The 144,179-nt window shown below is 45.0% G+C and overlaps 1 protein-coding gene across 1 annotated transcript; it reads right to left on the bottom strand.

Annotated features, from left to right (window-relative positions):
• Positions 1–34,625: 34,625 nt before the first annotated feature.
• Positions 34,626–121,949, bottom strand: KCNK9 (potassium two pore domain channel subfamily K member 9). Its single transcript, XM_050890673.1, has 2 exons — positions 121,364–121,949; positions 34,626–35,467 (listed from the first exon to the last, which is right to left on the bottom strand). Exons 1-2 carry the CDS (start codon positions 121,947–121,949, stop codon positions 34,626–34,628), a joined length of 1,428 nt encoding a protein of 475 aa, XP_050746630.1.
• Positions 121,950–144,179: the final 22,230 nt, after the last annotated feature.

Below are 144,179 nucleotides of genomic sequence, written 5' to 3'. Positions count from 1 at the left end.
CCTCTTCACCCCCCATTTTAAAGGCACCCCTGCAGCAAACTTAAAAAACACTAGCTCCAAAGTGACACCCCAGGAAACCCCTGCATGGATAAACTGCAGCTATCCAAAGTCTAACGGTGCTGGGGAGTCAGTGCTATTCTTTTTATTCTCCCCAGGGAAGTTTTAGTGCTCAGGAAAAATGAGGGAAATGTCTTTATTATTATTATTCCTTGTTGCTTTTATCATTAGCACTACTAGGTATGCTATATCACCTGTATAAATAATAGTATTAGTAGTAACAGTAGCAATAACAATAGTAACAAGAGCATTATTCTTAGGAGCCATGGTCATGACTTCAGCTTTACTCTTATCTGAAAAATAAAACTCTTAAGGCATCTCAGCTTAGTCGCACTGGCAAAACCAGTTAAGTCCAGGGAGGCGGGGCTTGCTGGCGATGCATGTCTGCTTGAAACTAGTATGGCATCTCTAGCACATTTCCCATAGGTACCAAGACACTATCAGATGGCAACAGCACTTAGTCAGAGCTAACCCGGGCAACACCAGAGGTGGAAAAACAAAATGCACTCCAACGAGTAAGGGAGGAGCACAAGGAGATCCTCATTTGAAGCGTACAGGCTCTGCTCAGATTTACTGTCACCAGTTAACTGGTTCTGTAAGGCAACCACTTATGTGTAACTGATAGGTAGTAAAAAGAATTATTTGATGATTATCCCATTGCCTTTCCATTACTGGCCTGACCTGATAAGAAGCAGCTCCCCTATCCATCACAGCTGTGACCATTCTAACTGAACTCATTTTTCAGACCACTATCAGCCAGCCTTGGCTATTTTTACTCCTAGATTTATGGGGCAAATTCATCCCTTAAATTCAATTTTCTTTGATGAAAGCTTTTCAGAGAATTTTTTTTCATCCTTTCTCCATTGTCTGTGAGTTATGCTTTACCTTCTCAGTCCCAGGTGTAAGTCCCAGAAGGTTATCTGGACCTGCAGGGAGATTGCATTGCCTTCCTATATTTCTTTTTAACTACTGAAGTTATTATTTGCAGAAATAATGTTTTTCATTCAAATCTCACTGTAAGCTTCAGGAAGTCTTAAAACAAGGTAGAATCTATGTTTGTGTATGTAGGTGGGTTTTTTCCTCCTCCCCAATAGACTTTGGATCAGCAGGTGATCTGTGAGTTTCTGTAGAAGTGAGGACATCAATCAAATACATGCTGGAGGACGCTCACCATTCACTTGCATTACTGCTTCAATTATCCATTAATACCTGCAGCAGACTTGGATATCTGTGTCAGGCACTTTGCATCAGTTTGAACAGCAGACTAAGAATGGGAGTGAAAAAATAGCTTCCACAGAAGGGAAAGGAGTCCTCAGGAAAAAAAATTAAATTCCCCAATAACCCAAATACCTACTCAGTCGCAAATGTCCTGTTCCTGCTTGTCAGCCCTATGCAGGGATGCTGCTGCAAGCCCATTTCCCAGAGCTGAGTTTGGCTCTTTGGGGGAAATTTAGCCACCTCCTATTGCAAAAGGTGAATATCTATCTTGCAGAATGGAGATAAACAAGTTGCAAATGCACATGTCTGAGTCAGAGACGTGGTACTGATGACTCCTTGGACAATCTGTACTGCATTTAAAGAACTAGGCCATGTCCTGGCTGTGTAAAAAATACTTTTTGAGGCAGCCCAGCCCTGCCCAGAAAACACTCACTGAGAGAGCAAAATCCAACAGTCCAGACTTGTGCATGCCCAGACACCCAAAATCTGGCTTTGGATGTGAGGTCTTGGCTTTTGCTCGTCCTTGTTTACATTGCTGCTTGAATTATTAAAATAAATTGCTTTAGTGATTTTGAGTTTCGCATTTCACTCCTCTCAGGCAGCTGCTTCGGTAGGTTGGCAAGGCAAGCACTGAAGGTCAAACACCTCTCCAAACCCTCTTGGCACCGCATAACAAGGTGGGGAAACTGAGAAGGGCTAGTATCTGATGCTGCCAACCCTGACATTCAAAAGTGTGGAGCCAGACACGACCCCAGGGAACAGACTGCTGAATATCCTCTTCTGTCTGCGTGGGTGCAGGTGAATTGAAACAAAGGGCCAGACCAGAAGGTGTTAGTCCCTGTAGAGACGTACAAAAATCATGTCAGACCTAGAATTTGTGACTTGGAAGTTTCCTGACATCAAGGTATGCCTCTTTCCGTTGAATCTGCAGCTAGTATTTAGGATGGATGCAGACCCTTCACTCAGCAGTGCTGGATTAGGTACGAGGGAACACAAGCATTGCCCAAGCCCCAGGAGATCTGGCTTTGTCCTTTGCCTTCGGTGGAGTACAGACATTCAGAACCAAAAGCCCAGGATCCCATGTGGTTTCAGGGGATGCCTGCAAGGGAGAGATTTAGTCCCTCAATTCTGAGTTTTCAACTCGTTTATTTTTCCTAGCCTTTTTCCACAAAGCAGTAGCTTTTGTCTTGATTTTAAACATCACGACTGCTTTTATGGGAACCAATCTCAAAAAAAACCCAAAAGTAATAATTCTTTGCAGTAACCAGGTTGCTCCTACTTTCATAGCAGTTCTCAATTCCTGTTTATAAACCTCATACTCCGGCCCTAAGTGGTGATCACCTGGCAGAAGAGAGTAGTAATGCACTGACCCACCACCCCAAGCAATCACTCGTTGTACCGTGGCATTATAATACACTGCTGTGCTGAAACATCGTAATCCCCCACCCCCAAATCCCACTCCTACCAAGATCTGGCCACAAGATAGACCTGATTTAAAACATCTACAAAGGTTATATGTGATATGCTGATTACCCCCGCTCCACTCAGCAGCAATTTGGTGGGGAAAGTGGTGACTTTGAAAGCAGCTGGCCTGTAGAAGGGAGAAGAGCAGGAACCATCTTGCTACAGGGCACAGATAAGTGTTAATTGATGCCACACACTATAAAAAGGCTTGAGATAAAGACTTTGCAGTGATAAATGGTGCCTCCTCTTCCCTCACAAGGTGCCCCCAGCTCCCTGTTTGATGCCAATCCCCCTCAGCCATCCTGCTGTATCTTCCCACTCAGCTTCTAGCCTTCCCACTGCTCCTTCTAGCCTTCCTACTGCCATTGTCCTATACTGCACCCTTCTCTACATCTGCTATGGACTGTATGTTTGCGTGTCTGTCTTGTGACAGCCACTGGGAACTTCACTAGACATGACTCTTTAGGAAACAGCAGCTGGATTTCCAGCTCGGGTTTGTGTTTGTAGAACCAGGACACTGCTGTGCCAGGGGCTGCAGGAAGGGCTCCTCTCCCTTGGTCCTTCTCCCTCAATCCCGGCAGCGCACAGCAAGGCTGGGTTGTCCACCAAGGAGCTCCCTGACAGTGTCTCCTCATGGGAAGGGTCCCTCAGCTGCACTGGCACTGAGCTGGCCCCCACCCTGGCAGACAGATCTCCCAGTAAGGGGATGCTCTCTGGACCCTGGTGCATCCCTCCCTCATCTAATACCCCCACCCACCCCTTCCCCACCCCGCTCATCACCTTGTGCGCTGAGTCTCACCCACCGCTCCCTGCATACAGAGAGACAGAGACGGTGCCCCATCCAGTTCGTAACATCTCAGGTGCTCTGTTTCCCTGGGGGGTACTGCTCAAGTGAATTAATCTCTCTGCCAGGACATTCAGCTCACCACAGGGATGGTGAGCTGCACATCCCCTGAGGACCGTGGGAATTGGTTTTACTATTCTGCAGTGGTGTGGACCTTTGCTAGGACTAATCCCCTGCATTACACTGATCTGTTTCTCACTGAATAGGCTTTGATTGATTAAGGATGTAACTGTTTCTCACACTACCACTAACCTTCTTAACCTTGGCATCAAGAAAAGTATTGAGACACTCAGGGAAAGATCTAAAAACCCAACAGCATATACCTCCATAATCAGGCCCGATAAGCCCAGCTACTTTTGTTTTACTGGTAACAATATCTGCCACAAAACTGCATTATGAAAAAAGCAGGACTGTCTCTGTGGCAGGTGCTGCACTCACTGATGCTGGTTCGCAGGCAAATTGAAATAAATGAACTGTAGCCTCCCCAAATCCAGACTATTCATGGGCTACACCTGTAACCCAAGCAGCTGGGCTCTGGGCCAAGCAGTTCTTCCTGGGAGAGGACCATCTTCTCAGGACACAGTCTTAGTGGAATGAGTCTGTTCCTGCCATATCAGCCTGTTGCCTGTGTCTCTGCAGTGTTACCTTAGAGCCCTTGCAAACTCAGTGGTCTCAGCACAAAGCTCCTGGGTCCGCTGCACATCAAAGACCTTCTGGCTTAACAGCGGCCATTGGAAGATTCTCCTTGCTCCCAAGTACCATGCTGCCAGGCATCCTGTGGGGTGTGAGGGGATGTACATTCCCATTCTCTTGGGATTTTCTCGGAATTGAGCGCTGTTGGAGTATCTCAGCAACTTCATTTGAAGGACTGGCATGCCAAAAGGATGAAAAGACTTGGTATTAGCCCATTATCTCTAAATCACTTTATTTCAAGCTGGGCTAAGGTAAGAGCAAATAGTAGTAACACCAGATACAGTATGCAGTGTAGGAATAGATAATGCAGTTCACAGAGACGTTTCTATAAATATGCTACTTTCTAGTCTAGCAGGTTTCAAAATTTCTTTCACACTCTGTGATTCAGCTAATAAGCTGAAAGATGCTTCTCAGCCTTCTTATTCAAGGACTTGCACAATCCATTCACCATCTGGCTGCCTCACAAAAGGCAACCCGTGCGTAGAGCCCTTCGGTCTTTTATAATTTAAGTTTGCAGTTTCTTCAGATCCAAAGATTTCCTACTCAATCAAGAAGACTGTGGCAGCATCCTATCCCCACACCATGGCCTGGCCCCACTAGCATTCGAAAGAGTAATGTCTTTTGGATATAGCCTAGTGCAATTTCTGTTTGCCCAGATGGTCAATAAAGATATTTAATGAATATTCCTGTGGTCAGGGGATAAATTATTAAGTCACTGTAAAAGAAAATGATCTTGCTCCCTGCAATGGCTATAGTCAAATGCCAGAGCAAAGCCTTGTTATTCATCTTCAGATTCCACAGAGCCATGCAAATTGACAACCATATTTTATCCAGCTAAGTAAATGGATATTGATGCGTGTGGCCTACTGTTGGATTTTGATGAAGACTGTACTGGGCTGTTAAGGAGTTTGTGACTAAATGACCCATGAATTCTGGTTTTGAGGGAAACATCAGCAGAACCATGCTAGTTCCACCCTACCCCTAATCACACAGCACCCCAGTTGGTGAGGTTCTTTATGGCAGATATGAGAATGCCATTAGAAAAAACTGAGTCTGAAGAGAGACTCTGCTCTGGAGTCTAACTGGACAGGGACATTCAGTTCTTTGAACGTTGAGTGCAGAGCAGCCCATTACTGGCTCTGTGGGCATTACTCCTTCTTTGGCACATAATTTGCCAATGGATACCTTCTTATATCTCACTTCTTTTGAAGAGTATTTATTCTTTAAATTTGTGGACTTTACTGTCCTTTCCCATTTTCAAAAGCTCATTTGTTTAATTTGTCAATAGGACTGTGCATCAGCTAGAGGAGTTTGCTCAGGGCCGTGTCTGCTCAGGTTTTGAATACCTCCAAGGATGGAGACTCCACAAACTCTCTGGGTGACCTGTTCCAGAGTCTGCCCCCTCTAATCTCCCCCTTTCCCATAGAAATGTTTTCTTTTGTGTTTAAATGGAATTTCCTCTATTTCAATTTCTGTCATTTCCTTTTGTCCTGTCACTGCACGCCACCAAGGACATCTCAGACATCACAAGATAGCTCCATCTTCTTTACTTCACCCCATCAGATATCTATACACATGGATAAAATCCCTCTGAACCTTCTCTTCTTGAGGCTGAATAGTCCCAGCTCTCTCAGCCTCTCCTCGTATGTCAGATGCTCCAATACCTGAACCATCTTTGTGGCCCTTCACTGGACCCACTCCAGTATGCCTATGTCTCTCTTGTACTGAGGAGCCCAGCACCAGACACAGCACCCCTGATGGATCTCACCAGCGCTGGAGAGAGGTGAAGGATCACCTCTCTTGATCTGCTGGCTACACTCCACCTAATACAGCCCAGGAGACTGTTGTCCTTTTTTTTGCTACAAGGGCACATTACCAGCTCATGTGCCACTTGTTGTCCACCAGGACCTCTATGTCTTTGTCTGCAAAGCTGCTTTCCAGCCACTTGCTCCCCAGCCTTTACTGGTGCCTGGGGTTATTCCTCCCCAGGGGTAGGACTTGGCATTTCCCTTTGTTGAACTTCATGAAGTTCTGTCAGCCCGTTTCTCCAGCCTGTTGAGGTCCTTCTGAAAGGCAGCACAACCCTCTGGTCTCTCAAATACGCCTCTCAATTTTGTATTGTGTACGTAATATAGGACACCCAGAAATCTCATGCAGGACATCTCAATTCTACTCTTAGAGCCAGAAGATTGAAAATTAGGTATCACAGAAAGTAACTTCAGGGGTCTAAGTTCCTTTTTAGTTCTGGATCTGATAACTGCTCTCCCTGTCATATCTCATTATCCTCCACTGCTCACTGAAAAGACCATATTTAAATATCACAGCCCTGGTGCATACATTTTATTTCAGCCTCCCTGCGTGCTAATAATATTAGTATTGATTTTCTGAGATTTTGCAGCAGAGATGGCAAAGGGGTCTCTCTGCCTCACGCTCTCTGCACAGCACTCCACTCACACATCATTGCTTTCGCAAATATGAAAGTTCCATCCCAGTTCTCCACATGCCACAAAAATTTACTAACAATGAACCCTGCAAACAAGCCACCTTACAGCTCATGTCTGTTTTTAAAATTGTTTGCTTGGTTTTGTATTTGTCTCATTGGCTTGACTTTGCTGACTGAGGTTAATCTCTGCAAGGAGGCAGTGAGATTCTGCTTCTTCCCTTACAGCTGATCAGAGAAGGACAGCATGAGTGCAGATAAGCATTTTCTTGAATCTGGGGCACATTTCTCTCCCTCCTCTGCCCTTTGCAGGAGCTCCACTAGAAGGACCTCATTAGGAATTCTTACTCGTGGCAGCTTCAAGCCATCTGTTGCTATAGAAGAAAGTGCTTGTTGAAAGCATTTCTTTTCCTAAATGGTTACTGAACAGTTGGTGCTGTCTGGTGTTTGGGGTACTCCTGGAGGGTGGTCAGCGTTCAAACAGGACCTGTCTAGACAAACACTTTCAGTCGTGCTTCTTGCTCAAACACACCCAGCCTCAGGATCTGGCCGGATCCCAGTGGATGTCAGTTGAATCTACAAATGCCTTTCCTAGAGTTGGAACGAGACTCATTCTCTTTCTAAATTTCTTCTCAACAATTAAAGTGGTCTCAATCAAATGATTTGCAGACTTCAGACATTCCCAGCGTCATGGATCACTGCCCACCTCACAAGCTGTGGTTTCTTTTGCACTACAGAAAAAGGTGTTGTTCCTGTATTAGGAGATGGGGTTGTGCCAAGTGGGTTCCTGTCTCGCTTTTCTGATGGGTTATTCTGCAGACCAAGAACCTGTTTTGCACTCCCTGAGCATTAGACTCATGGGGATCCTTTAGACCTTCCTGTGGCGGGTTAAAAGGCTAGCAGGACCTGAGACCCCAGCTAGTGCCTCCCTCTCTGGGAAGGCAGCCTCAGATTATACTTAAACTATTCACTATGATCAGTGCCATTGTTTGGTTTAGGATCCCCTTCCAACAGAGAGGATTCGCAGCCCTCTGTGTCAACCCTTAGATAGAACCACTGGGAAGGTGGTGAGCATCACAACCAGCTTTCTTCCAGGATTAACTAAAGAAGCAAACAAGCTCAGTGATCAGAGTCACTGTTTAAACCACAAACCAGTGGCTATTTCACAAGGGACTGATGGGAGAGGCACTGCACAGGACCTCTGTTAACGGAAGCAGTCACAGGATGGCAGATGGAAAGGCTGGGAAAGAAGGGGAAGCAAGAGAAATACTGACGGTATGACCCTGAGAGAATCAAGGAGAGGTGTGGTGTTGTACTGGTTGCAAAGAGGTTGTGAACTGAGCAAAGACACCGATACCTGCTGTGTTTGGAGAAGTGGTATATTGTACATTCATCAGAAAAAAATCAGACTCTGTTAGAGAAGCGTATTTAGTCTATAATCAATCTGTAATATAATAATAACTGAATATAATAATAAAACCATGAAAGTAATAAATTAAGTACAGTAAGAACAAGAACAAAGGGATAGGAACACAACAGACTTCTTGAGCCCCATAGCAGGACAGTCTTTGACTTGCAGAACTCAGAAACTCAGCTACTCTTCCTTTTGGTAGCCAGCTCAGAGTTATTACAGAAGCTGGCCTATCACTAAAGGTGAATTTGTAGGGGCTGAGTAAGGTCTGATCCAGTGACTTTACAGTGAGGAAAGAGCTACAGATGCCTTTACAAAGTGCTGTGGAGATTTTCATTCATTCATTTGCCTCCACGTTAACAGCAGAGACAGTGTTACTGAAATCTTGGCCACTTGAAACCTTGGCCCAACTTGGAAATGGGAAAAAACAGATATTCATGGGTATGACCCATCTGAAGAATAAGCTTCAGGTTTACCACATGCGGACAGGGAAAAAAAGAGATCTCAATTTCTTTCCCAAGTCACAGCTAGTATCCTCTTCTTATCCTCTTCCTTGCTGAAGGATCCTAAGCTTTCATGAATGCTGCTGGGGCAAACACGCACCTCAGAGAACAAAAACTATCATTAGAGAGAAGAGTGGTCTTATCTATAGGAACTGGTCTGAGATTGAGGAGTGTGAGTGTGTTTGCCAGCTGTGTGATCGGCATGCATCCTTCAGAAATAGCATGTAATCTCTCAGATTGTAAAATAATGAATCTAATATACTCCTTTTAATCTCCATGTTGTCTTTTCCCCCCATCTAGATTTTAATAAGGAGATATCTTTTCATTTAAAGGGTTAGGACTTCAGTGCATACTAACAACAACAACAGATTACTATGTATGTTTTTACTGTTATTAGAGAAGGCAATCCAATGCCTGTTAAATTTCAGGTCCTCTGACTCTTAGGATACTGCACACCTTTCCCTGAATCAGTAAGTTTGTACAAATCAGCTTCCCTCGCATCCTGTTTCAGGCACGAGGCTGGACTAGATGATCTCCTGAGGTCCCTTCCAAAGTGAATTATCATATGATCCTGTTATATTGTTGCAATTGGCTACCGATGCTTGGGCTACACATTTTATCTGAAGAGGTGTCTTGTTGTCTGGCTGTTGTGGTATCAAAGGCCTCCAATTAATCAAGTAAATAGTAAATACAGAGCTCAGTCAAGTTGTATTGCATTTGCGTGGCAAGGTTTTGGTAGCGGGGGGGGGCTACAGGGGTGGCTTCTGTGAGAAGCTGCTAGAAGCTTCCCCTATGTCCCATAAAGTTAATGCCAGCGGGTTCCAAGACGGACCCGCCACTGGCCAAGGCCGAGCCCATCAGCAACAGTGGTAGCGCCTCTGGGATAACAGATTTAAGAAAGGGAAAAGAAGTTACAGGGCAGTTGCAGTTGCAGCCAGAGAGAGTGGAGTGAGAAGATGTGAGAGAAACAACTCCGCAGACACCAAGGTCAGGAAGAAGGAGGGGGAGGAGGTGCTCCAGGCGCCGGAGCAGAGATTCCCCTGCAGCCCGTGGTGAAGACCATGGTGAGGCAGGCTGTCCCCCTGCAGCCCATGGAGGTCCACGGGGGAGCAGATATCCACCTGCAGCCCGTGGAGGACCCCACGCCGGAGCAGGTGGATGCCCGAAGGACACTGTGACCCCGTGGGAAGCCCACGCTGGAGCAGGCTCCTGGCAGGACCTGCGGACCCATGGCCCCGTGGAGAGAGGAGCCCACGCTGGAGCAGGTTTGCTGGCAGGACTTGTGACACCACGGGGGACCCACGCTGGAGCAGTCTGTTCCTGAAGGACTGCACCCCGTGGATGGGACCCATGCTGGAGCAGTTTGTGAAGAACTGTAGCCTGTGGGAAGGACTCACGTTGGAGAAGTTCATGAAGGACTGTCTCCCGTGGGAGGGACCCCATGCTGGAGCAGGGGAAGAATGTGAGTCCTCCTCCCCCTGAGGAGGAAGGAGCGGCAGAAACAACGTGTGATGAACTGACCCAAACCCCTATTCCCCGTCCCCCTGTGCCACTCGGGGGCAGGAGGTAGCGAAAATAAGGAGTAAAGTTAAGCCTGGGAAGAAGGGAGGGGTGGGGGAAGGTGTTTTAAGATTTGGTTTTATTTCTCATTATCCTGCTCTGATTTGACTAGCAATAAATTAAACTAATTTTTCCCCAAGTCGAGTCTGTTTTGCCCGTGACGGTAATTGCTGAGTGATCTCCCTGTCCTTATCTTGACCCACGAGCCTCTCATTTTATTTTGTCTCCCCTGTCCAGTTGAGGAGGGGGAGTGATAGAGCGGCTTTGGTGGGCACCTGGCATCCGGCCAGGGTCAACCCGCCTCACCAGTGTACTGTCATGTGTCAGCCAAGGGCAATACTAAAACGGAGGAGAAAGGAGCAGGGGGGAAATTTGCCTTACGTATTCATTATAAGCAAAATCTATGAAATTGCAGAACAATTTGCAAAAGGATGCAACAGAAGGAGCATCATTTCAGATAGCTTCAATACAGACTAGGCTGAATATACCGTGGAAAAAGGAGGCTTCTTGAAGTGCCTGTGACAGGGAATCATAAAATAACAAAATAATTTAGACTGGAAGCAGAACTTGATCATCTAACCTCTGAATAAAGCAGAGCCAACTTCGAAGTTAGATCAAGCTGCTCAAGAGCTTTTCCAGTCAGGCTTTGATTATTTCAAGGTTAGTACTGGGGCAACCTGTTCCAGGGTTTGACCATTCTCATTGTGATTCATTTTTCCCTTGTACCTAAAGGGAATTTCACTTGCTGCAGCTTGTCTGTCGCTGCTCATCCTGCACAGCTCCAACTAGAGTCTGGCTCCATCTTCTCCATAACCACTCATATAATGTGGGAATGGTCCCATCTTTTTAGTGCTAGTACAGCTCTACTGATAATCAGTTGAGTTGTACTGGGCTAAAACAAAGGGACAAATCTAGCTTATCCTTCTGTGGATTCACAGTGTGATGAAATTTTCTCATCCTCAGTGTAATAATTCTTCAATGTCCCTGCGTCACTTCCCGACTTGCTTTTCTTTACACATGGATATCAGCATTGCCTTTCATGATGCAGAGAAAAAGAACTATTTAATACCTCATATCCCAGCATCTACTCTTGGTACCTCGCTGGGATATTGCCATGGAAACAGGGAAAGTTTGAAATAAAAGCGAATACACTCGCTTTTCTTATTTTTCAGTAGGGACTTCAAAATTTACTGCAGTATAAAACAGGCCGTGTACCATCTGCTTATTGAAAATTGAATGCAAATGTTTCTTTTCTTTTTTCTGGAGCTCTAAATCACTGCCATGGCGTATCCCCTCAGAAGCATCCTTAGAGGTGGTGCATGAGTTCATGTAGCTTCCTGTCCAGAAGTTAAGTAGATGAGAAGTATCCTTGTCCTTCAGCCATGGGTGGCACAGATAAAGAACAGACTGAACCAAAACGGAAGGCAACATGTACTGGAGACAAGCAGAACCATGAAATCAGCTGCGGGAAGAGAATCTAGGCTGTATAAGTCACACAGCCTCCCAGCTCTGTGGTCACTTTCTCTGTGAATCAATTGAGTCAAGCACCACTGAGCTGGAGAGGTGAGTCCTCTGTTTGCAGAGGCAGCAGCACGAGCCTCCCAGCTGATGTGACTGTGATTTATTCAGACTGCCTTCTAATAAGGGGCACCAGAGCATGGTTTTCGATAAAGTCGATGGAGATAAATAGTTACAACATCTAAGTCAGCTAGCTGGAAGAGGCAAAGGGTCTGTGTATGGCATCATTTCTCCCCACTGCCTGCTGAGGTCTGTAAAGGATCTCAGTCTCTCTTCAAGTTATATGCCACAGCAGACACCTAAGTCCATCTTAGGAGGTGGCTAGAAGGAAGCTAATTTCTTTTCACATCCTTGATCTCTCTCATTGTATTGAGATTTCTGCTAACGAAAACTTTTGGCATCATTTTGAATGCTGCTTTATGACCCAGACACTTGCCTGTCAACGACCTGTCTCTCTGAGGTGGGGTATTGCTCTCTGCACTAGCGTCAGTGTTGTGATACACAGGGAAATTCCCCCTGACTTGAGGAGATAGTCCAGACCCCCCACTGAGCCTCTGGCAGCTTCCCAGGGGACAGGCAAGATGTGGCAACACTGATGAGTGTAGTTGTTTCTTTGCCCCTGATTTCCCCAGCCCTTTCCCAAGTCAGTGGTCAAAGAGCTTCCATCTCTTAGGAATTTCCATGGAGTCAAGAGTTAGGTTGGCAAGGAGAGGCTGACTTGCAACTGTGCTTATGTACAGGATCACCTCTTGCTTAGAAGCAGAAACAACCCAGCTCCCTCTGTCTTGCACACTGTTCTGCATATAACGCTGCTTTGCAGGCAACTCACAGGGCTGCAACCATTGCAGGGCCATCCGTCTCCTGCATGACTTCGCCCTTCCCTGAGCTGTTACAGGGGAGAGGTGTTCAAGCAGCAGTTGCAAGCAGATTGTGTTTTCTGTTACTGTTTCTCTGGTAATCAGACAGCTACACTAATAATCATGTCCTTACAACCCTGGCTCCTGCTTATCACAGCCGCCTTTGAGAATGAAAGCACACTGTGCCCTGTTCACTCAGCCATCTGTCACTTTGCCGTCCTGAATGATTAATGTCTACCTACCAGAGCCTGCACACAGCTCTCCCCGGGAGGCAGTGAAGCTGCATGTATGATGTTTTGGGCCCGGTGAAAGATAATCATGAATGTGTGATCATTACCAGGGAAGTCCAGGGTGCTACGAAAACGTCCACGAGAGACTATGCTTTGCAGGAGATTTATTTTAAGTGTGCTTAGATTATGCTTCATTTAAGCTTCCTCCTAATTCATGGACATCAGGTCAAATCTTCATAGAATCATAGAATCATTTAGGCTGGAAAAGACTTTTAAGATCATCGAGTCCAACCGTTAACCTAGCGCTGCCAAGTCCACCACTAAACCATGTCCCTAACCACCGCATCTACACATCTTTTAAAGACCTCCAGGGATGGTGACTCAACCACTTCCCTGGGCAGCCTGTTCCAGTGCTTGATAAATGTTTAGGTGAAGAAATTTTCCCTAATACCCAATCTAAACCTCCCCTGGCTCAACTTGAGGCCATTCCTCTTGTCCTATCGCTTGTTACTTGGGAGAAAATACTGATACCCACCTCACTACAACCTCCTTTCAGGTAGTTGTAGAGAGCAATAAGGTCTCCCCTGAGCCTCCTTTCCTCCAGGCTAAACAACCCCAGTTCCCTCAGCCACTCCTCCTAAGACTTGTTCTCTAGACCCTTCACCAGCTTCGTTGCCCTTCTTTGGACACACTCCAGCACCTCCATGTCTTCCTTGTAGTGAGGAGCACAAAACTGCACACAGTATTCGAGGTGCGGCCTCACCAGTGCCGAGTACAAGGGGACAATCATTTCCCTAGTCCTGCTGGCCACACTCTTTCTGATACAAGCCAGGATGCCATTGGCCTTCTTGGCCACCTGGGCACACTGCTGGCTCATATTCAGCCGGCTGTCGACCAACACCCCCAGGTCCTTTTCTGCCAGGCAGCTTTCCCGCCACTCTTCCCCAAGCCTGTAGCATTGCATGGAGTTGTTGTGACCCAAGTGCAGGACCTGACACTTAGCCCTGTTGAACCTCATACAATTGGCCTCAGCCCATTGATCGAGCCTGTCCAGATCCCTCTGTAGAGCCTTCCTACCCTCAAGCAGATCAACACTCCCGCCCAACTTGGTGTCATCTGCAAACTTACTGAGGGTGCACCCGATCCCCTCATCCAGATCATTGATACAGATATTAAACAGAACTGGCCCCAATACTGAGTCCTGGGGAACACCACTTGTGACCAGCCGCCAACTGGATTTAACTCCATCCACCACAACCCTTTGGGTCCAGCCATCCAGCCAGCTTTTTACCCAGTAAAGAGTACACCCATTGAAGCCATGAGCAGCCAGTTTCTCCAGGAGAATGCTGTGGGAAACAGTGTCAAAGGTTTTACTGAAGTCCAGGTAAACAACATCCACAGCCTTGCCCTCATCCACTAACCAGGTCACCTTGTCATGGAAGGAAGTCAGATTAGTTAAGCAGGACCTGCCTTTCAAAAACCCATGCTGACTGGGCCTGATCACCTGGTTGTCCTGTACATGCCGTGTGATGGCACTCAAGATGATCTGCTCCATAACCTTCCCTGGCACTGAGGTCAGGCTGACAGGCCTGTAGTTCCCCGAATCCTCCTTCCGGCCCTTCTTGCAGATGGGCATCAGTTTGCTAACTTCCAGTCACCTGGGACCTCCCTGGTTAGCCAGGACTGCTGAGAAATGACTGAGAGTGGCTTGGTAAGCACTTCCACCAGCTGCCTCTGTACCCTTGGTTGGATCCCTTCCTGCCCCATAGACTTGTGGGTGTCTAAGTGGCGTAGCAGGTCGCTAACCATTTCCCCTCGGATTATGGGGGCTTCATTCTGCTCCCCGTCCCTGTCTTCCAGCTCAGGGGACTGAGTACCCGGAGAACAACTGGTCTTACTATTAAAGACTGAGGCAAAGAAGGCATTAAGTACTTTAGCCTTTTCCTCATCCTTTGTCACATCCTACCACTGTGTCCCTTTGGAGTGACAGATCTATTGTCTCTGGAGAAGTGTTGTTGATATTGAGAGACTATGTTTAAGTAGCCATTGTGCCACTGCTGTTATATCTATGGGACAAGTCTTGATTCCAGGTATCTCCTTAGTGTTACACTGATTCAAACACAGAGTCAAAGTCTTGTTTAGGCTGGGAGGGACCTCAGGAGGCCTCTAGCCCAATCTCCTACTCCAAGTTGGGCCAATGCTAAATTCAGACCAAATTGTTTACAGCGTTTTCCACTTCAGCACTATGGTGGGCTAAGCTTGGCTAAGGGACAAACTCCCACCTAGCTGCTCTGTGTAGTGACTTTTGAGATGCCACTGGCATCCATCATGCCTGCACAGGTATGCCACAGGACCTACAGCAAAGGCAGTTTCAGGCAGGATGCCTTAGGGACTCTGAAGTGGTCCTAGATGCCTTTCATCAGGCAACTAGATGGTGCCCCCTTTCCTGCTAAGTCCAAAACAGGAGTGTAGCAGGGCACAATTTCAAGCTTCGCTTATCACATTTCCCAGGCTCTTATCTCCTGCATAGCTAGCAAGGAACAAACTGGCATGACTGAAACCCCTTTGGCCCTTAGATTCCCACTTGCCCTTAACTTCTGCTGCTGAAGAGAAGGAGTAACAACTCAGTCTCTCAAAACACCTTGCCTAATCCGTGTAGCCAGCTGGGGTGGAGATCTGAGCAAGGAAAACCATATATTCAGACAGAATGATTTCTAGGTTTGTCAGGAGAAACTTTGGCCGTCACAGATCCTTTTTTGGCTTGGAGGGAAAAACTAGTCAGATAAGTGGCCAATATAAGGATGTGGTCCCTTGATCTTGAAAGTGTGAGCCGTCAGGCAAAGAAACTGCATTAGCAGAAAACAAAGAGAGAGCTCCAGCAGTTAACCTATTCCAGTACTTAGAGGGTCACAGTAATGCTACACACGCGTTCCTGTTGGGACTATTGCCATGAAAGGGCACTCTGAAGACAACATAGAGAGTTTCTAACATTTCCCATAGACAGCCACCTCAGCTGCTATTTGAGGAACTAAGTCGTGGTATTCACCAGTGCTGCTCCCAATGGGTCCTCAGTGGTGTGTCAGTCAGTCACACTTTCAAAAGCATTTGTGATGCTAAACATTTCTCATGAAGTCTAAATGTCTCTCTACACAAGCTGCTTTACCAGCAAACTTTCACTTTTCCTGGGCCCTTTACATTAATACAGCAAGGATCTTCAGTTGTTACGTCTTGGGACACTGAGGAGACAGTGGCTTTTGCTGACAACGGAAGAGTCAACGCTGAGCAATTTTACTGGAGTTTTGCACATGCAAGCATAACGAAAGATATTGTCTAAGAAACAAAGAAAATGAATAGATGCTTTTAATTACCTGATCAATTTGCCGTGATGTGGCAGGTTAGCCCTGGCTAAGGGCCAAAATTCCCAGCTGCGCACTCACTCTCCTTCACCAGGACAGGGGGAGAAAATAGGATAAGAAGCCTCATGACTCAAGATAAGGACAGGGAGATCACTTACCAGTTACTGTCACAGGCAAAACAGACTCAAATCAGGAAAAAAACTAATTTAATTTCTTGCCAATTAAAGTAAATTCGGATGGTGAGAAACAAAAACAACACCTTTCCCCCATACCTTTCCCCAGGCCCAGCTTCACCCCTTCACTCCCGACTCCTCTCCCCCCAAGGGCGCAGGGGGTGGGGATGGGGGTTGCGCTCCGTCCATCCCAGCCCCTCTCGGCCGCTCCTCCCTCCTCACACGTCTCCCTGCTCCAGCGCGGGCCCTGCCCCGGGCTGCAGTCCTTCAGGGACAACCTGCTCCCGCCTGGGCTCTCCACGGCCGCAGCTCCTGCAGGAAAGATCCCCCTGCTGCGGCGTGGGGCCCTCCCCGGGCTGCAGGGTGGGTCTCTGCTCCAGCGGGCTCTCTCCAGGGCTGCAGGGGATCCCTGCTCCGGGCCTGCAGCACCTCCTGCCCTCCTCCTCCTCCTCCTCCTCCTCCGCCCTCGGGCTCCCTCTGCTGCTGCTCCCTCCTTGCCTTCCTCCTCCTCTGCCTGTGCCGCCTTTGGCCCTTGCTGAAACCTGGTTTCCCCCAGGCGCCCCCAGCTTGGCTGAGGGGCTGGGCTGTGTCCTGCGGTGGGGCCGCTGGAGCTGGCTGGAACCGGCTGTGTTCAGCATGGGGCAGCCCCAGCCTCTCCTCACAGAGGCCGCCCTGCAGCCCCACTGCCAATGCCTGGGCACAGACACACAATACAGGTACCGACTCTTCACCTGCTCTGAACAATTGCTCTCCCAACCTTTTCATCCCTGTGGTGCCTTCCCTTCTTGGAGTAGATTTTGAATGATGATCTTCAGCACAAACAGCCCTAAGGTAGTGTTCGCTCCCTCTCTGACAGAGCAGCAGCAGCAGAGTTACCTGCTTATGACTACTTGATGTACTGGAACAGTAGAATATGGGAGGGAGGGTTTTTTCCCGGTTAATTCATGGTAACACTCCCAGGAGAGTGGTGCATATTACCATATTAGATTATAAACACTCTGAGGGAGCAATTTGCCTCAGCATTGTCCGTGTACAATGCCAAGCTGAATGGCCCCATTTTTGCTTGGCATTAAGAACAAAATAACATGTAATCAAGAGTATAACACTAAAGCAAGAATAGGAGGCATTTTTCCCCATCTATCCGGGTCTGCCTTGAAGAGTCGTGTGTTTAAAACAACCTTAGAATCATAGAATATCTTGAGTTGGAAGGGACCCATAAGGACCATCGAGTCCAAATCCCTGCTCCTTGCAGGTATAGCTAAAACTAAACCATATGACTAAAAGTGTCATCCAGATGCTCCTTGAACTCTGATAGGCTTGGTACTGTGACCACTTCCCTGGGGAGCCTGTTCCAGTGACTGACCACCCTCTCAGTGAAGAACCTTTTCCTAATATCCAATCTGAACTTTCCCTGATGCATCTTCATTCCATTTCCACATGTCCTATCGCTGGTCACCAGAGAGAGGAGATCAGCACCTTCCCCTCTGCTGCCCCTTAATTCTGCTGGTTCCTTATTAACTGTCCTTGGGCATCTGAAACTTGTTAAGAGCTAGTAGCAGTTGAAATGGAAAGAGTGATCAGAATGGGGTTTGAGCTGGCTTCCCTATGTAAAGGTCTTTGACCTGATACATACTTTACATACACTTTGACCTTGACTCCTGATACAGAAGTACACCAGTTTCCTACAGAGACTTAACTGTAGTGGAGCAGGCCAGACAGCTCCCCAGTAAATATGAGGTAGAATAAATGTCTCTGTGCGCTTGTCCAGAAACACACACTCCATCACAACTGACTGGAAAACTCTACACAGCATGACCACGGGCTGAGGAGAGACCCGAGGCCAGGTTCTACAGCTCACCTGATACGCGACAGCTTGTTAAGACACTAACTTCATGATGCTATCTGTCTGGCTATGTGAATTCTGGAAAGCTCAGGAACACGTCCAGACCATCGCTTCCTTCAGCCGTTCCACTAAAGGCCCAGACAAACAAAAGATGATGCTTTTTTTACTGCAGCTCAAGACTGCAGAATCCTTCTGTCTCTACAACTCATTCAGCCCTGGACCCTATCAGATTATCTCAAGGAGCACAGGGAAGTAATGGCAAATTTCAAAACTCATCTGCTACGAGAAACTAGATGGTTACTCAATGTTGAGACCTTTGCTCCTGATGTCAACATGGCATGGATTTAAATGATCAAAGGCAGGCCAAAATCACCTTGAAATTATGCAACTGCAATCACCACAGACTGCGTTTGGGATTCCACTTACCAAGTGGGCTCCCAGAGCCCTCCCTTTTACTAAAACAGCATCTGGGCACCTGTTGTTCTTCTTGTTAGTGGATCTGCCAGACTTGATTGAGTTGTTTGCATTTGGGAATCCTGACAAGACCACGTCTTTCAAAGCCATATTGGCCTACAAGCTGTTGCAAGGAGGTAGAGAATGTCCACAGGACAACAAACACAGCGTGATTTGCGTTCTAGATTTCTCTCTCCCTCTCCATCCCTCTCCCTCGGGAGAGCAGACACTAATCATTGCCCGTAACAGCACTGGGTGATTAATTGAAGTGATTTAGCACCTGGGGATTCACCTTCACACAGAGATCGATGATTTGGATGTTTCCTACATTATCACCCTTACAGCAATTACCTCCCACAGATACTTGCTCTTGTGCTAATGAGCCAGAAGCTATTAGCATCCACATCCACCATCTACATGTTTTATAGTTGCAGGAGAGCTCTTCCTTGGTGACCACATCTTCTGGGCAGGCAAATTTACAAGACGAATGGAAAAGTCTTTTCTGCAGACATTTTGGGAAGGAAAGAAAATAGGCACATTGTATTAGCATTAGGAAGAGAAGTGCATCGTGAGCATGAAATTAGAGCCAGGGAGAGCAGAATCAGGCTGTCAGTGATGTGAACAGTGCTGGGATTTACTTGGTCAGCACGAGTAGCCCAGGCAGGAAGACCATACAGGTAGAACTAGCAAGGTGTTATAACTTGCACCAATTTGCTGGGTTGACTCAAATAAGCCCCAATGTAGGCTATGCCTAGATTAAATTGATTAGTGCAATGCTGAAAAATTGAGGTAAGCTCTTTTATTAATTCTGACTAGTTAAATAATTCAGATTCCATTAATTGCTGCTCTAGCCTCTCCTTTCTTTTTCACGACATCTGCATTCAGCTGAGACCTATCTCAGTGATGTTGGCTTTTAGACTACCATCCAACATTTTGGTTCATACCATCCCACAGGCGCTTGCACAAAAATACAGGTTAATTAACCCATCAGCCAAAATATTCCTCTTGTTTCCAGTAATATAAATTCAGTGAGTTGATTTCAGATTTATTCTGAAATGCAGAGTCCATACCATGATAGTCAGAGCCCATGCACAGTGTGAGGAGAGACAGACTAACACAGAAATACAAGCTGGGATCACTTGTACTGCGCAGTGTTTCACAACGGCAACGTGAGTCTAGAATGGAGGCAGGTTGCCTTCTTGCTCCATCTCTGCTCCATGTTTCCTTTTGCCTCTTGGGAAAATTATTTCAACTCACATCTTCAAAGACAGAGACAGGGACAACATTCCCAAAGAAATCTTACAGGAGCAGGGTGATTGCATGTCTTAGCAGCCTCCTTTTTATACATGGAATTTCTTACATTTTATGAAGTAGAAATAACAAAAGGAAAGGACAGCAATAGCACTAAATGTGAGCATCATCAAGAGGCATAACTCATAGTTTGAGATCAAGGTCACTAACATTGCGAGTTGGCCTCTTTTCCTCTCACTTCTCTGTACAACACAGCAAACCTCTGTCCTAAAACTCCACAGATGTGTCAGCATCTTGCAGTTTGTCTCTGCATCCTACTATTCAAAATGCAGCTGGTAGCACTCATCAGACACTACAACAGTGAAACACAAGATAAAAGCTGTTGCTCATGATGCACCGTGCAGCACAGGACAACAGAGGATGGTGTAAACTGTTCTTCCTTGCTTGAAAAGTCAGCTGCTGGCTTTTGTCTAGAGAAGGACACCAGATTAAGCTGACTATGGTATGACACACTGAGGAGATGCTCTTCCTGCCCTATGGCACCAGCAATCTAGTGTCTCCTTTTTCACAGGTCCTCTCCAGCAGGTAAGTGCAAAGTGGAAACAGGTCAAGGGTAAGGTCTGAAATTCCCTGTGATCAAGACATACCATATGTTCGCCTTTTATTCAAACCTAAGTCTAATGTCACAGCACTGGGTTGTTCCCTTTGGAAATAGCAAGTTCATTCATATGACCTGAACTTCCAGTGTGAAACTGGAGTCTGGTGTGACACAAGACCATTAGTGTATGAGGTATGAAGAAGCAATGTGGCTATCAAAGGGTTTTTTTCTTCCTCTCAACCTTGACTAGGAGGTAGAAGGGAAAGATTAACCTCCAGGTAGAGTCCATATAGTCTGAAGTGGTATAGGTCAGTAGTTTCTATCATCTCTTGCATTTCTACCCTCTTAGAAACCAAGCGACACAATCCCACCCCAGCCAGACCTGGAACAAATAACCGTAGTGCTAAGACAGGGCAGCTCATCTGAATCCATATCAAGTGTTAAAGCCAAGAGTTTCCACTAATAGCCACTATGTAAGTGGCACAGTACATTGACTTCATCTATAGGAACATTTTCTTCCTTTCCTTCAACAGTCAAAATTTCCCAGCAGTAAAATGCTGGAGCCAAGGATAGTCTGCATATAAGCAGCAACTAGTCTTCTATACCTCCTTCAGTGGCTGAACTTGGACTGATACACTGATTGCAGGTCTTCCAGAGCTTTTGTTTTCTGCTTTTTAATCAAGTAACAGTTTTTTTCTCACTCTGAAGATCCTAGAAATATGCCTTTCTTTTTTTCCTAAAAAACATTTTTTTTTTTTTAACAACAGAAATAAAAATATTTCCTTCTCTCAGTTCTAAATGTTTTGGTTTCTGTTTAATTGGGTATTGCTTTGTTCTGGGAGAGTGAGAAAGCACAACAGGGAAGAGCTCATTTACCTTTCCTGTACTGCTCATTATTTTGTACACTTCTAGTACAATTCCTTCATTTGTCCCCTCTCAAAAGTCACTGTTTTTACAACGGGCAAGCTGAACTGAAGGCATCGCCTTAGGTGAGAAAGATGCAGAGATTTGGTCACAGCATGATTACAGACACAAACCCATTTAAGGCGACTGAAATATTTTGTTTGCTGTCAACCAAGCAGTTGATGTGTACTGAGCAGGCTCTTGCATTTTGCTGCAGGATGCTTAATTTATTTTGTCCTCTGAGACAGGACCCAGGCACATGGCAGCAGCCAAACCCTGAACAATCAGGCATCTGTGACTTTGATTCAGATTTATAAAGATATTCATATGCCTATAGATGAAAGCTTGGAGGGTTTTTTCTGCATTTTTCCCCCCCCCATCCCCTGAAGTCTAACATTCCTGTGGTTGTTAAGAAAAGTTCAGCACACAAGGTCTTCTTCAAATTCTCCTGGGCATGTCGCTGCACTACCTGGAGCCCTTTAAAATGTGGTCTTCTAATCTATATTATTGATTGCTTAAATAATTACTCTAAAAGGTTTTTTTGCTTGCAAAAGGGGTGGATGGGGTTCAACACCACTTTGGCTTGTCTGTGCATGCTGGATAAATTGAGATGATAAAATACACTGGCAAATACCACTCCAAAAAGAAAGAAATTGTTGATCTTAATTGCTAACAGAGATGTTATCTGATGCAGCACAGAAAACGCATGTGAGATTGCTTGGGTATATTTATCTCTATTGTTAGAGCTATTTTTCTCTTTTCTGTGCCATAAGAATTCCTGTCTTCATCAGAAAATGAAGTTTTTACAAGCATTTTTTGTTGTTGTTTTAATGTAGGCCAGGGACTAAATATAGGGTGTATATAACACCAACCGTGTCCCAACACACAGGATATGTTGGCCCTTCACTCCTTTGTAAGTGAGTCTCATACAGAGCAAGAACAGATGAAGACTATGACGACAAGCTAATCTCACGCTCGTTATAATACAGAACAGTGACTTCTACCAAGTACTTTCTGCATTAAGGCAATGGTTTCTTCCTGTAAGAGTGCACAAGGTAGTTGGTCTCTATTTTGTCACTGCATGTCATGGCAAATTTGGTGCAACCAGTTTTTTATTCTAATGGTTAACTATTCGCACTGCTCATGTCGATATTTTCTTTCATCAAGGCTGCTGGAAGGAACTATAAAACCTCTCCTTCTCTGTCACTGTGCAGCTGGGATCAGCTTCTGGCCACAGAATCATCAGGAAAAAAAAAAACAAAAAAGAGGAGATTCTTCCTATTGGTAAGATGTTTCTCAAATATGAAATATTAGCTCTGGAAACTTTTAGAATTCTTCCATGAACAGCAGTGTGTAGAAATCACATCGTAAGGACGAATTAAGGTCCTGTACTTGACTTCACTTGTGACTTACCTGGCTGGCAACAACAGTACAAGTTGCCCAACGCTCCATCCCAAATGAGAAATCGTGCTTGTGCCTCACAGCAACACCTGCCAGCTACAACGGGCACTGAGACCCACGTCCCCTCTTTTGCTAGGAAGCACTAGATCAATGATTTTGTGAGTGAAACGCTAATCTCCTCAAGTCAGGAGAAGTTATGCTGTTCACTTCGGTATCCTAAGATCTTGCCCTTCAGCTCCACAAAGTTAAGGTGGGGGGAGTCTCAACAGCTAACTCCAGTCCGCCATGCACCGGCTCTGCTCTTATGCCTCCCCTAAGCACTTTCCTTTTGCTTATTCTGTACTGTAGTCTTCTGGGAACAGCATGGTTGGGTATTTGATGAAGGCTCATACTTCACTCTGCACGTACTTTTGTCAAAAAAGCTTTTATTGCAATGCAAAATATCTTCTGTATATGACATCTTCCCCCCCCCCCCAACCCCCTTAAATTTAATGAGTAATCCTTTCTGGGTTTGTACATTGTGATTCTTGTGTGTATGTATGAATATATATACATATCTATATATCTGTTAATCTATAGATATTATATTAATACAATCATATATAAATCTGGACCTATATCATTTTATATATATACACATATCACTAGATATAGGCATGTGTGTGCATATACATATATATACATTACATATACACTATATACACATATACGCACACACATACATATCATATAATCATAAACATCTGTTGGTTGTCAAGGGACTTTTCTTTAACAAAATAAGTTCCATCAGTGGATTTTACTTCTGTAGTGCAATTTTACAGGAAGTTAACATTTCCACATTCAATATAAAAGAAACAATATACATTTGAAAACGTGCCATAGGATTTTTAATGAAAAAATTAGAAAAGTGCATTATTTTACAACACTACAGTAAATGATTCTTTTTTGTTTTTCTCTGTAAAGACATTGTAAAATATATACAGGGTTGCTTAGTGCATTCATTACAAAAGAAAGATGCAATCCCTTGCATAAATTACATATTGTACAGGGGTTCGCTGTCTACTTGGACTTGTAAACATTTGTGTGATACAGTTTTCATTCTTTATGTAAGCTGCAATACATCTTATTTTCATTTGACTGTTGTTGCATTCTAACTCCAGTACGGCATTCTAAGGCCATGTGTGAAGGCATCCTCTCCCATTACGGAGAAGGCCAGGAAAAGAAATGAAAACACAAAAGAGTCTTTAATTTGGTTCTTTGTAATCAAGTTATCACTGGTTTAACAAATTGCATCTTGATGCTTATAACCTGCTCTTTCTCCTTTGCTAGGACCAGCTCAACAACTATGTTGAAGTTAGAGGTCTGAAATGAGCAGAGAAAACAGCTTCCAGGAGGTAAATTCCCAGTGCAGTCTCCACAGCCAAGCAGCTCCTCTTTCTAGATGACCGTGCTCCTAATGCTCTGTGTGCTGCACAGAAAATGTATCAACCAGGGTAAAAATTTAGAGAGTTTTGCTCTATCTCAGGCTGTTGAGGGCCTTTAGAATGCCGTCAATACACCATCGGTAAGTCCGCATATGCACATTCAAAGAAGTACAAAAATGCACCAAAAAGTGTCAAGAGATCCAAAAGAGACATAGCATCAACACGCACTCACAAACACACACACACACGCACGCTTCCGTCTGAGCAGGAAGGCTCAGTCTCCAAAGTAGGAATCACAATTTAATTTCAACATGTATGTGTGTTTGGAAGAAATCCAAGAATTTCCATATAAACTCCTTAGGTCCCAAATTGAACACTTTTATCCCTGTTTCTCATAGATGAACAGTTTGTTGAAGTAAGAAATTGCACCTTGAAGAGACAGTATCCACATTCTTTTGGCCTACTGGAAACAACTTTTAAGCCCCCCTCCCATTCCCCATTGACCTATCCAGCTCCAAATAATTTCCTTTGCCATCATATCACTAAGATCAAAAGTTTTAGTCAATACTCCTCAATGGCAACAAACAGCCACACAAATCTTAACAAGTCAAGGGAAGAGGAAAAAGAAAACATTTTTTTTCTTCCACAGTTCACTCCTGACCTTGCAAAAATGGAACAGATGGATTATTGGTTGTATAGCATGTTATAGGAAATTTACATTCTGTAAAAGCAAGACAGATTAGGTTTGTGTTCTGAAGAATGAGCCAGTCTCATAATTTTTGCTTACTAGTTAGTTATTAAAAAGGTTTGTAGCAGACAGGACTCTTTCTGAAGCATATACTAGTCCTTTTTTCCTACAGGGTCAACCCAACAGTACTTACTTACACTCAAACTAACTTTGTGTGGATTAACCAAATTTGTTAAAGTCCAAAAAAGCGGTGCTCAGAGTGCTACCCAGGAAATTACTTAATAAAGCCAACCGCTAGATTAACAGAGTCTTAAACCTACTGTAACCTGGACACTGGGATCCCTCTCTTGTTATGCAGGTAGTATACTTGTACTCCAATATCTGAATAATATTCCTGCACTAACAACTTATACAGAAAGTTATCTGCCACAACATAAATGCAGCTGAGCAGCCGAAAAGGAGGTAAACTGGCATGAGAAGATCACTAAGTTGTGTTGAGCGTACCAGTTGTGTTGGTCGGTGGTGACCACACCAAGACTCTGCCGTACTAATCTTCCTAGGAGAATAAAAAGGGCACCGTATCAACAACAAAGAGGAATTTCCTACTGCTGCCTCTGACTGCAGTATCTCTCCATGTTGGGAATTGAAAAAATATGCTAAAAAGGAGCAATATGGCATCCATCTTTTCTGGAAAACGTGTGTGACAGTAAGGAATTCTTCAAAGAAAAGAGAGTCACATGGAAAGAAAAGTCACCATAGAGCAACTGGGGCTTAGATGCTGAAGAACATGAAAGGAATGTACAGTGAAGATAAAAAATCCCCACAATAAATAACTGTGCATTGCTAAAAGGATCTCACATATATGTCTTTGCTCCTGTGTTGCACTTGGCCAACCTTTTGGCAAAACGACAGCTGCCAGAGCAACCAGAAGAATTTGGCCAGGTGCTGGTGGCCACAACCACGATGAATAGCTGTGAGCTGCCCCACAGATCCATTTGGATGACTGGCACGAAGAAGATAATGAGATGTGCCCACTGCTGCGCACTGAACAAGAAACTCCAATTCACCCACATCACCATTCAGAACGGGCTCTCAGAAGAAGAGCTTCAAATCAGAGAGATCAGTGTGCTAGGTACTTCAAAGGAAACATTAGAAGAAACGGCTACGGAGCTATCTGAAGGCTCTGTCACCGAAGTTCCTTGTCTTGATTCCTAAGGAGAAGGCTGCCCTGAGCTCTTGCCCAGTGTGCAAGTCAGAAATCAGCCCTGTCCTCCATCACCCTCACCCAGAGGCCAGGAAGAAATCCAGTCTTTTGCTCTGCCTTTTTTAACCTTGCTCAGAAAGGGTTTGGGAGAAGGATATGCCATAGCATCAGTGTCCTCATCAATCCAGCTTGTGACACAGAAACTCAACTGTATCTTCCCCATTCCACAGGTGGTCCAGACATGTTTGGACATGTATCCAGCAACCCTTCCTCCTAGAAGCATAATCTATCCCAGACAGCACAGCTGAGACACTTTGGCCGTTGCACCAAATGGGGACCAGAACCACGCTCCATCCTGAAATACAGCCCCTTGCTCATCCATCTGCATCATCCCATCTCCCTAAGACACAACACTGGTTCTTTCCTCTACAGGTGAGACAAAATCAGGCCCAAAGCCTATCTCCACAAAGACATTTAAGCACCTATTTAGTTCAGCGGGAATTAAGAGCCTCACTGCATATATTGGATCTGAGCTAGAATCCTTTCCCCAGATACTTCCATGACCAGCTCCAGTCAACGTGCCAAGATGATGCTTGTCAATAGGACAGCCGTGGCATGACCTCTGTGTCAGCAGTGATATTACCAAACAGGCCTTTTGGAAATCATTTTGTAGACTTGCGATTTCAGACTCTGGGAGGCCAAAATCATTTAAGCACTCTTCTTCAGCTAATCTAATTAAATACTGTTATCAGATTAATTAGCCTCTTAACAATAATTATGATTAAGGACATGCATACCCGTGCTGTAAGGAGAGCCAGCAATAATGAATTAATGTTATTTCTCTAAAGGTCAATTTTTATTATCTTTTGACATGTAGAAACTGCCCAAACACAGTCAATACGAAGGGGTTTCTTTGCTATATTGTGACCTCCTGAACCCAGCTGGAGAAGCTTAGCATTTCCCACACGTTTCTATGGCACAGCTCTGGGGAGATGCTATCAAAGATGGGCAAGGATACCACAATCCAGGTCTTTCTGAGCCACAGTACAGATTCACTGCAGGCAATAGGAGGGATGGTGTAACTGATCTCTTCCAAGGAACAGTAGAGGGAAGATGCTCTAGAAGACACAATTTTCCCTGCTTCCTGCTTGACACCGACATTAATAATGTGGTCTCACCAATGACAATCCACTCCACTACGAACCAGCCATGGTCCATCCTTCCCACACCCCCTGCCACTCCTGCTTGGGAGGATGCTGGCAGATGACTAGCAAATAGACTAAACCCAGAAGACCCATGGCTCTTCCTTAATTTGAAACCACGCCACAGACCTTACCAATGATCTACAGACAAGGAGCCAAACCACTGTGTCTCTTTGCCTGCTCGTGTCATTTGTGCTGCCCTTTCTCCTGATGGCCTTCTCCCAAACGAACCCGCTCCCAAATTCTCCTCGCAGGCTAATGCATTGCATCCCAGCCAGGGAAGAAGTGGATCTCACCCGTGCAGGTTTATGGACTTTGCATTTCCTATTTGATTCCCCGCATATTGTTTTTAATCAATCTGTAGATTTCTTTTGTCAGTAGTAACTAGAGTGGAACATTTCCTTCCCCAGGGTGCAGTTCTGTAGCAGAATGCTTTCCATTAATAGATGAGGGGGGGGGAAAGTACAGAATGTGGAGATCTCGGGTCTGCACATACATCTATGAAATGGCAAGCTAATGAGTTAATGTCTGGGTAGGAAAAGGGGGAGGGCATATGGAGAAAGCCGGAGGGCCGCTGTCTGTGAAATGGATCTCTCTTCTAGCCTCAAGTATACTGCTCTGCATACAGCAATTACTGCAAGCTGTTCCACAGACCAGATAAACAATGAATCAAAGCCAGGCTAGTGGTATCAGAACTCACGCATGAGGAAGATGCATTATAGAGCATAGTTTCAATTATTATATTTGCTAGCTCCACTTGTGAATTAGCCAGCTATCATAAACGTTATCATGCTGTTGTTTGCTCTGCATTTCTCAAAGTGAACTAAAAGACAACACAGCTTGGAACTGTGAATATTAATTACCAATAGAATTGCAGCATTAATCTTTCTTTTTACCTTTCTTTTTTCTCCCCAATCTGTTGTGGGTGTTAATGTATGGCAGCACTCTTTACATTGTCAGAAAGCAAGGTGAGGGAGGGCTTTGGGATATTTATTAATTACAATATTCACAGAAAGAGAGATTAATGAAGGCTGAAGGCTCCAGGGATAGTATTTCCAGCCTAAAATTAGCAAGAAGCTTTGGATGACTGAATTTCATAAAGCAAAATACAGTTGCATAAATTATACAAGTTGACTGTTGTCTTTAGGCCTTTCTGCTCTCCATTAGGTTTAGGAAAATTTGTTCATGGTAAGCAGTAGTTGGAGATACTGATATAGTATCTAGCAGTAAATAGAAAAAGGCTCACATTCCGGTTTCAGTAAAGGAGTATAAATCCGGACTCATTGCGTTGCACCCAAATCAGTTAGGTTACCATACTGGAAATCTGCACAAGAGAAAAATAGCCTTACAGCATTTTGATTTCTTAGTAGCTTATCAATTCACAGCAATATAAACTCACCAACTTCAGAAAATAGTCCAGCAAGAGCCTGCTCAGTAGCTGTAACATCCACCTAGGTTATGTGCAAACCCAGCCATCGTGCATTTCCCATGTCTGTGTTCTCCAGCACACACAAGGAGAAACTTTGTGGAGCTCCCAGTGTAACGGGGACACAAACACCGAAAGCTTCTCAATTTGAAGCTTTATGTTGGCCTTTTCCCCCAAAGGAATACTGATGTGTACAGGTACATGACTTGGAAATTTGTGCAAAGGACAATACGCTTTGACTGAGAATCAGTCAGGGGCTTTGGAGAAGCCTCTTTGGGGAAAAGGAAAAAATAAGAATAACAATCACCAAACAATTTCCAATTAAATGAAAGACTTAGGGCCAGTCCGAACAAGTTTAGCTTTAGTAAAGCATCCATTGGCTTTAGAGGAAGGTCCTGCCACTCCAGGCTTTAGAGAAGGAAAGAGTTTGCTTACATCCTACTGGGCCCTTGCACTTGGGAGCACCAGTAAAGGAAATAGCATTGCTAACATAATATATCCCAGGGACCAGCACTGCTCAGGATGGGCTGGCTGAATAAAATCCTGGTTTCAATGAAGACAGCAGCAAAAACCTGACTGGAGAATCAGGAACTCCATGAATCTCCTTATCAGCAGTAATCAGTGAAACACTGTGGCGTAGACCTTGACTGAGCAGAGGACACTCAGTCTCCCAGACTGATTCTACCCAGATCAAGGCACAACAGTCTTCAGTATATCACCTCACGGTGGTTTCAGCCGGAAATAACACAACTACTCCTGCTGTTGAGAAAAATTTCTTTCTTTCCAACTTCCTTTTTGCCCTCTTACTACTTTTTTGGGGTGAAGGTTCCTTTGCCATGTTCATTATCTGCAGCTTAAAAAATTGAAAATTGCATTTTGGCACAGGGTACCATCAGTTTTCATGGTTTTAGTTCAGCCTCTGAGCTCAGATTAACTAGCATAAGAGTCCCAGAGCGCTTTCCATCTGTAATCAATTTCTCTGTGTCCAATGTCATTATTCCATTTGTTTCGATTTTGGTATATCGTTATGATGGCTAATCCTTTTCATACGCTTTATCTTGCTGAAGTTCCCAAAATAAAGTTTGATATTAAAGTTAGATGACAGGCAGGCTGGTCAGAAAGGCAATATTTCTTTTTCAGTTCTGTGAGTGTTATGCATCTCTAGTTGATGAAAGCAGTGGTGGTGTGATTCTCATTGTAATTTGTGCAATATTCCAGTCAATAATAGTGTCTTGTTGAAATATGCATTAAAAAGTCCATAACATTAGTGTAATGGACACACTCCAACACATCTCTCTGGTCTGGCTTCCTCATAAAGATTTGAAATGGCTGTCTTAATTAGATCCTAATATTAACAGGAGTATTACAGAAAGCTAAATGAGGACATAAACTTCAGCTGAAAGCTACTTCCACCCAAGCCCCTGCCTTCTGGTCTGCACACACCAAATCGTTCTGGAACACTTTCATTCTCCATCTTGGTTCCACTGACTGCTCTTTTTTAAGCTTTTAGCAACAAATGATGCTTTTTTCCATAACAAAAGCTCTCAAATCTGTCAGAGAAAACAAGAAATTACCGTGCTCAGATTTGATTCACAATAATCTTGATTACTGCCCTGGCATTTCTTCGATCAAAGCACTAGGAAACTAATGAGACAGCCTACAATACAGTAGATTAACTTGGTCACTTCCCTCTTTTCTTTTTTTTTTATAATGTTGTTGATTTTGTCCTAATGAGCTGTTACAGAGGAGTCCAAACAGAAGTCTATTGATGAAGGTCACTGTACATCTTCGCCATTCATTAACAACCAAGAAGCTATTTTGGACCCTTGAAGTAACATCAAAACACCCCTTCTAGAGCTGTCCCATTACAGTCATCCCTGTAAAGCATATACATGTATAAAATTCTGGCAAAGCAGCCCCAGTTAGATCAGTCAGGATCTTCCTTACGCAGTAATGAAGACCAAACAGAGACTTGTACCTGCATTGTTCTATTAAGTTTCCTCTTTCGTTTCCATATCACAGCATGCTCAGTCAAAGCTATTTTGGTGCTTCACTGATCAAGCTGATTTTTCCCTTTGATGATGATATGAAATATGATAGGATAATAGGGTTGTTATATAATCAAAGTCGACAGCAGGGAGCTAAATTTGTGTTGTTTTGATGAAGAGCACATTAGTGTGACATAAATAGACTAATCTGATTTATTATTATTATTTCTAATGCTTAATAATAGGGAAGGGTAGGGGAAATGAGACTCTGGGGAATGAGAGTGTATCACAAAGTGATAGCAGACGTCTGTGCTACAGAAACCCAGGTTAGGTATTTTGGGTATTAGGATGTCTTGTCATAAGCAGCACCGCTACTACCTGCTTCTAGCTGAATTTCAAAAGAGTAAGTAGCAAGCAAGAGACATTGTTCTGAAAGAAATAATGTCTTAAGTGGAATAAAGCTAATAACGTACCAGAGAAAATATTCTGTGAAAAGCAGTGTTGTGGGAAGAAAACTGGTATTCATGCAGGGCAACAAGAAGTCAGAGACAGAGCAGAGAAAAATCAGCTCACTTTTCACTGACTGATTTTTCATCTGTAACTGAAAAGCTGGGATTAACCTTGGACAAAAGCTTCCCTTTCATGATACTGTCTGTTCTAGTTCCAGACAACCCAAGTCATTATTCACACATCAGTCAAGAACCACAAAAACAACGAAAGAAAGAGGCATTTTGAGCATATTTTTGCCTGGTATACACACAAGAGTTCTTGCATTTGTGGCTGCTCACAAAGCAAAGTCCTGCAAGAGCTCATGCAAACGTCTGAATGTGTGCAGGCTTGCAAAGGAAATGTCTTGCCACTTTAAAATCTTGTGTGTAACAAAAATATAGATTGGACGGAATTGCGGGTTCTTCAGGCAGAAAATAAAAATAAATAAACATATTTTAAAATCCTAAGGAATGCAGATACATTTTAGCAAAATTCTTTCCCACATACACACTCATTACAGCTTTTAGACTTAAAAGTGTCACTACGGACATCTACTCTGGCTCCTTCATATCAACATACATAGATTTCTTCAACCACGTCTATAAACTTTGACTAAGCTAAAGCAGAGCTTTTATAAAGCTATTGAGTTTTAATGTAAAGACTCTAAGTGGCAGATAACCCACGACATGCCGAGGTAAGTTGCTCCCCTGGTTAAATACCCCATGTATTAAAATTTACTCTTCATTTATGGCTTCAGAGGGAAGATTTAGCAACAAATCAGCTAGAGTATGTACCAGCCTTGAACTTCTGGAGTTGAACAGGATTTATAGGACATTTAAAGGTTATTTTTATATGCAGCAGAAATAGAATTTTCCTATTTTCTTAAAGGAAAAAAAAGAAAAAAACAAGCGATATTTTATATGATGTAACCTTTTTTTCACAAAACTGTTTAAATTTTTTGCTAAAAGTCCTGTTACAAAAGTTCTCCTTTGCTAGGCAGAGAGAATTTCACTCGAGTTCTGCAAAACCCCAAACTTTTGCTGCTTTTCTGCAGTGTCAAATACACCCAGCAGTCGTACACGATACAGATGTGTATATTCCACGCATTCTTTTTCTTATCTCCTTAGCAGGAAAAGAAACCTACATTTATTTGCACTTCTGGGATATCACCAGCAAAGACTACGAAATTTTGACAGCACTGTGAACCCTATGGGCCGCCCTCGTGGAAACCAGCCTCTAGGTGGCAATCACTGAGGTGGTTTAACGCATCCTGAAACTGCTTTTCTAGGTATGCTTGCTTCAATACTTCTGCCATCAGCACTTGCCTTAGGACATGGTACCAGCCGCACAGCATTAATGCACCAAGCATGCTCTCCTACTGTGTTGAAGGATGTTATCCCCACACGTTAGGCTGAAAAAGTCCATCCTCATCAAGAATCCTAAGTTATTTCTTCACTAATCTTAACGGAGGTTTTCACACCACAGCAATTTATAATCCCAAAGGAAGCTGCATAGGGGAGTCAAAGTCATGGATACTTGCTTTTCATTTACTTGTCGAAACACAGATATGGAAATTAGGAGAACATGAACATATTTGACATAGCTAATAATTTAAAGCCAGGGAGAAGAGAACAGAGGAGGAATGACATTCCTTCTTTCTCCCTATTAATGCTCTTTATAGATGCCTCTCTGAAAGGATATCAACATCCATCAGCACACAGAGCTCAGAGCTGGGGCTTGTACAAAAACACACCATCTAGTTTTAAGAAACAAAGAAAAAGGATTATTGCTTTTACACTGAGAGCACAAAATGGTAGAATCAGCAGGAGGTGATTAGTGCCAAAAAAAGATGGGTTTTGTACGGTGAATTAACACGGAAGGTGATTTAAAAGATAGGATTAAATCAGAGACAAAGGTGGAGGTTTATAAAACTCCCAGTCCTATCCCTGTCAAATCAAAGATAAATCTCCCAAAGCACTAAATCCCATGTAATCATTGCAAATTCCTATTGTCTTAAAAGGGAGCTGGATTAGGCCTCTAATTCGGTTCTGTAAAGTCTGTTTGGTCCAGATGATGAACAACCGAGAGATGAACAATCTCCAAGGAACAACTCTACAACATGGTCTCAACATCCTCTACTACAATGTTACCCTCCAAACACCGGAGTAAAACTGCTTTTGCCCATTACTGCTAAATGCATTTTGCCTTTCTGCTAGCAAAAAAGCAATATCACATCTAATCTCACAAGTTCCCAGTGAGCCAAACACAAGATACTGTCCCTTGAATTCTTCCTGAGACCAACAAAGGCTTTCCATTATTTACAAATCAAAAGCATTTAGAGACAATCATCTTTATTTTTTTATTTAAAACAAGGAATGCCCTGTCACTATTATATAAGAAAAAATATACATCCACCTATTTATACCCATCCTAATCCAAGCATTCCAAAAAATATAACTCCTATTCATGCAGGTAATTGCTGCACAAAATAATAATAATAATAATAATAATAATAATAATAATAATAATATAAATAAAATAAAATTAACAAAATACACTCTTTAGTTCCAACAATTCTCCCAATTTCTCTTAAAAATTCCACTTGCAAATTGTTGGAACAGTTGAAAATGACAAAAGTAAATATAGTTAAATCAATAGGATTATTTGCTTTTGATTATTAATTCCATTGCTAGTTTTTCTTGTGTTTTTATTATGCATACCAGTTTTACAAAGTGCATGCTTTATTTTATTTTATTTTTTTTTTAATTTTGAACTGGCAAGCTAAAATGATCCATCTTTTCCTGCCTTTTTTAAATGTTAATACAATCTAAAATCTAGCATTAAAAAATTTATCATGATACACCTGGTATATTGACTGCTTATGGCGCATGCTTGTCTTGGCAAAAAACAAAACAAATTGGCTCCCCTCCCACCCTCCCCGTTCCTTTTGGAAGCAATCTAAAAGTTAAAAGCAGGCTGGAACACAATTGCTTCAAGGGAAAAAAATAATACCTGATGCTTTAATTTTTGTCACATGGCACTAGTTGTGGAATTGCACGCGCACACACACGCACACACACCCAACACGCACGCAAGCACGCACGCACGCTGCAACCTGCTCGTGAGGAAAATAGTTTATTAGGTCAGGAGTGCCAGTGGCACATGAAGGCTCCCAGCTGTGTGTGCAACTTTGGATTTGGTACCCACTTCACGTCACCTTGAATCCTCTGACATCCACCGAGGGGGTAATGTAAGGCATACTTTGCTGGAACAGTAATAATCCATGCTTCATGCTCAAGAGCTGAGTCTCAGAGGAGGACTGGCTTTCTCTACTCCTTTTGGCCTCGCTCCGTCTCACTCAAGGAACAAAAACCCCAAAACAATGGAGAAGAACTGGGGAAAACAAGGAAAGCAAAAGAAGACAAATCCTTTTAAATGGACTTTCGCCTTTTCATCAGCCTGTGGTTATCTGTAAAGCTGTGCAACCCAGGTGAGATGGAGCTGACAGGAGATGGGAAAAGGCTGTTTTTTAATGTGCTTGGCGAGATCTCCTCTATCTTGTAAGAGATGGAGTGAAAGTACTGGGGGTTCAGCTTCGAGCTGAACGAATTTTGGTGGGACACCACCCGGCTGGTGTACTCGTGGGACCTGTAACACATGCAGGAACAAACTGACTGAAGGTCTGTTACTTCGGCCTTGTACCGTGGCCGACCATGCTGGGAGTCCTCTTGGATGTGGATAATCATGCTGTTGCGGTTCCCTGCCAGGGACGCCCGTTCCTCGGCATCCCGCCTCTCATCCTCGCTGTTCATGGTTAAGAACCTGAGAACAACCAGATTTAGAAATGCCCCAATGACTGTCAACCCCACTAGAATGTACATAAAGCTAAAAGCCACGTAGAGAGGCTTCTTTTGAAGGGCCCCTTTGGTCTGCAGGGCCACATAGTCTCCAAACCCTATCGTAGTCAATGTTATAAAGCAGTAATAGTAAGCATGGAAAAAGCTCCATTCCTCGTACTGGGAAAAGGCTGCTGCTCCAATGCAGAGTGTTCCCATGCAGGAGAAGAAACCCACAGTGACCATGTTTTCCATGGAGACCTCGGTGCTCCTCATCCCACAGCACTTTTTGATGCGTTTCAAGAGGTACTTGACGAAGGTGTTCATGCGCTCGCCCAAGCTCTGGAACATGACGAGTGTCAGTGGGATCCCCAGGACCGCATAGAACATGCAAAAGGCCTTCCCTGCATCCGTCCCTGGGGCAGCATGTCCATAACCTGGGAGGGGGAATGAAAAGACAGGACAGTCAGCAAGGCAGGTGATGACCACAGCTCCCCCTTCGTGCAAGCCACGTGAATCGCAGAGGCTCGATGCCACAGCCAGATCCAAAGCTACAGGCACATTGCGGTCACACAATCTTCCTATCTCCTTGCCCACATCCTGTATCCGAAGCAAATAAGACACAGAACAACAAAGTTGTACACACAGGAGTGGGAAAGATGAAAGAATGGGCAACCCATCCTACCTCAAATAACTGTGCAGTCTCCTAAACAAGATTATATCGCATTCATTCGCTAAAGAAATTTCACGTCCATCCTCTATCACATTCAATAGTGGAAACTTTAGAAATAGGTGGACTTTTCCACAGTATTTTTGAGAGGAGTCGGTGTTGCCCTGTCCCAAAATCAGAGTACACTGATGGCATCCAAATTCTGTGTCTGCTGGCAGCATGGAGTTAACAACATCCACAGACTCACCAACCAAAGAAATTCCTTTTCAAACTCTTCCATACCAAGCAAACCTTTCTCCTAGACACCCTATGAAAGCCACTCACTGCTGGAACACCATAGGACTTTAGGGATGTAATGCCTGCTCTATCTTTAATTATTGAAGAATAAACAACTTATCAGCTTGTTTTATAGTTTTACAGCTTTTACAGCTAGTCTGGCAAAGGCACTTTCATCAGGATGTTAAACCAGTCCAGGACAGAGGATGTGGCATATTTCACAGCATAGTTTACAGACGGTAAAATCATGGCTAAGCCTTTATTCTAAATCAAACCATAAGGGGGGGTGGGGGGTGTTGAAATTATAATTTCACTTTTTCACATCACACTTCTTTAAAAATCTACATTTCTTACAGCTGAGATTCTAAGTGACAGTACCAAAGTCTCCAAAATGGGATGGCTGGGCCTCACCTGGCCATGGTGTGCATTGACCCTGTGGGTACCACTATCTAGACTCCCCTCAAAGTCAATGAATAGAAATATGCACTTCACAAGTGCAGTTCCTCTCATCTGCGCCTAGGTGCCTAAAACAGGTCAATGAGTTATTCTCAGGAGACACCTATTTCTCTACAGTCATTATAATAGAAATCTTGGGACAGAACTCAGTTGAAGATTAATATACCTAAATTTTGGTATCTACATGTGTGCTAGGTGTGCAAGCTCCCATTATAGTCAACAAAGATTTAATGAAAACAGGCAGTAGTGAGTTATTTAACTGACCATCCCAAGTCTACCTTACGGCAAGATGAAATGACAGTACTGACCGTTCCATTGACTGTATTCACTAGGTCCTCATTAGACTGACTAGATGTCTGTTGACTGCAGAAGAATTTAGACACCTACTGCACAGGTAGACAACTACGTGCAAACAGCCAAATGCGGGCATCGTAATCATGAGCTCCACCTTCAGTGACTAGCTCCAATGTAGGTGCCTGCATTGTAGACACTGAGGGTTTAAATCAGCTTTCCAGAAAGAAGCATCTAGCATCATTTGAGACCCCTGAGATATCGGGATATCCATAGAGGGCTGGCAGATAAAACACAGGGCATACAGCAGACCCACACTCTTCCAGATCAGAAGCTGGAAGCCAGACAGCACCTGAGATACTACTGAGGCAGGACCATTCCCCTCGTACTGTCTCAGCCCTGCCCATCACCTTTAGACTCAGGTCATGGACCTGCTGCTCTGAATTTGTCTAATCATTTTTTTTGAAACTGTTGACACTGCCCACCTCCTCAATCTCCTGTGGCAACAGATTCCAGAAGTTCACTATCTGCTGTGTGAAAAAATACTTCATAATTTCAAGCAGATCTCCTTGTTTCAGCTAGTGCCCCTTAGCTCTAGTATTAAAGTTCTACATCTACCTTATCTACGACCTTCATGACTTCAGCTAAACTCAGCTTTATCTCTATTCCCAGTTTTCTCCTGTCTGAACTGGAGCCACAGCCTTTTAAGCTCATATAGCAGAAATCATATTCCTTGATCATTTCAGTGTGCTTCTCTGGACCTTCTACAGCTCTACCATATCATTTTTGAGGTGCAGAAACCAGAACTCTGCATAGCCCTCAGCATGTGGGTGCACCACGGAGCCGGCAGTTTTGCTAGAACAAAAATATGAACACCAGGCAACCTTCAAAGTGAAAAGCAACAGTGGACAAGGAAAATAAAATGAGAAAACCAGCAAGAATGCCCTCCAAAAAGCAACAGGTATCTCCTTTGCTCAGTTGCTAGTTGTTGGCAGACAGATGGGATGTAAAAAACAGTTTACAAAAGAAGCACATAACTCAGAATAGGAAGTTCTTTTTCTGTTACAAAACAAAGAGATTCACCTGTTGTATTGGGCCAGGTAGCCTGTTCATCATAAAAAGCAGTCTCCAAATTACCTGGAAAGGGAAGTGTCTTCACTAGATTGATGCTGGGTTTGTTCCACCTGACTGTCCCTCAATAAAGGCTATAATTGCCTCTCATTACTAAGATCAGCTTTTGAACTACAGGGGTGTTAATTAAACCAGGGACATCTTCCCATTTTATAGCTTTAGCTACAGCTGATAAAGAGAAGGAAAGCTTCTTTTCCAGATGGTTGCAGAGATGGCAGTTGGTGGAAACAGCTTTCACTTTGGGTTCTAAAGAAAATGGTTGGGGTGAAAAAAAGATTTCTTTTGATATCACTATATCCCTCTCACTAAAGATATCCACAGTGACAGTTTAGGGAGATTATAAAACATTAATATTATATGCTTACACACTATCTCACAACTGAATTTCTAAGAATTGTCACAGATTTTGTAATTATCTTGGGACTCACAGCTCTCCCATAAGATAGGAATATATCCATATCCCTGTTTTACAGATAGGAAAGCACAGACACCTGCAGGTTGTAATTTCTCTTCAATTCACATAGGTAGACAGAATATCCGGAAATTCTGATGTCTATTCTGCCCCATGTCATACTCATTTTCCACAATATCAGATAAATGTCCTTTACTGTATTTTCACCATGAAGCTAGGGTAAAAAAAGCACTTTATTCATGAAGCTGGAATAACATTTTACAAACAGATTCATGTATAGGGGATCAGAGTCATATATTTCTCCAGTACAACATGGCTTTAAGGAATAGGCACCTTAGTCATTGCCTTCAGCACTCTGAAATGAGGGGTTTCAAAATACACCAAAGACAGACTTAACTCTCCAATATTTTAGCATTACAGAATCTATTCAGCAATACACAGAGCAATGCACGAAAAGCAAACTCCAGCAGTGCACGTTCTTTGAAATTCAGGAAATCTCAAATTTAAAACAAACCACTGTCTTCTTAACATCAGAGACTGCCTCTGGGAAAAATCAGAAGGTCAGTAATTGCCAGAGGAAGAGGGGCACAGAGGATCATTAACACTGGGAAATAGCCTTCCGCAGTGCACAGGATCACTCTCCGAGTAGTTGGGTTTTACTTGTGTCAAGTAAAGGCAGAAGCAGAAGCAACTGCCTTGGTAGCAGGTTTCAGCTACCAGAATTCAGCCTAACTTCCTCTACATGAATGCCACTGCCCTTTGCCAGAGTATAAAGAGATGACTCCATGTGAACCATAAGAAACACAGGGCTTAAAGAGAAATAGAAAGGTTAAGCATGACATTGGTGTTTCTCACTCTTCTGTGGTGAAGAGGAAAGATCAAACAGAAGACCTTAAAATTAGGTATAGCAAATGCATGCCCTAGCAAGCCACGGGGCTGAGATAACAGTGAGAAGGGTATAGATGGAGCTTTACATTGGACCACACCTAGGTAAATACTACCTATACTACTCCAGTATACTAACCAGTTTGCTGAGGTCCCACAATACAGCAATATGACCACAGCAGGCAGGTTTCTCTGATATTTAATGAGATATAATTTGAATGATCAAGGACAGTCTAAATAATTTTCACCTTGATTGGAAGTGCTGTCATTAGTACTCTCTCTCTCTCTTTTATAATACCTCCCAGCTGCTTAGGCTTTCAAGACAGAGCTCATCTGGGTTGGCACCAAGAAGAATAGCTTGGCATGAAGAAATGTCATGTCTCAGAGTGTTACTCCAATTCCGGACTGCAGAGCACCAATGCACTGCAAAAGCCATCTCCTCCCAGTTATGGAAGGGCTGGGCTACAGACATCAAGCAGAACTGCAGGAAGGTGTAGGCAAGGGAGGCAAAGGGTCAGACCGTAAGGGCTGACACCAAGTGAGTACTCTGTTGAGGTCTTCCCTGCCTTTGATTTTTCCTGGCCTTGTCCATTCTCTGGTGGAAAACTCTCAAAGACCCTGTGCATCTATATGTTATTCTAGGAAAAAAGGGAATACTATTTTCTTGTTTGCCAGAGTGCAGCTATGAAAGTCTGGGGAAAACCCACTCAGCCTCCTTCAAAGCTTATGTTTCCATAGTGCCTTTCAAATGAGACACAGAGGGAAACTCCTCATTACAATCTATGTGAGGTCCATTCAGGAGGACAACCCATATAGCTTTCAATTCTAAGGGGATATTGTGCTGGGGTACCAGGCCACAACCATAGTGTGCAGTGGAACGGAGTGCACAACTACCCTGAATCCAACAGCGACCACAAGCAGATGGCTAGATAAGAGTATAGAAATGGTATAATGATATGTGACATTTCCCCCAACTATTGATGAACCCAGCTTCATCATTTGGAGCTCAGGGATTTCCTAAGCCAGATATGGTTTCACTGGTTTTAGTAACACACAATGGATTTCTCTTCCAGGAGCTTTGGCATTGTCCCTGGAATGTGTATAAACTTTTAGCACCTGCAACATCCTGTGGCAAGAAGGTCCATAGATCAACCATGTGTTCTTTAAAAAAATCACCATCACTTCTTTATTTTGAACTTCTCTCCCATTACTATCATCTGATGTCCCCACCTCCTCTATGGAAGAGACCAGGAAGAATAATTCCCTGCTCCCCTTCTTTGTGTCACTCATGATTTTATAGACATTTTATCAACAAAAATGCCATGTCTGCATTCAGGCCCTAAGCAAGTATCTCTGGCACTGTACAGCCTCATGTGGACAGACCAGCTTGCTTAGATCTACATCAGTGATCTTTGCACCATGCTCAGCTGCAGGGTATAGACAGACCCATAAAGTCTCTTGAATAACACTTTGCTTCTGGGGCAAAAAGGGTCTCAATAAAGAATTTCACGCTATTGCAACAATGCCGACTGCCCAGGATAAGTAAATCTGTAACAAAAATAAAACTTTATGGGAAAATATCCCGAATACTTTCAGTGTGTTGCATCTACATAGTGACCACCTCCAAGACTGCAAGGTGATAACGACTCCAGCAAACTAAACTGGGACAAGGGATGGATTCTACCACCAATCCATGACTGTCCACACTGTTAAATCATTAGCATAGTTCCCAACATGGCTTTACCCTGGACCAACCAGCACTGTCCCAGGCAATGTCCATGCATGGTCCACCCACGGAGGTTAACGGTGGCCAGGGACCACTGCAGCTAAGCACCACTCTGGGGCAGTACGTGTGTTTAGCTGTTACCGGCATTCTCCACGCCATCTCTGCTGGCCTCTGTGTCTTACAAAACATAGGTCCTGCTCTACTTAGTAGCGTAGATGGAGACTGCATGGTGCAAAGCAAAGGGTGTTTTTCTACACTGGGCTCTGTCAGAGATTGGGAGAGGTTTGTCTCTAGATGTGCATTGGTACCAGGCCAAATATATGGTCAGTGCTAAAAAGTAAAAATGAAATGTGGCAGTGGTAAGTTATTTATAGTTTGTGTTCAGGCCAGTGTGTAGCTGCAGAGCAGCTAAGACTCATTCACATTCACATTCAATGTACAACAGGTTTTAGATGTCTTGAATCTTGAAGCAACACTCTGTGTTATTCATGAGGGATGCTTTATTTCTCGCAGGAGTAGGTTTCTCCCCTCATTCATCTATACATCATTCATCCCCGTGATGGACATTTGGGCCTGGTCGTCTCTTGACAACAGCCTCCGGAAAGAAATGAACTACTCCATCCCTGTGACTCAAACCTTTCTTACTCACGCTGGCAGCAGCCCTGGCCGTGAGATAATGAAAAGAGGATAACGGCACCTGTTACTCAGATGGGCAAGCATAATTCAGATTAAAACATCTTCCTGATGTCACACACTTCACTTCAGAGGTTTATCTACGTCAGAGAAACTGCCACAAAGAACAGGCTGGCTCTCCACTGGATTTGCTGCTTTTGCTTTCAGCAGGGAGAAGAAACAACATGGCCTTTGCGGTGCAGATGAAAGGTTTCAGTAGGGATCAGGAAGATAACTTCATCTAACTAACTGGTAGTAACTCATTTGCCAGGACAAAGGCATTCTCCTGTAAGGAAATCGAGAGCACATCATGGATGCTGCTGTACTTGGATGAAAGCGGCTGTGTAACTACACCAGCCTCCTGGCACGCGAGCACCACTGACTGCTCCCTCTTCTCTCTCCCACGTGTCTGGGCTCTCCTCAAATCCTTCTGCGTTTCTCCCCAAACATGTCCAGGACCCCCTTTTTCTTTCATTCCCTGTCAGTTGATCTCACTGCAGCACATCACCTGTATAATATCTCTTATTTTGCACAGCTTTCCCTTTCATCCTCAAAGACACCCTCCCCTTCCATGGTCAACAGACAGTCTCAAAGCGTGGCACATGGCTCCCTAGAGGAACACATAGCAATATGGGCTGGTATCATCCCGTGTTGTGAAGCCATGGACATCGTATGAGAGAACGAAGGATGTGCCAACCTCCAGTTGCAACCTGAAATTCAAAATTCCTCAGCAAGGTTGGCGCAGCCTCTCACCCCGGCTCGCCCCTGCTCTGTTATGACTGCTTCCATGTCCTGACTGCAGAGGTAAGGCCATGCCACCTTGGAAATTACACTCATCGCTTTGCATTGCATCAAGACCTGCAGAAGACCTCCTGTTCTGGGCAGCAGGGACGCAGCAGGCTTCTCTCACTTTATTCTCCCCACCGTGAGCACAGACGTCTCTTCTTGATCTTGGAACCAAACTTTCAAGATGTGCAGGGAAAACAGCTTCAAAAGCAGCTCTGACCGGCTAGGCAGGCACACACTTACGCACAGGCGGTGTCCAGCAAGGAGATGAGGAGGAGAAGAAATGGCTTCTCTCTGTGATCCGCTGACCAGCAGGTGAAGACGCAGCCAAAGCCGGTCTTCTTGCGGGTAGGAGGCCAGCCCTGACTCATGCGCATCTTGAGTCAGGACAGACAACTGCCTCAGCCTCGGAAATTATCCCCAGCACAGCGATTTCTGTAAGCTCACCAGGCACGCTGAATCTACTGTCTGTCAGCAAACTTGGTGTATGACAGCCCAGCAGCAGAGCTGAAGGTCTCATCTAAAATGACTTATAAGATTGAAAATTACTGCTGAGTCAGCACAATGCCAGTTTCCATGCCACTCATCCCTCCACCACATTTCCTCACTCCCTCCATTGGTCTGGTCTGCAGCCACAATACCTCCTGCCTTATGAGACTTGAGCCTCCCACTCTGAAGCATTACTGATTGATAGTAATTTTTTGCCATAACTTCTCTTCCAGCCACACAAAGTTGCAGTAAATACCAGCATGGCAAATGCTCTGCATTGCCCAAACTGCCTGTTGGCATCAATTCCCGCCCCTGAGTGTTACCAGATGTTGTTAAACCATGTCCCACTGGAAGATACAACCATAGGAAAACTACTACATCAAGCATGCTTGGACAACTGCTTAAGAACACAGCCCCGAACTCTTACAGCCATGATGGAGGAAGAACTGAGGCCATCAGCTGTGACAGCCTTCTGGGTAGTCCTCCTCTGGGTCCAGCTTGGGAAGACAATATGTTTCTCACACTACCTTAAATGATAGTGGTCCAAAGGCAGCAATTTAATTTTGTGAAACATAGTCAGGCACTGCCATCCTCATTTCTGATTCAGGGTAGGACTTAGGACTTCAGGTTTGTCTGGTTTCATCTGGGGATCACATGCAATACAGTCAGGCATTCCCCATAAGAAGCTGACCCTCTTGAGGAGACTTCTCTTGGATTCTTAGAGGATCGAGGCAAATAATGTGTCCCAGTCCCAGTAAGGCTCTCAGTAAGGTCACCTCCATGGGACATGTTGCAGAACTGTGTTTCAGAGGTTCTCAGACTGCTCAGACTGGGCTTTCCTCCTTCCCCGCCTGGACTCCACCGCCAGCATGTATACAGGATGGTCTTTCCTCTGTGCTGTTGAATGCCTACCTGGGGCAGTGAGGGGACGAATCAGTTCAGTTCATTGGGGCAGAGTAGTTGGAAGTGCTGCTCATTCAGTTGCGTGCCCGTCAGAGGTGTGAGCCCAGGCAATTTCCACCCTCCCCACAACTGGAGAGACCTGGGGACTTCTCTGCTTCCCCTGGAAAAGATCTTGTATTCCTCCTGAACTAATACCCCAACGGGACACAGCTCCCCCGTTTTGAGAGATATTGCTTCTGCCTAACGGGGAAGCACAGATTTGGTCACAACATTCGGCCCTTTCAGATACTCAATGGGTTATACTGCATGAAGGAATAGGTTTACAAGTTTAAACCAAGCCATAAGAAACTCTTCTTTCTCTAGATAGTTTTGGTTTTATTCTCATTTCTTGATAAGGATGAGCCACCTATATCTATTTCTCTGCCCATCTGTTTTTCCTCCCCAATAGCTTCGAAGCTGCTCACCAGTTTCCACCACTTAGAAGAAGCTGTAATGTGAACTTGATAGTAATCTGTTCTGCTGGGCCTGCCATCTGGCCAATCTGTGAATACACATAAAAGGGCCAAAAAATCAACACACACATAGTGCAGACTCAGCTGCAATGCGATCAGCTCTTTCTCTGGCCAGTTACAGGAAAGAAACAGGAGCTGGGGGTCCTGCAAGGTGGGGTGAGACGTCGGGGCGTGGGAGAGAACTGCAGGAATAGGATGTCTCTATCGCCTTGTAAGACAGCTTGTGATGGAATACCTATCTGCCTGCGAGGAGGAGGCTGCAGATCAGGGTTCAAGAGAACTGGGAGATGTTTTGGAGTTCACAGGAAACCAGGCTTGACTACTGTTGCTGCTCAAGAAATGACTTGTTTGTAGCAAAAGACAAAACTTGAAAAATAATGCTTTAAAAAAAAAAAAAATATTTGAGAGTTCTGCAGTTGTTTGTGTTTGTTGTTCTTTTTTTTCTTTTGCACGTGAACCTTTTCCATTTTTTCTGTGTAAAATTTACACTAGAAGGGTTTTACTAAAGAAGTAAATGAGGGAAAGTGGAAATTTTCAAATGGCCACATGAAACCACTGACAATCTTCCTGCTCATCTATATGACACAGAAGACCTAATTATCTCAAACCTCCTCTTGTTGAACTTAGACAGCCTCTGCTTTTACTGCTTAGATAAGAGATGTCTGCGATCACTGGAAATTCTTTTGAATAAGATGACAGAGCACCCGAGGTAATTGCCACCTGGTGTATCACCCCCCAGGAAATCAAGGATGCCAACACTTGCCAGTTAATTTTGTCCAGATATGACAACATTATCTCTACTCATCTCTGCAAATTCCTCTGCTTCAGAAAAGAGGCTGGGAAGAGGGAAAAGGTTCCTCTCCAGCTCTGTGAGGAGACTAGCATTGAAAACAGCAGTGATTTGGGCCATGTTTCTGGTATACCATTTCCCAACTCCTCCCGAAAACCAAGAGCAGCTCTGTTCTGGATTTCCAGCTGGGCAGCAGTTGACAGTTCCCTGGACTGCTGCTGAGCCTGGCCACCTTTCTGAAGAAATCAACAGCGGTACAAATCGGCAGCCAGGCACACCACCAGGAGAGCATGTCTGCATCACAGGGGCACAGCAAGACAGATCAGCCAACAAGCTGGATTCTTGTAATAGCAAGAAAAAACAATCTCCAAAGTCCAAGGACAAGCAGGTTGACCGTGACTCTTTGGGTTCATACATCTTGGGAGCTTTGTGATAAGCACCAAATGATCAGGTTTTCTGGAGCCTGCACGCCACCAGCTCAGCGTAAAACCTTTGCATCTGGACCAGAGTGTGTTTTATATCTCTTTGGCACTGAGATACCTGACTGCACAAAGCCCTGTAGCACTTCTGAGTCAAGATTTTCCCATGCTCTCTATTTCTGACTGCCCCTGCACGCCTTTCCTCCCCTTCCTCCTCTCCATTTTGTTCTCTGAAACAGTCGGAGGATTGACCTGAGGCTCACATCACATCTAGTCCCAAGACAAATCATGCCCAGAACAAGTTCTCAATCTGAAGAGAATCGTAGCAACCACTAGGAAAAGACTTATCAGGTCATGTTATCCATTCCTGGGGGACAGCGTATGATTGTTCCCTACAATATATTCTCCAGGGCTTTGTCCATTTTTGTTTAAATGATTGAAATAACAAGGTTTCTGCTCTCTCCCTTAGGAAATTATTCCCCTGTCTAGCAGATCCAGCTATTAGGAAGGTTTTTTTGATACAGTCTGTATTTTTCTATGCTGTCTTTTATCACAGTGTTCTTTTATAGTCCTCAGTCCGACACACCCCATTTCTCTCCATCATTACTCGCTCCTTCACACTTCTTGGAGATAGTCACAGCTTCATCCCTTAGTCAACATTAGCTATAAACAGAGCTCTTTGGGGCAGAGTCCTGCAGCAAGGAAGACAATATACCTAGATTGAGATTTTAAATGTCTCTTCAGAAGCAGCTCCTTATGTGGTCATTTTTATTGCACTTCTTTGAGATCCCTCTTGCTCTTCAGAAACTTTCAGGACCTTTGGTAGAGTTGCGCACAGTCCTCATAGATGCAGGACCATGGTAGCAGGATTATCAGTTTCCCGGACTGCCAAATGTCCCCTTTGGGTACGTAGGTCTGACTGGCTAATGCGGTAACATAATGATCTCATTGCATTGCAAACTTTTCCTGATGCTGTCATTTCTTTACATCCCAAAGGCTCCTTCTACTGCACCTATGTGACTGCAGTATTATTTTTCCTCAATCCTCTCTATAAATGGCCTTCTTGGGCAATTTTAATCATTTTCTGTAACTGTGATTTTGGTTGCTCCCAGTTTATTGGCAATGATCTCAGACCTCTCCACGAGGGGCGAAGATGAAGGACTCACCACCTGCAGGGTTGGCAGGATGATCCAAACAGCACTCTGAGGGATCAGGGAAATATACCTCAGGAAGAAGCGTAGGGGCTCACATCTTAACAAAAGGCCAAAAATGAACGGGCTGCTTCTTCCTTTACTATGCTGTGATGACAGAAAAGAGGCTTGAGAAATTTCTGATTTCTCTTTGCTCAAAGGGTTAGTTCTTTTCAAACTAAAACCCCATCAAGTCTGAGCCTTCACAAGGTTAACAGGATTCTGCTTTCAGACCTGCTGAATGCCTGAGACAGCTCTCAGTCTGACACTGCCAGAGCTTGAGAAGCTGGATCTCAACAAAAATCCTGCTAAACAAACGTTACCGAAGGCTGGCAAGCAGCAGAGTGGCTTGAAACATCAGGCACAAATCATCCCTGACGTAGTAATCGCATCCTCTGAACCTGTGATGTCATTATCCACTGCAGTCCACAGAGCTCTGTTTGCAAATCAGCGTGACATCAAATGCTGTCAGAGCTGGTCTGGTAAAACGCAGCACATCCAGTGAGAGGTGCGGGGTGACATTTAGGGAAGTGGTTCAGCTGTGTTTTCACCAAAGCAATTGCATTTCGCCTTTGTGACTCTCCTCTCTATGCAACTAAGAGACACAGAAGAGCACAGACAACTTGTCATGAGTTTGCTCACCTGTCTTTTTATTTCATGCTGTATCTACTGCAGGTTGTTCCCATGCGGAAGAAAAAAAGGATATTTTTCAAACTTTTAGAAAATACTAATAGGCACATGGTATTTTGAGCAGACTCTCCTTTCTGCTGTTTGAGAAACCAGGGCTTCCCCCATCCAAAAGGGCAGCTAAAGGAAGGGTTAGCGATTCCCACTGTACTCATCTTCGGTCCCCGCTAGAAAATAATGCCAGCAAATCAATTAGGAGACACGACTTTTACTAATACAGATAAAGTGGTACAAGCTCTGATCTAGACAAAGTCATACAGATGCAAAAGCGCTTCTTCCAGGGTAGTCGCTGTCTCGGCAGGTGAACAGTTGAGTGTGGAGGAGCCACCAACTCCTCTTCCCTCTCCTTTGCTTCTCATTCTCTGTCCCTTCATGACCACGACAAGGAATTAGCCAGATGGACACAAGTTTTCCTGCTTCTAGATGTCTGCAATCATAGACTCCTTTGTATCAGTTACAGCATTTATTGTACCCTTCTCTGAAAAAAGCACTCCCAAACATGTCTCCTGACTCTGGCTGGCTGCAGTTTTGGCCAAGGCTATTTTCCCTGCAGATATTCTCATTTTCCAGCAGCTTTATTAGCTGAAACCTGGCTTCAGTGATCTAATAGCCAAAGCAAGTGGAGTCCATCATAATTTCCCCCATTACATCACATATAGACCAAGCAGTGATTCAACTGGATTTATAGATAGATTTCATCAAAGGGGTACATGTATTTCATTTAAAAAAAAAAAAAAGAAAAAGAAAAAAAGAAAAACATTTTGTTCAAATGCTTTGGATTGAGCTTATCTTACCACTGTACGACTTTTTATTTCTGTTGTTCTTATTCCCAAAACAGACTTACGCTTGAAAATACAAGCAAAAAGAGATTTCTCAATTTTCCTTTACAAATTTTAAGTGTGTTCTGTCAATTGTCTTTGAGAAACTGAAATAACTCAACCAAAACACTTCTGTGAAGGAAGTTCAATTCTGATTGAGAAAGCATTTTTGGAAGTTGAAACCAAGAAAGTTAATGGAAATATATTGCCCAACTCCACTGTCCTGTTCAGTTTTCTATTGAGTCAGTACTAACTTTGAGGTACATTTATCCTTGCACTTTGAAGATAGAAGAGCTGAACAAAAATGCGAAGGTCAAAGTTTTGCAACCTTGTTCAGGGTTGTCTATGAGAAGATTTGCTGGAATTGCAGTATCAGGGTAATTACACCCCTGGAGCTAGACTGGTCTAACTCATTGGGTTGGCACTTTCATGTGAAGCCACCTCATTCTTTTTCTCTGATAGTAACTTTTATCTCAAGGAAGCAAGCACACACCAGGAGTGTAGAGACTGCCAGTACCTTTCTCCACCAAGACGAAACCAGAGAGGTTTCTCATGGGATGCTGTTCCAGCCAGCAGAAACTGTCCAAGGAAGTCAGGTGTTTTAGGAACTTGAGCTTAAGAGATATTAAACTCAGAACTTGCTTTCTTATGCAATGAAAATCCCCTTCCTAAAAAGATGGAGCTCCACCTCGGTTAGGGCTTCCATCTCCACTAATCAAGCTGTAAGGCTGTCCCTAAACTCACTGCTCTTACAGCTGAAAGTCGTCTTATTTTCAATCCAAACTTGTTCATGGTCTGTTTGTTCTCATAAAAGTAAAGTCCTTAGCTCAAACAGCAATCCTCACCGTTTGTCTTTCCTACTCCGATAGATTAATAAAGATCAGCCATATCTCACCAGCCTGTTTTTTTTTTTTCCTAGGATGAATAAATCAGCCACTGCTAGTCTGTTGCATTAGACAGTTTCACTTTCATAGCATTTTTCACCTTTCCAGCTTCAATTCCATTTTCTTGTACATCAACAACCCAAATTTAGATACAGAAACACAGAAATTCAATGCTCCATTTGTACAGACTTTGAATAGTATTTCATGCAATTTTAGACAGATCTTGTAGACAGCGCTGACACAAAACCTGAAATAAAGTACTGCATCTCAAACCTACCTGTCTTTGGTTCGCAGTACTAAAAATCCATGGGATCTTATTTTGTCTCACGCTGATGAAAAGAGAGTGATCTTTCTTGGTGACTATGAACTCACCGCACTGTAACTCAAGTACACACGAGTTCATGGTTTAACTAGAGACAAGCGTTTGAGCTAAGCTCCATGTTACCATAAAACAGATGGATGCTAAAAAGAAACTTTCCATATACTGCAAGCGTCTCTCCAACAAATGACCCATGAAAAGCAGGATGGGGTTCATGTGCACTACTGAGTCTTGAAGCTGACAGGCATATCACAATTAGTTATTCTAAAAGTGGCTTGGTTTAATCTCAATGCATTTCCAGTTCCCAACAAATACTTTTGCTGAGACCAGGCTGAGATCTTTCACCTCCCCTTTTCTCTCTTTATTGTTTACAGACATCTACCTTTTCCACGTCAGCCCTGATAAGCACACCGAGCAGCAAGATTGCAGGAGGCAGTAGAGTGAGACACCATTTAATGCACCTGACTAGGCATAATCAGAGCAATCCATCACTTCAGTTTTCTATTCCCAGCCAACAGGAATAGTCAAACTGAGTGGGAAGAAATGGGAAGCCACTTACCAAAACTTCTTCAAACCCCTCACCATTTCTCTTCTGCTGGGTGGAAAACAGTGTCCTACTATATTTTAATGTCATAACCAGGTGTTTTTCATTTTATTTCATCTCTGAACTCCTCCATACAAGGTAGCTCAAGAAATCAGACTGACAAAATACTTCTTGTGACATTTTTGAGCCGTCATAACCATCATGTGCACAATTTTTATACCTGAGAAGCTCCATTGTGATCCAAGACCCTACAGTGGCAGGGGCTATATAAATGACACAGAATAACATGAGATGGTCCCTGACTATTCACAATTCTCCCCTGACACTGGGAATTACCATCTGCACTTTCCAGATGTGGATACCAGAGAGGGAGAGGGCCTAGTCATGAAGAATACAGATCAGACTAAGAGTTTGACATCCCCCCCAAAAAGGGCCATGTAATGAGGAAAATTATTAGTCTCTTCAACAAGGGAGAAAATCCACTAGGAAGGTTATTTAAAACTGCTTTGGACAAAACACTGGCTAACATCCTCCAGAGCTATTCCTGTAGTGATTTAAGTCTCAGTTTCAGTTTCACTTGCAAGCTTTGAAGCTTATATAAATAAGGAGCAGCACTGCTGAGGGCCCACTAGAGTTCCTGTCTATAAGACATAAGGACCCTCCTTTGCACTACCCCTCCAATGCATGTCCTGTATTACCAGTGCGGTATCATCTCACACTCCTTAGTTTGGGATTGGAGTTGCAGACACATGCTCAATTTTGGACCTTCAGTAAGGATCTTAGCACAGTTTTGTGGAAGTCAAGTTTCCTCAACTGCACATTTCTGGGAATCAATATATATATTGATAAATAATAGATATATCATGTGGTGGGTTGACCTTGGCTGGCCACCAAGTCACTCTCTCACTTCCCCTCCATCAACAGGACAGGGGGAAAAAGCAGGATAGAAAAACTTGTGGCTCCGGATAAGGACAGGGAGATTGCTCAACAGTTACCATGACGGGCACAACAGACTCAACTTGGGGAAGATTAATTTAATTTATTGCCAATTAATAACAGAGTAGGATAGTGAGAAACAAAGGCAAAACTAAAATCCCCTTCCCCCCATTCCTCCCTTCTTCCTAGGCTCAACTTCACTCCTTCATTCCCAACTCTTCTATCTCCTCCTTCCCTCCCCATTCGGCACAGGTGATGGGGAATGGGGGTTGTGGTCAGTCCATAGCACTTCATCTCTGCCACTCCTTCCTCCTCATGCTCTTCCCCTGCTCCAGCGTGGGGTCCCTCCCACAGGATACAGTCCTTCACAAACTGCTCCAACATGGGTCCTTCCCACAAGCTGCAGTTCTTCAAGAACTGCTCCAGTGTGGGTCCTTTTCATGGGGTACAGTCCTTCAGGAACAGACTGATCCAATGTGGGTCCGCAATGGGTCACAGGTCCTGCCAGCAAACCTGCTCCAGCGTGGGCTCCTCTCCATGGGCCACCGTTCCTGCCAGGAGCCTGCTCCTGCTTGGGTTTTCCAAGGGCTGCAGCTTCCTTCAGGGCACATCCATCTGCTCCGGCATGGGGTCCTCCACCGGCTGCAGTGTGGATATCTGCTCTGGTGTGGTCCTCCATGGGTTGCAGGGGGACAACCTGCTTCACCATGGTCTTCACCACAGCTGCCTCTGTCCAACACGGGGACAGCTTCTGGTGTCTTCTCACAGAAGCCACCCCTGCAGCCCCTGGCTACCAAAACCTTGCTACGTAAACCCAGTACAGATCAATAGCTATTTTTTATTTGCTTGCTTGGTTGCTTTTAAGTCTTGGAAGTAACAACTCCACTTCCAGACTTGCTACCTCATTTGCTGATGGGTCTTATTTGCTTTGCAAAACCGTAAGCAGTTTGATGGAGCTGTTGTCACCAGCTCCAAGTGCTCACACAGAGGCTGAAGCTGTTTCTGAGTCCTGAAGACCTCCTGACTTCCTGGCTGTGTAGCAGCAGCAGAATTATAAACCTGGCAATGTTTTATTTATCTCTGCAGAGGACTGACTCTCAGCTTGAAAGAACCTGTCCCAGGGAGAAGACTCCAGTAAGCATCAGCACATCTACTGGGTAACCAAGTTGCTTTTCTTACTAGGGAGATAGGTGGTACATGGCCTAAAGACAGAGAAGCTGAAAATATCCTTAAAAAGAAAAAAAAAAACCTTCTTTGACTACACTGAATCTCAGATAGACTTCTGTACTCACTGGCCTATTTCTCCCACCAGCTTCTTTCTATTTCTTTTCTATATCCATTCCTCTTCTTTCCTTGCCCACCTATAGGTCACTCCCATGCCGTTCTCGTGGACGTTTCATTTGCTGTTATCCTCCTTTTTTTGGTCTTATTTCCCTCCTCTCTCTTGCCCACTTTCTTTCATTCCCATCTGCCCCTTCTTCATTCTCCTCTGTCTTGACTAGGACAAACACCTGCCTCCTTAGGCAATGCACAAGAGTTAAAAGAACTTCATAGCCTATAACCACCCTATACAACAGTTGTTCTATGACCATAATTGCCAACTATAAACCATCAGCCTTACCTTTGCAGTCAAGATTAATTCTGGTGTGGTGCATTATAAAATTAGCCATCCTTGGCAAAGCTACCGGCCTTTAGTTTTCACAAGAACACAATTAAATGGCATTTGCACAGTCAAGCTAGAGCAAAGCTAAGAAGAGACAGACATCATGAAGTTATTAGATTATGAAGTAAAAAAACTTCTTGGCTAGATCAAGCGTTCGAACACATTATATAATGTTTCGGAGGTAATACAGGCAAAATGAAACCTCTTAGGCGCTTTCCCTCCTTCCCCAGCCAAGCCGTGGGGAAGTGCATGTAATAATAGCAAATGAGGAAAGTCGCCACCAGATCTCCAGACTTTGGGTTTGCTCATAAGGTAGCTTGTGCCACAGCAGCAAAAAGGTTAACTTGGTGGGGACTCCAGAGCATGCACACAGCTTGCAGTCTTTCCTAATTAAACACACACTCACACATCATAATCAGAGCTGCTCCCTCACCCCAGGGCTGGATCTTTGGCTCGTATAGGTCAGCAGAATGCCCCAGAGGAGCTTCTTTGTTTTATGTTGGCTAAAAATTCAGTCCCAGAGCCTCTGTGCATACATGAGGATGTGTTAGCATAACTGGTGAGTATCTGGGCTTAAAGAAGCCTTGCTCACACACAGATTATTACCGTGCAGATAGGTACTTGTATATACATCAGTAGCAACTCAAGCCTCACCTCCTCTCCAAATCAGCTTTTGATTAGTGATGGGCAATGCTCTGGATCTGGTGTCCACGAGCTCCATCCTGCTGTGGCAATCTCCCCCCCACTCAGGGATATGGCCCAAAGGAAACAAAATCAAGCAAATTTGCTGAGCATGCCCTACTTTGTCATCACAGAGGTCCCCCAAATCACTGCATTTGGCATGATTTTGGAAGAAAGCTATAAAACACAGAACAGTTTCAACCCACCTTTCCCCCCCCCCCCCCCCACAACCTGTGACATGGTTTGCTCACATAAATTGGAAAAGTTAAACATTTGTCCAGCCCCCTTTAAACATCTATGCCATGTCAAAAGGTAAGCATCAATACCACTATTAGGAAACCAAGGATCCTAATGTGGTGTTCTTTAGAGGAAGGGAGGTAAGAGACACTGGCTTTGGGGTAAGATCTGTAGTCCTTTGGAGTCTGTCAAGGCCAAGTGTCCTAGGCACTCAAATCATTACACAGTGATAACACGTCCCCTGGGAACTGGGTTCAACTTTTGACAACTCACACAAGTTTTACGTGTGAACCCTGTTCAGTGCAGCTCTGTTTCTCCACCCCCCCGCAGCCAAAGGAGCAGATCGGCTTAATTTACTGCTGTTTAAAAACAGACGCTGGCCCTCAATTTATCTCCATCAAGAGAAAAAATACCCAAGCTCCTCAAATGAAAAGCCCTGCAGGATTTTGCCTGCGTGAATGTGAAATGGAGATTTGACAATAAAAAAGACATTTCATTTGTCTTATTAGTGGCTGACTACTGTGGAAGGTGTTCAATCAATTAGACTGATCTTGGACTCCTCAATTATTGATAGAGAGCGCTGGATTACACTCTCAAATGCTTTTAGCTTAATTGCCCAACCCATCATTGCTTCATTTTCCTTTTCTTATGTATATAATTTTTTGTTGTTGTTTTGTTTTTTAACTATAGCAGCTTGCCAGTGGCTGACCCTGTTACTTGCTGCTGTTGCCAGCGCTGTCGATGCTGATCCAGAGAGCGAGCGCTGAAGCCTCGGCCGGGCAGCGTTCCTAGGGTGCAGGAGGCAGGCAACGTCAAGGTGGTGCCAGCATCCCCCAGAGACCAAGTGGGGCTCGGTGGGGGAGAGAATAGTGGCTTCCCGCTATGAGAGACACATGCACGGGGGATCAGGGGTGCCCCACTTCCACCTCCAGCCCACTCTGTACATTTTATAACTCTCAGTCCCTTTCCATGCCTTTCTCTTCAAACATCTGCTCCCCTTCGCCTTCTGTCCCCTTTCCTTCCCTTTCCTCGCATGCAGAAACACAATAGAGCACAGATCTGGAGCTCATCTTGGCTAGTATACCATCTCCAGCATCATTTGGGTACCCAAATGGTCCTTCTTACTCCATCCTGACCACCACAGTTCCCCCCAAAACCTCTTAACTTTCCCCTCTCCACCCTCAATACCTTCCAGCCTCTTCTCATGTCCCCCTCATCATCATTTCTCAGCTCATACACTCTCTCCTCCATTTTCCAGACTGGACCCATCCTCTCCCTCCTCCACTTGTAGCCTGGAGTAGGCAGTTCGGTGTAAAAATCAGCAGGATTTGGGAACACAAGCAAAACAGTTAAATGCAGCTGGCAGAGATAACAAGTGTCATTACATGCAGGGCTTTGAGTAATCCAGTGTGCACACAAGCCCCGAACTGCACTGACCTTGATTGTTTAACTCTCGCTGACGTACTGGGACATTAGCAGAGACAGATTCACTGTATTCAAGCGTGCTCCATATTTTATAGACTAAGCACATCTTAAATGCCTTTAAAGCATGGTTCCCTGCGACTCTTTCGCAGGCTAACCTAAAGCAGGGAGACAAGCGCAAATGGATTCATAAGGACATGGGAGCTATTTCACAGCGAGAGAGGGAAAAAAGAAAGGGGGGGGAAAGCAAAATGAGATGGGAAAGGGTATGAAAAAGAGATGAAATGAGCAGAGAGAAGCAGTGAAAAAGAGAAAGGAGGATATGAAGAATGAGAAAGGAGAGAGAATAAGAGAAACTGAGAAGGAAATAAAAATATGAGGAAAACTTGCCCATGGAAAATGGCAGATATGCAATGTGAATGCTTGGAAGAATAAGAACTCCTGGTGCCAGATGTGAAACAGAGTATTTCTGTGATAACAGGAACATGATACATCGGTACACCGTACTGGGAGATATGATCTGAGAGAGAAATAAAAGCTGTAACAGCAAAACTGCAGTGCAGGTGAATAACACAGTAGCTCATAAGGATTTAAAAAATGAGACCATGGTTATAACAGGATCCATCTGAATACAATTCATTTTCTGGGAAGCTGTTACAGATCTCTGCCATCAGATCCAGACATGACAAGGGATATCTGGGAAATTATTAGAAAAATAATACTGGGAAATGTGTCATTTTGCAACTTTCTAGATGGCAAGTGGAGAATTACTCTTACTAGCGACACTTGAGCTCCGTCCTTCCTGGATGTAATAGGCAATAGATTTTTCTCCCCTGAAATAGCATCAGAGCCAGTAAAAAGCAATTCTATTTTATGCTTGGTTTAGATGAACAGTGAGGACGCTACAGAAAGTGTTTGATCAAGTGTTCACCAGTACTGTTTAAATTCAAAAGAAGGATAAGCAAAAGCAGGTATCCAAGTCCTTAATATCCAAAGCACAATGGTGAAAAATTAAAGGGATTAGTAAGTGAATCACTTGGTATGAAGAACACCGGGATGATAAAAAAGCAGCTTGAAATTTCTCCATGACGAATGCACAAAGAATATTGGGATTAGATTACAATAATGCTTATTGCAATAGATCTTGCAACTTCTTGCAAGATTACCATAATACCTATTGCAAGGGAAGAACTGACAGGGATACTTAAATGGAATGGGAAAAGTACAAATCAAGAGATCAAGTAAGATGAGAACTGCCTGATGAACATTAAAATAAAGAGAAGAGGGTTCTCTGGATGTGTAAGGAAAGAAGGCAGCTAGGGAACAAGGGTAGGATGAGGATGAGCCATACATTTAAGAATACGTTGCTTTGCTTGTCAGCAGAAAGGAGGTTACTTAACGCTCAGGCGAAGTCCAGATAGAGACCAGTAACGGGATAGAGAACTAGTAACAAGTCCTGAACAACTCCTCACATCCTCAAATGTAGAAACCAAATATCCCTATATCAGAATTCATTAATTAAATAAATAAATAAAGCAGGGAAAAAATTGCAGGTGTGTTTCTTGTTGCACTCCAGCAAGATTAATTAATATGCCCCACTGGGAATCCCTCGTGAAAACGAGGAATGCTGAAGGATTAAATAAGAAATGTCAACATGTTGTGTGGGATGGGAGAGGATCGGCCCAGAAAGAGTTAATGGCTGTGTTTTATCACTGTGGTTAAAGAGGTGTCTGTGGCAGCTTATGAGCAAGACAAGCCTTTAGTACAAAAACGGGTAAGCGAAGAAACATCAGAGGAAGGAGGAGCTGAGGCAGGGGCAGAGATCCACAGATCTCAGCAGGCTGCAGACACGGGATGGTGGCCGGGCAACTGGCAGAGGTGCCAAAGCCAAAGCCTTGCTGGAGAGAGGGCCCATCCCTAGAAGCACACATGGAGCTCCTCATGGTGGGGCTGATCTTAATTAATATTTCCATTCCTGGGACAGAAGTGGGATGCCAGTGATTAGAATAGAATAGAGTATCTCTGTTGGAAGGGACCTACGATGATCATCTAGTCCAACTGCCTGACCACTTCAGGGCTGACCAAGTTAAAGCATGTTATTAAGGGCATTGTCCAAATGCCTCTTAAACACTGACAGGCTTGGGGCATCGACCACCTCTCAAGGAAGCCTGTTCCAGTGTTTGACCACACTCTCGGTAAAGAAATGCTTCCAACGTCCAGTCTAAACCTCCTCTGGCGCAGCTTTGAAGCATTCCCACACATTCTATCACTGGATACCAGGGCGAAGAGATCAGCACTTCCCTCTCTGCTTCCCCTCCTCAGGAAGCTGCAGAAAGCAATGAGGTCGCCCCTCAGCATCCTTCTCTCCAAACTAGACAAAACCAAAGTCCTTAGCTGCTCCTCATAGGACATGCCTTCCAGCCCTTTCACCAGCTTTGTTGCCAGCTAGCAAGTCATGAACACATCCACAGTAAAGGAGGGGTCACCAAAAACTAAAACGGGAGCATTGGGAAGGTTTGCACCATCACAAAGCACCCCTGAAAATATAGCAGGTGAGTGTCTTTGGGGGCACATTCTGACAGCCCCTTTCCAGGGGGCTGGGAAAGAGCTGAAACACAAGGAAAACCGTGTCCTGGAAAGGTTTCCGTCTTCCCAAACATGGAGCATGGACCTGGCCCCGCTCACCCGTGCCACCCCAGCCCCTTCCCACCTATCACACACCCCAAGCGACCGGGCGAGTGTAGCGGCGTGTCCCTGCCTTGCGAGGCTGATGCCCGTCCTGCTGATGTGAAGGAGATCCAGAGCTGCCGTTCGACGGGTCAGTGCCAGCAGAGACAAATTATATGGAAACGAGGAGATGCTTTGCTTACACTGAAGCACCCCGGAGAATGATTTCATTCATAATAAATCTCCTTTCTCAGCAGTGGCAATCGTAAGGGGCTGGGCTGTTCTTGCATTTAATTCCCCTGATTAACGTTAGTCCCAATTTACCGTGTTTTAAGGACTCAGAACTGAGTCCAAATTTCTTTTGCTACTGCTTCACTGTATCCTCCTATTTAAACTTTTCTCTGCTCGAGTTTGCCATGGTGCTAGGACACATCCTGAGAGATTCAGTCTTATACTGCACTGTCCTTGGCCACTGCCTTGGGCCAAAGAATGTGCAGTGTCTTGGCCACCAAGACACTTCCCAACTCTCCAGAAAGAGGTGCTACATAGCACAGGTGAGCTGGAGCTGCTGAAAACATCTCAATGGTCCCAGTCTGAGGATGAAGTAGAAGGTCCACCCCCTGGCAACACCACCAGATCTGGGTTCGCCTTGGTCTTTCATGGCTTCCTTCCAGCCCAAGGGCTGGTGAGACGCTGGTGCATGCCCAGGTCTCAGATCCCAGCGTGTTCCCAATTTCATACATTGCTCATGGCCGAAGAGCAAAGAGATGCTAATTGCCAGGTCACGCTACAAGTCCCAGGGGCCAGAACAGTCTCTGCGTTCTGGATTTGAGGTGCTCAGACAATAATTCAGTGGGAGCACGGGTGTCTGTGGGATTAAAGCCATTTGAAATTATTTTGGCATAGTATATTAAGATAGTGACAAAGGAGAACCTGAGTGAATAAATACAAGTATGGGTAAAAAAACCATACAGGTATTTTTTTTAAATTGAGTTTTAAAGGAAATGGACCACTTTCCCCAGAGCATCTTTCAGAAGTGAATACAATTCCCTTCTTACTGGTTTGGGGTTGAATCATTTTGTATCACGGGCAAATCCACTCACAAACATACATCTTTTTAGCCTTTAACATGCAAACTGAAACTCTGATCTTGGCACAGCGCTCCAGGAGAAGCCAGTAAAGGATCCCTCTGCAACTAGCAAAACCAGTTATAAAGCAGTTTGGTGTCACCACGTGGCAGTGCAGCCCCTGACACTGCGACACCTCTTTACAGATGGAGTATTAGCACCCCAAACCCTCATATTCACTCGCTTGCTTACCCCGAGAACCCTCAAAGAAGTAGCCTGATACAGAACCAAACTCCTCGGCATTGTGCTCAAAATGTCAGTGCAGCCATGCAGGAGAGGTTTTCTTACACGGAGCTACTGCCAAGCATTTTCCAACACATTTCTTCATATTACTTAAGCTATTATGACCATGACCCAAGGCATTTCCTGGGGACCAGAGAACAGCTGAAAGTACCAAGCACACAGACCATTAACCCCAGACTGTTCTTACCTGCCAGCTTGAGCACCACAGCATACAAGTCCCTCTACATCCCTGGTCAGGGTCTCCAGCTGCTACCACAGTATAGATAAATACTACAAAAGCTTCTTTTGCACAACCAAACACAGAGAAAAGGAGAAGAAAAAAAGAAAAAAGAAAAAAAAATGAGCACCCTCTGGCCCTTGTGAGCGAAATGCGGGATACCCGACGGATTGGGACAGAGGAAATGGTGCAAGGAGACATCAGGACTCTGGGGAAGGTCCAGGTTTCCTTTCAACACCTAACCTCTGCCCTCTCACACCCTTGTGCATCACACTCCCAGGATGCTGGGGGAAGCAGCTTGGTGCCATGAATGGGAGCCACCTGGGACTGCCCTGTGCTGTGCTCATTCAGCTCAATAGTCTGAGTCGCTGCAACGCCTGGGACGAGAAAGCTAAGTTCGATAAAGTTGCAAGGGCTGAGATGAGGTCTTCTACTGCCAGCCCTGGATTTTATACTTGCCCTCAAACTAGGAGAGTGCAATATTAGACAAGTGAATCTACTACCTGCACTGCTCAATGAGGCTTTTATGATATCCCTTGTCCCCCTCGGAGAGATGCTTTCCATTTCCAGTTCCCTTTTATTCACCATCCATCTCTCGGCTGCTATATGCACACACTCTCTTCTTTCCACAAGCAAAGAGCCTTCCTCCCCAGCCCCTTCTTCACAAAAATGCCTCCCGTTGACCTCCGACCGGCTGCTCTGAGCTTCGTTAGCACACTTGGGGTAGGAGCATAGCTTTTCAGATTAGCCCTTCAGCTCCTCCATCACCTCAAACAACCTTGCACCTACTTGTACTAGAGCACCTAGTGTCTCCAGTAAACACTGCTTTCAGCCCCCTTTTCAACAGAGACATGGTTTATTGTCCCCTAAGTAGCCCTTCACAGTTCCCCTTCTCAATCAGCACTGGGTAATGGTTTCCTAGGGACCATAATACTTAGCAGCACAGTAATTGAATGATATTATTAACAGCAGCAGCATCTGTGTTGTCTGTTTAATTAACTGGAGAGCAAATGAGGCCCTAAGAGTCATTAGTCTGATCCTTTATTGTTTTCCTAGTGATCTGCAGCTTCTCTTATTTGATTATTGGCTAAGGATCCTCTTTACCAAAAAATGCACTTTTAATAAAATAATAACAATTCTCTATACTCCTGAACAACATATATTACTTCTCTCAAGTTGCAGATTAGATAACTGTAAAATTCTGCTCTAAATACTCCAAATACACCATCTCTACCACTCCTTGAGTAGCATAAGGGAAATAGGAGACACTAGCCTACGTTTCAAGGAAAGAAAGAACAAAGCTGCAATAAACATTGTATTGCTGTGGAGCTGATAAGTGACAAAAGCAAAGCTCACTCTGCTATCAGTCGTGGGAGCTCTGTAGGGGCTGGAGGAGGCAAGACCACCTTTAAAGACTGCTGGCCACCAAGGAAGAGCTACAATAACCCAGCACTGATGATCACAGCATTTCCTTCCACCTCTGCACTGAAAAAGGGATGGGGACCAAACAAAGAAGACATCCTCTCCATCCCTAATTGGGCTGAATTTATGGGAAGTCCGACAGCAGCAGTTCCCGTATCTCCACCTGGGAGCTTCTTGTATAGCTGGGACAGCCATTCTGCAGCAGCCCAAGCCCACTGTGCAAGCAGTCATGCAACCCTGCAACCCCCTCGTCACACAGAGGCAGGAATTGGATGTGGATGTGGAGTCATCGCTCCCTCCATACCCATTTAGCAGCTGTCCTGGTCGGGTGTTTGGGCTGAGGTTCATTGCTTGACAGCTGGTTATTGGCTTCTCCGCAAGGGGCATATGGAAATTTCCATGAAGATGATCCCAACTGCAGTTATTTAGCTTATCAGGAAGCACAGGCAATTGGCATTAACCAATTTAGAAAAAAATCCTATCTCAGACAGGAAGGAGATCTTGCTGTTTGCATGCCTAAGATATTTGCTCCTACAAAGTCCGTAAGTTAAAAGTTAAGCAGTAAAGGGTGTCAGATATAATCATATACAGATCTGGGGACAGACCACTGTGTGTTATATATCCTCTTCAATGGCCATTTCTGGAAGTTTTACCACTACATAGCTTTTCTTTAACCTAATCTTGTGTAGCTGGTTAAACTCCTGGTCTCTTAGCCATGATGCCAACGACCAACCATCACACTGCAGCCAGTATCTGGGCTGCCAGCTGTATGTATGTCAAAGCCTGTCTTCACACCAACATCACGCTAGCACCTTTGTATGCTCATGGGCTTGGAGACACTGTCTCTCCAGGTACTAATCTGGAGACCACTGTGCTCAAACATGGGCCTTAGGTAAGAGAAATACCACCTCCTTCCTTGTCCTCAATCAACACTACACACAGATTGAGAGGAAGGGCATGGCTCCATGGTTGTGTTCATGTTTAGAAGTGTGGCACTTGGGTTGTACTTTTTTACTAACATGTGTGGGTCTGGTAATCAACATGGGATCTTTGAACATCAAGTCCATGCTGGCTGCTTTGTTCCAAGTCCCAAATGCATCTCACTGCATAATATCATCGGTACCAAGAGGTCAAAGCAGTTGAACATGACACATTAGAACCAAGGCTGAGGCTTTGAGGGGAACTATGGAAGGAGAGCTGCCTGTAACTCCATGATCTCAACGCAAAATCCTCCAGGAGTCATTGCCTACTTATCTGAATCATCATTAAGGAGAAAAATAAACCCATTTTCTCCTGTGATGGCCTCATTCAGTTCAGTAGCATGTTTCATCAACTAACTTCTGCTTGCACATATTAAATAAATACAGAATGAAGAATGAGCAGAACTGGATCCTGGGGCTTTAAAGAGGTTGGGAAAATGACTGTGTCTTGTATGTGATGCTAAGAATAAACAGGAAAATCAAATGAGCAAGGAAAGAAAAGAAAATGTAATGTCTCTTGTCACCACTGGACTCCTCTGTCTCAGGACAAATTCACAACTGCTCCAAGATTTGCAGACTTAAAAGGGTTGTGGTTCTCTGGACATTTCTTTGGAGCTCCAGACTGACTCTTCACTAGACGAACTTCTTAGCTAGGGACCGGCTCCTTAACAATTACAGATGTCTCTGTCTGACTTGTTCACCTGGAAATTCTCCTACACTTCCAACCGGACGAGGGACTTATTTGTAATCCCTGATTTGCTGCTGTTCCCTCCCTCCTTGGATCCTGGTGCAACAGCTGTTGGCTGCCTCCCGCTCAGTGCATGGATTAAAAATAAATGAATGAACACATGAACTTTGTGGCTTCCTGTAAATTCAGAATATAGCGGCTCCTGCATACTGGGTATAACAACAGGTACCATAAGAAGCCAAGAAAACCGCTGTTTCCTGGATGAAGTTGCCGGCGTGATTGCTGAAAAGACCTCAGATATTTCTCCTTTTGGGTCTGGAGAACTATCTACAGCTTCAAATATTTTTAAAAAGCATTTAAAAAAATCTCAAAAGTTGTAATGTAAATCTGACAGATACAATCTTTCTTGTGATTCAGCTGGAGATTACCCCCCTTCAAGAGACAGCTTCCCAGCAGCACTTTGGTACAGCAGGTTCCAGTATCGATTGGAAAAGGAAAAAAAAAGATATGAGCTTCAGAGGTGGTACGCTTCAGAGAAAAGCCTAAATGATAAGAAATAATAATTTTTTTCAGGTCAGCTGCTAACCAACTAAGTGACTACAGAGAGTCTTGGCCTTCCAAGTCTTCTCTTTACTGCCTCTGTAAATTGGGAATAGTGGTGCCTGTCCATCAATAAGTGAAAATGATTGTGGGATCTCTGAACAGCAAGCACTGGACATAAAAATGTTCCAATAAACCCTGCTGATTTGTGATTTTTCCCATAAGAGTCTTCCTTGGGATAGCTGCTTGGGAAACCATCCCACTGGATTCTCCCAGCTTTTCTGTTCATGTTATTTATCGGCAAAATACCCATGGGTCCTCACAACGCAGCTTCACATGCATTCATATCTCAACAGACTTACTCACACACCATTCCTTTCTCCAGATGCCCATTCGCCCTTATCCCTTCTGTGCACTTACCTAGTTACAAAATGCCAACTAAAAGTGCCACACATCTCCATGGGAGGTTATTCTCTAAACTAACACATCTGACTGCAAATTTGTACTGTACTCAACCTGGATTTTAACCTTCCATAATTTCCCCCCATTACTGCTAAGTGCTATGCCCTTTGACTAAGCCAAATCATTCCCCTCTTTCTTCAGTTTTTATATCCATTAAATTTTTGTAGCTAGGTAGCACAAACCCTTTTACTCATCCCTTGGACAAGCTCTCCAGATTTAACCCTCCACTAGTATTTTGCATTGCCTTCCCACTGCTTTTTGTGCATTTCCTGGTAATCCACATTTTTTTCGGTAACAGCGTAACAAGGTCTGAATATCTGCCCTTAACTGAAGCTATGAGTGGGGGACTCCCCTTTCTTAAGAGGGTACAACAGCTTCAGTCTCTTCTTTTTGCTTGCAGGAAGTGTTGCACATTTTATATCATGGCATGAAGCCATCTACTCCTCTCCTAGCACCTACAGCGTATCTGGAGGTCACGCCAAGAGTCCAGGGGGATTCACACACAAGCTGCAATCTCTAAGCTCGTCTGCGTAGCATCTTTCCAGTTGCATTCTGCAGATTTAAAGACTGAAGCCTATAAAGAAAACAGGAAAGAAATAAACAGCGAAGAAATCCAGCTCTGTGGGAGGGATCCAGGACAGGCCCCTAGGAAGGTGCATTTGAAGGAAGCCCCAGCTTTCTTCCAAATAATGAAGCAGGTGGCCATGTCACACGCTGCGGAAGAGCCCAGCCATTGCCAACAGGCAATGCAGGGAACTAGAAATCTTGGCTCCCAGTCTCTGCTCTCCACGTGAAGCCACTGAGCAAAACTACATAATCCACTTAAGCACGAGTCTCATTTTATGATCTCTGGATGTAACAAGGTGGCAAGATCAATGGCCTCATTGCCCGTATTTGAAAGGTGCATGGGGAAGAGCTGCCTGACTTGGTTTTAAAGGGTGTTCCTTGCTGCATTTGTTGAAAGTGGCTCTAATTAAAATGAGGAGAGAGCAATCCCCAACGCAAGCAATCCATCAGGCAACGCAAACCCTATACTGGAATCTGCAGGATCTTACCCAGCCGGAGGTTGAATTTTAGGTAATTGATTTCCAGAAAACTTGTTCTTTGCCAAAATTACTATTTCCCTGGCTTTTGTAGTCAAACAGCTTATTCAGCAGACCTTTTCTGGTAAGTCTGTGGCAGAGGGGACCGATAGGAAATAACTGCCCCGCTGATGTAGAGCAGGGCTGAGCACATGCACATGCCATCCTCCTCCCTAACGGTGGCTGCGCCACGGGATGTCACCTCCCATTCCTCACATCACCAGAGCTCTGCCTGACTGACAAATTAGGGACAGTGCTCCTCACATTTTCTTCTGTTTCGGCTGGAGAGCCATGTCACATTCATTTTTGCTCCTGGCCATGCAGGACATGGCCGTCACGGCCTCTTGAGTCCTTCACACTCTGGCTCCTGGCAGTCTGATCTTCTCTGGCCCATCCGAGAGAGGGGTTCCAAACCAAGAGAGGACAAAGTCTGACTCAGGGTAGAGAAGGTCAGCCTATGGCATGCTACGGCTGATGACGCTGTGCTGGAGGCTCCTGGGATGACATTAAGTCAGTGAGCCTCCTGTTTTCTTTGTCTTTCCAGGGAGAAATGACTGGCAAGGGATCCAGGGGATGTTTTGATGGCTGGTCATGATCTCTACTTCCTCCTGGCATGTTCTGGCTAGCAGGTTTGGCCACCACTGGCTCCAAGTCTGTCCTGCACTTGCCCTATTTCTCTTCTCCCACCTGCCACTTTCTTTCCCATCTGTCCCTCCCTTTCCCTTCCCCTTTCCAGAGCAAACTCTGTGCTCCTAGAGAGCTTTCCATGTGCACGAGACAAGCACAAGTGACTTTGAGCTTCCTGAGGTCGTCGTGCGAAAGGTTTCAGCCCCTCCACAGCGCTGGTGAGCGGTGGCAGGAAGACTGGCCACCTCCAAAGACCAGTGCCGGCTCCTGCGCCACTGGGCTTTACTGGCCACCGGGGCTGCGTCGGGAAACCCAGAAACTCCCCACGCGCAGAACACTGACTCAGACACTTTGGCATAAAACCTGCTGGCAAATACTGCCTTCTGAGCAGGCAACTGATCTATTTTCCCAATACGGGTCTGCCACATACCAAGGGTATTTCAAAAGGACCACCATTCTGCTAGATGATCACAGTGAGCAGTTGCCTGTACCCAAGAGGCCACCAACTCCTTTTTTACAATACTTTTTGATATAAAGCAGGCAGAGTCTCAGCTTTTGCTTTAGCCTGCTGGAGACCTTGGTGCAGCTCCCCCCTCATCTTCTCTTCGTGGCCAGCCAGAGACATCAGGAGAGATCAGGGTGGAGAAGGCGAGGGTACAGCTATGCTCCTACCTCCCCTATCACCTCCTAAAAAGCACTTCCAAGTCTGTGATAGGCAGAGGCAAGAATGACAGCCTTACAGCTACACATACATACACAGCTACATAAATACCTGTATACACATACATATGCATATATACCTATAGACACTGTAGGAACCAGCCTTGCCGCCAGCATCCCTCTCTCAATCAAGACCTGACTGTTTTTGCAATGAGCTCAAAGTCTTTAGCAAAACATTTTGCTCCCCATATGGCAACTCCTGTACTTCGGCAGCTCTGAACCATGAAACAAGGCTGTGCAGGGGAGAGCATCAATAGCAAACGAAGAAGCCTGTGAGCCTGCGGCAGGGTTAGGAGCAGAACCCCGATCCGACAGCTCTGCCAGCATTTAAATCACATAACTATCTCCTTCCGCTCAGCCACAGCCTAATTGTCTCCTAAGCTGGTTAGCCTTGCTTTTTGCCCATGTCCTGACTCCATATGACTGGCTCTTGCATAAAGCAATATGTCCCATCTATTCAGCTTGCATTCAGATTGCCTTGTCTGTGGTGGTTTTTAGGCTGCTCTCAACAATGACTGCTGATCTCATTCAGATTTACCAAATCGCTTCGTAATGCTGAATGCTCTTTGCTTGGTAACCTTGCAGCCGTCTCAGTATGAACAGACTCAGGTCCTTCATCTTTGCTGCTATATGAATAATAATTTTATAAGCCAAATGCAACGAACCCCGTTGTCAGGTACTAGCCACCAGGTTCTTTATAGTAGAAGAAATGTCTCTCCAGTAAAAAGCAATCAGTTTGCAAATAAAGTCCCCCAAAAACTTAGCTGTATGTTACCATAGGGTTGATTTGGATTTCTAGTCTGTCCCTCCACTGGAAAAGCAGCAGCCACATCTCTCCAGCTCTGCCTGCTTAGGTACTTGTTAGCACTTACCTGCACCACATAACACATCAAGGACGGCCATAAGGCAACCCTCAACGCTCAGCACTCTTGCCAAAATCTACCAAATGTTGGTATTAACAGCCACAGAGGGCCACGGCACGTACGTTATCACTATTAATCATTCGCATAGCAACGGTCCCCAAAGGCCATGGGCATGAGCCAAGTCCCTTCAGGCCTGGGTTTTGGTAGGTGTTAGAGCATGGTATACTTCAGATTAAGACACATAAGTTGTGACTGGCACACACCAACAGATGTTGGCAGATGAGCAAAGAAATTACTACTGTTTTCAAAGCAGGAAATATCTTTTCCTGCTTTAAGAAAAGTTGGGCCAACTAAATCAGTCACCAAGGGCACCAACTGTGTGTGCAGAACCCTTACCACAACCAGGCTTAAAGATCTAAGAAGGGTTTGGGGAGCAGTATCACTGACTGGATGCTAAGCACAGGACTAAATTTGCCCTGGCTAACACATTCCCAACACTTCCGCAGGGAAGCAGAGACACAGTATTCACATAATGGCACAGAATTACATGACACGGAAACAGGGTCAAGCCCTATAGGGGTGTAAAATGGGTGATCTCTCTTGAAACCTATGGAAGTCAAAATCTTGCACAAAACAGGAAAAAAAAGGCCTGCTTCAGTATCATGCTTCTAGTAGGACCATTATCTGATGGTTCAAAGAAGCTCTCTTTATGTAAAAATACTTCCATAATGGATAATCAATATTTTACGTGGCAGGGATGTCATCTTTCTTGATCTATGCAGAAAACATTTTATGCTCTGAAATTCATAACCAGAAACGTTATTGCTGCCCTCAAAATTAGTCAGCTACAACTCTAAAAAGCTGGCCTCATCCACCGAGCAACAGGCTGCCTTGCATGCTCATCAGAAGAGGTAACAGGAGGTAACAGACTGATTTCAGCACCTACTGTGACAGGAGAGTAACATTTAATTTCCCTAGCCCCCGATGAGCCAGATTTCTTCCCCTGTCATATAATCTGCAATAAATAACCCATCAATACTTTCACCGGGCGGCTGGCTGCAGAGCTGTTCAGTTTAACATATGCACTTTACCGTCCCCGTTGCATTGTTTGACATTAGTCCACATTTAAACCATATTTTCCATTCAAAATCTCACTCAGAAAAAAAGGCGCACATCTCTCGCAGTCGACATTAGCCACAATCACCAGTGACTCATCCCCCTGCAGCAAACCAAAACAACTTGTCCTGGATAATCCCGTTTCATCTCCTTTTCATCTCCATCTCTCTGCGCTCCCCTGCCCTTCTTGTTAACCATTTCACTGCTGCCCCTCTGGGTTAACTTTTTGGGTATTAGACTGAGTAGCCTCTGTATACTGACTGAAGGACAGCACGAGTCAAAATAGGGCAAATTCAGTATTTCAGGAGATGAAAGGAACATCCCCCCCATGCATCCTCTAGCCCACTGTAGAAAGGGAGATACTGGACTTCTTCTGAAGCAGGGAAGGTACCACCTTATCACTTGCACTTGGCAATCTAAACTTAGCAGTGCTGAGGGCAACGCAGGTCTCTTGCCAGGAAACACACTGAATTTGCCTCTAAACACATCCTAATTTTATATCAAAATTAAATGTGACTTGACCACCTTCATGCCTGCAACAGACGAGGAGAAACTAGTGGCCAGCCAGCTCTGCCTGCCATAGACACCTTCAGCAGATCACTTTTCTCACGCTGCAGTGAAGAAGAAGATGGCAAAGCACCCACATTTCCCTGCAGGCATCAGATACCTCCACCAGCCCCTCGAGCCATCCCAGGGCAGAGCAAGGAGGCTGGGGAGGAGTGGGGAGATGTGCTCTCATTTTTGGAATGGACATAAACTGAAAATAGCCTCCTGGTAGGAGAGTACATTAGTGAAGCATGACTTACCAAGCAGGAGAAATGTTTCACTGAGACAACCCTATTGCCTCTGAACTCTCCCCGAGAGTGAAGGAGCCAGCACCAGGAGAAGCTGTTCACACCAGTATGTTTTCCACCTTTACCTCAGGTAACCTCTGGATCCTCACTGAATCTTGCTGGGGCTTTGAGAGGAGAGAGGACATCAAGGCCAGGACCAGGACACTGTGCTCTACATGACTGATCAGAGACTTCCAGTTTGCTTAAAGTAGTAATTTGATGATAAAAATCCTAACAATATCCTGCTCCCTTCAACCTCCATCCGCTATAATCTTATTTAACACATTGGGGAAACAAAAAAAAAGAAATCTCGTAGTGAGCAGGCACCAGAGGGAACGTGGACTAGAAAAGGATATTACAATATCACTTCGGAGAGCACCATAAATAAATCTTTGCCTAAGATGGGTAGGCAGATCAGTGCAGCACTCCACACAAAATTGCACTGCTCTACAAGACAGTGACTCATCAACTTCTCCACTTCTGATAATCAGTCCAACCAGGTTTTCATTACAGCAAGGAAGAGAAGCCAGAGAAGGGAATCATCTCCGAGCCTGACTAGAAAAAACATGGCCTCGCTGTCAGAGCAGGGAGTTGGGACTCATGGGTCCAGATCCTGCCTCCCTTGATCATTTTCTGATGGACAATGTGCATGCTCTCCAAAGGACAGTGCTTGTAGCCAAGGCATCCAGTGCTGGGCTCCCCAGTACAAGAGAGACATGGACATACTGGAGCGAGTCCAGCAAAGGGCATGGACATACTGGAGCGAGTCCAGCAAAGGGCCATGAAGATGATTAAGGGGTGGGAGTATCTGTCACACAAGAGGAGGCTGAGAGAGCTGGGACTGTTCAGCCAGGAGAAGAGGGGGATCTTATCCCCCCCAGCTCAGGGGGATCTTATCCATGTGTATAAATATCTGACAGGAGAACGTCACAAAGACAGAGCCAGACTCTTAGTGGTGCCCACTGACAGAACAATGGGCACAAAGTGGCATACAGGAAATGCCATTTAAACGTAAAGAACTTATTTACTGTGAGAGTGGTCAACACCAGAACAGGTTGCTCAGAGAGGTTGTAGAGTCTCCTTCCTTGGAGATATTCAATCCCCAGCTGGATGTGGCCCTCAGCAACCCCACTCTAGCTGACCCTGCTTGAGCTGGGGACTAGAGGATCTCCATCGGTCCCTTCAAACCTCCATGACTCTCTGATTCCATGAGTCTCACCCCAGTTCACTGCCTGTTCAAGGATATTAATATCACCTACATAATGGATTTAGCTGTTTAAAAGCAGATACACATTTAAATACCTGATGGGCCTCACTAAATGTAAAATCCAGGGTATTTACTCAGGTGTCCGTAAGTTTCTGAGCCAATGTCTAGCCATGTGCCACCAAAGACCCTAGCTGCATAGGTTGGGTGTTCAGAGCTCATTTTATTTCTCTTAAAGAATACAAATTCAACATATGAATCAAAGGTCTCCAGTGAAGACCCATTAGTCCCTGTAGGGGTGTTCTCTAGAAGCTATCCATCTGGCAAAGACCCCCTCTCAGATCGCTCTCTCCCACCACTGGATGGTCAAGGAACCCCTATGAAGGCTTTCTATAGTGCCCATTGCCATAGTAACCAGGCATTGTTCAGGTATACATATGCAAAGCAACACCTTCAGTGTGTCATGGACTATTCTGATTTTCTACTGTAGTTATAGGATGCCCCACGTATAAGATGGTTGATATGTGCACAGACAGCCAGGTAGATTGAAGACTCCCAAGACAACCTGTCTGTCCTCAATTTATTGCCAACTTGGCTTTGCTCCCTCCTGCATACTCTCTAATAGATCTTTTCAGTTCTTTGACTCTACAATAGGAAGTTATTTGTTGTTTTTTATGTAATATCTCCTTTATCTTTTAGCTAATGATACCCATCGTCTCCTTGTAGAACTGGAACTGGCTCGTCTGCTCCTTGCACTATTTTACTTTGCTTCTAAACTCAGGTTTCGGCAGGAGTGCAACAGGCAGAGCCAAGCCTTTAATCCTCATCCTTTGCAGACATCTCCATCCAATTCCCCTGAATGCATTATTTCTTTTTGTTGTTTTTTTCTTTTTTTTTTAAATCATTTTCCTTAAGGCAAACACCACTATTTTGTCTCTCCATGAGTGTAGACAGGTAATTGCATCTCCGTAGAGCCCAGGATAAGTGTGCATTCTGCAGGTCTAAAGCCTGTTACAATTTTGCCTTCCCATTTCCATGATATTCCTCTTGCTTAGAACAAAGAGACACTGAAGCCAGTTGGAGGCTTTCTATTGATTTCAAAGGCCATTGGGTTAGGCCTCCATTTCACAATAAACTCCACATTCCAACTATTCACCTCCTCAGGCTCACAGCAAAATCCAATCATCCTTTCCCCATTTGTCTTTTCCACTTTTTTTTCCCCGTAAGCTGGGAACTTTCTGCAATTAGCTTCCCAACACATAAGCCAGAAGAAGGGGACACCAGGCAACCAGCCCCTTCATTGGCAGCTTTTCTTCCTCAGAAGCGGTATTGACCCCAAGGCTCAGGCGGCTGCTCGGGAGGAACTACACCATGTGGATTAAGGGGAAAGCTACAACCAGGGCCAGCCGCGCTATTTATAAGCGTTCGCCAGCTTAATCCCAGCATCCCGGCAGGATGCCAGCTGTGGCAAGCGAGTTTTTCGTTATTTCTGCTTCCCCTAAAATTTCCCTTGGATGCAGCACTCTGTACTCGCCACCTCGAACTGACGTGTGGGGCATTTTATGGCAATTGGACAATAAACCAGAACTTCAGCTGGAATAAATCCTCAGAGCTCTGCTGAGGTCATGTATTAATGTCACCCCACACCAGCTGAAGACACAGCTTAGATTTCAGGGTGCCCTTAAAAATAATTGATATACTCCACACCTAGGGAAATGATACCCCTGTGACGAGCTGGAGAGTTGTTAGGGTAACACTGATGATTACAAGAACACTGATGATACTTGTGATGTTACTCCTCCACCATCTTATCTGGACACCTCCAAATGACTACCATTGATTATTATTTTTTAAATCTTCCACACACTGTTTCCTTCTTTTTTTTCTCCAACATGACATTTCTTCTCTCTTGCCCACTTGCACCTTCCACTAAATGGAAAAGGAAAATTCAACCAGACAGAAGTATGTAATACAAAAACTGCCACTCTGGGCCCTGGTCCATGCTCTTCAGCAGAAGAATAGGGCAATTCATACCCAGGGAAGGAGAGAGCTACGCACAGCAATACATATCACTTGCTCTGAAAATTAGGTAGTTGATTTCAAAGGAGCAGCATTTATACATGCAGAACAGCTATTTAAGGATGTTCACAGAAGCTTTATGGTTGTCTCCAAGCTCTGGAGAGCTCAACTCATGATAAGCAAAGCACCTGGATTTCCAGGTGGGAGGATGCTAATCTAAACCTCATTTTAATACATTACAGCTCTCTATAATGTTTGCAGAAGAGAGCGTATACAGAACAAACGTTAGAGGATGGGACAGGACAAATTTGTCAGTAGATGTTTGCCTTCTGCAATTCCAAGCCCCCATGCATTACTTAACCCACGACTCCCACAAAGAGTGTAACTGTCTCTTGCATCCTATAGGGCCACTTTGGGTCTTGCATGACATCCAAATCAGGTACAGGATAATTTTCAGTCAAATTATCCCACTAACTCTGCATAGTTAAAGGTCCTCTTTGTCATAGGCAGGGTGAGAGCAGGAAGAGAGCAGACCCAGGCGGAGAACCCACATGAACCCCAGGGACTGCAATCTCAGGCAAGGGGAACAGAGCTGCAAGAGGACTGAGAGAAGAACAGGGCACTGCCCAGGGCCTGTCCCATGATCTACACACTCTGTGCAGCACAGAGCAGCAAATGGAAAGCCAAGGAGCCGCTGCTGTTTAACTGCAGCAAACTACTGCAGAATCAGCTGGGTTATCCCAAAGGATATGGGGAAGGAGGACGACCACCCTGATACACTGATGCTGAAGGGGGCAGTTTCACGTGACAACATCTGCAGAGGCAAATCCAGTTTAAAAGATTCCCATGTCCCCAACCACACGTTCCTGCCTGCCTGCCTGCCTGCCTTCGTCCATCCCTTTTGCTGCTGCCATATACACCACAGTTCATCTGTCCAGCACCCACGCTTTTAGAAGGATAAGTAAACAGATATGTTAAAAAAACCAAGTCAATCACACCAAGGACTTCACCATAAGCTACTTACCTTTTCCTCACCTTTAAACACTGTGATATGATTTTTTTAAGCTAGCTACCACTTTCCTATAGCTTATTTATCAACGGCTACCAGTTCCAGTGACCCAAGCACCAAGACCAACATCCAACCAACACCGATGGTTGAACACTGATGGCTAGAAGGGCAGTAAGTTTCCCTATTCAGCTCTTGGTTTGGATGTTCACTTCCCTTGCTCCCCTTGCTTTTGAATGCTGTCAATCTGGATCATCAGCTCTTCAGATGAGTGGCTTTTTCTTCACACCACCATGAAACATGCTTAACCTTCAGTAGGGGCATAAAGGGAAGCTCAAACTCACATTTCTGGGTCTGTAACACGAGGTCATATCCCCCCTATCTACATACTTCTTCATGCAAGAGTGAACTATATAGTGACATAGAGCAGGAGTTCAGATCTAATGCTGCATCCCCATGTAGAGCTCTCACTGCTGTCTGTGGGACAACCTTGAAAACTGAGGGAAAAACCAAGATCAGCTGCTCGTGCTGGGTATTTAGTGCAACCACGCTGCAGGAGCAGGAAGCTTTGCATCCTTTGCAATGGACTTCTGGCACTCGGGCACTGCACGTTGGGACAAGCTCTCAATTCCTGGTGAAACACATTCCTGAAAGGGATAAAGGTTTTCTGTTTTTAATTCCATGCCTTCTTACTTCTGACTTATCAAAAATAACTTGGTAAAATAACTACTATGCCAGGTGGTGAGGGCATCCTATGGGAGAAGTATGAACAAAAGTGCCAGGAACTCCTGAGTGTAACTCTGTCTTCCTGAAGATGGGACTGAGTGTTTACAACCGCAGCACTCACAAACTTGTCCTGTGGGCACATCAGTGGGGAACCGCATGAAATCATGCCTCCCCGTGCAGCAGGGAAGCTGGCACGTTGGTGCACACAGGCATTTTGAACATGCAGTTACCATATCATCTGCAGAGCCATAAGCATCTGTGTTTTTCCTTGATAGCCATTCTGCATTTCGAGCCCTGATGATATCCATTAAGCTTTCCTCCCTTGGTCTTTCCTTAACGCAGCTCTAAGAAAACAATCTGTGCTTTTTTTCATCTAGACTGGCAGGAGGAAAGAGTAGAAGGGCAGTAAGGAAAGATCAATATTAGTTGAAAGCATTACGTTCCTGACAGTGAGGGCATGTGCACATGTTGCACGTGTATGACTGCCCATGTCTCTCCAGCCCGGCTCAGTTATGTCCCCTCTTAGAGTCCAAGCACTTCAAGGCAGACATCTCCAGCCAGATGCCTCCTGACATTCCTCCACCGACTCCACACAGTGCCTCCAGGACAGACTATGCTCATGCATTTACTTCTTGGCTTATTCATCAGGCTCACAGTGGCTTTATCCCCAATTAGCAAAGAAATACCAGTGCAGGGCAATGTGGTTCAATACTACCTCCCCTGGCTTTCCGATTTTCCTTAACTTTCTGCAGTTTAGAGTTGTCCTTCAGAGCTGTTCAAAGGCCAGGGGTATGATGAAAGTCACTGCCCAAGGTGTTTCTAGGATGCTCCGTGATGCGTACAAAATCACTGCTTCTTGGCTGGTTCCTGTCGCTGCCTCAGAAACCCCCCAAAGGCGCAGCGGCATGGACTGAAAGGTGCAGTTTCAAAATGCCCCATCTCCCGGTGACCCATCATCCGTGGATCACTGACATGGCCATTAAGGCTTATCAAGTCAGTGCGTGCCTAAGGAAGGGTCTGAGCCACACACCCACACACATGCGTTAAATCTGCAGACGAAAACCATCTTGATGTGATTAAGGCTGAACAGCAGTGACTGCCTTCGACCAGACCCTTCCTTTTTTCTAAGGTTTTCAAATTAAACAGAACATTTCCAACGGGGATTTATTAAAAGGAGAGACTGATGTCTTTTAAAAACATATTGTAGGGACATTAGAAAGTCCTTATCATTACTAATGCTCAGCACTAAGAGAATTATTCATTGGAAAGAAAAGAATGTGTTTGATTCATTTTAGAAATTACCCATGATTAAGGATTACTATTTCTGGATCATTGTTGTTATGAATTTGCATAACAGTCCTGAAGCAAGGTTCATTCCCCACAGAGCACCCCAGAAAGACCTGACCTGTCCATAGCACACGTGGATGCTAATGCTAAGCACGATGCAATGAGGCACGGTGACAAACAGGCAGGAGGGGAGAAGACAGCCTTGATGAAGGGTCAAGCTTCTGCTTTACACCCAGGGCTGGGATCCAGCAAAGCCAGAGTCAGTTGCTGGCATTGAATTTCTTCATGGTGTGGCCAGGACATTTTCTGTGCCTCAGCCCTCCGGTGATAATTGAAGGATGGAGCACTTCCCTGCCTTCTCAAGCAAAGGGGAGATGTGATCCCTGTGTCACATTTGATCAGTGTCTTAAGTGCTTATTCAGCATCCAGCTAGACCTTCCTTGTCCTATTTGCTACCTTTGCAGTTAACAGCAATAGCAACAGTGCTGCGGAGAAAGGAGATGAGGCAAGAGGACAGTAGATGACTTGTCAGCACCAGCTGGAGGACTCCAGTTAGCATAAGGCTGGGGCAGCAAGCACCATTACGGGCAAAACAGATGTATCAGGTGCCTCGGGTGGTCACATCTTAACATGCACATCAAGTGGCTTCAGGAAAAAGGAGAAGAATAGACAGTACATGTTCAGTCTTCCAGCAACCCGTCCCCATCGGTGGCGTGGGGGACTGACATCTCACTCACAGCAGCGGTCCTACCCACCAGCAAGCATCTCGCAGCTGCCTGGAGCTTGGTGTCCCTCCCACGCCAGCATGTGCGTGCACAGCAGCAGTGTCCCAGCCTGCGTCAGCACACACGGGAGTGTCAGGTCACAGGCAACTTCTCAAGGCACTCTTCAGCTTTGGAGGGATTTCACTTTGCACCTCTTCAGGAAAACTGATCTGGAGCTTTGCTGCCCGAGAGCTGGGATGAACAGATCTGCCCAAGTTTCATTCCTGGGGTTCAAATGAGCTCAAAAACTGAGCCTGAGACTGAATCAAAACTGCTGGGTCTCTCCCAGCTGCAGTCATACACAGGCAAAGCCTCCCACCCCTGCCCAAGTCATTTCAGATTGATCCAGGACACCACACACTGGGCACAGGCAGCTTCCAGACAGCTTGACCTAGAGCCCAAAACTGCCATCATATCTGAACCATGTGCAGTTTGGAAGGAGGTAACCCACGTTGCAATCGCTGCTGTATGCAAGGGATTTCGTGTATAGCAGCGCTTGTGAATAGAGTGATATTTCCATGGCATGACATCCCTTTCCATTCCCAGTTCGACATCAGTATGCACCTTGAATGTTCACAGCCCAGGACATTTCCTTTCCTTTAGAGTACTAAAGTACTAGCTCCTTAAAGTACTAGATCCTTAACTAAAAATATATATATCTGTATATATATAAACATATATTACAAAAATATAGAGCTGCCTCCAAGAAATACTTCCCCCACCGAGGTCCACAAACTGAAAATAGTTGTCGTGTAGCCTCTGAACACTTCTCCTCTCTGAAACAAACTGCTTTTAGCTTTCTTTGTACTTCTCTGTACTCATCACTTCATAAAAAGGATTAAAAGACAAAAAGCAAAACCAGAGAGTGGCAGACGAGCTCTTCCCTATGAGTATTAACCCTGTAAAATATGTCATTTCTAACTTATTCATCTTCTTTCCCTACAGATTAAAGCCTATCACTTTCCCTTCTCACCGTACAGAGGAACCACATGCTGCTGATCACTCTCATTTTTTTCCTAATTTATTTGCACTACCATTCTTCTTCTCAACAAAAGGGCGATCAGGACTCAATACAGCAGGTGGTACAGATGAAGCATTAGTTCATCGGATTATTATTAGCCACATCATTATTATTAGCCACAGCTTCCTCCACCCATTCCTTAACTCAGCTGAGCGGTCTTTTCACTGCTGCAAGCCCCCGCTGCGTACTGCGCGAATCCCTTCTTTCAGCTGTTGGCAATGATGTCCTGAGGTCTGGAGGGTTAAAACAAACACAGAGATCATCAGCGTGTACGAAGCATTTAAATCAGTCCTTTCGAGCAGCATTGCCTTGTACTTGGTTATATTGAAATTCACATTGGCAATTTTTGAGGTTTATTAGGCCTTTATGGAGTTGCTTTTATTCCTCGCTAGTCTTCACGAACCTGATTCTGGGCGGACCTTGTTATTAACCTCTTCCCATGCTCAGAATTGAACTCTTAGCCCTCCTCTTTCTGTCCCTCCTCTTCACCACTGCTGAAGCTATGCCTCTGCCTTCCTTCTCCATCTATAGTCACCAAATCCCATTAATAGCTTCTTGTAAGGCGCTTTTTCAAAAAAATCTTGAAAATCTGAATTACCTGTATTTACCAGTCCTCCTTTATCTGCTCTGCTCTTAATCTTTCCAAAGCAATTGAGGCGTTATTAACATTAGGGACATAACTTATTATTTGTATTCAAGTACTGCACTGTTCAAAGACATCAGCAAAGATTAGGTGGCAACGTGCTAAGCTCTGTCTACACCGAGTGAAAGTCCCCATATCTGTTTGTTCATGATCTTAGTAGATACAGAAATGCCAGCAAAAGGAACAATTCTTACCTCGAATCTAGAAAATGTGAATGAAAGCATGCAGGATTTTACCCTTAAAATCCATGGAGTTTTGCTACTTTCAACTTATACTTACCCTGGTGTTTTATTGCCTGTTTTTTAATTAATTTCTCAGTTATTCGTTCCGCAACTGAAATGAGACTCAGAAGTCTATAATTCTTTGGATCACCCATAGTTCCTATTAAATAGATGGATACATTGGCCTCTCTCCAGTCCTCCCTAGTCAAATTATTCATCATAAATAGTATTTATTATGAATAAAGCCCCATTTTGGTTAGCAGAATGTTTGGGAACCATCCTGATTTTCTTTAAATGTATTGATTGTTTATAAGCACTTGGCAAATAGACCTCAAGTTATTTGCAAACAATTTTCTTTGACTCTTCACTTTTAATGGTTGATTCCTAGTTGGTTCCCCATGTCCATGATCTTTTGTAACTGTTTTTTTAGAGAATCCACACACTACACTAGAAAATCACTGATCAATGATAAATTGATTTATCATCACTGGACTTTGGAGACTGGAAGATGCTTTCCCAAATCCTTTGGGACTCTCAGTATATTTGCAAACAGCATGAAGTGAACTAAGCAAAGCATAGTGAAGTCAAGAGCTCAGTCACAAAAAACAAAACCCCTATTTTAATTGTGTTGTTATTCCGTTTCTCAGCTGGTTTTGATGCTAAACAGCATGCATCTCCCATGTAATACTGAATTGCTTAGCTCTTTCAAGACACCTAGATTTTCCCCACTGCCCTGACCTGTACCTCTCTTCTGAGACCTGGTCCCTAGGAACAAAAGTTGTGCCCAGCCAACTTCAGCGGGGTACAACAGAGATGTGCCCATGATGTGCTCCTTTACCACGCTGCAGCCTTACAATCCCCATTTGTTCCAATGCCATGTTGATTTTGGCTCCCTCCCTCAGTGTCTGTGTTGCCCTCCCCCCTCTAATTATTCTATTGGCAAAGCATGAGCAAAGAAGGAAAAACTCTCCAAAATGGGATCCTGGATCATTTGCAACCCCAGTGTCAGGATAGTCTTTTAGTTGCTTTGATGTGATGCACTCACAGGGTAGACGTTATGTCAGAAATACTCTGGCTCACAGAGCTTTGCTTGTGGGAATAGTTCAATGGTACTCAGAAAATAAAACTCAGAAGAGGAAAGGGATTCCCTCCCACTCATCTCTTCTCAGCCTGCCACCCAAATCCTTTCCAATTCAATATGAACACAGCTTTGGAGTGAAGATTGATGCAAACAAGTAATAGAACTCCTCTGCAGTCTGTTTATTGCCCATGATCGCCTCCCTTTCACCTTGACGGTCTAGTATTTAGAGTCATTGCAACTAGCCTGTAACTAGAAAGAAGGAGATGAATCAACTGTTTATTAACCCAAGCAGGAAATTAATTTGAAAATGATGCATCACTTGGAAGCCCACAAAGCTTTATGAGAAGCCTGATCACCTCCACATGAATGAAGCCAGTAGGAGGGGTCCCCTCCTCTATGGAAAGGGAGCTGGCTTTCTGGCTGCCTTGCTATAAAACTACAGGTCAGCAGTAGGAATGCTGTATTTCACATTCATTTTTATACAGGAATTCACCGATAAATTGGGGAGCATATTACCACCATCGATTTATTATCATCGTAAAGTTTGTGTCTGCAGAATGGAAAAAAAAAGCCAACAGTTGGGGACTTCACCTTAGGAAAAGTGATGTTGTGCAGCCCTCCTCAGTACTTCCTTACGGCAAAGCACAAAAGCTGAAGGGAGAGGGGGAGAGAAAGAGATATGGAAGGAGGGGAAATACTTGGTCTTGTTTCCATGGTGTTCACTGCCCCACTAAATCCAAAAACCTTTAAGGCTCTGATTTATTACCATTTTATGTACCCAAGTTTTCCGCTGACTTCCAGCAGTAAAATCTTTGAGGTCTGCGGTCACATAGTTCAATGGAAGCCATGCAATCTATGCTTTTATTAGCCGATACTCAATCAGCATGTGTAAGGAGACTTTTCAGCTGGATATCTCACATCTATCTGTTTGATTTACCCTGCAAGTAGAGACTCCAGCTTTCACAAGACAAACAGCTGCCTGACCACTACCAGGGCTGGAGATGCCTAAGAAGACCCTGGATGGCTTGGGTTGTATCCTTTGCACCCATTTACCCCTCTGCCAAGCAGCATGGCCAAAATCTCCAGTGCTAGTGCCTTGCACACCAACTGGAGACAACCACATTTTCAGTGCTGACGAGTGTAAGTTGCCAGCTGATGGACCCCAAAGCATCAGCTGGATTTGGCTTTTTCTGTCACGGCTCGATGGTGCACGGGTGAGACAGGGCACAGTGGAGAGGGCTGTATCTCAGAGAGGCGGAAACAACCTGTGTCTCCAAGAGCACATGAAGAGGTGAGACCGGAGATGTGAGACAAGGGACTCCCATTACCGCTATGTTCGTTCTATGGGGGAAAAGAAGGCCTCCCTAGGGGCCAAGCTCTGAAGACCCTGCTCAGATTTTACTCTTTACTTACACTGTCTTTAAATTGGAAATCTAAGTAGGTATGTATGGGATCAACTCTCCTCATCTCTCTCTCTGCTTTTGTATAAGCAAGTTTAGATCAGATTAGGCTTAAAATAAGAGTGACATACCGTTGTCACAAGGGTTACAGCTCACGCAAGATGGTGGGTTGTTAAAGGAGTGAAATAGCACTCAGCCTTTCACTGGAGGATTTCCAACATTTTATAAACACCAGGCAATCAGACCTTCTGACACCAGCGAGAAAGTGAGATGCTTTGGAGGGGGAGGAGAGTGCTTACACAACCGTCATGGCAAGTCAGGATCAGAACTGGGAGAAAGACACAGCTGAGTGAATTTTTAGCCTGGTCCTCCAACCAGTCTCTCCTCTTTGGGACTGAGATGTTGGGAGATTCCTAGTTTTCCATTGGCCACGTCACCCAGGGCTTAAACAAGGCACAAGGTATTAAATCTGTATCCTCAGAACAACTTTTGAACACTTTGGGTTAGTATTCATCGAATCGAGCAGAGTTGGTGAGTCTTCCCTTCCTTCAGATAAAGAGAAGCATGCTCAGCAATTTTATGAATAAGAAAAAGCATCAACGAAGAGAAAGAAATGTTAAGCAGATACAATGCCACTGCTGTGCGAAGAGACCCCTGCCTGATGTGGAATGGGAGATATTTAGGACCTTTTAGGATTAGATGTATTCTTCGTGTTTCCAGTGAAGCCCACAGCTCAGCAGGTCCAGCACAGAGACCAGTTAGCCCCCACCTTCCTGCCAACCCTCCAGTGAGGCCTTGGCTCTGTGTTTTCAGAGCAAACGGATCAGACATCCAACCATATTCGGGATGACACCGAGTGAGATGCAGAGATCAGCAGATCCTAGAAGAACGCTGCAGGGAAAGCAGACTGGCCATCAGCACCCAATCTCGCTCTTCTGCAAAGGCTCGGCCTGGCAATAGCATGACGGACTCGGAGGATTAAGGTCAACATTTTGCAGTCTGACAGGGGCTCAAGATGTTAGCTTGTGAATTTTTCATGGCCTATCTGCACCTCTATCAGCAACGCTTCACTGGCCTGGCCTGTATTAACCTCTTGATCTAGAAGGGATTTTTGTCTTCACTGTTACCCTCCCTCCCATCAAAACTCATTTCCCATTATTCTGCTGCGCTACATGGTGCCAGTAGTTCAGACCTCTCCAGGAGACATCAGTGGGCTTGCAGATATTATTTAACCCCTGCTAGGTCACCTACAATGTTATGCAGCGTTTCAGCGGCACATAAGGTGAGTCAGACGCACTGTGCTGCTATTTCGGGTATGCTGCAAAGCTCCCAGCAAGTCCACTTGGGACAGAGGTAGAGATTTTGCAGCTTCACCCCTCAGATGAGGACACTGCCGTTACCCAGACCTGTGGGGCTGCTGGGCTCCCCCGCCGCAGGGAACTCCCTCCATCACAGCTGATTTACGGGAGCAAAGCACAGTGAAACATCACTTCACAGAGCCTGTACCTCAACACCAGCCCACACATCCTTGTCCCATAATCTGGGCTAGCTTCATGTTTCCAAGTGGAGCTCTAGAAACTGAGATACCCTCTACTAGAGACTTCTCTAACAAAGATATTGGTATGGTCATACAGCTGTGGTTAGACGGATGCTATTCCTTCTCTACAGTGGGCAAGGTCTATCCTCACAAGGGCTGCCAGGTGTGAAACGTGCTCTCCTTCCCATTTGGAATAGCTAAGATCTGGGTGATCTCTAGTAGACTAGTGAAGTCTACTTCTAACCCAAGAAAGGCAAGGCCAGGCTTTGGCTTTTGAGTAGCACGCAGGCCGAATAGTTCAAGAGCCACTCACATTTCAGGAACAAGGCCAGGGGAGCCACAGCTTTCAGTAAACTGAACCCTTAGTTTTACAAAGAATCACAGAATCACAGAATGGTTGAGGTGGGAAGGAACCTCTGGAAGACATCTTGCCCCACTCCCTTGCAGGGCCACCTAGAGCCAGTTGCCCAGGACCACGTCCAGACAGCTTTTGAACATCTCCAAGGATGGAGACTCCACAACCTCCCTGGGCAACCTGTGCCAGTGCTTGGTCACCCTCAGAGTAAAAAAAGTGTTTCCTGATGTTCAAATGGACCCTCCTCTGGTCCTGTCACAGGGCACCACTGAAAAGACCGTGGCTCTGTCCTCCTTGCAGAGCATGACGTCATATGGTATGAATATCCCTTTGGTCAGTTGGGGTCAGATGTCCCAGCTGTGTCCCCTCCCAATTTCTGGTGCACTCCCCAGCCTACTCGCTGGTGGGGCGGTGTGAGTAGTAGAAAAGGCCTTAACTCTGTGTAAGCACTGCTCAGCAGTAACTAAAACATCCCTGTGTCATCAACACTGTTTTCAGAACAAGTCCAAAACATAGCCCCCTACCAGCTACTCTGAAGAAAATTAACTCTATCCCAGCCAAAACCAGCACACCCTCCCCTCAGGTATTTATACACATTAATAAGAACCCCCTTGAGCCTTCTCTTCTCCAGGCTAAACAGTCCCAGCTCTCTCAGCCTTTCCTCATAGGAGAGATGCTCCAGTCCCTCAATCACACTTGTCCTTCGCTGGACTCTCTCTAGTGTGTCCATGTCTCTCTTGTACTAGGGAGCCCAGAACTGGACACAGGACCCCTGAGACTACGCAGGACTCTTGAGACCAGCTCCATCAGATTACCCAGCAGAGCCAAATGAGCAACCGACCCTTGAGAAACCACCCCCATCTCCCACTGTAAACTATTCCTGAATCTTCCCATCCCTTCATCTCCCAGGGACAGTGATACATCCTGTGGCTCACAGGCTTTGCAGAACAATTTTGTATGTGAGTCAGAGGACTAGAAAAATCTGTCGCCTCGATCCTGCAGCTTGAAGAGAAGTTGAAGCTTCTGAGGCAGATTCAGGCATACTTGTGCATTGCATTTAGCAGTTGGTTAGAGTCACTTTACTTTTGCTGTCTGAGACCTTGGCTTTGTTGCGGGTACCAATTCTTGCGCAGATGCTTCTTCTAAATAAAAGGGCACCCAAGGCATTGGCAAGGCTATGATTCTGTCATCTGACATTTAAATCAAAGTCAATCTTTCCATCCCTTTGCTCATTAAACAAAACAAAATAGAAGAGAAAAGTCCTCAGGTTCTCAAGGTGTCTAACCTAGGTGGAAGAAGGAAAAACCATGAATGTCCTTGCTTTCATGAATATCAGCTAACATCTTCCCCTCCAGTCCTGGCAAGCTTCCATCTACCCAAGGAGACAGCGATATGACTCTAATATTGAACCTATCCATGGCACTTCCCGGAGCCACATGCAAGGCTGAACATATGGACTGGATTCTGTTTTCACGCTAGCACACATGAGGATTAACCTCACCAAGGTCGCAGAGAGCCTTAGCTCCAGCAATAAGCTACTTGCAGCATTATTTGATGCGGTACCTAAATCACCAGGAAGAATTACAGCACGACGGGACCTTGGATCTCCTACAGGAGAGGTAATCCCTTCCCAGTGCCATTTTAGCATAAGAAGGGATGAGGCATCCACAAACTTCAGTCACAGGCACCAGCCTGTTCTTTTTTGCACGAGATTTGGTTCAAGTTTTAGTATGGATGAGGCTATGTCTGGCTTAGACTCCTTTCATTTTGTCATGTCAGACAAATGCAAAAGAATTAAGACCCAGAACTGGGCAATAAAATCCCAGAGTCATAGGGCACAATTCCATGTAGCCGCCATGACACTTGCTTTCACTTTATCAGGACAGATAAAAGTCCTGAAGGCTGGTAAAACGCTACCAAAACAGATCTCCTCTATGACTTATGTCACCTTTTGTGCCTGTGCAAATGATGGTACAAAGTGAGAACCAGGTTAGCATGCAGTGATTTAGAAAGAATTCTCCCTCGATTGCACAAAAGATAGGAAGCTGCTCACAAACCTTGCACTAATCAGCACCCCTCAGATTTATTAGCGTCTCTGAAGGGTCTCTAATTTTGGCTCACCTTCCATTTCACATTTCCCTCTTTCCTGGAATCATAAAGCCTCCAAGAATATTACCTACCACTCACCTCACATCTATTTCCCCGCAATTCGTGCCTAGTTCTGTGCTTTCCTGTAACCCCAGGTAGTTCAAGGTTGAATTCTGTAATAACTCTTTTCTAGTTTAAATACTTCTGGCACCTTAGTGTTGGTCTCGGGTTGGTTACTTCTGAATGAAAATGTTTTCAGACATGTTACAAGAAGGGAGGATCTCTGAAAAAAAAAGAAAGATAAAGTCTTTAGGAGACTTGAAGTTTGGGAATATGTTAATGAACTGATCTAATACCAGAAGACCTCTCTGAATTCCTGTTAAATCCATGGAAAGAGTGTGTGATTGCAAAAATATCTTCTCAGAAAGCATCCCTCTATAGTAAGTAACAAAAAGTGGTGCCTTACAAATTCCCAAAAGTTTCATTCACACCAGTATCCTGCCCGCTTGGTTTTGCCAAAGAGCCCAAAAGAGAGATATTTTTTTTTAAAAGACATTTTCAGTATTTCTTTCCTCATTAAAAAAAAACCCAAAACAGATCCTAACCAAAACCATACAATTTTGCAGAACAACCCAAGTTCTCCTGTTTACAAAGCACAGGCAAACCAAAGTCATAGAATCACAGAATAGTTTTGGTTGGAAGGAACCTTTAAAGGTCATCTACTCCAGCCCCCCTGCAATAAGCAGAGACATCTTCAACTAGATCAGGTTGATCAGAGCCCCATCCAGCCTGACCTTGATTGTTTCCAGGGATGGGGCATCTACCAACTCTATGGGCAACCTGGTCCAGTGTTTCACCACCCTCATAATACAAAATTTCTTCCTTATATCTAGTCTGAATCTACCCTCTTTTAGTTTAAAACCATTACCCCTTGTCCTATCACTACAGGCCCTACTAAAAAGTCTGTCTCCATCTTTCTTATAAGCCCCCTTTAAGTATTGAAAGGCAGCAAGAAGGTGTCCCAGGAGCCTTCTCTTCTCCAGGCTGAACAACCCCAACTCTCTCAGCCTGTCTTCATAGGAGAGGTGCTCCAGCCCTCTGATCATTTTTGTGGCCTCCTCTGGACCCACTCCAACAGGACCATGTCCTTCTTGTGCTGAGGACTCCAGAGCTGGATGCAGGACTCCAGGTGGGGTCTCACCAGAGCAGAGCAGACCAGGAGAATCCCCTCCCTTGACCTGCTGGCCACTCTTGTTTTGATGCAGCCCAGGATACAATTGGCTTTCTGGGCTGCAAGCGCACATTGCCAGCTCACGTCCAGCTTTTCATCCACCAGAACCCGCAAGTCCTTCTCGGCAGGGCTGCTCTCAATCCCTTCATCCCCAGCCTGTATTGATCCTGGGGGTTGCCCTGACCCAGGTGCAGGACCTTGCACTTGGCCTTGTTGAACCTCATGAAGTTCACATGGGCCCACTTCTTGAGCTTGTCCAGGTCCCTCTGAATGGCATCCTGTCCCTCAGGTGTGTCAACCACACCACTCAGCTTGGTGTCATCTGCAAACTTGTTGAGGGTGTCAGATGATGATACTCTGCATAAAGATCCCCTTCCATGGAAGCACTTTTTGGCATATCCCTAAAGATGTCACGGGGTCTCTGAGGCTCAGGGGTAAAGCCTTTGTCCATCTCCAGAGGATCCCACAAACCCATGTTTCAGCAGTGAACTACTGGCTGCTGAGGATTCCTTTGTCAAACCTACTCGCAGCAAAACAGGGCTGAAGGCATTTCTTAAAAGCCATTTTAAGAGGTGTATACTGTGCAGAAATCCAGGGGAATTGATTCCAAGTAACCAGCATAAGCTTAGTCCCTTAAGATCTCAAAATGTAATCCTTACAGGGATGGACAAATCAAGTACCTTTGGCAGTAAGGAGTAAGGAGGAGTAAGGAGTAAGGTAGTAAGGAGGCTGAGAAATTGGCCTGAAAGTCAAAACATGCTAGAGTTTGAGTATTTATTTATTTAGGAGTAAAATTCAGGAGTAAGACCCATGAGGTCCTATGACAAATCTCCACAGTCTGCTCCAAAATTAATACACGTGTCATCTCTATATTACTAAGGAAAACAGAAAAACTATTCTCTTTTGGCCCGTCTCTCCCACATACGCTGTTTCTTCTTACATGATTATAAGGAACAATCTTTCTATGACATTTCGACTGAGAGCCTGCAAATCTCATGATCTCTAGCTACAGAGTAACAGCAATTGAAAAATGGCAGTTTGGTTGCTCTGAATGTCTTTTTCACATGCTGAATAGAGAATAAAATTGTTTGTTTGTTTGTGGGAAGTAACTCCAGCAGGGCAAACAGCCCCTTTCTCAGCACAAACTCTGCCCTGGACTGGGTCAGAGCGGGTCCTGGGTCAGTACAGCCAGCACGTGGGGAAGGCAAGCATCAGGAGAATTTCTTTATGGCAGACATTGCTCTCCATCAGAAAAAGATTGAATTCAGCTTCGAGCCTTCCCTCAGAGCTCAATTAAATCTTCACAGCCTGAAGCAGCCAAACTGCTCCATTTGCCCGCGAGTGTAGCTGTGACAACATCCTTAAAATCTTTTCAGCAACTGTTCTTGAAAGAAAAGACCATGTCTGGCCTCAGATTACCGGGGAGGATCAGACGTGGGCCTAATCCCTCTTTTGTACCAGCAGCTGGAGGGCTGAGACGGAGGAAGCCTCATCATATGGGTCATCTCACATTGGCTTGAAAAAGCTGGTATGGACAAGCCCAATAGCGCAGGTTTCTCTGCTCAGAAGCCAAGCTGGAGCTCTTCAGAGTGAACGCCGAACTGAAAGCTGGGGGAAGATGGGGGCAGGAAGGAAAGCTTTGGGGGAGATGGCTACAGAGCAAGCTTGCTGCTTCTACCCCACGCAAACGATGGAAGTGGTTAGGGCAGCAACCGGTGCTGCTGAGCATGGTCAACCCCCAACCTCAGCCCTGTCTTCAAAGGACAATTAATCCCACCTTTAAGCTGAAACAACCTCTGAACATGCCTGTGACTGCTTACAGCCGTGCAGCACCGCCAGAGAAAGAGGAGCCAGGAACAGGATGGCAAAGCCACTTAAATGGAGTAAATGCCATTAATATGCAATCGAAATGGTTGGTAGCCACCAAACAGGAGAGGCGTTCTCGCGTGGTAATTGGGCTTGGCTGCAACTTACAGCGTTACACCCGTCCTGTCTTGCTAATAGAGGCTTTGCTGATGCATATTCGACGGCTTCACTGTGTAATATGTAACAATATGCCAGGCTAATAATTCAATGGCTGATAAACCCAGCTAAGCAGGACCTTGGAGTGAATTGTTCTGAACATTAGCTAATTTGCCACTAGCCAACTCATCCAGCAAAAAAAAGCATTATTGTGCACAACAGCATTTCATCACTTGGGTTAACAATTAGCACTTTTGGAGGTATTTCTTTACTCCCACAGAACTGTACCAACATAACTAAATAATCCTCAGCAAGGATTCAGAAAGGCAGGCAGTGGGTACCATTGCAGCCAGAGAAGGAAATCGAGGCAGCAAATTTAAGCCAGTTGCCCTGAATGACTCAACAAAATAAAGGAGAGAAGGAGCAAAACTAAGAGGATCTCCACCCCAAATCTACCCACTGAACCGGATTGTCAGGTCAAGGACTGACCTTTCAGGGAGGTTCGTCTGTCCCTCTAAATGTTTCTAGAGAGAAAGATAAAGCCAGGACACCACCAGTGCGGCTACTCTGGCAGTTCTGACTTCTCACATGGCTTCCAGGAGAAACCTTCTCCTTCCAGCTTTTGAGCACTAGTTTAATTTTGCTGCAGGTACAGGAGGCTCTTGTTATTGACAGGGGCAGATTTCCTGGAGCACAGCGCAGCTCTAGCTGCCCCCAGGCCCCTTCACTAGTCCTACAGTCCCGAGAGAGGACTCCATGGGATGCAGCTGTAAGGCCTGGGAGGCTTCCTGAGCTAAGCAGATAGCGCCAACAAATGAAGACTACAAGGTAACAATGAATTAATCACGCATTTGTGTTAGAAGCAATGATTATTATACATATAAATTGGGGGACGAGAGGCTGGAGAGCAGCCCCAAGGAAAGAGATCTGGGGGTGTGGATTGATGGAAAGTTGAAAATGAGTCAACAGTGTGCCCTGGCAGCCGAAAGGGCCAGCTGTGTCCTGGGGTGCATCAAGCACAGCATAGCTAGCTGGTCGAGGGGAGTGATTGTCCCACTCTACACTGCACTGGTATGGCCCCACCTCGAGTACTGTGTGCAGTTTTGGGTGCCTCAATATAAGAAGGACATCAAACTATTAGAGCGTGTCCAGAGAAGGGCGACCAAAATGGTGAAAGGCCTCAAAGACAAGACTTACAAGGAGCAGCTGAGGTCACTTGTCTTGTTCAGCTTGGAGAAGAGAAGGCTGAGGGGTGACCTCATCACAGGCTACAGCTTCCTCAAGGGGGGCAGCGGAGGGGGAGGTGCTGATCTCCTCTCTCTGGTGACCAGGACACCAGGAAATGGAATGAAGCTGCGTCAGGGGAAATTCAGATTGGACATTAGGAGAAGATTCTTCACGGAGAGGGTGGTCGGTCACTGGAACAGGCTCCCTAGGGAAGTGGTCACAGCACCAAGCCTGTCAAAGTTCAAGGAGCATCTGGACAATGCTCTTAGTCATATGGTTCAGTTTTAGGTAGTCCTGTGAGGAGCAGGGAGTCGGACTCAATGGTCCTTATGTGTCCCTTCCAACTTGAGATATTTTATGATTCTATTCTATGATTCTATGATTCTATGTCAGTGCAGGTACTTCTAGGACTACTGATCTCGTGTGTGACAGGTTCATACTGAGGGCTTGGGGTGGAAGTTAGATCATAACTGACTGATACTCCTAATTGAAAGAGCAAACAGCACGTATTGTTTCAATTTCAAACATCTCATAATTTTCACCTAACATTTTAGTAGCACCTTCGCTAGGGGAAAAAAACCAAATAACCTTTGTTTGTCTTCGGGAGGATTCACTATTTCATTTCCTCTTCCCACCAAACACTGTTTTGCTGAAGATACTAAAAATGGTCTCTTATGATTATGATAAAGTAGTGGCACTTCTGAATAGTCAAATCAAGGGAAAAAAGAAGATAAATGAATCTGTTGATGAAAAGTTGACTGATTCAGGGAAGGGAATTGATTATTTTAGTCAATTCCATCAGAATGTGAATGTCACTGTTGTTCTTCAGTTTCACTTTCTTTTATTGAAACCTTATGGCCTAGAAAGTAAAAAAAATTCATTACCTTAACAAAATATCAACAGAGACCTAATTCTGCATCATTCCTGTGGAACTCTTTGGTCATCTTGAACATGTTTTTGACTATATACTTAAAAGAAGTACTTCGGGGTACATTTTCTCATGACTTCTGGTACTAAAACCTCCTTGAGTTAGAAGCAGTGCATCTATCCAAAACACATGTGTATTTTCCACAATGTTTTATGCTTTTTTATAGTCTTTGAAATGAAAAGTATAAAAGCAGCATTTGCTTATCCTGTTTTATTAAACATCTATTAACCAGAACATAATATGATTTGTATTTACTTACTGACCAATTCAATGAGGTACAGGATTTTTTATTTTCTACATGTTTCACAGTCACTAAACTAGATACTGGCTAACAAACAGCACATTTTGAATGTAATATTTTATTATGAATGAGATGATGTCCACATACTGAAAAGATTTTACGTGGTATCGTTGTCCTTTTAATCTAACACAGCATTACTACTCCTGGCATTCGGAGGACTTTTAGCCACCAGCTATTGATTTCTTGTTTACACATCACTGCCTGAAAGCTTGTTAATTTTTTATCATTTACCAAAAATTTTGAAATTATACTTTAGAGAAGAAAAAGAAAGGTACTCCAGTTCCATCCCCACTGAGCTTCATGGTTACAGAGAAGAGGGCAGGTTTGTTGGTAAGAAACGTCAGACCAGCCAATTTCAGGTCAGGTCTGCTCCAGTAGATGTTTTATTGTAACAGGTGCCAAAGCCTCTCTGGTGTCCACTGGTATTATTCTGCTGCCCAGTAGCTGCAGTGACACAGCAGGGCACAACTCTTCAGGGGAGCTGAACTGACATCAAATGTAGTTGCTGAAGAACATGCTCCAGTCTTTAGCACTCAAGCCATAAAGGGACAAAAAATTCCTACATAAATCCCATTGATTAGAAAAACATAATGCCTGAAAACATACCTACTCTTTCCTCTCATGCTGATGGAGAACCTCCTGACAGCACCTTAGAGATTTACTTTTGGTGGCCCGCACAGCATGGAGCAGTCTCCACCACAAAACATTTTCTTGCCACATGAAACATGCAAGTATCCTGAGAACATTTTCACTGACAGGGTTACTCAGGGCTTGAGCTCAGAATTCCCAAATAGTCTCACACTGGTTCCCACTCTGCCTCAAATCTGGAATAAAAAAGTTTGCTATCAAGTGAAGAAACTCTTCACCAGACAAGAAGAAACCACCTCAAATGCTACTCCCTGCCCATTGCAAGCAGTTAAGTGACTTGAATCACATCGGGTGAGTGATTTCAAGCCTGTGCTCAAGCAGGACAGATACATTCAGGGAAATACCAGAAAACAATCCTTGTCAAGTACATAGCCCATTGTAAAAATCTAGCCCAGGTGCCAAAAAGAAATCCAATAGAGAATCTGTCAGTCTGTGCATGTCCCAGCTGAATACATAATAAATTTAAAAGGGGGAATGACTGTGTCTACGGAGTGTCAAGCAAAACAAATGGAAGCTGAGAAAGGATAGTCAAAAAGCCACCATCGTGAAATGGGAATTCTCTACAAATAAATTGGCATCCCCATAGCTCCCCAACTGCACTTTGCTTTCAGTTCACTGACTCACTAGGACTTGGCCAAGGCCTTACTGACAACGCAAAGATTTCTGTCTTCTCCTCCTTCATCTCAGAGAGGCTAATGAGACCATCCAAATGTCACCATAACGTTAACCAAACACCATAACACAGGCTTGGGAGATGAGTACTGACAAAGCATTAGCATCTCCTCCTACAATCCCTTGCGTGAAACCCATGTAATTTGAAGAGCCCCTACAAAACACCGGTTTAATGCTTGTATCATCCCTCTCCTCCACAGCACCCACTCACAAGGTTGACCAAACAGCCCCCACACTGCAGTCTAACTGATGTTGCTATTCCTGCGGCTCATTTTTCTTTATCACAATAACCCATCCTTTTGGGGAGGAAAGGAAGAGGAGTGGGATGGTAGGAGGAATCGATCCAAAATTCCCCAGAAAAATCAGAAGAAAAACACAAGCTTAATCAAGCACATCCCTCAAACCTGCAGTAGTCCTAACAACTCAGCCAGAAACAAGCGTTACCTAGAGACATGAGACTGTGCTCCCAAAAAGTGGGAGTTTGGTTTGGCCAGGAATCCAGACTCAATAGGAACATCCAATATGAGGATGCCCAAATGCCGCACAAGGCAAAACCCAAGTACAACCACATCCTTCAAAGGACTATGCACAAGTGTCCCTTCTGCCTTCTACACCCTCTCTTCAGTAATGGCTTGTACTAAAACAGACAGCCTAAATGAGAAGTGTTTGTACACTCTCAGCCATCTGCAAACTTCTTTTAACCTGAAGTCTCTCCTAAAAAGCTAACACCAAAAATATAGCAGTTAAAATTGTTTAAGATAAAATTTGGAGGGTTTTCTTTCCTTTTCTGGTGGTTTGTTTTTTCTTTTTTGTTATCCCAGAGTCCACAACAGGCTTAACAACTGATTGATCAGAGAGTACCCAGGGTTGCGGGTTTTTTTGCATTGCAGACGGTGGTGGCTGCCTTATTCTACAAACAAAATCCACCGGTAAGGAAGGGAAATAGAGCGGGGAGGCACATTTGTGCTGAAGATCAGAAATGCTTTACTTACCTATGGCTTTCTTGGGGAAAGAAATAAAAGGAAAAGAGCTGGAAAAATAAGAAAAAGAGTCTTTGAAACCCTGACGAGGCTGGCGGGGAGCGGGGCGCCGGTGTGCCTCTGGGGGGAGCTCGGGAACCGCAGTTCGCCCCCCCACGGGGCTGTCTCCATCTCGCTGTCTCTGCTGTGAAATTAGGAGAGGAGGGGAAAGCAGCCTTCTCTCTCCTTTGTCTCTCTTTTGAGAAACAAGCATCCTCTTCCCCTGGAAATTCAGTTTGGAACCACAGGTATCTATTTCACAGCATTTTGTCAGCTAGCTTGAAAATAAATAGAAAGACGAGGGCTGAGTAAACCTGTATTGGGCCCTGCAGCGTTGCTCTCAACAACAGTGTCTCTTTGGGGTGCTACCTGTTGTACCTGTGTATGGGATCACGCACGCAAGGGCTGGATCCCCAGCCAAGGCATCCCAGGCACCGCCGTGAGTACCAGCAGCGATGCTGAAGTTGGTGTCACATTATCCACCAGCTCCTGTGTGATCTCTCAGAGCCTCAGGCATTTTGAATGGCTTCTGAATTTAGTAATCTCAAAATCTTCTATATCTCGGTCACATGGCGCCCGTCCCAGCTATCTCCATCAGTATTATCACTGAGGACTTAGAGCAGTCTGTTCGTATGCCTTGGTGAAACACAGCTCCTTGAACACCTCTTGCTCAGAAAAGCCTACTGGGAATATACGTTAATTATATATTCACTCCATGGGGGAGGTGAATCTGTGGCCCTCCTGTCCCCATCCCCTTTGCTGGTCTGACTTTGGGCTTTTAGCTGTGATGGTCCTTGACGTTAATTAAGCTGAGTTTGGGAAAAGCCATGCTTCTGAAGAGCAGAAGGAAATATGAAGGCAGTCGGTCAGCATGTTGCTCCTCCATTTCAGCCTCAGCTATAGATGTGGCTTTTGGTTCCAGAAGTCCCCAGTTCAATGCAGTACTTGCTGACGTAGTTGCACCACTCTTGCATTCACAGTTTCATCAGGGAAGGCAAAATTAAAAACTAAAATCACTGATGAAATATAATTGACATGAATGTTCTGGTGAAAAAATGAGGGACGAAAAGCTTGCCTGTGATTGCTTTTCCACAGTACTCCCTGGCCCCGAAAGGGAGGATAACTAATTGTACGAGATAAGGAAATCCGAAGAAAGGCACGAGAAATTATTTCAACGTTGGAAAGAACTGACCAACAAGGGGAGATTGAAACAGTCAAATAAATATATAGTTTGACTAAATGTAACCCATGGTGAGGACTTTATAACAGTCTGTAAATACTGGAAGAATGCAAACACTTTACTTGAGGCAGTAAAACTAGCAAGAACTGAAGGAATTTATGAAACACAAAATGCAGGCTAAAAATTAGGAGCTCACTCCAAATGCTGGGCCTGTGCATCAGTGGAACAGTCCGTCAAGGAAAGTGATCTTTCCTGGAAAAAGCAAAGGTTTTATTTAATGCGGATGTAGTCTCTCAGAACGATCTGACATCTGCGAGGATTGTCGAAATCAGTGGAGGAACCTGCAGGCTCCGGCATGCAGCCTCACACTAACTGCTTAACATAGCATGTTTGCAAATTGTAACGCTGCTGTTACAACTGATACTGTGCAATTTTTTAGCAGCTCTACACTAAAGGAGGAAAAAAACATCACTCCAGCTACAAAAAGAAGCACCTCTGCTCTGCTCCTCACTGACAGATCCCTCACTGAAGGTTTTCCATTCCTTTTTTCTAATATTCATCTAGATGGATTCCCGGTCCTTTGCTCTTGCCCCTGTGATCCTCTGGAAGTGCAAGTGCTGGAAACAGTCATGAGGGGCCTGAAAACCATCGTGACTGGTTAGGGAGCAGCTTTGCAGAGAAAGATCTGGGGGTCCTGGTGGACAGCAAGTTGAAGAGGAGTCGGTGGTGTGCCCTTGCAGCAACAAGGGCCAACCACACCAGCTTGCATTAGTAAGAGCCTAAGCGGCAGGTCAAGAGAAGAGAGGGCTGTATACCCAGAGGTGCACTGCAAAATGAGAGGCCATGGTCACAAATTGCAGAAGAGAGAACTCAAGTTCAGTGTTAGGATAAAAATCTTTACAACAAACACCGAACAGGGGCAGAGAAGCTGTGCAATCTCCAGCTGGTTAAAAATCTGCTTTGGAGATGATCAAAACACAACTGGACAAGGCTCTGACCTAACTTAGGACTGAGCCTGCTTTGAGGAGAGGCTTGGACTGATGACCAACAGGCATCCCTTCCAACATAAGCCATTCTGTGGTTCTATGTAAGGAGCTCACTTGAACCAAAATTGGGAGCAAAATCAGGAGCAAGAGCCCTCAGAAGCGCAAAATGGATTTAGAGCTGCATCAGAAACAACTCACAGAAATCAGTCTCCCTCCTCCCCGCCCCATAACACTGCTGAAGACCTGAACTGGCCCAGATATCCACCCAAAATCCCAGAGGTACAAATGGAAATCTAATGACATCTTTGCATGCTCCCCTTTGGGAATCACTCTCCGAGCTGCTACCTTCAGGACACAGCACATCCCAACCTACAGATTCTGTAATGTACAAGTGGGAAATCCACCCAACCCTCTGAAAAGAGGGACAATACATACATAGATAGGCTTTTTTCTTCTCCACCACAAAACAGGCACAGATGCATCAGCTTTTCACCACAGTGAACTTTAAATATGAGTGTGGGAACCAGGAAAAAAAAAGGCAGAAGTCCACAGTTACCACCATGTCGAAGCAAAAAGCAGCCCCTTCTTTCTCAAGGTGGCATGTCCCCAAATTAGGTCTTCTGATTTTGTTTGGAGGGACCAGTTTTTACTGTTCTTAGCACGATAGGGTCACTGCGGTGAGGCATGAACTGGTATCTAAACTGGCTCACATATCGCCAATAAAGCTGTTTCCCATGTGCTGATTGCAGGATATTACTGGAGGCAACAGTCGTGAGGGAGAAAGGACTGTTTGATTTCCAGAACCCAGCTGAGTTTGTACAGTTGGCAGTAGGAAAAAAAAACACTGTTGACTTGAAAATCAAGCAAACCCAGTCTAGAAGTCATTGAGGGGGAATAAACATGGAGTCCCAAGATGCCTTTTATAGAAACACTTTACCATGGATAAACACACTTTGGAATGAGGCATTTTTCCAACTCTGTCTTCTTCATGTCGATGTTACATTTCTATCAGGAATAAGGAGCTTCTTACAGCTTTTTTTTGTCAGTTAGATAAGAACCAGCTTTTGCTAAGTGCCCTCATCCCTACCTCACCAGGGAGATTTTTGAAGTCCTTACTGCTTGAAAGCCAACCAAGAGTAAATGACTCCATATCATAACCCAGTCCCAACCCATCAGAGAGACGAACTGTCAGGCTCGTTCAGGTTGGCTGAGTCACAACATCATTGCTTTCGTCTTTGTGATGAATGTCAGGGATAAAAGAAAAAGCACTACAGTTACATTATTCCTGCTCACAGGATATTGGAAAATGTATTAGATGACTTCAAATTGACTGAAGCACAATACTGGGCTCCCTGAAGTTTTTCGTAACGAAGCTCCTACTTCAACAGCCCAGGGTATGTTCTGGGGGAGCCCTCATCTGCCCATCAGGTCCCACCTGCCAGCTACCTTCCCCAGTGTCCAGGATCCCTATGACTGCATCCACAGCTTTTAAAATACCCTACAGTTTTCTTAGACTCCTTTCACAGTTGCCTGCTTACAAGTGGCCAAAAAAGCTAACTTCCTCGAGCAGCCGTAATAATGTGATAGATATTTAGATTACCTTCTGGGGCTGCCCAGCAGTAACAACTCTTCCAGAGTGTGGAGAGCAGTCACTTTCCTGCCTACAACACATATCTGAAGTGAATTCGTGAGGACAGACCTGTCCCCATCACTTGAGCTGAACAAGACGTTCACTCTTCTCTCTTCCTCTCTGCCTGCTTAGATTTTACCAAGGGATGCAGATCTCAGGGTGCACTTCTGGGGTTCCCACTGCATTTGCAGGGACACATTAAGGAGTGTCCACTCACTTTAGGAACAGAACTGACTGCACTGGGATTGTGCTCAACTTCAGCGCTGGAGAGAAGGTTGCTGCTTCTCCTGGGAGACACACGGGACACCCAGCTAGATTCCCTTGCAGCAATGAGGACAGACACTGAATATACAGTAATCTTCCTGTATTTTTTATTAAAAGTGTTAATTCAGCCCTTGCCCCCCTGCTTGGGAATGCACCACTTTTGGCATACAGCATTTCTTAGGAGCAGGATGAAATTTCAGGCTGAAAAGCACCGTCATTAGAGTGACACAGCTGTATTCATGAAGGACTTGAATCCTGACATCCCACCATCAAGCTTCCAATAAGACTATCTCCTTCCCTCTCCCTTGGACATATTCTTCTCCATGCATTTAACTGAGCCATTAGCAGAGTGACAACATGAATGTCACCCAAGTCACTATCTTTACTATCTTACATCCACCTCTTGAATGCTTGCTCTCTTTGGAGCAATACCAAGTACACAGACGGACCATCCCAGAAAAAGACACCGATTTGAAAACCAGGGGAAACCCATGCAAACACCTTCACAACTGTGGTGTTAAACCCAAGCAGCCACATTCTGCCACAGCACTATTACCACACTGCCACAGTCTTCATTACTCGTAAACAAAAAATCACAGGGCAGGAAAAACATTGTCCTGTGCTAGGATTAAATACTCTCAGTTGCCTGTGAAACCTGAAGCCCAGGTCTTTCCGGGAATGTTATGAATGTCTCAGGCTAGCACCCAGTTTTGGAGGCTATTGAATAGTTCAAACAAGCATTAACTGGCACTTTTTAATAGCCACCACTGTTCACCTACCAGCAACGGTTCTGATACATAACAGCTGCCTGCTGTATAACCCTTCAGCATCAGATCCTGGATAGAAATTCCATGAACTAGACATAACATGGGCTAAGGATCAAAAAGAGAGTAAAGGTGGGGGGGGATAGCTTGAGATATAGTAAAAAAAAAAGAGAGTAATGCAAAGGGAGTGAGTCTATCAGTGAATGCTAAAGCAAGAAAAAACAAGTAGGGGATGATTTGGCAGCCTAGAAGTCTGCAGAGCATAAGGCTACCTTTTTTCCACAATCGGCTCAGGCCAAACTACAGATTCTTTCCTTTCCCATTTGTCTAGTAAGTTGCTTTTTATGCTGTTTTATTCCTAACCCGTGAGCCAGCACTAAGATTAACTGATTATAAGCTATCTTTTTGAGTATTCTTTGAGTTGGAGATCCTGTTAAATAAATGCCATTTATAGCCAGTTTGTGGCCACAGAAGACAGTAGGCATTTCTCTGATATAGGAGAGCTTCCACCATGCTCTCATGCAGAAGACCACCGTTACCACATAGCACGCCATGAGGCATTTCTGATTCTACCTGATACCAATCAGTTCCACTATTATAAACCAGCTGCTTCCTCACAGCTCAAAGCACTTTGTAGTGTAAGCAGTAACACAGTACAGTGATAACTTGAGATGATAATTTAGATTGCTGCTCTTTCTTAAGTGTCTGGATTTTTACAGGTCGTCTACCTGAATTCTCTCTGCCCATTAAAACCTCTTAGGGGAGAATGAGCATGAATTCATAAAAGAGAAAAAAAGAATCCAGGAAGTTAGAGAACAATAACAGGTGCATACAGAAATTGAAATAACACATTAGTTCATTGGATTTGAGTTGGGCTTTTAAAACCCCAGCCAAGCATCTATATATTATGTACTGCACAAATGTAGTAAAAAACAAGGGAAGGATTCTTTCTCAGTGTGGACTGCACATGTAGGGGAAGAGGGAGGCTCCATTATACCTATTTCACTTGTAGGAAACCGAGACACAGTCAAATTAAGGGTAGAAGCAGTAAGGTCCTTGGGCACCCAGAACAGAGGTATAGCAATGCGTATGCTTTATGTGTCAAGTTCACGGAGTAAAATTCAAAACCTTGTCTCAGGGGCTTGGGATATGTGGCTGTCATGACTGTTAAAGTATTTTATTCAAATACAAAATCCAGAATTAGTGCAGGGAACAAAAAACAGAGTCAAAGACTTCCTTCTCATCTGATCACCATGCTACAGCATCACATGCTCCCTCCTTTCTACTCTCTCTTGCTGGTTTCTCTTCTACAGAACGGCTCATTTTTAACAGCACAGGTAGAAAGTGCTCATTCCCTACCTCCTCTTGCTTCAAGTAACCTCTATTTATGATCCCAGGGATGCCTAAATCTGTGTTAGGTGTTGAGACGATAGGAGAAGGGTGGTTCTGCACACATGCAAAACTGCGACTGTTGTCACTGGAAGAACTAAAAAATTCAAGGAAAAAAATAAACAAAACAGCAGAGGCATCAGAAGAGTATAGGTTAGGTCACTTGAGCACCAAAGAGAGCTAGCCCGAGACATGAAGACACATCATCTACATCGTAAACCACCAGCAACTACAAGGCCATGTTGATTTGGCTTTATGGCAGATGGGAGCTGGGAAAGGGAACTTGCTGGGACATCCTCATGTTTCTGGGGTCGTACGCCCAGTTCTGAACCCAGGATCCCAGAGAGCTGTGTCACCTTTTCCTGACCTATTCAATCCCTCAGGCTTGAATGAATATTGAATTTGATTGTGCTGTTCCATCCACAGCATCTCTGAGTCTAGGAGAAGAGCAAGCACGTACCTTGCCCATGTCCTTCATGACTCCTGTAACTAATGCATTCTCTAAAGACTCTTTTCCCTCTCCCCTTTGCATTTCCATTGCAGCTGGCCACTTGCCATAACAGAGAAAAGCAGCACAAGGCAGCACACCAAAGAAGCGCAGAGCCTGTGACAAAGCAGTGCAGAAGTTAACACAGCCCTGAGATGCCAGTCAGTTCTGCCATCTCCAGACAAAAGCAACAAGGAAGCAAATCACTGAGATACTTCCATTCCACTTTTTCATTTGCCCTGGGCACTACTGACTTTTCACAGACTCGCATAGATTGCTCTCTCCCTTATCAGCACCAGGACTCATCTGTCTGAGCTAGTCTGCCCGGCTGCCTTTTTCAACAATAACACCACTAAAGCAATTAACATTTCCTTTTAAGTTTTTGAGACAAGGTAAAAGGACTCAGCCTGCAGAGTGCCGCCTTCATCAGAAAGGGCTGTTGTGCTTTTCAAGGGGCACAAGAGGATCGTTAAACAGCTAAATACACCCAGGCACAGCGACAGCTTTGTAAGAAATAACTCGCACAGTGAGGTTTGGAAGGCAGCACATAAACAAGACCAGATTGAGGGTCCTGGCAATGGACATCCGAAGAACAGATGAAGGAGGGCAGCAGCAAGCCATGGATTTTCCACCTAGGAGCTGAGGAGGAAATTGTAACCTCCAGGCAGCACGAAATAACCTCCTATTTCTGAGCTGCTAAATTTGTCGCAAGTCGTGAAGCTTTTTGCCTGTAATAAAACAGAGCCACAGTATAGAAAAGGTGAAGAAGTGTTGTCCTACCACGTCCCAGACAACATCCATGCTCCTGATACCTTTGGCACACTGGACCCAGGAGAGGTGTATGTCAGCAGGCCCACCCTATGACAGGGGACGTGCCATGGTCCTAACACAAGACGGCACCGTGCCTTCTAGTTGGCCTCTTTTCAGCATGCTGAAAAGGTGATGCCACATGCCAGGCAAAACCAGTCATGGGGATGGCTAAAAGTATCTAACACATGGGGATCGCGGGGAGTGATGTGCAAAGGATCGGCTGCACCGGGGGAGAGAGCAAGAAGACAACCAACCCTATCCACCACGTGCAGGGCTGACAGGCCAGCAGCATGTCTCAGCGCCAGCCCAGAAGGACCACAATGGAAAATGAGAAACACTCTGTCTCTGCAGAAGGTGCTAAGGCAGGTGGGATCATACGAGGAAGAGATGAAGAGCTTGGCATGAGCCCTGGAGGGGGGCTGGGAGAGGGGGTGGCTTTGAGTGATGTGAAAACCTGCCTGCCAGAAGTTGGACTGAGATCCACCAACTCATTCCACACAGCTCCCCAAACAGACACACTTCCTTTTCTTAGAAGCACAGATGCCTATATATATTTAAATCACTGCTCTAGTCAGGGGTTGTCCTAGCTGTAAATTTTGAAACTGGGGGGAGGGGAAAGGCATACTGAAGATTCCAGTATGTAATTTTCTCTTTTTTGGCTTATTAGATTATACCCTTGTTTAAGAACTAACTGTTCTTTTACTTGGTGTCCTTTTGGCAACCATCTCTACCTAGCAATACGTGGGTGTGTGCACTCCCCCAAGTTTGCTTGTACTTGCATAGCAAGTTCAAATGAAATACAGCTCAGAAATTGTACTCCCGCAGTCCAGGAGCAGGAGTATTTAGAGCAATTAATCACTAAAATGAAGAAAAGGCAATGACTGGCACTGTAGAGGAAGAGAAAAAAAATGTTAACTCAGAGCACTACTGAAACGTGCTCAAAATACACAATCCAGAGAGGAAGCAGCACGTCTGCCTCAGCATTACAATGACGGCAGCTGAACATCACAGCAGCTTGGAGCTGTGCTGCTCACAATCAAAATTCTTCTTCGGGGCGACGCGGCCAGGAGAGTGGATTTGGCCGGTTCTTTCTTCCCCGAGGTAATTTTGCTCTCTTCAGTCACACAGGTAATAACGACAATATTTAGTACTCCCTGAGCGTGGTTTAACCTAGAGAACAGCTCCAGGAAGGCTTACATGGCCCTGCCCCCAACTGAAAAGAGAAGCATCAGCGCATCTGCCACACATTTGCGATAGCGGCTTCCCTCCTTAGAGGTCTGTTTCAAGACACCCAAAGCTGGAAGGTGTCCACAAATCCAGCTGAAGTCATTAAGAAGTATCTGGGCTTGGAAAATTAGGATTGCAGATTATTGATCGACGACCTGGCTTCAATGCCATAGGTCTAGCATTTCTACTCGGACGTTGTCTAATCCTACTGAGGTATGACTGTTTCCACAGCCAAATACCTCCACAGGTCAGAACAGTGGGAAGAGTTTTACAACTCTCCACCAGAGTTTTAACCCCAAAGTTTCCTGAAAATTGTTGGTGACCATTAAAAAGAGCTGTGCTACTAATGAGGCTGATGCTAGGATGCTAAACCTAGTGCAGAGACCACACAAAACCTGTAGGCTCAGGCAATACTGTGCTGGGATGCTTCAACCCTGCCTATGTTGCAGCTTCGTGAGCTGTGTGAACCTCTTCTGTTGTATTAGACCATATTACAGATAGCTGTGCAGTGCAAATAGCCTGGGAACCTATGGTAGGGCTTATCTCTGGAGGCTTAAAAAATAAAATATGCAGCTTCAGACTCTTTTGGAAAGGACAGTGCATCCCGCATCCAGATCCCCACAACCATGCAAGGCATAAAGAAAGCCCTCAGCCAAGTCCAGTTACCACCGGCATCCCAGGGAAGGTCAATCAAGTCATAACTGTTCTAAACAGCACTCGCATAAGCTGTGATATTCTATACCTGCAGGCTACCCCATTCAGGTGGGATATCCTCACCTATCTTGAAAAAAACGTCAAAGGAAACCAAAGTCAACACTTCTATTCTGAGCAGCACAATACCTCAAGAACTTCACCTTTCTCTCTCTATTGACTTCTCTTTTTCCCACGTCTTCAAACTTTTCATGACCACACAGCCCTGCTCCATCTTTCCCAGCTCCCATTTCTCATCACCCACTTCCCCATCTGCAATGCCATTTGTGCCAGCTGTGACTAGCATTTTTTGGCTTCTTCAAAAAATGTCTCCAGGCATTGTTCCTCACAGCGTCTTGGACACAAAAGATGTCCCTGAACTAACCCACAAGGCCAGTATCTTTCTTGGGATAAATTCTTCAGCTAGTCAGTGATGGTAGCAACTGAGAGCAATTAGCAGAACATAACTGTTATTATTTTCATTATTTCTTCTCCTTCCATCTTATTACTTGTTGCACTCATTTGTGTCTTGTTTCAAAGCAACAGAAATTTCTCCAAGGTAGTGACTTACTCCTGTGTTTTACAGGTATTCATCAAGCTCCTGTGAATATCAACAGGAGTTGGTACCTCATGAGCCAGCATGCAGAAAGAGCAGTTTTAACTTCTACGTACAAGCAGACCAGCACCTACTGCAGCTTTCATTAATACTTCACGTGGTGAATTACTCCCTCAGGGGTAACAGGAGAGGAAAATCTTCCAGGGGAAGTTTGTGTGACAGGTAGCTGAAGAGGTGGATTACCAGAGGACTCAGGGTTACCAGGCACCTGTACCCCTTTTTTTTTAAACTGTCCTGAAAGGCATATTTTTCACATGTTCTTCAATGACTTCACACCCCAACCAACCTGTTTTCTAAACTCATATTTGGCAGGTACGAGCTTACTTGGCTTAGAAACTAGCCTCCTAAGTGCAAAAGCTACTTTTGAAAATGGAGCTTTAGTTCTGTGGTCTTCTAGACGCTTTTTTGAAATTATCCTGAATTTCATGCTGGTACAGAGCCCGCTGCAGCAGGGCTTGAATCCAAGGACAGGACCAATCATCATGACTGGCTCTAAGTTTCAGTGAGTGGCAAATCAGAAGAAAGCCACCATCAAATCCAATTGCAGATATAGCTGTGCTATTGTCACTGCCAAGTGGTGAGGCACACAATTCAGCACATAGCAATTCACCTTCTTCCCAGGTGGGTCTTACAATCTGTGCTGAGTACCGCACCAGCGGCAACCCACTTAGGAAGGCTAAATCTAGCAGAGGTATAGCTGCAGTAGGTTGTGATTTTGGAGCAGATGCACACTGGCATCTCGAAGACTTCAGAAGATAGCACACAGGCACAAAGGACAGGATTGCATGTAAGGTAGACGCCTCCATTGCGTTTCCCATATCAATGGCCCCCAATCTTTTTGGAGGAACCCTCAGTGATGCCAGATATGGTGTCTCTGCCTCACCTCTCCCATCCCATGCTAAACTCTAGTCCATTGCATCACTGCCTCCCTACTCTTTCCTGAAACTACTGTCTCCTTGTTACTTTGATGGACCAAAGCGAGGCCACTGCTGCCTGCCACTGCAACGGCCCTGGTGTCGAAGAGGTCTCACAGCTCAAGCTCAGCTGAAATGAGAGATGGGTGAGAAAGAGGTGGGACTATGGATGCAGCAAGGTAGGGGCTTCTGCCTACTCAGCCCTGACACAACCCTGCTGCTGTTGTTGTCATGGTCATGGCCACCAGCCAAACTGCAACAGCTGGCCCCTGACTCCAATTCCTGTTGTACTGGGACCAAAGGAGAACCAGCAGCCAAAGCTGCACCACCTCCACTTCCTGAGTGCTGCCACCTCTCCATCAGGCCCTTGTGCCCCGTATAGCCTCCAGACACCTGGATGAGACAAGCCCGAGCCTTGTGACTATGCTCACTGCCACTCATTCCAAACACATGCTTAGTCCCTCTTACACTGACCATTATTACCTCCTCTTCCCAAACTTAGGGAACGTTCTCAGAAAAGTTTCCCAAATTAATGCTTTGCAGTCTCAGTGAATTGGTATCTTCTAACAAAAATATTTCATCCCCAGACCTCCAACCAGCTCTGAAAAGGAGTTTTACTGATTTCAAAATGCATGTACTGCTTTTCAGCTGGATATATAGAGCAGGTTGACGTTGGCACATGTGCTCCACCATTTTGTCCCTTGCTAAGACACATATTTGGGATTACTAAATGGGCCCAGTCATCAATCCATTCTCCCTGGCCTCTGCCTCACTTCTTCTATTTCTTTTAATCCTCTGCTTTACTCCAACAAAGGAAGAAAGTGGAAATTTTCCACTACCCCAGTGTCTGGTCCTGAGCTTGCTGGTCCCTTCTTGGGTGCTCTGCAGTAAATAAAGTTCGCACAGTGACACGAAGATTGGAGGATGCTTTGCAGCTGAATAGACATTTCTGTTCAAGCAAAGGCTGGTCCTTCATTAGATCAGCCCACGGGTGAAATGAAAGTGTGGTGACATTAGTGAACACCCTACTAGAAGCAAAGAAAAGACTGCAGACCCACAGATGAGTCACGAAATCTGTCTGTTCCAGTGCTCTAATTACATTGCTCATCCTAGAAAAGCCTCTTTTGGAGCCATTAGGTCAGAATCTGTTCTCCCCTAGCTGTAAATCCCTCATAACTCAGTGAAGTCAATCGATTCATATTGGTGTAAGCAAAATCAAGTGCAGTGCACTTGCACACCCTTTGATCTTTCTGTCTCTCTCTGAACACAAGCTCACGGAATGCCATTAAAGAGACAAGAAACCCAGGCCCCCAGGTCTCATACACGCTGAAGGCACTCTGAGCAGCAAGATCGACATCAAGCACTGCAGTTGGGAGGTGAAGGAGAAGCCAGAGGAGAGACAAAAGCCTTCTGTCTCCCCTTCAAGATGAAAGGCTGTGGACCTCCTAGACAGCCTATGGACATTTGTAAAAGGGTTGGAGCATGTCACATTAAAAGGTACGTACAAAAGAAAATAAATTATCTATCTGTCTATCTATCTATCAATCTACATTTCAGGTAATACTATCTTTCTAATAGAAAAGCAAACACAGTGAAGCACAGCTCCTGTGGCTCTCCAGCAGACTCAGTGAGCGTGCACACCTTTTCTGATATACAGAACTAAAACACTAGAAGACTGAAGAGCACCAAAACCAGACATTTCTGTTTCAGGAAATCACCTGAATGAAGGATTCCAAGCAATGGTCCATTTTGTCCTAATAGACGTTTCCAGCTTCTCCTCTTCTTCAAAGTCTCTACCAATGTGCTGTGCAGGAAAACTTGCCAGCCTCTCCTTGGCAAAGAGCTGTGCACTGTGAATGGAAGCAAAAGTCACCATTCAAAAGACACAGGATGTTCCCCCAATATTATGTGTATTAGGCAAGCAACCAAAGAATGGCCCTGGGTCACAGGAGCATTTCCTCCTTTTAAATCTAACACAACTTCCACTGAGACAGGTGATGACACAGTCTTCTGGTTGGGAAGACCACCAACCACCTGCTTAGTCCGTAGTCCTGACTCTTGCTTCCTGGATCAACGGGGACATCAAGTTCTCAAAGGAAGAGGAGGAGAAGGAATGCCTTCAGCAGCCAAGAGCAGCTTGGCTTGAACAAATTCAACAGAGAAGCCCGCAAGAATAGCTTGAATATTACTGATTGTGTTGGAAGACATGAAGAGTAAAGGAGGAAGGCTATGAGACATAGACTGGAAAGCATAAGGACATTCCTCCGTCTAGGATTCCCTCCAAGCAGAAGAGCAGCTGAGGAATCTAAAGCTTTTAGAATGCAGAAAGCTAAAAGGCTGTCCCCTCTTGGACGTCCTGAACCTAACATTTGTTCTTGCAAAATCATTTTTTAAGTCAGTGGAGATGACTCAGGAAAAAAGAGCTTTTGAGGAGTTGTTTCTAATAACGTTGTAACACCCATGAATATATATCCATTTTGGATATATATTCACATTTCTTTTGTTCAGTTAATGCTGTTTCGGGGGGTGGAAGGGGAAAACCTCTTCTGTTATTTAACATGAATCTCTGTCAGGCCTTCTATCCCAGACCCTGCATTTAATATACCATCTCCAAGTTCTGAAATGAGGTCCTCTGAGTTATACATTTTCCACAGCACTGAAATGTGCACAGTATGATGGAGACAAAGACAGAGATAACTGTAATGGCTAATATGGAACTGTATTGATTTTGTGGGTTATATGATGTTTATTTACTTTTTTAAGCCCTGTTTGAGAACATCTTCTTTTCCTTTCAGGCTACTACCACATTTTCCATTTGCTACAGGAGCTAATATTGATGCTATACCGTGTGTGTGAATGTGTTGGGTGAGTAGGAGGGGATGCTTCCTTCAAAATACAGGCTCTCCAGACCAGATTCTGCACACATTCATATCAGTTTAAAGCCAACAAATACACCAAAACAACCAAGTTCCACAGGACTTACAGAGAGCAACTGTGATCAGAATCTGTCCCAGTCTGTTAGGATCCACCATTTTTGTCTGTTGGGAAAGACGTAGGTGGTCTCTCTCACTCCCTGTTGATGGAAGGGGGTGGGAACACGATACCACATGGGAATAAAAAAGCAGCTTTACGGTGCACTTATATATGAACAGGAATTAACAGAGTGGTGGGAAGGGAATGAATCAGCCAGTCCTAGTGAAGACAAAGAAATTTTTCAGACACTACCCTGGATCTCACCCACTCAGACACAGCATCTTCTCTTGGCCTCTGTGATACATCATCTCTTCCTCTCATAAAAAACTAGTATTGCAGTATCAAGAAAACCTATAAAAGTGACCCTGCCAGGAGCAGATCAACTGATCCTACACTCAACCAGGGATGTACAATCAGTCCATGGATGCCAAGTCAGCCCAAGGCATCCAGGATTGTTTGTGTGTAAATGAAGCCTGGACCAACACTGAAGTCTAGAAATTATGGAACCTAACAAAAGTTTGGGCATCTGTACTTCCAGAATTAGGGAAGAATTCATTCAAGCTATGGAACACGAAGAAATATATGGTCATGATCTCTGAGGTTATTTCAAGAACGGCATGTATCTATCTCACTGTTACAGTAAAAGACCCAGACTTGAAGCCCACAGAGGGGGAAGCAGGTTTTGAAATACAAAAATGGAGGCTGTACAAAGGCTTAGAGGGCTCTTCTGGAAAAAAGTGCATTTGGGCTTAAAATCTGTGTAGTAAATTACCTGTTCTCCCCTTGGTGCAGGCAAGTAATTCCTCTCACTTTAATGGACAATTTTATGGCTGCTAATAACATTTGTAGCTAAGATAATGACAAGGATAATCAAATCCCATGCTTGAGGGCATAAACTGATTGCTGCGGGGGTTAGCAACGAAATCACCATCGCCATATATTGCACAGGTGTATTATGGGATACATTTCCTTCCTCCAAAGTAGAAAGGCATTGGTGTCTGCCAAGATAACAGATTGGATGATTGTCTGTATTATGGAAATTGCTGGTTTGTATGCATGGGATTTAGGGAAAGAGGAGAAACCTCTTTGTTTCAGCATGACAGAATTTGTAACCCAAAATGCAAAATGAGCGGGGGTTGCAAGATGCATATTGATGCCTGTTCTAGTGGAACAGCTCTCTTAAAGGCAAGGTCAGCCTTGACCATAATGAAGTCCACTGCCAGATAGCAAATGTTGTTGTACATTTACCGCGGTACTCAGAAACATCCATAGAGTGTATAATCCCAGAAGCTGAGGGCTGGGAGAAACCTCAATAAACTATTTGACCTGCTTAGATCCTCAGTCCATCACTTAGGGGTTACTCAAGTCATCAGTCAGCTCCTGTACAGCAGCTATCAGCCATCCACTCCTAGGAACACATAGCTTGGAGAGACCTCAACAGGTAACCTAGTCCATTCAGATCTGAAGCAGGCTGACGTATACCAAGCCCATGCATGTTGGACAACTGTTTAACCTGTTCAGATAAATATCCTACTACTGGCACTTTGGAAGTTCCTTACAGATCATGTTACAGCTGTTTTCACAGCTGACAATGAACCTACATCTGCCGTGTTGAAGAGTAAACCTTGGGTATACATGTAGAAAAAGTATCACTGTCCTCTTTACAACAACCTTTCACATACATGAAGACTGTTATTATTCCTCCCGTCATATATTTCTTTTCCAGCCTAAACAATCTCTGTCCACACACTGAATACAGGTCAAGTTTTCTCTTAGCATTTTGATTTTTCTCTTCCTTTCTCAAAATACTGTGTGCCCAAAACTGGAACCAGTTTTCAAGCTGAAGCCTTACCAATACCACCAAAACAGAATAGCTACCTTCTGTGACTTACATCCATCACTTGCCTGTTTTGAACATCTCACACCATAGACTCATATTTAGACTGCAGTCCACTTTATCAGCATGATGTTGCAGTATTTCATAGAATCATAGAATGGTTTGGGTTGGAAGGGACCTTAAAGATCATCTAGTTCCAACCCCCTGCCATGGGCAGGGACACCTTCCACTAGACCAGCTTGCTCAAAGACCCATCCAACCTGGCCTTGAACACTTCCAGGGAGGGGGCATCCCCAACCTATCTGGGCAACCTGTTCCAGTGCCTCACCACCCTCACAGTGAAGAACTTCTTCCTTACATCTAATCTAAATCTACCCTCTTTCAGTTTAAAGCCACTACCCCTTGTCCTATCACTACATGCCCTTGTAAAAAGTCCCTCTCCAGCTTTCTTGTAGGCCCCTTTAGGTACTGGAAGGCTGCTATAAGGTCTCCCTGGAGCCTTCTCTTCTCCAGGCTGAACAACCCCAACTCTCTCAGCCTTTCCTCATAGGAGAGGTGCTCCAGCCCTCTGATCATCTTCGTGGCCCTCCTCTGGACTCACTCCAACAGGTCCATGTCCTTCTTATGCTGGGAGCCCCAGAGCTGAATGCAGTACTCCAGGTGGGGTCTCACAAGAGCGGAGTAGAGGGGGAGAATCATCTCCCTCGACTTGCTGGTTACTTGCATCTAGTCAGTTCATATCATTTTTCTATGTGTGTATTTGACGTTTCCTTCTGCAGTGCAATACTTTGCACTTGTCTTTATTGAATTTCATCATATCGATTTCAGACCATTTCTCCAATTTATCAAAATCATTTTGTATTCTGCTCCTGCCCTCCGAAGTGCTAGCCACCCCTCTCACAATTAATATGTGTACTCTGTTCTACCAGCCAAGCCATTAATGGGAAAATTGAATAGTAGCAACCACAAGACAGACCCTTGTAAGACTGTACATGTTATGTCCATCCAATTTGACAGAAAACTAATGATAAGTATTTTTGCATTTTTTTATCCTGTTGTGAAATTATCTGGTGGCAGATTTAGCAAGGGGCAACTGGGTTTGTATTTTCTGCCCCATTTACAACCACCTGCACAGTGTATGTGCTTTTCACAGATGCGATAAGTCCACCCACAGTGCAACCTCTAGTCCACAGTGTGTGTGCATCCAGACCTTCCACCCACCTGTGGCAATTCAATCAAGCCTATGTTTTTCTACTGTAATTATGAGAACTCAATGCTATTATAATGCCACATATGTAATAAACGTCACGATCTACTGCTCTGCCACTGTCAGCTATCTATTGAAAAAAAAACAACCCAGAGAAGTCCAACGTGAATTACTCAAGAAAATTTGCGTTTGTTCCAGCTTGTCCCTTGTTATCCCCTAGGTACTTTCACGCTGATTGTTTAACAGCTTGGTCAAATATCTTTCTGAGTATCAAATTTAGGTTGACTGAGCATTAACTCCCCATGTTCTCTCCTGTCCCTTTTTTAAAGATAGGCAGCATGTTTGTTTTTCCCTGCAACAGCCACTGGTAGAGCTGTTCAAACAGCAGCCATAAAAAACTGGTGACACTGCTGACAGCAAACAGTTGCTGCTTAGAGAAGAGGTTTGATTCTTATCCAGATATTCAGCTGGAGACAAAATTGTAGGATGCACTGATAATCCTTCGGGGAAGCAGGAACCTTCAGCAAAAAAGGACAAGATAAACTTACATAGATCGCAAGCAAGATCCAAGACAAACTTCAAACAGCCTGTGTGTGTACAGAACCATTAAAAATAAGGCAGGAGGAGGCTAGTCCATACCTTGCCGCAAGGCAGGACAGCATGCATAGGTCATTCTTGACAGATGCTTGTCTATCCTGTTCTTCAAGACCTAGCAAAGACCCCACACCCTCCCCAGGCAATGTATTTCAGTGTTTCACTAGTATCATTGCTAGAAAGACTTTTTTTCTCTGTGGCCGCTCTAACGCTTCCTTGCTGTTGTTTAACAGCTTTTCTTATTCACTGTACCACACTCAAGTTCTTCAGGAACAGACCGTGGTTTTGATCAGATTTGAAAAGGTCCCCAGGCTGGATTCTTTTCAAAGAGATCGTGGAAATGTTTTTTAACTGCTCATCACCCAACCTGCAGTCAGGTTTCAGCTAGTCATCCAAATCAGGACCACATATGCTCAAGAGCCAGCAACTTCCATTGTGATACCTGTCGCTAGATACTCAGAGCCAAGCTTGCATCCCATGCATCTACCTCTTCAGTAGCACCAGCCTTTATTGTGGCCAATCTTGAGAAAAGAAAAACCTCTTGAAACCTTTAAAAAAGAAATCTATGTCATACCAAAATGCCAGCAGCTGACCTACCTACATCGTAAGGACATTGACTTCAAACATCATACAATAACAGCAATGAAGTAAGACTGAGGCCTTATGAAAAATCATCTCTGGTGCCAGTCCAACAAGTCAAACCAGAGCTGAATGCAACCCATACAAACTAAGGTATCACAAGCATAGGAGTGGTACGAAGACTTCTAAATTAAAATATAATTGGGGGTGGATATTTGGGAAGAAAACAAAAATGAAGCCATTCTGAATCATACCTAGTGCTTCTCAAGCATTAAAATAAACCTCTTGGACGTGCAGTACATTCATGAACTGACTTGTAACACTGCTAATTTGCCTCTGTTGGCCTACATCAGTAGGTATCAGCTTATGCTGTTTCCTCTGGCTGGCAGAGTGCACTCATTAAGGCAAACACATTGCTACTAAAGTCCTAATTGTTTTGAAAAGTGCCCTTTAAATAACAGGCCTTTTACTACTAGGCAGGATGTGTTTTAAGAGCAAATCATGAGCTTAAGCCTTTGCTGCCAAACGACTAGCTAAGCATTTATTTGTTTGTCAGACAAAAATGCCAGAAAAGACCGCAAAAGCTGATAGGGCATCAGTACAGACTGAACAGCTACCATCTCCTGCCTCTTCTTGGTATGTTCATTCCCACATGAAACAGCAAAGGAGGGGAGAAAACTGTGAAGGAGACAATTTGAGAAGATTGCTGAATTCTTAGTATATCAGTTGAAAGGTCAACTGAAGAATTCAGGTCAAATCACTGGGATTTCCAGGTGCTTCTGATAGCACAGATCCAGTGTTGCTGTTTTAACTATCAATTGCCTAGAAATAGCTTTAGCTCATTTCTAACACACCTAAGTAATATTGAAAAAAAAGACTGCAATGATAATTCATATTTAGTGGCCAGGAGCAAACAAAGAGTAGATCAGGGACTTTTACAGAGGATGTGGCAGAGCAATGGTGGGTAGATTCCTTCAAATGTTGGGAGAGACTCTCACTCCCCAATGTTGGTCCCCAGACTTCCACATTCCAAAATATGCTCTTTTCCTCTTTGGCAGTCTAGGGCAATCCAGTTTTTTTGACAGCCTAGTATATGTAACAATCCTGAATAATGCTGAAAGGGCATCCTTCTACTGTTTCTAGTCCTCAGCAGGAAATACTATATGCTTTATCTTGCAACGAACTCTTCTAAAACTCCTGGTCTACCTCTGGAAGCCCAAGAAGTGCCCAAAGGCCAGAAAAACTGTGGGGAAGCACTGACTTCAAGTCATCTCTGCAAGTATGAGGTGTTTCTCTGATGCAAGAGTGTAACGGCAAGTTCAATCATCTTTATTTCATGAACAGTTTTGAAACATTTCAGATGCAGTATCTTATATGACACAGCCTGCATGCAGAGCCTTATGGTCAGGGCTCCACGTCCTTCCTGCTGCTGGAGTTCATTTTATTGCAGGTCCCCCAGTTTCCAGAGCTAAGTTAACCTCAGTATCAAACTGCAGATTTTTAAAAATTATTACTGCCAATAATACTATTTTCACTGAGTGAAGTCAGACCTGTTTCACCATACAGTCCAAACTATTAACAGTTAACAGCAACTGTTCATTAGTTCCAGTAATGGAGGCCTAGACCTTTGAAACAAGAGTATTCCACACCTTTTCCTGCTGTGTCTGGTCCTGAAAAGTTCCAGATGGGTGTGAAATGCAGCAAAGCGACAACTCAAAACTCCAGGTGGTCACAGGTTTATTACAACAGTTAACTTCTGATACAGTTCCCATAGCAATGGCCTGTGATGGTTTAAATGTAGGAGGAGGACATCCTCTCTAGAGGACATCAAAAGAAAAGAGGGTGGAAGAAATAAAATATTCCATCTGCACCCAAAACACCTCTGTAATGAGTTAATGGTAACAGGCATCGGAAATTGCTGATAGTGCCAGTTGCCTTGGGAGTAGATCTTTTATTTCTACCTTGCCTTCAATTTGTCAAGAATATCCCTAAATTGGGAGTCTACGAACATTTCCTCGCAGCTAATCTCCTGCACTATACAATTAGAGAGAGCTGCTGCAGGTTTCATTCATCAATCTGTGCCCTAAAGCTCTGTGAAATTTTCCTGTCTGAGAAGGCTCCAGCTAGCAAAGGGAGCGATCCTCTTCTGTGACGGGAGAGCAAGGAGACAATCAGCTTCCCATCAGATACCTTTTAACCCCACCGCTTGCCTGCTTTTCTCTGAAGCTCTTCTTTCTTGCTGGTGCAAAGGGAATTGAAAGGACAATATAGTCTATTCCCTCCTAATCATCCTAATAATCAACAAATATATGAGTCCTTAATAGAGATATGTCTTTCACTGACATGCCCTAATCATCTCCATAATGAAAGCAGTTAAAAAGGATACTGAACCCTTTAACCAACTGATGACTACATAAGCCTCTTGTGGCAATTGGCCAGATATTTTAAAAAAATGGTCATTTAACTCCTTAAAAAGAAAAAAACTGCTAAGAAACTTAGGAGGTTCTTCCCCCAAAACAGAAAAGAAGTAAGTGTGTATTACACTTTAGAAAAAAAAAAAAAAGGCATCTCAGTGGATCAGAAGAGGTTGGATCAGAAGAGGTTGGATCAGAAGAGGTTGTTAACTGCCTGGCAGCAATGAAAGAAAGCAAAGTAAAAAAAACCACCACCAAAACAACTCAATGGAATAAAAAGCATCAACATTCTTCCTCAAGATTTCTTTCCTCAAAGTTTAAGGTATGCAATAGGCATGTAGTTTAGCCTTTCACTTTCAATTAAAAAAATAAAAATCAGTATAAATGCCAAAGTCAACACACACTTTAACTCCACAAACTCTGTTTGCTTCATTATTAAAAAAAAAAAAAATCTGAAAACTGCTATTACAGATATTTTCCAGGATTTGGTTTGCTATAGAATATAGCTCCTTGCGTTGTAGAATTCATGTCAAATAATGGCCTGATCCAAAACCACGACTCAAAATATTCTCTCCATTATTTACAACAGACTTTGGATCAGGCCTTAATTTATGGGGGTTTTTTTGCCTAACATTCCCTAATCCATTGTATTGGGTTTGCGTGGCAAGGTTTGGGGGGGGGGCTACAGGGGTGGCTTCTGTGAGAAGCTGCTAGAAGCTTCCCCCATGTCCGATAGAGCCAATGCCAGCCGGCTCCAAGATGGACCCACCACTGGCCAAGGCCGAGCCCATCAGCGATGGTGGTAGCGCCTCTGGGATAACAGATTTAAGAAGGGAGGGAAAAACTGCGCAACAGCAGCTGCAGCCGGAGAGAGGAGTGAGAATACATGAGAGAAACAACTCTGCAGACACCAAGGTCAGGAAGAAGGAGGGGGAGGAGGTGCTCCAGGTGCCGGAGCAGAGATTCCCCTGCAGCCCATGGTGAAGACCATGGTGAGGCAGGCTGTCCCCCTGCAGCCCATGGAGGTCCACGGTGGAGCAGATATCCACCTGCAGCCCGTGGAGGACCCCACGCTGGAGCAGGTGGATGCCTGAAGGAGGCTGTGACCCCGTGGGAAGCCCGTGCTGGAGCAGGCTCCTGGCAGGACCTGTGGACCATGGAGAGAGGAGCCCATGCTGAAGCAGGTTTGCTGGCAGGACGTGGACCCCATGGGGGACCCACGCTGGAGCAGTCTGTTCCTGAAGGACTGCAGTCCGTGGGAAGGACCGACGCTGGAGCAGTCCGTGAAGAACTGCAGCCTGTGGGAAGGACTCACATTGGAGAAGTTCGTGGAGGACTGTCTCCTGTGGGAGGGACCCCACGCTGGAACAGGGGAAGAGTGTGAGGAGTCCTCCCCCTGAGGAGGAAGGAGCGGCAGAAACAACGTGTGATGAACTGACGGCAACCCCCATTCCCCGTCCCCCTGCACCGCTCGGGGGGAGGAGGTAGAGGAACTGGGAGTAAAGTTAAGCCCGGGAAGAAGGGAGGGGTGGGGAGAAGGTATTTTTAAGATTTGTTTTTATTTCTCATTATCCTACTCTGATTTGATTGGTAATAAATTAAACTAATTTCCCCAAGTCGAGTCTGTTCTGCCCGTGACGGTAGTTGGTGAATGATCTCTCCCTGTCCTTATCTCAACCCATGAGCCTTTTGTTATATTTTCTCTCCCCTGTCCAGCTGAGGAGGGGAGTGATAGAGCGCTTTGGTGGGCACCTGCCATCCAGCCAGGGTCAACGCACCACATCCATAGACCCTCTCACTTTAATCAAAGCAACTGCCGTAGCTACAACACTAACAATATCAATTTTAGTTGTAGCTAATCAAGTCACAGACATCTGGTAGGGTACAGGTAACCTGGGGGAAGGACTCTATCCATACATTTTAACTTGAAGTCAGTAGATTCCATGAACTATACTCCAGGAAAGGTAAAGAATTCAAATTAATTTGCATCGCAGCAATCTACGTATGTGAAATTTCGGAAGTAGTCCGTGGTTTCACTCAAAAATATCCACAAGCCAAAAAGAGATGAATAGGCCTGCTACACACAGCAAACATCTGTTGCAAGTCCACAGTAACCTCTTAGTCCAACTTAGAAGCAGCAAGGACTCTTACGGATTAGTTCTGCATCACCAGCAAGCGTCCTTGTTAGCATCTGTTACAGGGGAAGGGGATATTTCATGTGGCCTTTATCCGGATCCAGTCAAGGATCTTCAGTAAAATCCATAGAAACTGGGTACCTAAAAACCTAAAGGGCCTTTGACAGAAGACGCATAGTAATAACAGAGATAATTACCCAGAATTGTATATGCACCTTCATGTAATAAAGCTCCAGGTTCTGCTATTATTGGATGTCAGAAGACCTAAGCTGCAGGACTTTGCTAATATCACCTTGAATTCATTCTCTGCCTTTGGTTCATCTTCACCATTTAATCCGGCTATAAACTAATGCCATGTGGCCTGCAAGAGAGAGAAGTGAGCTGTTTGGCAATTAGAAATAGTTCCCAACCTGAATCTTCAGAAAGTCATTTTATCTTCTTGTCTCTAAATTGAGGATAATTTTTACACAGAGGTGTTGTGAAGATGAATCACCTAATGTCAGTACAGCATTGTGAATATAAAGTGCTGTGTAACTCCAGCGCGAAGCCATGAGCATGGCTTTCAGCATTTATGAAGGAATATGCTCCGGCCTTGAAGGAACTAAGCACCTCAGCTCAGATTGCCTTCAAGGGAAGACAACAGCATTCTGGTCCTTGCTTTATGCCAGACCAGCAGCGTCTGTCCCAAAACCCATGGTGTCAAAAGGCAAGCTCTCCATTAATCATTTTTTCTTTAGATCAAGCCTCATAGTTCTGATGCTGCTCCCAGAGAAAGCAAAGGGATTTTTAATCTTTTTAGTTGAAGCAGGCATAAGCCCATAGCTAACAGCTAAACTTCTTCCCTTACTCTTAGTCCAGGACACCTCCTCTCCCTCCCTATTCTGCCCTGTAAATTTCTGCTTGTCATCCTTGTATCAGCGGGATCATTTTCTTCTTCAGCTAACTTCTTTCCCAAAAGACTCACCAACACCTCTAATCTGTAGCCTTGTCAGTGGGTAAACACAGATATTTCTATGCTGACACTTGCAAAGGTACATAAATGGTTTTACTGCATAGAAAAATAATTAATAAGCAAAGACCATATAGTGAAGAAAATGGAATTTCAAAGATCTTTGGTTTTCTTTCTCAAGAAAAACAAGCTAGCTCAGGAACTATTAGAGCTCAAGACATGGAAAAAGGAAGATTCAGAAAATCATAGAACATACGGCTGATAAAGACTTCAAGAGGTCAGCCAGTCCATCTTCCTCCCCAAAGGCAAAACCAGCTATAACTCAACCATTCCTGACAGATTTTTGTCTAAACTCTTTTTAAAACGCTCCAGTGATGGAGATTCCACAGTCTCCTTAGGCAATCTCTTCCAGCATGCAACCACCCGGACAGCTGGAAAGAGTTTCCTCGTGCCTAATCTAAATCTCACTTGCTTCAGTTAAAGAAAGAAGTTATGAATAGTTAGGAGGAAATGAAAGAGCACCAAATCCTAAAAAACTACAAGACAGTAATTTCTCACGCTAAGGAAATCTGCTGACACCATCACCCAGCTGAGTGGCTAGAGGTTTCTCGACGCTTCCCCAAAACTGTTTTCAGACTCTTACTGGATACTGCATTTGCACTGCCAGTAAGCCATACAGTGGGAAGTTGCAGTTCAGCATCAGTCTGAGCTGTATTTTTGCCTTGCTTATCAGTGATTTTTAAAAAGCTTTTGCTAATGTGCCTCTGGCAGGAATGTGAGGTATCATTGCAAAACCAGTTTTCAAGAACTCAAGAACTGTTTCTACGAACATGTGAGCAAAGTAGGCACAAAGTCCCCTCTGTGTTAGCAGAACACTATTTTGGATTTTTTTTTTTTTTTTAAATCTCTGTGAGACAAAGAATAGAGTGTGAAAAGGTCTTGCAGAACATTTTTGTTATGCAGGGGAGCAAAATCCTACGCACAATTCATCTTCATGTGGCTCGCTGAAGCTGCCCTCCTCCTTGCCTGGGAGATAGCACCAACAGATATTCAAGTCCTGATCATCCAGCATTCTCCACTGAAGCTTCAGATGGTGTGATGAATATATTCCTTACTTCAGTGCATCTACAAGCATTTGTATCACCAGAAAACCTTGCTCTCTACTCTCACCTGAGTTTATAAATAATGGAGTGGCTTTAAACTACTCTGTGCTTGTTTGGTTTTTTATATGAGATATGACCTTCATGGTCCTGGCAAGTCATGACTGTAGCCATTAACTGACCAAAGCATTGGTGTCTTTATTGTCTGTCTTTCCCTTTTCATGTCTTGTTTTCTTACTTCCTTTTCTTTCTTTCCATTGCAAATTGTCCATCTGCCATGATTCCCTACTCAAAGCTTTTCAATGGACTGCCTTTAAATATTTCCATCCATCAAAAACCAAGAGCAGACTCAAAACACCAGAGGCTGGTCTTAAAGGAGGAGCAATACTGACAAAATAATTTGCATGTGAAAACACTTATGCCTTTTTCTAACCCAAATTAGAGACTACGAGCTTGGTATTCTTATACCCATTTTACAGAAGGGTGAAGTGATGCAGAGAAAGGATACGGAGACTTAACTACTATCCTGAAATGGACTTAAGCATGTGTTTGCTTAGTTCATTAATGCAGGTTCAAACTCCCTGTCAGGCCACCGTCTGCCAGAAGTATGCAGTCTCCTCATCTGGATGTAGACAGTTCCTGAGTGTTTAGCTACTCGCTAGCCAAACAGCTGTCAATAGGTGGACATTCCATTCACCATTACAGGTATGACACCACATTCTTAAAAAATATTTTGTCTGTGTTCACCAGGATAGTTCAGTCACTGCTTGTAGTAGGTTTGAAACTGAAAACAAAGGCCTAAAAGCTAGAAAAAGAGACTAGCAATTCACAGCACACACTGTCTTAATTTTGCTCCCCTTACAGTCACTTCTCAGGAAAAAATAAATAAATAAAAAGCCTCAATCTGTTTGTTGTTTCAGTTCATTTTAGGGTGACATAAACAGCTTTCAGTTCTTTACATTCTGCACAAGCCTCCAGAAATATTCAGTGTTTACTAGAGCTCGGTGGTGTTAAATCAAGTATGACTATCACCCTTTAAGGCCTAAATGATGGAGCGATATCCATACCAATAACACATTTTGACAGTGTTGACACCTGCTTACACAGAAGCAGTTTACTCACTCTTATAAACCTGTAGAAGAGGGCATTAAAACTTAGTAGGAATCCTACGAATTACCTTTTGTTTTCAAAGGTTGGTGTTTTCATTCATCGTATCCAGCCTCTTGATGAACTCTGTGGTGTATTCTACAGTGTATCTCAGAAAAGACAAGTAGCTGGATGGAGAACTTGATTAAATCACCCTCTGTCATCATTTCGGCTGTGTAACTGGAAATGGCTGTGTAACTGGAGATGGATAGGAAATGATACCAGCTAACTCTGAAGCGAGAACAATCCCAAAATAAACTCAGCAACTGGTGAGAGCCAAAAACAGCTTATTAGTTCTTTCTGATCACCTAAAAACTTTCACAGAATTCAAACATGACCAAAACTTTGTGAAAGCTGGGTATTTTTCTTCTGCTAATGGATTTTAAGAGCAGACTCATCAAATGTTGTAGCACCTGCGGTTGTCAAATTTTTTTGGTTGGGTCAGTTAAAAAAAAAAAAGAAAAAAAAACAACATTACACCTGGGGAGTAGAAAAAAACGTTGTTGTGGCAAAAAAAAAGTGTTGTGATTTACTTGATCAGCCCTCGCTTCTTTGTTTAGTACTCAGCTTGACAAGTGAGCAACAACCCCCTGCCACCCTCTAACAGAAGCCAAACGCCACAGATGAGAGGAAATGTGAGAGCTGACCAAATCTCAGCGCTTCGCCTCGCACGAGAGGCTGTCAATTTTTCATCCTCCCTTCCAAACAGGTCTTTAATGACGTGCTTTCACAAGAAGCAACAAGCCGCGGAGGTTGCCCGACGCGGGGAGGCCGGAGCTGGCGGCGCGGAGGCGGCGGCCGGCGCGGCCGGAGCTGTCCCTTCAGCACCACCGCCCGCCCCGCCCGCCCCGCCCGGGGCCGCTCGGCAGCGCCGCGCTCGCCGGCTCCGGCGGTAAGGAGCCAGGGTTTGCCAGGCTACCGATGGCAACTGGCTCGTGGTCCATGGCCAGCGATGAACGCCTTGGATTGAATTAAAGCCACAGTAGTTTAAATGAACACAGTGAAGAGGTAATCGCTTCAGCCATGTTGCTAGCACGGCAATATCAAGGAGAACAATTAAGTCAGAGATAAATTAATCTGCTATCATATGCATATTGCTAGACTCTGTGGTCCGCTGATTCCTACCCCACTTCTCTGAAGAGAAGTTTTGTGGAGACAGATGTAGCACTCTAGATTAGGCAACGAAGGTTTTTATTCAGTCAGTTTTAAAAAGCAGCCCGCGATGGTTAGTTAGATGCACTTTTGCAGGAGCACCTGCTGGCTACAGCACATTCACTAACGCATACACCACTGCATGTGCTTCTTGAAGTCTGTCTGGCAGGTTTCAGAGGGAGAACGAAATGTATGTGAGAGCGTACATGCAGTCAGATTAAAAATAAGAACCATCACAAAAGATTAATACGAACATTTAAGATCACTGCCCTGTGCAAGAAACATAGAGGAGAAATCCTCTCTTATTTTCCTGAGAACACAGAAAGTCATTTTTTCCCCTGTGTGAACCAAATTATTTTAGGATAAATAAGAAATTAAAGAAACACCTTTCATGCTCACTTTTACAGACTACCAGTAGATCAGATAACATCACAAAGCTACTTCTGTACTGAAGAGACGATACACAAAATAGAAGTGCGCTTGGCAAGATGCAGATAGTAACTATTAATAAACTTTTGAAAGACGGATCACATATCCTCCTGGAGCAGAGTTTCCCAAATGAACAATCATTAAAGAATGTCTGTCTTTCTGCATCATTCTTTATTATCACTCTTCCTCCCAGTGGTTCCCCACTGCTATACACATTTTAAATTTAAACAATTCTGACATCCCAAAGCACCTCTGCCTAGAGAAACGCATACTATCCTCTGCATGCTGAGGTGCTCTGAGCTTCCTAAACAAATCCGAGCTCTTCGCAGGAGAAAATGCTAAAGCTTCCCTAGCAAGTTGTACTTGTTTCCAGGTAAAATACAACCAAAACAGCAAACTCCTGTAAAAACAGCCCTTTCTACCTGTCACCGAGCTTAAGAACGCAGAAAGTATTGCAGCCACCTCTTAGGCAGGAGTATAGGGCATCGCGAGTACACAGGCGTGTGCGTGGAAGCCTTGCTGTAAACCAGAGGGGCATGACAGTCCAGTAGTCACTTAGCACAAATAAATGACAAGAGACAGATCGAGGAAGAGAGAATCAGTGACGGAAGGAGGAAGGAGAGTTCTGACATCATAATGAACAGCAGGAAATCTAAGTCATCAGCCAAAGTTACATTCTACTTTATATTCTATAGCCTATTAATATATGCATCTTATATAAATATATCTAATAACAGAAGAGGAAATTATCCCTTAAAAATCTTATTTTTATAAGGGCAAACAGGCTTTATACTGTCAGATGGTCTTTCAAAGGAAATTTTTTACCGCCCCAGGTATAATATAGTCAAAACCAAACAGAAGTAGACACTGCTCAAAGGGCAGTGGAGAGCACGTTCTGCTGAAAACTGTCAGTATCTGCAAGTGGCAATGTGCAAATTTCTTGTAACAAGCCCTAAATGGTAAAAAGATCGAGTCCTTCTGTATTAATAAGAGAGCCAGTCTTTCGTCTCCTGTTCAATATAATGCCCTATCAAACAGCCACTGAGCTAGAGAGGTCTCTTCAGATCTCCCCAGATGTTAGGGGGGGAACATCTGGAAGCGCTGGAAGAAGAACGTTATCAACCGCCTCAGTAAATCCACCTTAACGAGTACAAAACCAGGAAGAACAAACCTGCTCATCAAGCCAAAGCCAGAGTTGTAGCACAGTTCTGCGTGCACTCTGCAGCCTCTAGTTATCGTGGTATTTATTTTTACGGCAGGGAAGGAAACTTTATGCAAAACGCTCCGCTTCAGCTGTGGGAAGCAGAGAAGTACAAAATGACAGCCTGGGGCTGTGTCCACTGACTGTCCCTCGACCGTCCTGGGAAATGGCACGTCTGGGAAGCTGGGCAGCACGGATGTGACAGCGGGCATCGTTCTGCCTGTCGGACCGTGTGCCCACAAAGGAGATGCAGACGGTGACCTGTTGGCACATCAGACACTCCAGCTGCAATAAAAACTTCAGGAACACGCTGGGAATGCCCAGGAGAGGCCCAGCGGTGGGATCCACAGCTGTGGGAACCCCCACCACAGCCCTTGTCAACACCAAAACAAAGTTTGCGAAAGCAGGGCTACGCTTGGCTCCATCAAGGGCTTTCCCAGCTGATCCAGTTCCCATGCCCTCATCGTTTTCATCCTCACCCAACTGCCTTTTGCCTAAGTTTTCCTCGCGTCTCTTAAGCAAAGGTGCAAGGAGGAGCGTGGCAACAGGGCCTCCTTCTTCCCGAGGGGAACCCCAGGAGAGTGTCACCCTGCTTCTTCTCCCCTCCTCCTTGCCACCCAAGCCACAGCTCGATGGTAGCCACCTGGCCAGCGTCAACCCCCCCCACCAGGCCAGCCCCACTCCTCTCCAGTCCCACTCAGGGGATGCAGGCTCCATCTTCATGGGAAGACGTGCGGGACACCGCCAAGTCCAACAAGTGCCCATGAAGAGCAATGAATTACATAACATGGGAGGGAAGCCAAAAAACTCATCCGGCACTTAACCCTTCGCATGCCACGGCCCCCCTGCCCCTCTCCCTTTCTCCCAGCCAGGGGAGCTTTTGCCCCAGCCCCGGCCCCAGCCCCAGAGGGCCTCCCCGAAGTGAGACACTCACCGATGGTCGTGATGACCGTGATGGCAAAGTAGAAGGAGCCGGCGAATTTCCACTGGACGCCAGCCCGGTGCGGCTCGGACTGCATGATCACCAACTCCAGCTGCCGGTAGTCCTCGCTGGTGATGTTGTACTTTCCTTTGAGCCGGATCTCCTCGGCTTTGAGTTTCTCCTCCTCCCGCATCTCGTTGTCGGACTCCAGGGCATCAAAGACGGCAGCCCCGACCAGCAGGTAGGTGAACGTGCAGATGATGAGGGACAGGGTCCGCACGTTCTGCCTCTTCATGGCCGCCAGCAAGGGGCGAGTGAGGGGACCATGTCCCCCCCTGGCCGCCCGGGGATCCGACAGGCCGCAGCAGCCGCAGCAGGGGGGCAGCTGCCGGGGGGGCTGGCGGCGCCCGCCGCCGCCGCTGCCGCTGCTCCGGGGCAGCTTGTGCTGCGGCGGCGGCCGCTCTCCTCCCGCCTGCTCGGGCTCCTGGGAGGAGGAGAGGCACAGGAGGCTGCTGGAGCGCCGGGACCAGGTGCCCTGGAGCCGGGAAACTCTGCGCAGGACCTGCCCAAACCAAGCCGTCCCAGTGCGCAGGGCCATCCAGGGCACCCCCGCTCCTCCCCAGCACCGAGGCCAGGGGCAGGGGGTCCCCGCCGCGGGAAGGGGGCGCTGGGCGGCGCCCCGCCGAGGGGCCGGCGGCCCCGGGCCGGACCCCTGCGGCGGGCGGGTCCCCCCGCGAAGTTGGCGCGGCGGCGCGGGGAAGGGTCCCCGCAGCCCGGGCGGGGCGCGGCGGGGAGGCGGAAGCCGCCGCCGCCGTCCCAAGTTTCTTCAGGCGGCGCGGCGGGGCCGGGGGGGGCCGGGCGGCGGCAGCGCGCCCATCCGCGGGAGGGCCGCGCAGGGGGCGAGGGGCGGCGGGCGCCCGGGCTCCGGCTGTCGGGGGCGGCCCGCGGGGGCCCGACCCGCCCCGGCCCCGGCTGCTTGGGGGAGCGCCGGCCGGGCGGGTCGGGACGGGCTGGGCGCTTTATTCCTTCCGCCGCGGTGCGAGGCGGGCGGCGGGGAGCCGAGCTGCTGCAGGTGGCCGCGGCGCGGGCAGCGGAGCGGCGTCCGGCGCGGCGAGGGCGGCGGCGGCGGCGGCGGTGTCAGGCGGCGGGCGGGGAGTTGGGGGCAGCATCCCCGGGCGCGGCGGGCCGCGCCGCCGCTCCGGCGGGAGGCGGGGGTGCCGGGCCGCCGGCGTGGCCCTGGCGGCGGGGAGCCAGCGCTCCCGCAGGAGCCGCGCCGAGCGGGAGGAGCGGCGCGGAGCCGCCCCGGCCGGCGGGCGGGGGAAGCGGGAGGGCAGCGAGGAGGCGCCCGCCGGGCGAGCCGGCAGCCGCGGAGCACCTGCCCGGGGCAGCGGCGGGGCGGGACGGCGGCGGCCGCTGCCTCCGGCCTCGGGCTGCCGGGAGGAGCGGAAAAATGCCGGCGGCTTCCCTGGGGAGAGAGCGGCCCGGGAGCGCGGGGAGGGGGCTCGGCCCCAGGCGGACACAAAGCCAGAGATGAGGAGAAAAATTTAAAAAAAAAAAAAAAAAAGGCAAAAAAAAGGAAAAAAAAAAAGCTACTTTCACGGCTGCTCCCCGGCGCTCGGGGCTGGAGCTGCTTTATTTAGGATGATTTTAGAACAAAGCCGTTAAGAAAAAGAGCAACCGTCCTCCTCCTCCTCCTTCTCCCAAGCTCTTGACATCATCTCGGGGAAAATCGAGCCCGCGCCCCTCAGCCATCGCCTGCGCGCGTGTGAGTGTGCGTGAGCGTGTGAGTGTGTGTATGTGTGTGTGTGTGTGTGCGTGTGTGTGTGTGTCTGCTCCGGCGCCGGCACGGGAGGCGGGAGCTCGCCCCGGCCCGCCGCGGGGAGCGGGTTAACCCCCTCAGCGCCGCCCTGTCAGGGAGAAGCCGCGGAGCTCCCCCGGCGCGGCTCTTTCCCGCCTCCCCCGGGCTTGGCCACGCCCCGACCGCCAAGCGGGGCCGGGCGGCGGCGGGGCCGGGCGCTGGCGCCGGTGGCGGCGGGGCGGGCTCGCGGCGTTCCCTCAGGCACAGCCCGGAGCGGGGCGGGCGGGCGCAGCGCCCGCCGGCCGTTCCCGCCCTCGAGCCGAGCAGCGGGTAACGGCCGGGACAGGTGGGCTGCCGCTCCCGCCCCGGCCTCCGCGCCCCGCGCTGGGGGCGGGAGCAAGCGGGGCCGGCGGGACGGAGGGAGCGGCCGGGCGGCGCTCACGGCCGGGGCGGGCTGCAGCGCAGGTAGCGCTGCGCCCGCCCGGGGGACAGCGGCAGCGCGGCCCCACGCTGAGGTCTGCCTCACACAGCGCGGCTCCACACACCACCGCCCCCCCACACACACACACAGCGTACACACACCGAGCTTCACACACCACGGCCCCCACGCACACACGCAGCCACGGAGACAGCCATGCACACCACAGCTTCACATCGTGCCCTCACCGCTCCATGCACACAGAGCCCCACACACCAGAGCCCCACACACCACAGCTCCACACACCACAGCTCCATACACCACAGCTACACACAGCCCCATGACACAGCTCCACACACCACAGCCCCAGATGCCACAGCCCCACACACCACAGCTACACACACACAGCCCCACACACCACAGCCCCTCACACCACAGCTCCACACACCACAGCTCCATACACCACAGCTACACACAGCCCCACATGACAGCTCCACACACCACAGCCCCAGATGCCACAGCCCCACACACCACAGCTACACACACACAGCCACGCACACCACAGCTACACATCCACAGAGCCACGCACACCACAGCTACACACAGACACACAGAGCCACGCACACCACAGCTTCACATCATGCCCTCCCCCCTCCTTGCACAGAGCTCCACACACCACAGTTCCACTCACGCAGCCCCCCACACACACTGACCTCCACACACCACAGCCTCACACACCACCGCCCCCCCGGTCCCCGGTCAAACACACCACAGCATCACACACACCAAAGCCTGCCACACAACACATAGTCACACACACACTGCACAACCACACCACAGCCCTCCACACACTGCCGCCGCCCCACGCACACCACACAGCCCCTTCCCCATCCACAGCATAACCTCCCCAAGCACAGGCACACACATAGATCCTCCCACACAACACACGCACACACAGTGCCATGTTCCCAGTGGCTCAGAGGAGCCAGCCCTGCTCCACACGGCCCAGCCCCAGCCCGGTGACTCCTGAGCCACCACCCTGCTGGGGGGGGCTGCAATCCCCATGGCTGCTCTGGACCCACTGTGAACCCGAGGCTTCAGACCAGGGCCCTTCCCCGCATCCTGCCCAGCTCCTCCTGGCACACCTCTCTCCCACTTCACCATCAGATTTTCAGCAGCAGGCGTTACCACAGAAGGTTGGGGCTGCTTTCATGTATGCCCTGAAACAAGGCTGTCCCTTCTGGTGTCACCTTGCCCACGGTAACTGTAGGCCTCCTCCTGTGTTAGAGCTGGGATTTTCAACCTTACTCAATGAAGGCTGAGCTGCTTCTGACTTCTCTGAGCCTCAGGTGACGTTCCCTTGTTTTAGGTCTTTCTCAAATCCTAAGCCCCAGGGCTCGTTACTGTCATCCTCCACCCCTAAAAGCAAGTCCATCTGTCTCACTCCTGACTACACATTGTCTAAGGCCTTTGGATGCCCCTGCTGAGGTACAAGCGGGCAATGGGATCCCAGTGCCTTGCAAATGGATCAAATCTGCAGGCTGAGAAGGCAGTCTCCGAGACTGAAGCCTTCTGAAAGGTGCACCTCAGTCTGAGTAGACAAAACAGGTCACAAAGCCCTTTGTGAAACTCTTGGACGCAGGGAGGAGGAGGAATTCATTAATTCAGCAAACAAGATTTCACCCAGGGCAAATTCTGCATCACATTACCTGAGCATTACCAGAATCTTTACAGCACCACATGGAGCAGGAAGGTCTCGCCTGCTGAAGGAAGCCTGTACGTAACAGCAACAAGGGGACGGAGGGGAAAGAAGGAGAAAAGAGGAAATATCTGGTTTCGATCAACATCTTAAAAATAGAAGTCTGATTACCATTGCCCATTTCTGATTCCCCAAGGGAGAGCAGGAGAAGAAGAATCTATAAATAGTTTGCAACACAGAGAATCCTATAGCAAAGTTGCTGGGAAAGATCAATAGCGTGATTCAAGGAGGGCTCCAAATTACATCTCAGGGGAGGGAGGTGCTGAACGGAATTGATAAATGAGTTGCAAATGCTGTGTGTGTTGTGTGCATCTAATTAACAGAGGGTGACTTGGGATCAATAGCAACGAAGGAGCTGGTCTAAAAATAGCACTCGGGCAGGGATTGCAACCTGTGGGCAACAGCTTGGATGGAAATGTCCCCTGGAGTAATTAACCTTTAGCTGGAAAGTGGTGGTTAGCGTGGGGTCAAAGCGGAGCCTGTCGGCAGCTGGGACGGGATGAGGTTTCCATGGGACTTCAGGGCACAGAGTAGCATGACAGTCACGGAGGGTACAGGCACGGCCATGAGCTCGCAGCCTTCCTCTGATCAGGCTGCAGTGTCAAGCTGGAGAAATATCTGAGTATTAGCATTTTGCTGGGGTTGTGGAATGGGAAATATTTGTAGTTCTGGGTACTTGCAAAGGTTTCAACATTGCTTAGAGAAAAGTCACAGTCATTTTTTAAACATCTGTTTACATCTAAAAGAATTTGGGATTTTCTTCTTTTTGCTGACCTTGTTGCTGAGAAAGTATCCACCTCTCTGAGGACCGGTCTTTGCTCATCCAGACTCACCAACAGAAGTCCGTGTTTGAACCACAGAGCAAATACCGTCCAAAGAGAAGTGTCCTTCAATCCTTCCATCTACAGCAGAGCAGTCAGGCAAACTTCAGGGAGAGGATTGACGTTGGACAGGATGATCTATGGCTCAGCTCACGGGTTCTGCTGGAGTGCCAGGCTGAGCTGGCATCACCCAAGTGAGAGGCAGAGACATATACACCCAGGAACAGAAAGTTTGTTGTCAGCCTGAGTGCAGGATTGGGACCCGGGGTATACGGCATGACTGAAAGAAAACGAAACCGTAAAGATGAAGAACCTAGAAAATATCTCTTTGTAAAGTTGGCATGGAAAGGATTAGAGGGGTAAGGGATGAGTGAAGAGCTTTTCTCTCTTTAATATAGATGGAAGTGGCTAAAAAGAACTTTCCTGGCCAAAAGTTTTCTCCATAAGGTAAAAAAAAAAGTCTTTTATTCTGTTGTAGACAGAGCTACTGAAGGAGCAAACCTTGTTTAGTCACCAAAAGGAAGGTTAACTCCAAGTGTCAGCACATATCTTAGCTCCTCTTGGTTTAGTCTAACTTGAGGGAGAGCAAGCAGGCTGGAAGATAGCCCTGAGCTGTGTAGTGGTTGCCCTGGCTGCTGACAGCTGTGCTAACCCAACGTTTCGCCTACTCTCTCCACAAAAAGCCAACGGGAGTTCGAAGTCTCCCCCGTTCAAGGTAAGAGTGTGTGGGTGCTGTTGTGTTACAGCAGCTCTCCTGTTTTACCCTGAGTTCACTCTGCAATGAAGGCAAGAGCTAGCTGCAAGGCAACTGGCTCTTGAGTTGCTTTTGTGGACCTCTCCAGTTGTTCCTGTTGACCTGTCAGAGATGCTCCTTGAGAGAGATCTAATGTCTCTCTCTGTGCAAGAAGGGGTTGAGAGCTGCCAATCTGTGAGCCATCTTCCAGCTGAACTGCAGGAGTCACAACAAATCAGATAAGGAAAAAAAGCCCCTAAACCAGAAAAATAACCAAAAAACATGATCAAAACTAGAAAGAAAAAGAGCTAACCTATTTATTTTTCTGCACAGGTTATCAAGAAACCATTTTCTTTCTCTTGAAACAGTGGCATGAAGATGGTCAGAACGGCAGTTCTGGTTCAGGGCCAAGGTTCATTTAGCCCAGAAGTCTCTCTTCCGCAGAGGCTGTAGCAGACACGAGGGAGAAATGCGAACAGAACGAGTATGTGTGATTCTTTTTCAGCTCCTTAAATACTCTCCCAGCCTCAGACTATTTTAATTCAGGGGATTTTCTGAGCCTCAGTTAGTTGCTCTATTTAGTGACCGATGATGGATCTTTCTCCCAAGCACTTGTCCTCTCTCTTCCTGAATCCAGCTAAAATTGGTGCATCCTCAGCAACAAGTCTCATCCTCCCCTAAGAAGGAATTCAACAGATCTGTCATTCAGAGCAGGAAGAGCACTCCCTTTTATTTATTCAGACCAGGCTTCCTTCAGTGGTCCCTAGCCCCTGTGCTGGAAGAGAGAGCAAACTGCAATTTCTCCATGCCACTCATGGTTTGGTAGAGACTTTGAAGGCCAAGAAGGTAGACCCCTTTTTAGCCACTGTCCTCCGTGCAGGGGCGTAACGTGACAGCTCTGTGTGGCTTCCCCATCTGTCTGCCATGACAATAAGAGGCTCCATGTGTACAGGTGAGCAAGGCAGAGGTGTAGCCCTGGCTCACTTTGCCCTATAAAGTGTCTCCAGCCTTTTGGGGGATTTCTTTGAATTACTACAATAAAAGTCCCATACGAGGCATTGTCCTCTCCAGGGCTGCATGCCCGAAGGAAGCAGGAGATACGTATCAACACCTGATGGGTGTTGAAATTTGCTGTGGATGTTCTTTTGAATGGCAATAGGCAATTATTCGTGGAAGGTGGTCACACACAAGGAGTGGTTGTTGCCACGCTGTTTACATGAGAGGAGTGCTTCAGATCTGTAGCAGTTCCAACACCCAGTGAGACTGGCAATGCATAAGAAAAACACTGCCATTTCAGTGATTAAGAATAGCTCACCAGAGGTCCCCCATAAAAATTCTTCCCTGCAAGTCTACAGAACTCATTCATGAAATGATCTGACCATGAATGAAGACTGTCCTTCACAACGCAGCTGCAGCACCGAGGTAAACGTTGCAATTTTGAGAACTGGGAAGTGGCTCAGTTTAAAAATGCAATGCCTGACTCAAAGTGTATCATAGCCATATCTCAGCTCTGGTGGCCTTTGGATCAGACTATTACCAAGAATGCAAAGATTATCACGACACGTATTAGAGACCGGATTGTAAGGAGCCAAACTTCCCTTTAGCTTCACAAGGTCTCGCCGTGTCCTTTGCTTCCGCCAGCTGTGTGCATTTGCACAGTCACGGAAGTGGTCGTGGACCATGGACTTATTTGGCTGCGAGAGGAAGCCGAGCTCGGGTTACTAGGTGAATACACCTGTGTCCTTGGAGCAGGAGCTCAGGAAAATGATGGAGGAGGGGACTTTCCCTGTGCAGCTCTCGTTTTATTCTTTGTACCTTTTTCCCATTAATGTTCAAAGGAGTGCAACCTCTATTGGATACGCTCAGGCAGGTCTCAAATGATTCAATAGCGTTCCCTTCCTCAAGCAGTGTTCATGCAGAAGAAGGTAGAACAGGGGACTGGTGCTTTAATTCTTGCCTCCATTCCCCCTGTGCCTGCAACATGACAGTCCTCTTGAAAGTAATCAGCAGTGACAGAAAACATGCACGAAGAGTCTCATTGACTTAGGGAGAGAGTGCTTGTGTGAAGCAAGTTCACACGTGGGAGAAAAAAGAACAAGATCAGACCTACATTTCATATTTTTCCCCCACTCATTTCTTTTTACAGGGAATCACTAATATTAAATCCACCTAGGTGGCAGGAATTTGAGCATCTGGTCCAACCTAAATAGTCTCTTCTGTTCTATTTTTATATTCATGTATCATTTTTATTCTGCAGAGCTTGTGCATGGCAGAAAGGGTGAGTTCACTTCTCAGTATACAAGCCAAAGGTCTCTTCCAGAACTGCTGTGAAGGATTTGGAAGATGTTTCACTCAAACACAGAATTTATATGTAGGCACAAAGCTTTCATTAAACATGAGCAGCTGAGGGGACAGCATCAGTCACTGACGGTAATGTATGCACGTCTTGTAGGCACACTATAGAGGAACAAGCTGCCTTGCAGAAATTAATACAGCAAAGGTGTTGATTATTGATGCATTTGTTACTGAATTGGCTCCGCCTAAGTTTCCTGAGCCAATGTGACTTCCAGATCTATTTGTAGATTACCAAATGCTCACAGTGTGACTGTCACTTTTGCATTTACTGCAGCTGATGCCTCAATGTAATATTTGATGCATACTTTAGATGACTACCTTGCGTACCAAAAATGCCACTGAATAAATCTTCAAGGAGAACCCTGGCAAAGTAGAAAGGAAGGTGCCTGTACTGGTACAGCCTTCTCCATCATCACCAAAGGTAACTGAGCTGCAAAGATCCAGAGCGCTGGGAGAGACATCTTCCTGTAGCAACGGGTACTATATTTTGATGCAACAACTTCTGAATGAATTTGTGGAAATGTGCATTTTGTTAAAATCACCACTGAAGAAGGAAATTAATTGCTTAGGGGGCTTCCTGGCTAGTGCAATAAGCTATAACTGTTACTAATAGAATGCCACTGTAAAGGGAAAATAGGAGCTATCATGGATATTTGCTGTGAAAAAAAGACTCCATATTGCTTGGAATATTTAAAATAAGGCTGAATAAAATGTGCTGATTTACCTTACTTCCCTGTGTTGACTACTTGAGCAGCAGCACCTAGCTTTTATCACCTTTGAATAAATGGTTGATGTATACACATCCTTTTTATCCGGAAGAGATTGAGTGGGCTCTTCCACACCTCCTTCTATTTTTTTCCTGTTTGAGTACACATGAATACACTCATTCTTCAGATACCTCCGTAGTTTTCAGAGTGCATTTTGTTCTAACGTATTTTTTCTGGCCTCTATTCCCATCATTTATGACCTGACCGCCTCCCAGTAATGGAAAAACTTTTTCCGACCAACATTTTCCTCCTGCATATACCATTTTTCAGGTAGGGAACAGAGAGATTTACCAAAGCAATAGAGAAAGCCTGTGGCAGGTGGGGGATCCAGCTGCAGCCTTAGTCTAGATCTTTCACAAACGAGGACAGACATCCTGTGGGGTGTCCCCGCTGCCTCCACTGGCATCTCTTGCAAACCTGTCTCAGTGGTCCAAGGCCTGGATATTCCAGTGTCATCCCTGAATACTCCAGTGTCATCCCTGAATACTCCAATGTAATCTGTGACTACTCCAATTGTGGGTGCAACTTTGGAATCTACCTAGAACAGGCTAGGGCCAAGCAAGCCAATCTGTTGTAGAGCAAGTGGAAGAACAGCATCTTCCCTCTTCTCCACAGACATGCTGGAAGTGTCAGCTTTAGCTCACCAAAATCAGGCAGTGGCTGGACTAACTAGTAATTAGGAAATTGATGCTAAATATTGTTATTACTGTATCTGACTGTGTTGAAATGGAAGAGCATAGCAGTAGCTTAAACCTCAGCTAATTCAATTACATTTAGCTGTGCCAGAGTCTCTTACAGCTATTTTCCAAAATAAATTCCAACCTGTATATACACAGAAGGCTAAACTGTTTCTTTGAAAGGAAGATTATAGTTTTACTTGTAGAGATCAAGCAGGATATATACTCTAGTGAAAACCTTTCCTGAGAAACTCAGGGAGTCAGGGCAAAGGCAGTACCATCTCATGGAGAGAATTTCCCACCACCTCATATTATCACTTATTTTGAAACTGGAGGAGGGAGGGAAAATGAACCTTTAATAACTGCCCAGCTCTAAAATCAATTTCAGTGCTCAAGACAGCTTGTAAACACACAATATGCTTTAAAAAGGATTGATGCTGAGGAAAGTGAGGTGCACATTTTCCTGCTGTTGAAGTCAAATAAAGCTTTTAAATAGCTTCCATTTTCGAGGGTGTGTAAATGGCTACAGTATTAAGAGCCTTCCTCTGGCTGAAGATGAGGGATTTGATTCTCAGCTCTGTTACATGCATTTAAATCAGGAGTAACCTACTGAGAATTGACCTGGTGTACATTTGTTACGAGAAAAGAATAGGACAAAGACTTGTATAAAAAAATTCCAACAAGGACATAAATTATGATGATTTACACTTTTGGGCCAGGAGTTGAGAGTCCTTTTAAAACCCCAGTTGATTGATGAAGCCTCACAACATGCCTGTGATTCAGTAAGTAAGTACTACTCAGTTTGCAGATGGTTGCTCTGAAGCTCAGCATTGTTGTATGGTTACAAGCCCAACAAACCATTAGTGGCAGAGCATGAACCAAATGCAGGTTGCTATATCCTAACTGTCATTCAGCAGTGCTTTGGGACAGCATTTCTTCCTTGGGGTTGCTCAGTACAGGCCAGTCTGACTGACTGAATAAGGTTATAGTAATACCTAAAGAGAGGGAGAATTTCTGCGGTTTTGTCCCTCTTGGCTACCAAAAATGATGACTTAGCATTGTCATGGTGCTGCTGCCTTTATACCTACACGGTGTCACATCTCATCACTCCGAGACCCATAGCTTTGCTCAACAATCCACACTCCTTTTAAGTCTCTGAGGTAGGAGTTGAAAAACTGTGCTTACTAATAGGTTTAGAGATGCTCGACTGCTCACCACGTTCAGTAAGGCCATCTTGAAGGACCAGCCAAGACTAGGGACGGCTGCCACTGATGGCTCACAATATACATGTGCAAGACAGAAAAGATCAATGGTAGGGGCAGAATGCACGAAGCGAGTGAAGAGTATGACAGTGATGGTTGTCATGTGGGGGATCTAACCTAGATGGGGGGAAAAAGCAGACTGGAAAGAAGGAGCGGGCAACTAAGCAAGGAAGTGGACAGAGAAATCAGGAGCTGAGGATGCGGGGCTGGAAGGGAGATGGTTGGTGCAATCAGCCATTTGGCACTGGGCAGAAAAAAATTGCAGTCAGAACTGCAGAAAATGTTTATCAATGTCCGCTTCAGCTGTGTCTGCAGCTTTTCCAGCTGTCTGAAGACTCTGGCTGAATCCTCTTGGCATTTTTTCTTGAAGGCAACAAAGTAGAGGAGGGAACAGATAGCACCCGCATTTTAGTTTCCCCAGGGGGGCAGACAGTCTGTCATGCAGTGTTCAAAATCTAGGGGATTCTTGGGAAAGGGACATTGTGTTCAGTGAGGTTACCACTGTACTGGCGGAATAAAGTGGGCTCTCAGACCCGAACTGTGTTTCCAACAGGCACCGTGCCTTGAAGATTTCTGAGCACATCTCTTGCTAAGGCTTTTTTCTTGCATGGACGTAACACTGCAGAGACTTTTGCCTGTGCTTGCGTGCAAGCTGATGGTGTGAGGGAAAAAAGAGCCAGAGCTCCACCAGCTCTCAGTTTTCCGATCCCAGCCTCAGTGAGTGCAGCTGGAGAATCCTTGTGTGTGCTGATAGCTGAGGGGCATTAACCCAAACCACCCTTCCCACCATTCTCCTGAAAAGACTGCTCAGAACACACTGTTCAAGAAGGAAAATTGCTTTTTAAATAGACTTTCTCCAGGATTAATTTTATGTCTACAGCAGATGCATTTCCCTACTGCTGAACTATAGTGGCAAAGCATCTTTGCAAGTATCCGCAGAAGCCTGCCTGCAAAGCAGAGCTTTGCACAAGCTTAGTAGCTTTTCCTCATCAGCAAAGCAAGCTGTCTGATTGCAGCACACAGCTTTCGCCGTATAACCGCACTGCTTTTAGGACGTGGTGCCAGCATAGCTAGACGGTCACGGTTCACACCTCCTCACACCCCCGGGCAACGTCGCTTGGCCAGCAAAAAGCTTGTGGTTAGTGTTGGCCAAGTAGCGTGGCTGGAGCTGGCCCCGGTTCTACAGTGTATGTGCTCAGGGCGCTGCTGAGCTCTGCCTCGCTGAACCTGCTCTAAAGCCACATTAAATAACAGGCAAGAGTTACAGGTCAAAAGTCTATGAGAAAATGGCAAATGGTATTTCTGGCCTGCGCAGTCAGGCAAAGGAGATGGGGAAGGAGGGGGCTGGGACTTTTTGGTTTTCCCTGAAGATCATGTCTTGGCAAGGATAATAATTTCTGGCAGATTGAATAGTCCCGTTGGGCAGATTGGAAAGTTCTGAAAAGGCCTGTTTTGGGCAGATTGAAAAGGCAGAAATCTGAGCCCTGAATATGAAGCTGCTTGATAGCTTCATAAGAACACTTACTATCAATCTCATCCTCTTAGCAACTGTATGAACAGCAGGGCATATGATTGAATGTTTTTCATATAAACGTTGTGAAATAAACTGCACTCCATTTCCTGCTGCAGGCTTCCTTCAACAGTAAATGTCAGGTGTGCAAGATAAAACAGGGGCTGAGATCCACTCCAGATCGTGGCATCTCCTGCATTTCAAATGTACGTAGAGCTGCCTTTCCACAACCTACACAAGATTGAATTCATCACACTTTCCAGCACACTGCTAAGTAAAACAGAAGACTGATACACTACTAATAGTTGAGGATTCTTATAGCAGCCTCATCTGTTATCACATCCCCCGCCATCGTCCAACTTCTACTCCCACCTCGCAGTTACTCTGGCCCTCGTGCTCTGTTTATCTTGCTCTTCCTCTCCTGACTCCATACCTATTTCCATGCCTCTCACTTTCCTGGGGTCAGTTTGCCTGCTGACCCCCGATGCCACCAGCTCATGCAAGTAAAATCACTTCTGCCATGACACAAGCCAAAAGTTCCGGACACCCTTCATGGGATGCCACCATAGGTCTGTGTTCCTGGCTCTGCACAGGGTGACTGTATAGCATGGTGCAACTCTCTGCGCTCCTCTGGGCCTCAGTTTCTTCACATATTGGAAGAAGAACCTATAACCTGATGCCATACCCAAACATCATGTAGGGCAGATGCTTGATTCTTCGTGTGTCTTGAGGTCTAGTAAATCAAAAGTCTGGCTTTGGTGGAAATGCCTGGTTTCACTGGGAGTTTGCATGAGCAGAGTCTGAGAATGAATGAAAAGACATTTAGGATTTAGTCCAAAGCATCTATTATGAATATGTCATTAAATCCATCCTAGCACAACTTGTGTGGTTAAGGAATGGGACAGGAGCTCCAGGCCTGACGTGGAGCAGAGTCTGAGGGACCTGAGGAGGGAAGGAGAATTTAATTCTATGTAAGATCACTATTAACTGCCACACTGTCGTGATGCTTTACAGCAAAGGAGAGGGGATGGTTACAGAGGGAGAACAGGAGCCACAAAACAGCACTTTTATTTTTCAAAACCTTCCCATAGCTTGGCAGAGCAAACGACAACAGAAGTTAAAACAGCACTTTCCAGTTTTCCATTCTTTATTTCCACACAATTCTTCTCTGGAACTGCAATTAGGATATTTATTTCCCTGTCTTATGCTTTTTCAACACAGGACGTCAAATGGTTTGGTAGCAGATAGAAAAACATGGCTCTTATCTCCATATAAATATAAGAGTGCATCCCTCTGCAGGACTAGACCCAGGTATTTGTGATGCTCATTGCCACCGTTACTCTATTACCTAAATGCCTCGCATTAATGGATTTCTCCTTGCATCACTTAAGTGAGGAGAAATTCAGTGCTGAATTACTATCCTCATCTTACAGACAGAGAACTGCATCTTAGAGAAATCACAGCATTGAAATCTGTGCAGATCAGAAACCTCATTCAAAAGCAATGTGGACACAAAGGCTATACACAGGAGCCAAATCTGCCTCCCCGTGTACCTCTGTCCAGTACCTACAGGGACCAGATTTCCCTGAGACTGCTCCCTGGCCAGGCCCACACAAACGAGATTTCAAACCACTGCACAATAATCTCAGAGTCATACTGAAATCTTTAGCTGACAGAAACTGGAGAAAATGCACAGCTTCAAAGTTGCCAGCGACGTCAATTTACACCTGCTGAGAATTCGGCCCAATCCATTCACTGCATCCAATTACACAGACGATAAACCACTAAAATTGTCAGATACTATATATCTTTAATATAAGATCAAAGCAGTCTTCTAGACTGTAAGATCTTAGGGAATTTCTCTCTACTGGATTGGTAAGAACAAAAATTTTTTATGTGAGGCAAGGATTCTCTTTTTACAATATTGCTGCTAAATTTACTAGAAACAGGGAATTTCCTTTGTGAGGAAATGTGTTCTCATGAGAAATTACTTACGAAGAAAGTTTCCTCCAGCTCTGTATTTCCATCATATATCATTCCGGATCTCCTGGTGAGGATACTGATTAACAGCAACTTTCCTAGACCCATGTAAAGTCTGGCTAGAGAACGACAGTACCGGGCCCCAGCTCTTAAGGTGATTTTGACCTCTCAGCTTTTGGGCAAAGCTATTGACACAGCTCACTGCAGTTATTCAGGTCACAGATTTTCTTCTTGATAAAGACAAAAAAAAGCTTGGAAAATATGGCTCTAGTATAAGGTATATAAAGCAGAAGTTGATCAACCTTCAACCATAGCCAGCCTTCCCATAGCACCATGTCCATCCAAGTGCTCAATGAACACCAAACAGTGAGTGGCTAACATCCCTGCAAAGACAGTAAATATTCTTACACCCCCTTTTCAAAACTGTACGCTAGCATTTTGGCCCCCCGGAGACACCAATGGTAAAATTCTTATTGATTTCAGCAGTGCGACGAGTTCACTTAGGGAATTTAGATGATTCATGTGAAGTCCACACACCTAATCAATGGCTAAAACAGAGAACTCAACCTGTGTAGGAGGAGGTGCTTTGGTGCTGGAATGGTTTGAAATTGCAGTGCTTTGGTAATTCTGCTCTATTTCTGGTATCGAAGGTATTGTGTAATCTCATTTTTCTTTCTCTCTTAGAAACCTGTTTTCTGTTAACGTTGTTGTTAGCTTGTTGTAGTTGTTAGCCTCTCACAATGAAAGTATGACTTTATTTATTAAAAAAAAACCAACAGTCTGTGTGCCTGCTTCTCTTGCTATGGGAATTTGATCAGATTTAGCTTTACAAATGCAGAAATAATTCCATTCAGAAGAGAATCCAGAGATATCGTTGTGTGTGTGATATCCAATGCTTTGTTTCAGAACTGCAGGAAATAGAGGCTCCATTTTCCAGCACTGAGACTCTTCCTCCCTAACTAAAGAAGCACATGAAACCTTTTCACAAAACTTCTCATCTTCTCCCCACCTGAAGGTTTTTCCAGCCATCTCTGGCTCCAGGTCATGTCCTTCTAGTGTCTTGTCAGCTTTCAGATTGTCTCACCTTTTCATTTCTATTTTCCTTTGTGCTGGCTCATTATCTCTCTCCTTCATTCTCAGCAATCTAGTCCTTGGTTTAGGTAAATGTCAACTTTTCTCTCTACTGGCATGAAATGATATTTTAACATTTATGCTCTTGCTTTGCCTCAACTCATAATTAAAATGATCAAATTAGCTATTTCATTAAAGTCAATGGCCAGACTGCTAACAGAACCCCTCTTTTAGTATAATTTAACATCAGCATACAGTGCAATGAAGGTGTCCAGCACTTAACATATGCCAGCATCAGCTGGAATAGATACCAGTTAGCTCTGAACCTAACTGAAATCATTTGACACCATTGAGCTAGAAAAGGATGTTTTACACAGGTTGCTGTAGTTTAAGTATCCAGGACCAACTATTCCAGTGCCTCCACTCAAAAATATCACACAAGTTGCCTTAGCTTCTCTTCCAGATGTCTGAATTCAGCACAGCAGCCGTCTGATATGAATCGAGATTGCTTTAACCTGCCTTTATACCCTCCTGGTCCTAGTGGTGGCCCTTTGTCTGCTCGTGGTGTTCGTTAAAACAGACTCAAGATTGTCAATAGACATCCCACTGTCCACGAATAGCTAGCAAGCAGCACTGCTCTGCCCGTGACCTCCTTTTCCCCCATGAGACCTATCACAAGACCCCTAATATGAGAGCTGGGTAGAGTAGTTCATTTGAAATTACTGTATTGACTCAGTGCTTAGGAGAGATCCATGAGGGTTACGGAAAGGCACTAAAACAGCTGTACTGTAATGAGAATGGGTCTGACTAGTGACACACATGTGCCGAAAATTTCCTTGAAGGGCTAGGTTAGCACACACAGGAGAATAAGGGCTTTGGTATTTAACAGTTGTTTTATTCTTTGCCTTTGCAAAAATGAACGACTTGATACTGGTACATTCTTTGCCTTGTCGGAAATTAACAACTCAGTACTGATAACAATAACTGAACCAACGTGCTTTCTGAGGGATTCGGTATCCTTTTCTAAGTGTGCCCCATAGAGAGTGAAGCTATTTTTACACAGACAAATCTGAATATTAATGACCATACTGGGGTCTTGCTGTTCCCAGTGTGGGAAAGGTGAGCTGGGACAGAGAGCTGAGAAGCCCCTTGGAGAGCTAAACTTGGTGTTCATACTGCCTTCAGGGGGACGGAAAACCACCACCCACATGCCCTAAACCCGCACGAGCAAACCTTGTCCCTCAGGCCTCCAGTATCAACAAGTCGGCAGTGTGTAATAGTCAGGTGCTCTGCACCACTGGTACCATTAAAGGCCATAATATTGTAACTGTATATTCCCAATGTCTATGCTAATCTCATCTGAAAAATCCTCCTTGGCAATTACAGTCATTACAGTGACTAGTGTAAACCAATCTGAATTTATCCCGCTATTACATTGCATATGGTATGGCCTATGGAGCAGATTTACTTCCCACAGAACAAATGCACTGCAGTTTCCATGGGACATGGTGGTTTTTATTTCCTTTCCTGTCATGTTCTAGATGGGAATCTTTTAATGCCATGAAAGTACTGGCAAATTGCAGAAAGTCATGCATATTTGAGACAGGTTATGTGACCACTGCATGCACACACAAAAGTGGCAGTTAGGGTGAGGGCTGGGTGTTTTGGAGGGGAGAAGGAGAACTTTGCTGTAATGAGAAACATTACTGACATAGAAACTATCCTATTCATTAAACATGTCTCTGTTTACTTTTATGTTTTCATGTGTACTATCTCAATGACATCTGTGCTGATGAATTTTACCATTAGAAGCTAAGATAATATCCCAATTACTAATTTTATAAGTAGCTCAACTTCGGACATAACCTTATACAGACAAGTATTGCTTCCAATGTTTAAAATGTGCCCTTATTAAAGCTGAAGACTTTATTAACTCCTAGTGGGTGCTTACAGAAACAATGGAGCCAGATTCTTCTCAGGGGTGCACAGTGAAAAGACAAGAAGCGATGGACACAGGTTGCAGAGGGAAATTTCAGCTATTTGCAAGGAAACATTTTTCACAATGAGGATAGCTGAGCACTGGAACAGGTTACCCAGACAGGCTGTGGTATCTCCATCCTTAGATATATTAAACTCAGCTGGAGGGGACCTCAAGCAAACTGATCCAACTTTGAAATTAGCCTTGCTTTGAGCAGGAGGTTGAACTAGAGACCTCCAGAGGTCCTTTCCAATCTATAGTAATCCCTGATTCTAAAATATATTTGTAAGAAAAATTTTCTTGTCCAGAGCGCTTAGGCAAAGAGCAATACTATTCATTTTAAATGGCATGAAAAATGGATCTGAAGGCTTCTACACTTGAGCTCATGAGTTTCTTCAGCTTTTGAGTTGAAGAGCTACTAGGTTCTTTGTGAATGACATCTTTCGGAAGGGAACGTGTAATGCACTTCGAAAAGCTTAAAAGAACAGCAAAATATAACTGAATCAGTCAGCAGGCAGACTCAGAATTTGTTTTTACAGCTGTTTTTCCAGAAGGCTTTACTCTGAGATTTCCTGCCATCCAATGATGGAAAAGAAACAAACCATGTAACATATGTGTGTAGTCAAAGCTGCTTGACCTTTGTCAATCATACATTCATAGAAAAAAGTTCATGATAGATGGAGACACAGTGGCAGAAATCGTTCAGCACATAATTCTAATCATAGCCTATTCATGGATAATTTGGGAACAGAACGAAAAAAAAAAAGGTCACATTTATCAGAGAAATTATTGATGGCAAATTACTCCCCCAACTCTGCCTGTTCCCTATACTCTGTTAATGTTACCTTACCTCACAGCTTGGAGGAAGGAAGGCTAATACATTAGCCAGGCTACTGTATTAACTGTCACTCAACAAAAAAGCAAATCATTGTATCTGCAAACTCTGCACGCAAATCACTGTAAGCAATCTTCAGGAATATGCACATTGACTTCACTCTCATGTAGTTCTTGGCATGTCTGCAAATAGAACTGGCACTGTTTAATTTAAAGTTCGATTTATCATCATTTTTATGGTGGACACACATGTTCCTTTTTTTTTTTTTTAAATAAAAAGCTAAATTCTTTTCATGTAGCTTAAATGTGCACAAATATCTATAATGGCATCATTAGGCCATTAAGGCCTGAATAACAACTAAGTTCAGACCAAAACTATAAACAAGTCTGGGTTTATATTTTAAATGCACCTGTTCAATGAATGTAAGCCATGATTACATGAGGACTTTAAATCTTACAAATGCTCTTACTCTGCCCTCCCCCAAACTTGTTTAATGATGCCAAAAAGCATGAAGTTATACTCTGGGACACACAGGATGCACTGTGATCTAAAAAAGGGCTGAAAACAAACAAAAAAAGAAACTCAAGAAAGTTTCTTCATTGAATATACGGATCAGACAGACATCTGGATGTGAACTCCTTTCAATTGAATTTCCTCTCAGGATCTTGGTTATTCCTGGGCTTCATGACATTATTGAACAGGGATGGGACTACCCACCATCTGAACATCAGGGTCTTGGAATATGCCTTTAGCTGAGCTCCAGAAATCACGGCAAAATAATAATCTATTGGACTGTGCATTCACAATGTTGCAAAGAATTCTGAAGGGCTCTCAGTGCAGTCGAGGTTATGATTTTGAACTCAAACAGAAGTAAACAGTGCTCTGAGACCCTACCTGGTACTCCTGAACTGCATTTCTCATCAGTGGATCATCATTGTCCTATGTTAGTTTCTTCTGCTCCACATTCCACGTTCAGCTTCTCTTTCTCACAGCTAGATCCCTGCACAAGTCCACTTCTTTTCAGGAGGCAACAGCTTTTCCAGGTGGGACCTAAATTTCCTTCAGCTCATTATGCCATCCTTGACATTGGCCAGAAGTGGATTCCTAAGAAAGAGAAGAACTGAGTCAGCATGTGCTGATACGTGCCCAGCTTCTGTAAATTGTCATCCAGGAATTCCTGACTCAAGACATCGTGTCTATGTATTTAATAGTCCTTAGCAGATATTTTCTTCTATGAATCTGCCTAATCACTTCCTGAACCCATGTAAACTTTTAGCATCTACAGCATCCCATGGGAAGAAATTTCACAGCCTAATTATACATTACACAAGGGACTGTATCCTCTTGTTTGCTCTGGACCTGCAATCTGCAGCCTGCTAGTTTCGTTATTATCCCCTAGTCCTTGTATTGAAAGAGGACATGAAGAAAACTCTCCTCTTTCATTTTCTCCATACCACTCAGGTTTTAAAAGGCCTTTTTAAAATTCCTCCTCTGCTGTTCCCTTTGGAGGGAGAAGAATCTTAGTCTTTTAATCATCCCTCACACAGTTATCCCTTGCTGTGTCACTCTTTCCTTGCCTTTCAGTTCTGCTGTACCTTTTTGAGGTAGATGGGACACAACTCCATACAGTCATCAGGATGTGAGCTGTGTGGAGTTACACAGGTATGACAAAATTCTCTCTTATGTTGTCAACTCCTTTTTCCAACATCTGATTTGTATTTTTGACCCCTACAGAGCAGCACAGTTATGTTTTCATGCAAAGTATTATTCTACCCTCAAAACTTTGCTCCTAAGTGATAATAAACAACTGCTCTGCACATGCTCAAACATCTCTTAATGTCCACAGGCTAAACATCTCCTGTCTAAGCCCCACAAAAGTTCCTTCATGTAGTTCACCTGATCTTGACCCAGTGGTTATTCTTGCACGTTGATCCCACATAAGGTGGTAGATACTATCTTCTGTCCACTATGGTAGAGGATTGCTGCCTTCTTTGCAGACTCTGATAGTTCTGTAGCTAGTGGAGCATTTTGTTTGCATAGAAAAGATGTGAGAGTCTCCAGAGGGGTTTAAAACTACTGGCACGCTGTACTGGAAAGGATGAAGCACCACCTGCAAAACCCACACAGAAATGTTCACCTCTGTAAACCAGAAACTTTCACTATTGCTTTCTATTGAGCATATATATAAATAAGGTTATTACACACCTTCCCCCACACAGACATGCACTTCTGAGAAATGCAATTGCAAGATCTGAAACGAAATGAAATGAAATATGGATTAATGATTCGGTTGCCAGGAAAATTTTGCACGGTTCATAATAGACAGGGCACAGACCAGCACCATCTGTGAACGAGCAGCAGATGTGCAAGCACCCAACCAGAAGTATGGCTGGGTCAAGTTTGTTTCTCTGATTGTCTCCTTGCCCACTGGTGGCAATGGGAATAAAAACACACATGAAAATTCAAAAATGCACAGTTTTTGAGAGAAAAAAATGACAATAAGGTTACCCAGGCTGAGTGAGCAGGACGGAGCCCTGGGTGTTCTTGCACTGAGCTACATCTCCTGTCATTTTCTTCAGCAGCTCTGTTTAGTTCACTGCCCCGTTTTTTGTGAAATGCTGTTAAAAAGAACGTGTGGTATAAGCAGCAAGGGATTCACTGAACCACAAGGCAGGGTGACCACCTGAGAGCCCCTTCAGTTGCATGACAACTATTAATGCGGCATTATTCTAAGAGTCTTCTTTAAATGGATGCCACCACCTTCCTCATAGCTTCTCTGAGCCCTTCAGTCTACGGAAAACAATCTTTTTATCATCCTATAAAGACAGAAACCTTGAAAGGTTACAGCTTAAGCTTATTATCCAGGCAGACATTTCAATGTTTTGCAAAGGTGTGGTATGTATAAGACTCACCTAACCAGCCGTTCCACAGATGGCTCCAGCCTAGACCGTGCTAGCACTGGTATTGCTATGATCAGAAAATGGGCAAAGTAAATTCTCCAAATGCACATTTACTAAGTTAAGGGATGCTTTTTCTCCTAATACTTTTGCAATACTTCATTTAGATCATGATTATGGATAGCAATGGGGGGGCCATGAACCACAGCGTCACAGAGATTGCAGACCAGCTTTCTAGGTCTTTCAACAGAAAGGCTTATTTTCTTTCAAAACACCTCGGATCCATAAAATATTTCAAAATGCTAGGCTTTTCTGTCTACATCTGCTGAATGGAGGAACGAATTTGGTGAGCTCAGAGAATACTGGAGGAAAGTATGTGTCTGCCAAACCACTGAGCTGGCAAAGATTTTGCTGAGGGCTTCAGCAACTCGCAGCTGGCCAAAGGCCTGTTATTTATCTAATTCACTGACAACAGTGTTATGTTGTTTTCCTTCTTCAGGCATCAAGCTGAAGGATATCGTAATGTACTTGGGCTGTAGCCCCATGAAAGAGAGCAAAGATTTGATTTGCTCATCCTATGTCTTCCCCAAAACTCTTGACAACAGTTTTCCTCTTGCCCTAAAAGCAAATGGTTCTGGTAGATATCAATACTAGGTTAGCTGGTTTAGTGTTTGCCTGTAGGTTCCTTTACAGGTCATGCAGGACATTGTGTCTTTGGGATTTCCACTGTGATCTGACAAGTAAAAGTACTTCAGAAAATCTGAATTCCATGAATTGAGCTTAGCTGGATATTAGCCAGTCAGTCAGAAGAAACTGAAGTCCTGAAAGACACAGGCAAGTATCTCATCTAACTATCCAGAGTGCTTACTGAAGGCTGGAACTCTGTGTTCATTTCTCTTTTTTGTCTGAGAAGAAGGACACTGGAGCCCACATCTGCCATCCATAAAAGCACCCTAGCTCCTGCTATTCATAAAAGCACCCTCATGACTTCTACCCTTTGTGTAAGGTGAGGGAGCAGCTCCATCCATCGCCTCTGTTGAAGATGTTCCACATTACAATAAAAAAAAAAAGAAAAAAACAAACCAGGTTCACTCAGCACAGAGACAAGAATGAGAATGAATCACCAATTGAGTGATGAGCATATTCTGCTGGGAGGGAAAGAGTTCGAGCCTCCAGCTCCTCTTCAGAAGACTATGTGTTTTATATATTTGTGTGATGAACACTTCATCTCACATCCCAAGGCTTCCCCACTCCAACACTGCACCAATTACCTGCCAATCAGACTATCAGATTAGTACACACACTTTTTTTGGATGCCACCTCTGGTTTCTATAGAAACTGTTTTAAGCCTCATCCTCTCTCAATTAGAACTTTTTATAATTTCTCCACCCTTATGAAATCGTTTGTGGTTCCCATGGTAATCACTGAAAATTTGTTATCTCTCAAGTACTGCTGCTTAATCAGAGGCTTCACCAATAGCAATGTCCTGCTGGAGCAGTAAAAGGCACGAGAAGGTTCTAATCCTTTTTTTGAGCGAGGAGTGTGTCCTTTACTCATCCATAAGACCATGCGCCACAAATCCATACTAAGCCTCCTAACTCTGACATCAAGGTTTTGGTCACTGCAGATTTCATTATATTCACAGAGCACGCTACAGTGTCCCCACTTTATTGATTGCAAAGGTGGTGCACGCAGATTTACACTGATTTTTCCCAAGATGGTTCCATAGGTCAAGTTATCTCAACAAAGCTTGTAGGAAAATTCAGGTCTCCTTTGCTGAATTTAGCTCCTGTCCAGTTCCCTTTTCATTGGATCACAGTGCCATGCACTGTCATACAAAACAGATGCAAAACATGGTCCAAACGCCCCATGTACATGTATTTCATGTTCAGGTGTTTAAAACACCACATAGTCAATGCAAACCAAATTTTTATATATATATATATATACACACACACATACACACA

Source organism: Gymnogyps californianus, chromosome 2 (genome assembly GCF_018139145.2).
Source record: "Gymnogyps californianus isolate 813 chromosome 2, ASM1813914v2, whole genome shotgun sequence".
In the NCBI taxonomy this organism is placed as follows: domain Eukaryota; kingdom Metazoa; phylum Chordata; class Aves; order Accipitriformes; family Cathartidae; genus Gymnogyps; species Gymnogyps californianus.
This window is presented reverse-complemented; position numbering and strand designations above follow the sequence as displayed.

Bases quoted from the DNA above. Each gene is read 5' to 3' on its own strand.
- KCNK9 (XM_050890673.1), bottom strand. From the start codon at position 121,949: ATGGCCCTGCGCACTGGGACGGCTTGGTTTGGGCAGGTCCTGCGCAGA. The intron at 35,468-121,363 runs GTGAGTGTCTCA...TCCCCCTCCCAG, and splicing joins CACGGTCATCACGACCATCG to GTTATGGACATGCTGCCCCA.